Source organism: Callospermophilus lateralis, chromosome X (assembly GCF_048772815.1).
Source record: "Callospermophilus lateralis isolate mCalLat2 chromosome X, mCalLat2.hap1, whole genome shotgun sequence".
Classification (NCBI taxonomy): Eukaryota; Metazoa; Chordata; class Mammalia; order Rodentia; family Sciuridae; genus Callospermophilus; species Callospermophilus lateralis.
The window spans coordinates 104,987,712-105,131,890 of record NC_135325.1 but is presented as its reverse complement, the minus strand read 5'-3'; the positions used below and the strand labels follow the sequence as shown (position 1 = coordinate 105,131,890).

The 144,179-nt window shown below is 35.6% G+C and overlaps 2 protein-coding genes and 1 non-coding gene across 8 annotated transcripts in view; 1 reads left to right on the top strand and 2 right to left on the bottom strand.

Moving 5' to 3' along the window:
- The window catches only part of Ocrl (OCRL inositol polyphosphate-5-phosphatase), a 58,723-nt gene extending 25,397 nt beyond the window's left edge, over positions 1–33,326 (bottom strand). For 2 of the 4 annotated variants that reach the window (XM_077106962.1, XM_077106963.1), the window contains exons 1-15: positions 33,193–33,326; positions 32,853–32,923; positions 28,402–28,481; positions 22,831–22,869; positions 12,637–12,747; positions 12,127–12,216; positions 11,361–11,481; positions 11,116–11,277; positions 9,859–9,960; positions 9,194–9,308; positions 7,665–7,781; positions 7,380–7,567; positions 5,373–5,484; positions 2,502–2,611; positions 732–867 (exon numbers count right to left, since the gene is read on the bottom strand). In XM_077106962.1, the coding sequence (XP_076963077.1) occupies positions 732–867; positions 2,502–2,611; positions 5,373–5,484; positions 7,380–7,567; positions 7,665–7,781; positions 9,194–9,308; positions 9,859–9,960; positions 11,116–11,277; positions 11,361–11,481; positions 12,127–12,216; positions 12,637–12,747; positions 22,831–22,869; positions 28,402–28,481; positions 32,853–32,923; positions 33,193–33,231 (1,593 nt within the window). In that variant the 5' untranslated portion in view covers positions 33,232–33,326. The remainder of the gene's footprint in view (positions 1–731; positions 868–2,501; positions 2,612–5,372; positions 5,485–7,379; positions 7,568–7,664; positions 7,782–9,193; positions 9,309–9,858; positions 9,961–11,115; positions 11,278–11,360; positions 11,482–12,126; positions 12,217–12,636; positions 12,748–22,830; positions 22,870–28,401; positions 28,482–32,852; positions 32,924–33,192) is intronic. The other 2 variants (XM_077106964.1, XM_077106965.1) reach the window with 2 other exon arrangements.
- Positions 33,327–52,255: 18,929 nt separating this feature from the next.
- Positions 52,256–135,266, top strand: Smarca1 (SNF2 related chromatin remodeling ATPase 1). 3 transcript variants are annotated; one of them, XM_077106300.1, is made up of 24 exons: positions 52,256–52,533; positions 57,590–57,676; positions 59,778–59,944; positions 60,271–60,371; positions 60,475–60,575; positions 63,508–63,687; positions 68,102–68,257; positions 69,413–69,544; positions 71,003–71,071; positions 75,478–75,587; positions 77,044–77,270; positions 78,295–78,416; positions 82,409–82,561; positions 83,636–83,768; positions 84,560–84,708; positions 94,339–94,458; positions 101,716–101,826; positions 102,075–102,188; positions 112,550–112,672; positions 116,888–117,020; positions 119,739–119,857; positions 119,966–120,178; positions 133,384–133,494; positions 134,572–135,266. In XM_077106300.1, the coding sequence occupies exons 1-24, from the start codon at positions 52,360–52,362 to the stop codon at positions 134,641–134,643; spliced, it is 3,177 nt and encodes a 1,058-aa protein (XP_076962415.1). In that variant the 5' UTR covers positions 52,256–52,359; the 3' UTR covers positions 134,644–135,266. The 3 variants fall into 3 exon arrangements, with proteins under 3 accessions (XP_076962415.1, XP_076962416.1, XP_076962417.1); XM_077106301.1 differs by having other exon boundaries at positions 133,384–133,525; positions 134,572–134,651; XM_077106302.1 differs by lacking the exon at positions 57,590–57,676.
- Positions 57,390–57,461, bottom strand: LOC143639594 (small nucleolar RNA SNORD112). Its single transcript, XR_013154738.1, has one exon. It is a non-coding gene; the product is annotated as a small nucleolar RNA SNORD112 (small nucleolar RNA).
- Positions 135,267–144,179: the final 8,913 nt, after the last annotated feature.

Below are 144,179 nucleotides of genomic sequence, written 5' to 3'. Positions count from 1 at the left end.
GTTCATCCTACCGAGTCCTGCACTAGATAAATCGACAGATTACATGTCCACAAGTGTGGAAAATCCAAAAGAAATACTGTAAACATACTGGCTATAATAAATTAAATCAGCAAGATTACAAAACGTAATCTGTATATTAATAACACACAGCTAAAACATACAATGGGAAAAGAAAACTTTACTCACAAAAAGATTCTAAAAAAATTAAATAAATGGCCATTAACTCAGTCCAAGATGCAACAACATTAAAGAATAACTTAAAACCTATGCTCCTAGACAGGAAGACTTTACTGTAGTAGGGATGGCACCACATATACCTCTTAAGCTAATATGCAGATTTGGTCACATTCTGATCATCTGTGCCTTTTCTCCTGCTGTCAACCCCCACCACCCCAAATCTCTCTCCTGGTACTTCCCTTCCTTACTATCTGATGAAAAGTCAGTCATACTTTAATACGTAGCTTCCAACTTTTCTTTATGGTACTGACTTTAGGAGGTTCAGGTCACCACCCAATCATTAGGTACCATGAGAAAATTCTGTGTCACACAAAGCTCTGGCACATGAAGACTATAAGGACAGCAATTGGGAGGACTGAGGGTATTAACTTTTCAACACCTGCAAATGATTATTCGGCTATGGAACATTAATGCTCACTAAAATACTAATCTGTTCTGAGTCTAAATAATGCTCTAGAAATACTTAACACAGAAATGAATGAACAAGTGTTCACCCCAATATGGAAGAGGGCGCTAACAGGCTTGTGGTCACTGGTTTTCAGTTCCATGTGACTCCGGTAATAAAGCTGATTAACATTTGTTCCTCTCCAAAGAATTCTGTCACACCAAGCTGGAACCCGACATTTTCCACTGTAAATTAAAAAAATGAGGTAAAGTGAGAACATATCACAGAAGAACATACTACCTACCATACTGGTTTAAGACCTGCATTAGGCTCCCAAATAGCCATGTATTCCTTTCCAAAGGACCCCTATCATCTACCTGACTACATTGCAAGCTCTGTTAAGACTGTGTCTGCTTGTCTGCCATGGAACTCCTGGCATGTAAGCATAGTATTTGGTGTGAAGTGGCTGCTCAATGAATAGTTATCTAATGAAGGAATAAATGGTTCTTCTAAGATTAGGATTACATCTTCAACAATTTTCTTAAAATAGCCTCAAAAGGTCAGGATTCTATTCTGAACACTTCCTCTTTCTTTGCTCTATGTTGCAACATACAGATAGCTAATAAGGTTTAAAAATCCAAGCCTCTATTCCTAAACTAGGCTTAATCTCTGGAGAGGATTAATAAGAGATTTCTCCTTAAACCTGAACTTTTATGGACAAATGTAGCTTCTTCTGAAAGAGATGAACTAACTTCAAAGCATTTAAGACTGAGCATGTAACAATCCATTGACTACTAAGAGTAGGAAGAAACCTATTCATCATTCTAGTAAAATAAGCAACACCTTGTACACCTGATCTAGAAGATGACATGAATACTTCTTATCAGTAGCTCTACAGCTGGATCTCAAGTGAGGTGAGTGGAAGAAACAAGGTAAAGTATACATCATCCATTAGTGTCACTTTTCTTTTGGTGACCAGCTCCATTGGAACATAGAAATACAGACTCCTCCAACCCCATGCTTCCCCAGAGTTCTCAGAGAAGGAAACAGCTGAATATGCCCAGGGATGCTTTCTCTTTCAAATTTCTGTGTTCAACCAGCTAGTAAACTATAAGAAACAAAGATTGTAGGGAGAAGAAAAATAATTACCAAGAACTTACTGACAGGAGCACTTCACTGGGGTGATTAGGCAATCAAAGGGTCTCCTAGATCATTCTTAATTTTCTCCAATAGTGGCAGATATGGAGTCCAGGCATCAGTATTTTAAGTATTTTAAACAGCTCTCTAAGAGATTCTAACATGTTCTCAGGGTTAAGAACTACTATGCTAGAACAACCTTTCATGGATCTATGTTTTTACCTTTTGGTATCTTGCATTAAACAGCTGAGAAGCACTTTGGGTTCAAAGGGCCAGAAGAGGGCAAACGGCGAGAAACAGGGGCAAGATCAGAAGTCAGAAATCTAAGCAACGGCCAGTGTTGTGGTTCAGTGGTAGAGTACTTTGCCTAACATGTGTGAGGCAGTGGGTTTGATCCCAGCACCACATAAAAAAATACACAAATAAAATAAAGGTATTGTGTCCAACTACAGCCAAAAAAATATTTAAAAAATCTAAGCAAGTATGTTGAGGTGATAAAAATACATACTACAGGCAACCCATAAAACTTCACCAGCCCTGAAATAAAGTAATACTTTCCTAAGATAACATCATCTTTGAGTACACAGAAATTACAAACACCCTGGTAACAGCACTGAGCCATTTGGTTTTTATCTCTTCTTATGGTATGGACTAAAAAATTCCTAGTCTCTTACTGACATAGGAGAGACAAATATAAGATTAAGACTTAACTTATTCTGTGAGGAGGTTCTTATTATTTTACCTGGAATCCCATCGGTCTGTTTTCGAGTCATACTTGTAAGTGGGGATAAATTTGATTTCCCCTTCATTGAAGTCGACAAAAGCTTTTTTCTGTGTGCGCTGGATATTTAGCTAAAGACAGGAATAAGATCACATAAGCATAATACTCTCTTAATGTAAGTGATAATCAAGTTGATTAGTCACTACTCCCATTTCTTTTTTCTTTTTTATTCTTGGAAGTAGGGATTGAACCCAGGGTGGTTCTACCACTCAGCTATATCCCCAATATTTTCCACCCCTTTTATTAGTGTATTAAAGATGCACATAATAATTGTGTTAATTTTGACATAATCATACATGCATGGAATTTAATTTATTCCATTACAGTCTGCCTGGGTTCCCCAACTTTTCCCCTCCTCCTCTCTCCTATTCCCTCTTTCTCTACTGTCTACCTTCCATTTATTTATTTGTTTTTAATGGGTGCTTTATAGATATACTTAAAAGTAGAATTCACCATGGTATATTTATACTTGCACATAGCATAATTTTGTCAAATTCATTCTGTATTTCCTCTCCTTTCCCATCCCTCCTCTCTCCTAATTTGAGACAGGGTCTTGCTAAGCTGCTGAGGCTGGCCTCAAAGATCTTCCTGCCTCAGACTCACTCCCCAGCAGCTGGGATTACAGGCATATATCACCATGCCTGGCTACTGCTTCCCTTCCTAAGTATCCAATTCCACAGCTTTTACAACTGTGGGGGACTACATAAATAAAATTTCTGTATCTTATGATTTAAATATTGGCATTCCCACAGCATCTAAATTCACCCTCATATAGGATACACATTATTTGCACATCACTAATTTTTTTATTACTAATAGTGGCTAGAGGTAAAATGGAAACATGAAATTTGAATAATTGGAAGTTCCTTGGAGGTGAGCAAGAACAATCCAGCAAAATTATAATTAAATATAAACAAACAACTGTTAAATGGATAATTTCAAAAATTGAATTGTTACAAATTGTTTTGAGAGTTATCCTCACTCAATTATTTTACCAGAGTTACATAAGATTCAGAATTTACTCCAACTGTACTCCTTTTGGAGGCAGGAAAGAGGAAGAAATGCAAAGAAATTAGCCAAACTCAATACAAAGGTAAACAGTCAAGAAAGGTTCCCTACAAAAACCATACTACAGTAAAACATCTGAACTTTGACCATGTCTAAAGGTCAAAATGGTTCTCCATAAAGATTTAAAGACATGTGAATTAAGTGAAAACATTTTCTTTCCTCAATAAGAAGCATTCATTCTTATGCTAGTATTGTGATATTCTGTGTATTTATTCAAGGGAAATAAAATCAATATATCAAAGTGATACTTGCATACCCATGTTTATTGCAGCTCTGTTCTCAATACTAGATACAGAATCAATCTAGGCGTCCAACATGGATGAATGAATAAAGACAATGTGATATATATGCACAATGGAGTATTATTTAGCCATAATGAAGAATGAAATAAATCATGTCATTTGCAACAAACTGGATGGAACTAGAGGTCGTTATGTGGTTAAGGGAAGTAAGCCAGACACAGACAATAATAAATGTTGTCTCTAATATGAGGAAGTTAAAAAAAAGGCAACCTCAATATAAAATATGATACTAAAGGCTGGGAAGGGTGGAGGGGAGGGGAGATTTGATTAGTACATGCTGCATGCATGTGTTGATATATCACATTGAACATTATTAATATATACAATAAATGCATGTTAATAAAAAAATTAAAAAGCTTGATCAAATTGTGTTTTTATGTTATGTGCAAATATCCCACAATGAAACCCACCATTCTGTATAATTTATTTGAATAAACCAATAAAAACAATCTTGGAAAGGATTTCATTCTTCAATGATGTTTAGGTAACCAATCATCCTTTCCTTGGGTGAATTAGATTTTTCAAAAAGGAAAATTTCAAGACAAAGGAAAATGTGTTCATTCTTTCTACTTGACACTGACTCTAACTAGAATTATTTTACCAGAATCTAAATGTGTTTTATGGAATAAACTGGACTCCACCATAAAAAAATCACTAACTTGTAATAGCCAGTATCTATATACTAAAGTTAAATTTAAGTCACATGCTGGGTCTAGCAGAAAATATACTTACTGTCTCACATATATGGGAACTGGATTCCTGAATATCAGGTTTTACCTGAATGTTACAGAACTGGTGCTTTTTCCACAGGTTTTAACACAAACAACTATATACCAGCTAAGGCCCAACTTATCATAAGAATAGCTCATGCTATTCTTCCCAAACAAATCTTTCTTTTTAAAACATTTTTTAGTTGTCAATGGACCTTTATTTTTGTATTTACATGAGTTGCTGAGAATCAAACCCAGGGCCTCACAAACATTAGGCAAGCGCTCCACCACTGAGCCACAACCCCAGCCCCAGCAAACAAATCTCTTTTTGGTGTTTCCCAATCTCCCTCATGGGACCTCCTTTTTTTTTAAAATAACCTCCAAGCTGTTGCTCAGTCTGCCAAGTAATCATAGAACAGTTTTCCCTGTTCCATATGCCAAACCACAGCAACAGAACTGAAGGCCCACTTCCTCCAGGAAGTGTTCTCCAATTAACCCCACCCATTCTCCAACTCATTTATACAAATCTCTGCTTGCTAATGTTATATTTACTTTTTATCACCAATGTTATTTCCCCTCTTCCCATCCAAACCCTTAATCAAAGCACTATAAATACAGTATGCACTCAATTCATCACTAGTCATACTTTTTGCAAGACAGTATGACTTTTCCATCTCTTCCTAGAGTAACACATGCCTGTCATGTGTCTATTTCATACTCCTAATAATCTCTGCCATTGAAACTTTACTTACCTGATCGAATTTCAAGAGTCTCTGAAGATCATTCTTACTAATAAGACTTTTCACTTCACTGGCATCAGGCATGCAAAGTCTGTAGTTCAAATCTCCCAACCAAATTACAACACTGAGGACCAAGAAATATTTGAACAGAAGTAGATCAGCATAAAAATCAGAGTAGAATGAAGAAAAGAAAATGAGTAGATTATTTACAAGGATTCATTCATCATTATAAAGGTTTAAAACTATCATTAACCCTTTGGGGGCAAGTACCATCAACACCTGAGAGAGAAAGGATTATAACATAGGTGGGAAAACAGGTACTCCGTAAATGAAGAACAAAACTGGGAAATATAGTATACATACAGGATTCAGCAGCCAAGGAGTTAATGGACTGAGAAGAATACGGTTTATTTGCTGGACTAGCTTCAAAGTTTTGCCTGGTTGCTTGCCAGGTATTTAGGGGAAGAGAACTGAACATTTTTTTGACTCTCAGAGCTCTGAGATTCTTCAGACTCTGCTAAGGTCTGCATGGTCAGGACAGCTCTCTGAGATGACCCAGTAGGAAAATTAGGTCCAGGGCTCTCCAGTATAGCCAACCTATCTACACCTGCCCAAGATTTGAGGGCCAAATTTCAGTTAAGAAGGAGACTGGAATCCCATGGGATACTTAGCTCCCAATCACAGTGTTAAGCCTTTGAGATGTGCTGAAAGGGAGACCCTAAAATTACCAAATCAAAATGGATTCTCTTGTGAGCTATCAGTTCCCAATGAGTAATGCTACCAATTCCAAATTCAATGTGAAAATTTTGAGATAATGAGGAAATAAATTTATGTAATTGTGGGGCAACTTCATGAGCATAAATTTCAAGGCCTTGACTTAACCACTTTGAAACAGAATTATATATGATCCTGACTGTTGAAACAATATGGAAATATTCCAATACCACTACCCTTCCCTAATCTTTCCTCAATTATCCTACTCTCTACTAATTCTAATACCCCTAAATCATCCTTTGTTTTCCTAATTTCCATCTCAAACTTATCCCAAATCACACTCTCAGAAATTTAATGACCAGTATTAACTAATCATTTTCCACTATTACCCCATAAATTCCTCAAAGAATTTCTGCTTCTATCCCTATTAAGTCCCATTCTTCACTAACCTCTTTCTGCCATCCCTATTAATAATCACAGCCACTAAAAATAGTAATGTGGATTTGTATGCACTGACTTGGAGAGAAATCCATAATAAACAGAATGATATGGTCACATACAATAAGCATGTGTGTGTCTGTATATGTACAAAGTCTAGGATAGCACTGTTGAATGGAATTAATTATAATGCATGTCACAATAAAATTTTAAATTTTCTAGTAGCTGCATTTAAAAAGTAAAATAAACAAATGAAAAAAAATTTCCCTTAACCCAACATATCCAATTTTTTATTTTGACATGTGATTAATATTTAAATTGTTGAGATGGGATACATTTTTCCCTACTAAGTTTTCAAAATCCAGTGTACAGTTCATGCTTCCAGCACATCTCAAACCCGGAGAGCCATTTTCAAGTGTGCAACAGCCACATATGGCTATTGGCTATCATATTGGACAATGTAGATGTAGATGGATATACACCCAACAGTTAAGAATGTTTCCTTTGAAGATTGGGATGGCTGGGGAGAGTAAAGGATGAGAAATGAGGAATTGTTACTGTTAATCTTATTTTTTATTACATTCACAATGAACACTTCTATTTTATAATAAAAACAAAAATTGACTGAATCAACAGATCCCTTCAGCATTATTCTAGATGTTCCACTAATTCCACTACCCTTTCTTTTGATGGAAAATCTAATTTCTCTACCTCAATGAGTCTGCTAGTCCTAAAAAAGATCCTCTATTCTTTGTGACCCCAATTCCTAAATGGAAATCCCTCATTCTTCATAGCTCTATAATTTCTCCCCATATTTAATCTCTTCTTATGCCTATATTCAAAGGCCAAGGGAGATTTGCCACTCACTCATGTTTCATAATGTTCAGTTGTGGAAGGGTCTGATTGGGGACCACAAAACTCATTCTTGCACAGATGTCCTTATAATCTTGATTCCTTCTCTCAAAGTCTTCCACATGGGCAGCCAGGTGGGAATTAACAATGCAGAAAGTAGTGTTGTGAAACACAAATCTCACAGCTACCCCACCTTTGTTTCCCTGTTAGCAAAAGTAATTATTCAGTTAGCACAACAACTAGAAATTGAATTTATTGTGGACATAAACAATAGTCAATTTCATTTCCAAAGTAACTCACCATTTTCCCCATGATTCCAGTTCCAACTGTTTCTGTAGCAACATCACGGATGTACCGATACTGATCCTTTCTGGCAAATATAAGGAGCATCATCCCAACAAGGCGAACTAATTGAACCTATGAATGCCCGGGAGTTAAAAGGGTTTGTAATACCACTTTTTACTGCATATTTGACTTTCCAAAATAAATATTTTCACCAAAATGATATACTGATCCCTAAATCTGAATCCAAATCCTCTAATTTCTCACCAGATCCCATAAAGTAGAAAACAAAATTCTCTGAGGAAGCTCTAATATGGCTGGCTAATAAGAGTTAAAAGCCTTAACAGGTGTAGCGGTGTACACCTGTGATCCCAGAGACTTGGTGGCAGAAGCAGGAAGATGGCAAGTTCAAAGTCCACCTTGACAACTAAGCAAGACCGTCTCAAAATAATAAAATAAAAAGGGATGGGGATATAGCTCAGTGGTAGAGTTCAATCCCCAGTATCTCCTCCCCACACACACCCAAAACCTTGAGTGACAACAAATACATTCGACTCTAGATCTATTAATCACTGTTTAGCCTACCAAGAGTCCATTAAAAATTGAAATAACAGGGACTGGGGTTGTGGCTCAGTGGTGGAGCGTTTGACTAACATGCATGAGGCACTGGGTTCGATTTTCAGCACCACATAAAAATAAAATAAGGGCATTGTGTACACCTACAACTAAAAAATAAATATTAAAAAAATGAAATAACAAAGACAAGGCTGCTATCCCAGTTTCTTCCTTCCACTTTTCCTTCTTAGTTTCTGATTTCTAATTTTCTATTAAATTTAAATCTATAAACAAAAATTCTTTTTCCTTTGATTTTTTTTAAAAAATTTAGTTGTTGATGGACATTTATTTTATTTATTTATATGTGGTGCTGAGAATAGAACCCAGTGCCTCACACATGCTCAGCAAGCGCTCTACCACTGAGCTACAACCCCAGCCCTCCTTTGATTATTTTTAACCTGTGAACAAGAGTTGGAAATATGTGTAAGATGTTTATTTGTTTGTTTTTGGTGGTGCTGGGGATGGAATACAGGGCCCTGCACATGCTAGACAAATGCTCACCACTAAGTCACATTCCTAGCCCTTGAGATGTACTAATCAAAAACCTATATGAGAAGAATAATATCTTTAGGAGTTATGTTTCCTATAAAAACTGTTAAAAGATAGAGAGGTAATTGCTCAGATTACTCCTTTTAAAGAGCTCAGAATGACAGCACTGTGTTAATGTGTATTTGTTTTTAATTATCAATATGAGAAAAATAAAACTGTTTTCTCCTTAAGCCTATCTAAGCAATGAAAATATTGGATCAGAAAACTTAAGGAAATCTTTTTTCTTAGGAAATAAGTATGAATAATTAGTCTGCCCTATCTTAGTATCACACAGGAGAGAATTCAATTAAATCATTCTTTTAGAAGAAGTTACAGATAATGGAATAACTCTCAGTGAGTTCTATTTAGTCATATACTAAAAAAGATTATTAAATGCAGCTTACTTTCTTATACTTGGCTTTGGAATGCAAACCCCTTTCCACAGCCACGGACCACTCTTGTTCCTTCACAGATTCAAAGTAGAAAAAGGCCTCTGTGCTCAAATCCAGCTCCTGGAATCTGAGAGAAAGAAGAAATGAGATCTATACCTTTCCCGAATTATCTCTGGCTACCTGTCCTGTTTCCTTGCTGAGAGACAATGTACCAATAAAGAATGGGAAAGAGAAATTTTATAGAACTGCTCTGTTGACCTAGATTATCAGTAATTTAAACAAGTAAGATTATCAGTAAGTTAAGTAAGTTGCTTTTTTACCTAAAGAATGAATCCCCACTATTGTTATTTATAGGGTATACAGAAAACAAATCAAACCTCCCTCAAGGGATAATGGCAGAGCTTTGCTCTTATAACAAAGGAAAAGTCATTATTAGAATTGACCTCAAGTCTTGTTTTCTATCTAGAATATAGTTTTCTATGGATTTCAAGAGGACCAGGTTCTTCTTTACACCATGTTAGGTATCTGTTTCATTCTGATTTCACAAATTTGATCCACAGTAACTCTCATCTATATGGTCACAGTAGGTCTTTACAAAATATGTTTTAAAAGAAGGTAAACATTATGTAAACTAACACCAAACATAGCCAAAAGGGAGTTATAGAAGTGTTCTTTACCCAATGCAGTAGATATCAGGAGGATTCGGATCACAGTTCAGCCAGGGTTCTAACGCGCTATCTGGAGACTGGCCATTCACATTCCAAGTTCCAACAAAAAATCTAATATATAATACCAAAAATAATTTGAAAACAAGGGTCAAGTATGAACAAACAGATATCTTCTCTTGTCATTTCTACACAAGGGTATATTCACAATAAGCCAACATAATTCCTCAAAGTGTTTTGCCACACACACACACAAGAAAAAGCTCTTGCATGTAGAGTATAAAGGCCGTAGATTTATTTTCCCTAAATTTTACATTGAAAGAATCTACAACAGGAGCCAAGTCTCTAATTTAAAAACACAAAGTTAATTGCTCTACCACATTTTCTTTCAGTTAAACCCATCCAAAGTCTTACTTGAATGGAGAGCTTATGGATGGCAAAGGGGTATCTTCATGTTGCAAGCTATTCTAATATGGATAACTTGTTCTGTAAGGAGCTGTAGTTGCATCCAAAAACTCACTTCCCGAAGGATTACAAGGACATCTGTGTAGGAAATTCTGATGAGGCAGATATAGTATTAAGGGAGGAAAGCAGAAGGGCTGTCTTAAGTGTTTACATACAAATATAAGCATTGTGTGGAATATGAGGAACTGAAAGTTTTCATAGGGATATAGTTATGATTGAATTAGAATAAATAAGGCATAATAGGACAGCAGATGGAACTGGAGTCTTAGACTACATGGACATTCTCTTCATGAATAACAAAGAGAGGTGTTGTTGCTTCACATACTAGGGATAGATGCCATACACCACCTATATCAGGTCCAGAGAAGAGGATATTAACAAGTAAAGGTGAAATGAAAAATAATACAGAGGAAAGAATCCCATTGATAGACCTTTTAACCAAGAAGACTGGGAGTAACTTTAATTTAATTTACCAAAGTAAGTTAAGAAGTAATAGTGAACTTTAATTTTCCAATATTGACTGGAAAAAAATTCAGCAGGCCAGATAAATATATTATACATACTTGCTTATGAAATGTTCTAGGGAACAATTCACTAGTATATGAGAGCTTGATTTTGTTCCCTAAGAGTGGACAGAAACATTAGTAGATGTGACATTATTAATAGGTAGAAAAACCAAGGGAAACTGTAGCCTCTACATTATTTTGGATATCGTGCTATTGACCAGCATCGAGGCAGGGGCTTGAATCAAATGACCATGTTATACCTAACATTTTAGACTCAATAAGTAGAAAAGAAACTAACTTGAAAGTATGAATGTTGACATATTCTTTTTCTCGTTTTGCCAGGATATGTTTGATGAGACCCTCCCGCTGGCCAGACTGGGTATTTGGTACAAAGAGCTTCCGCATGGTGTTGGTCACTTTGGGCTGTTCTTTGTTAGAAGCTTCTTTTTCACGTGGAAGCCTAGCAAATAAATGAGGAATTCAAAGTAAAATTACCTAAAATATAAGTCTCCTACTGGGGAAATGCTTCAATGTAAAACTTACATTCTATTCAATGAAGGAGGTGGAGGTGGGGGTTCCCGATGAATCCCCATAGGCTGATTTTGTGAATTTATTTTCTTGTCCAAGTTCATAGATGAAAAATTATCCTCAAATCCAAGAAGCCCTGAGGACACAGAACCCAAAGTCAAACGGGGAAAAAAGCTAACATATAGCCAGGGTAGACACAGCTTTGATTTGCAGCAGTACTACTGAACAGAAAGATACCAGAAGGGTCATAACTACTTAGGTTGGGGGAAGAAGGACATCAACCCTGAAGCACTGACACACTAACTAGAACAACAGATGTTTACATTAATTTGGAACCTGCATAATAACAGCTAACATTTATTAAAGATTTGGCACTGTTTGACAGTGATTATATCATTACCTCACTTAATCATCACAAAACCTCACAAGGTGGGCACTGTAAGAATTTCCCCATGTTATAGAAAAGGAAACAGAAGCTCAGAGTTGTTGAGTAATTTGACCAAAATCATATAACTAGTAAGTGTCAGACTTGAGATTCAAACCCAGGCTGTTTGGCTCTGGGGTCTGTACTTGTTACCACTTTGCTGGCTCCTGAAGAGCTACTAAACCACATAAAGGATTAGGAGTGAACATTAGTCAGTGGCCACAAACTCAATAAAACCACTCCACAGGAGTCTGTGTCTGACATTGGCTTTAATCCATATCATCTCATCTGGCCTAATAAAATCTAAATGATCTGAAATGATCACAGCAACCAGGGAGAAAAGAATCCTTTCAGTACCTGAAAAAACAGAAGGTTTGTCCTTAGTGTCTAATTTCTGGTACCAGCTAGATGAGTCTTTTTGCTCTGGAGCAAGAAGCTGTGACTGAGCTGGAAAGATAAGGGTCATTGTCAGAAACTGGAGAGCCAGGCTCTGAATGAAATTTATCATAAGCAAAAGCAATTCACTCAACACTCCTCAAATGCAAGGGCTAGCTCAACTTCTTAAAGTAATAGAAGAGACTAAGGAAACAAGGGCAGCTCTAGGGTCATCTGGGGGCAGAAGGAAGATTGCAATGTGTGGTAAACTGCATGACATAACACTGAAGGTTCTAGAAATTGGCTCAGTGCCCTTATAGCTAAATAGACAAGTTCCCTAACTTATTCCTGGGTTCATTCCTGAAGAAAAAAATTAACTATAAAGGCTCAAGGGTGAGGCACTTTGCTAAAGGCCACTTGCCTCTGAACCAACATGTCAGTATTTCACTCCCATTAAAATAATAGAAAGAAAATTACTGAGTCTTGTGTTACCTTCCTGAGCAGCAAGGACCTCCGAGAGAAACTTTAAACAATGTTCCTCATCAGGGATTTCAAAGCGACGCTCTCTGGTCCAGTCGCCCTGAACCCGAATTTTGCAGCCACCTAAAAAGAATTGAAATCCATACACATACAGTCATAGGATACAATACTGTGTTGAGATCATATTCTCAACTTACCAGGTTATCAGAAAGTCCAGATCAAAAGATTCCAGACCTCTAACATAGGAAGCACATGTACAAGGGATTTGGTGTGGTAGTGGGGGATGAATCAAGAAGGGAAGCCTAAGGGAAGAAGACAGTACTCTCAGGGATGACAACTGTGTTAAAGATCAGCCAGAAAAAAAAAAAAAGATCAGCCAGATCTAGAGATAGACGCATTAAAACCTGATCTCTCTCTCAGATGACAATGCAGGAACGTCCAAATTCTAGGAAAAGATAAATTCCTCAATCACTCTCCTCTTATTCACAAGAGAAAATTCCTACCATTTCAAATCCAGATAATACAGTAAGAATATCTGAAGCATGAAGAGGATAAAGGAAATAGAATGGTTGTTTATAGGTTCAGGGTAAATTAAATTTATGAACTCATTAAAAATAGTGGAATTGGCCTGAAGTATGTGGAAAAGAAGCATCTACATCTCATTCTCAACTGAAAAATATACGCTTTGCATGAACTTACAAAAACAATATAATGATCTATGTCCAGGAAAGGTTTGGTCCAAATATAGCCAACTAGACACAAATTTACCTTGGGCTTTAATGTTTTATGGGTATAACATCTTATCTTCCTCTTTCTGATGTCCCATAGTTATTATTTAAGTTAACTATTTGGATATAGTGAGTCAGGAAAACTATATACTTACTGGTTTACATTCTGGTTTTTTTGGTGCTGGGTACTGAACCCAGGGGCATTCAAACACTGAGTCACATCCCCAGCCCTTTTTTGTACTTTATTTAGAGAAAAGGGTCTCACTGAAGTGCTTAGGGCCTCAGTAAATTGCTGAGGCTGGCTTTGATCTCTCCATCTTCCTGCCTCAGCCTCCTGAGCCACTGGGATTACTGGAGTGAGCTACCACGCCCTGCTACATTCTTATTCTAACAAATTGACTAGGTATGCTGATTCCTGCTCCCTCCTCCCTCCCCAAACTATGAGCTCCTTAAGGACAAAGGGCAGGCTGCATATACAGTTATCCAAAACTGTCCATGGTCTACTGTGACCAACTGTCTCAGGATTGTCTGGGACTAAGCAACATCCTACAATTCAACATTTCAAGGTTAAAACCCCAGGCAAACTATTCTGCTGGTGATAGTGATGTCAGATTTCATAGACAAAAGGCATTTAATAAATAAGTATTGAACTGGACTCTTCCACACTTGTAAATTGCAAAGGAAATGAAATGAAAAGAAAATCCTAGTTTTTGTGTGTGTGTGTGTGTGTGCGCGTGCGTGTGTGTGTGTGTGTGTGTGTGTGTGTGTGTGTTGGAAATTCACTTCTGAACCTTTGGTTCTCTTTTGTCCTCTAATTTTTTTTTGTTGTTTCTATTTTCATATAATGAGTTTTTAAAAGGAAAATTAAATTACTGATCAGAAGAAGAAAAAAAAAGGTAAAAATCAAGAAAAATGTGAAAGAAGGCATCCAAATGGACTAGACAGAGACAAGAAAATTAATGAGGGTGCCTGTAAGGAGAAAAACAAAGGAAGGAGAATGAATAGAGTGTCAATTAGGAGCAGCCTTGAAGATACAGAGGAAAACTCCTTTAGGGCATACTAAGTCCTCCGTTTCTCAGATAATTTTTTATTCAAAATAGTTTAAAAGGAGCAGCTTCTACCAGATAGAAACTTAGAACAAGAATACACATTTTCTTTCTCCCACAAATCTTAAAAGATGTATTTTAGAAAATATAAAACTGACCTACTTAATAGCCAGAAGTTGCTTATAAAATATCACTGGATGCTCTCTCACCATGTTTCTTGGAAAAGAGCACAAATTATCCCATAACCTGGCCTTTACTCTCTTCCCTTTCCAAAGCTCTTCAGGCCCTCCGTGAACAGCAAACCCTATTATATCTTCAATTTCATCTAAACATTCCCTGTACCTGTCAATCATGGATGCATTACAATAATCAGAGGCATTTTAGAAAATATTGACACCTGGACCTCACCCAACACAATTAAAACAATCTCTGGTCATAAATCCCAGGCACTGGCAGTTTTTAAAAACACTCCCCAGGTGATTCTACTGTGTATCCAGATTGAAAATCAGAGTCAACTACAAACTGGCTTGTTTCTAAGAGGGGCACTTCCCCTGTGGTCCTCTTAGGGAAGGCTGTTTATATTCTTTCACACCTGATGGAACGAACACACACACACACACACACACACACACAGATTATAGGCACGTATCACCTTGTTGGGCTTACACTGGATGGAATTTAAAGTTGGTGTCCTTATTTGTTGTAATACCACCTCCAAACCATTTCATCTTCTCCTTCCTCAGGAAAAACCCTTTCTCCTTTGGTGCTTACCCATTGGATTGAATCATCTTTTTGCCTTTCCTCCTCTATAAGACCATCCACCACCTCTTAAAAACCTCGGAATCTAGAATTTAATACTCAATATGTAAGATCTTTTCCTTTCTCAAACTCCTGCCATTATTTTGGGTCTCTTTAAAATTACCACAGAAAACCCTGTGGACACTTTCAACTTCTTCATCCAATGGCCTTCCCTCTCTACCTCAGCCACCACTCCCTCAGTCCCTACTGGGACTCCGTCAGTTATACCCTGGATTTTTTTAATCATAGAAACATCACCATTTCACAAATCTCTAATTCAAATATCCCATGCCAGCTGAACTTGGTGGTGCATGCCTATAATCCCAGAGATTTGGAAGGCTAAGACAGGAGGATTGCAAGTTTGAGGCCAGCCTCAGCAACTTAGTGAGGACTTAAGCAACTCAGTGAGAGCTTGTCTCGAAATAATAACGACAACAACAATAATAATGAGCTGGGGATGCAGCTCAGTGGCAAAGCATCCCTGGGTTCATCTGGATTTATTCCCCAGTACCACCCCCCCAAAAAAAACCCCACAATGACAAATATCCTAAGCTGACCTCTTAATCCTTCTGGTTTACTTGCTCATTATCCCCACTGTAATTGTTCTTTACCCTCATGGGAACCTCCAGCCCATTGATTCTTCCACTTTCTCACTGTCCAAAAACCCACAACTGCCTTACCCATGGTCACTCAAGGCACCACCTGACCAAATTCCAACCCTCAGAAACCCAACTAATTGCCTTCTCTATTCTTATAACTGAGCAACCACAGACAGTAAACACATATGTGTATACACTCACACGCTATCATTATAAATTCTTAATTGCCAACCTCAATGAGGCCCTCTATCCTAGGAGGCAATCTGTTTCCACAGTCACTAGTCTTCCACTACTACCTGGAATAATTATTTTACCTTCTCATGTATCTTCTCTTCTCATGCCCTCTCATTCTAAGCAGATTGTTTCACCTCATATTTCAGAAAAAAGAAGCCATCACCTGGAAAACTATATATTGTACTCCTTTCCTTTCTGACAAGAAAGAAACCACTTCCTACCAAGACCACCTTTGTTTGGAATTACAGTACAGGGACAGAACCAGTACTAAGCAAACAGTGTACCACTAAATTATATCCTCAGCCCTCTCATTTCTTTTTTTTTTTTTTTTTTTGGTACCGGGGATTAAATCCAGGGTCACTTAACCATCTAGTCCTTTCCTGTATTCAGTTTAGAGAAAGGATCTCACAGAGTTGTTTAGGACCTCACCAAGTTGCTGAGGCTGGCTTTGAACTCGAGATCCTCCTGCCTCAGCCTCCTGAGCCACTGGGATTACAGGCGTGCACCATGGTAGCCAGCCATCGCATGATTTTGAATATTATCTATGTGCTAGTGGCCCAAATCTTTCTTCTGAGCTTCAGATGCATACATTTAGCTGCCAGTTTTTCATCTACAGTCAATTGTCTCAACTAAACACAGCTAAATCTGAATTCATGACACTCTCTCAAAGGAAAACTCATTCTTTCTGTAACCTATTTATGCAAATGATGGGTACCATCATCCACATTCATGCCAGAAACCTGGAATTCATCTTTGACATTTCTCTTCCTGTCACTCCTATGCCCAAACCAATTTCTATTGATTTTACCTCCATATACATCTATCAGCTCTACTTCTCTCCATATCTATTGCCACTATACTTCCATTTTATACTACTGAAAAAGTCTCCCAACTAGCTTGTCTTTCTGTTTCTATGAAAATTATGATACCTTAACATAAAACCCGTCACTTTCTTATCATTTCTTTCTTTCTTTTTTTTGGGGGGGGGGCCGCTATACTGAGGATTGATCCCATGGGCACTTAACCACTGAGCCACATCCCCATTCCTTTTTGTATTTTATTTAGAAACAGGGTCATGCTAAGTTGCTGCCTCAGCCTCTCAAGCTGCTGGGATTTTTTTAATTGAGAAGGGGTCTTAGAACCAGAGAAGTGGGGCTGGGGTTGTGGCTCAGCGGTAGCGTGCTCGCCTAGCACATGCGAGGCCCTGGGTTTGATCCTCAGCACCACATAAAAATAAAATAAAGATACTGTGTCCATCTACAACTGAAAAATAAAATATTAAAAAAAAGAACCAGAGAAGTGAAATATTGTGCTCCATTTGGGTACAATGAATTGAAGAGCATTCTGCTGTCATGTATAACTGATTAGAACAAATTTTTTAAAAAGAAGATATAGGGAGAGCAGATTAGTGTGTCAGATAGTCATCATCATTTATCATTAGGAAAATGAAAATTAAAACAACAATTAAATACTACTGCAAAATTAGAAGAGAGAGCTAAATGTCAAAAAATCCAACTATTATTAATGCTGGTAAATATTCAGAGTAAAGGGGCTGGGGTTGTGGCTCAGCAGGAGAGCGCTCACCTAGCACATGTGAGGCCCTGGGTTCGATCCTCAGCACCACATAAAGATATTGTGTCCAACTACAATTAAAAAATAAATATTAAAATTTTTTTTTAAAATTCAGAGTAAATAGAATTCTTGGAAATCAATGTAGGATTCAGTATGGTGCAACTTCTTTGGAAAAACAGTTCAAGAGTTTCTTATAAAGTTGTCTCCATGCAAGTATCTACCTAACTAAATGAAAACAAGTGTTCACACACACAAAAAAAAAAATTTTTGAGAAGGAGTCTTGCTAAGTTACTGAGGTTGGTCTCAAACCTGCAATCCTCCTGTCTTGACCTCCCGAGTTGCTTTCTTCTCATTTCTTAAAACCTAAAAATGCTGATTCAACAATATGACTTATAAGATTCAGCTGCATCTGGCTCTAGCCTGTTTTGCCTTGGTGCTGAAGCCCAGGCATACTGGTCATCTTTTATTCCAATAAACTGTGAATCTACTTCCCACCTTGGTTTACCTGGAATACTTTTTTCTCTCCTTTATGCATCTGTCTGTTATTGGCCCCCCTGCTCTCACTTTAAATGTCTTCTTCAAAGAGTCCTTCCCTAGCTACCCTTCCTAATCTAGTTATCCCACTTACATACTCTTTATACCTTTTTTAACAGTATTTATCAAAACTGCAATCATGTTAATGTCTGTACCTTATCAGTTTAAAGTCTGTTTCCTGTATTAAAATCCACAATTTATCAAGATTTTCTTGTTTTCTGCTAAATCACTAGAGTTAGCACAGTGCCTGGCCATAAAATGTATTCATACTTTTATGGAAGGGATTAATGAATTATAGGCATCTATGTGGCTGTCATACCAAATATCACACAAGAAGAACCAAAGCAGGAGAACTAACCTTATCTATATTGTGCTCTGATGATTCTGAAGCTCTTACAACCATGCCTGGCAAATAGAAGGTACTCAACAATATTTGTTAATAATAAATTAGGAGGGGTAATACTAATAATTAGTAGAGTAGCCAGGCTTAGTGTTGCACACTTGTAATCCCAGCTACTCAGGAGGTTGAGACAGGAGGATCACAAATTTAAGGCCAGCCAGAGCAATTTAATGAGACAATCTCTCAAAATAAAATAAAAAGAACTGTGGGTATAGCACAGTGGTAGAGTCCCCTAGGTTCAATCCCCAGGATGGCAAACAAACACACAAACAAAAAACATTGTTAATACAATGCAGTCCATTAATAGGTAAGAAAAACAAGGAAAATATAACCATCTCCATAAAATAATGAAAACAAATTTAATAAAATTCAGAATACATACATGATTTTTAAAGAACACACAATATGACCAAGAAGGAGCCATGTCTTTGAGTCTAACCTTTGTAGGAACTTTGCTCCAAATTTGCAAAGCTGGCCCCTCCAATAAAAATATGGGAAATTTATTTTTCCTCTGGATACAGTCAGTCAAATAATGCAGATAGTCACTCAAATTACCAGGTAAAATTAGCACAAACTGTGTGTCATATGTGATACTATCAAGTTCTCTTTCTTGAAAATTAGTTATTGTTTATCTTGCAAATATGTGCATCATGGGTTGTATCTGTTTGGATACATAAATGAGTGAGATTTATTTCTGTCTCTGTAGTTTCTTAGCTAATCCTCTGTGATGTGCATCACATTCTGTTTGAATGCTTATTCAATAATAAAAGTTATTTTCTCTAACAAAAAATAAAGAACACACTGCCACAGTCTGGCTGGGCACAATTCAGGAGCCACTTGTCAAAAGAAACTAACTTTATTTTTAGAACCACACATGCCAAACAAAACAGCTCCTCAGGAAAAAACCCTCAGAGCCCAACTGCCACCACTGGCTTCCCACAAGCCACACTCTCCAACCACCAGCCTCCACACCTCCCACAATCCTCTTGCTCTTGAGGCCGATTGGCTGGGTCGCATGGGCGGAGCCAAAAAGTCCCCCAATGAGCAGCTCCGTGGCGGGAAACAGCCCAATGAGCTTCACCGCAGAGGAGCCAATCAGCTAGATGTTGCTGGGGCCGCTGTGAGCCAATCATCAGCTGGCAGTCTGAAAGTTTGCTGGGGCCCCTTCCGCTGTGGCTCTCAACAACACACAAACTTGAAATAAATGGAATTTCTTAATATAGGCTTTGTTTAAAAAAAAACAAAAAACTGCCAAATCAACAGGCAAAAATGTCCTTAACTGTGAAGCACTACCGAAGCAATTCTCATGGAATTTGGGGTGTATTTGTAAGGATTTAATACTGGTCCCCTAAAATGCCACTGGTGTATTGAGACATGAACCAAAACTCAGTTATAGCTAATAGAAAGGAGACTTAATTATAATTTACAGATGATTAAGGCTATTAACCAAAATGGAAAAAAAAATCAAACAACCAAGTGTAGTAAAAATACAGTTGTTTTGGTTTAGATATGCATTGTCCCCCAAAAGCTCACATGTGGGACAATGCAAGAAAGCTTAGAGGTAAAATGATGCATTATGGACTTAACCTAATCAGTGCATTAATCCCTTGATAGGGATCAACTGGGTGGCAACTGTAGGCAGGTAGGTTGCAGATGGAGGTGGGTCACTGGGGTGTGCCTTTTGTATGTGATGAGAGGATGCCTTTCTCTCTCTCTCTCTCTCTCTCTGCTTCCTGGTAATGTCCTGAACTTCTTTGTTTTGCCATGCCTTCTGCCATGATGTTCTGCCTCACCTCTGGCCTACAGCAATGGAGTTGTCCATCTATAGACTGAGATCTCTGAAACAGTGAGCACAAATAAACTTTTCCTTCTCTATAATTGTTCTTGTCAGATCTTTTGGTTACAGATGTGAAAAAGCTGACTAAATCAACAGTGAAATGGACAGATAAAAGCTAAGTATATACAACTCATTACTTGTTCAGTATACTAATAACACACAACTGGAAGAGAACAGAAAAAAATTGATTCATAAAAGCGGCAAACAAAATCTACCATAAAAATTTAACCTAAAAATGTGATATTGAAGAAACTACAAAATTCTACTGAAAAATATAAAACAGGACCAAATAGAGAGATGTACAGTGACTTTATTTTATAAATATGTTAATTTAATATAACATATATAATATAACATAACAAATATGTTAATTTCCTGACAGTGACTTTATTTTATAAATATGTTAATTTAATAACATCTTTATAAATGCATACATTTGACATATATATGGTGAAATTCTGGTCATTAAAATGATGTCTTAAAATAAGCTTAAATGACATGGGAAGTGTCACAATATAATATTCAATTAAAATGCAGGATAAAAATTATATGTAAAATGCTGGGGGTATAGCTTAGTAGTAGAGCACATGCTTAGTATGCAAAAAGCCCTGGGTTCAGTTCCCACCGTGAAAAAAACCCTCACAAAACAACAACAAAAACTATATATAAGGATTCCAATTATGCAAAAATATAAATAAAATACCAGAATAAAATATATAAAAAAACATTAACTACAATGATTATCTCTAGATTGCAGGCAATAATTTTGATACTTTAAACTTTTCTGATTTTATAAATTATACATAATGAAGATACATTAACTCTATAATCAGCAAAAAACATGTAAAGTTTCTAATGTGTGCAAGTATGAATATATACCAAATCTTACCATTACGTGTAATTATAATGCACCAATAAAAATATGGAAAAAGGTGTTTATTTCCAATAACCAGATAATGGAGAAATTCATATTTACACTAAAATCAAACCTATCTGATAAACTCAGGGTCCTCCGTCTATAATATACTGAATGCTCTAAGCGTTTATGTATGAAGCCCATTACTAAATAGGAAGAGATACCAAAAGACTTTATAATTAGTCACTTAATTATATTACTGCTATGATCCAGTAACTTGAACTCTACACAGAAATGAATGACCAATTTCTATGTAGAAGAAGTTACAACAAAACCAATGCCATAAATTCAGTGTTTATAAGACAAAAGGTACAGCTCATTTTAATGTCTCAGTTTGGGATCAAATACCTTTCTACATCAAGAACAGGATATTTTAATATCTTATTTCAATAGCAATATCAGTCCCTGTATAAATGCCTTTCCTCTGATTTTCTATTTTTTAGTCTTAGTTTTGTCTTCTCCTGCCTAAGTACAATAAAACATAGATATTGAGTTTTCTTTTTAAATCCTGTGACAAAAGCCAGCAGCTGGGTTTACTTAGAATTTCAGGATCAGTCTTTTAAGATTTCCAAAATCCATGATTAAAGGAAAGAATAATAAAACCCAAACTAGAAAAAGCCTACCTAAATCATTCAGTACAAATTAATAGTGCCCAGGGGAGTAACTGCATCTAAACAAAATTATTTATAACCTGTAGCCCCAAGCTAAGTGCCAAGTCCCACTCATCCAAGGACTCAACCAAGAGATAAGACAACCATTTGATTTAGATTCATGTGGTCAGATATTCTTTTTCCATAGCAACCACACAGCAGTCACTGTAGCAGTCAAGTGCTCATTTTCTCCTCTCCATAACACAGTACAATTAGATGATAAACAAAGAACAGCTTGCACAGAAAGTCGATGATGATTTGCTTCAAACAGATAAAAAGGAGAGAACAGAAACAGTGGAAAGGAAGACCATGTTCCCTCTGATAAAGGGATGCCTTGAGGGGCTGAGGCTTAAATAAAAGACCAAAATTATTTTAAGAAATAAAAAGAATGCCTAGAGAAGCAATTGAAGGGATTCTGTAGCCTCCTAAAATAATATAACAGATAAATGAAAACACTATCATTTAACGTAAAAAATAACGAGAGCAGGAGAAAACCTTAAAACATAAAGCAGTTTAAATAACCAAAAAAAATCCATAAACCTTAAGTGCTTTAAAAAACATTTTACTAGCCCTTCCTACAGTTATCAGTTTCCACAGCAATGATTAAACTAACAGCAATAATACTGGTAGCTCAAAGAAGTTCAGCATTAGAAAAGCAAACCATACTTTCAATTTTTGTAAAGATTCTTATCAGTCACATGCTTTTCTTCAGACTCAGCCTAAATGTTTGTGGAAGACAATTGCTAATTTTTATGGTTGTCTTAAGAAAATGTAAACTACAGGATAAGATGGTAAAATAGAAAATGTACCAAAAAAAGGTATATTAAATACAGTGAGCATTCAAATAAATATTTATTGAATGAAAATCAACTTCATTCAGAAAGATACTCACTGTTTGAAGCGATGTCAATCAAAAGAGTTTCTTCTGCTTCTGAGAAGGGGAAAAAGAACAGGATAAGGGAAGATAAAATCATTCATCACAATCAAAGGAAGTATATGCCTAACTAAATAACTGCTTCTCTCAGTCACTACTCCTCAGTTTTAGAACACATTAAAATTTCCTTTTTGGTTGAGCATTTTTTTTTCAAAAAGAATATTAGTAGCACTAGGTTCTAAAGACTTGAGCAATTTAACTAAGAGAAAAATGAAATGAATAAGTACTAAATGAAGCTCCTCAAAGCAAATTAAGAGTGACAAATTAATAATAGGGAATATAACACAATGTTAATTCAAATGAAGACAAGTTTAATTCCCCTCAACTATAACATACTGATTTAATATAATGTGTGTCCTACTGATTTAATATAATGTGTGTCCTTTAGATACTTATTATAAAAAGCCAAGGAGTGACCCTGCAGGCCTCAAGTTGAATTATTTTCTCAACTCAGATACAGTCTTTGAAAATTTCCCAGTGATTTCATTACTTCTGCTCCCACCCTATATAAAAGTAGAGTAGCAGAGAATATCTAAAGTTCACACTTGTGGCTCCAATGCCTACCACGCCTAACAAGAAGTATAAAACACTTGCATTCCTATGTTTATTGAGTACTATTCACAATAGCCAAGATATGGAATCAACTGAGGTATCCATGTTGTGATGAATGGATAAAGGAAATGTAGTATATATACACAATGTAATATTTTTCAGCCATAAAATATATGAAATCCTCTCATTCGTGGCAACATGAATGGAATCAGAAGACATTTTGTTAAATAAGATAGGCACAGAAGTACAAATACTGAATGTTCTCATTTATATATGGAAGCCAAAAAAGTTGATCTCCTATAAATGTGGAGTAGAATAGTAGTCATGAGAGGCTAGAAAGGATAGGGAGAGGAGGGATAGAGAGGCTGGATAACAGGTCCTAAAGTACAGGAGGAAAGGAAGAATAAGTTCTAGTGCTCTATGACTACATATTGTAACAATTTATTATATGTAACTAGAGGAGAGGAGTTGGAAGGTTTCTAACACAAGGAAATACTAATTACTGATTTGATTATTACTCATTATATATGTGTGTCAAATTGTCACAGAGTACCCCATAAATATATACAATTATTATGTGTCAATGAAGAAAAAAACTAGCACAAAGCAGTTTGAAATTTCAGAGTTCTCTTTTCTCTCAAAGGCTTTCCTTGCCTCTAATGTCTACATACAACTTATTACTTCCTCTTTGACTTCTCTGGATTTGACCAACAGTCCCTACCAGAATCTCCTAGCTAATTGAACCTTGGGTACTAGCTCCTTGGGATTAGCCTGGTTCTCTGCTGATAAGATGGAGTAGCCTCAGACTTTTCTAGGTTCTTCACAAGACTCAATTTATATTTAGCTTCATTATTCAGGTACAATAGAAGTAACTGTGAAGGAGCCAAGTTGTTTAGTATTACAATGAAGTTTCAACACTATTACTACAATGATGAAGCAAATAGGACATAGGTATTACATGTTCATGGCTATTCTTTGGTACCTTTTAGTTCTGTAAAACCTGAGCATTTACAGCTTTCCAAATAGATAGGAAATAAAAACTTAAGAACAAAACATTTTTTCCATGGGGAACTATGGTATACGCTTGCTCATATTTTCCAGATCCCAAGAAGCATCACTACAATCTGGCCGTCTGCTTCTTATTAAAAACAATACTAAGAGAAACAGGCTAAACGAGTTCCTAGAAGCAGTAAAAAAAAAGGTAAAAAACAAACAGGATACATTGTGAAGTCAAGTTCTTTTACTTTTCTGTGCAGAGATACAACTTGAAAAGTGAGGCAACCACAGCAACTTACTATGGTATGCAGGTACCTTGCTTAATATGTCTCACTCACACAGGGCAGGCTAAATAGCTATGACTTCACTCTTCTAGACAATGTAGAAACTATTTATTAAAGGTATTTTTAATTCTTAATACTGTCTTTTCTTTTCAAAATACCATCTTAAAAGTCACACCTGCTATTATCACTATTTGCTGATAACAAGATTCTATATTTAGAAGACTCAAAAAATTCCACTAGAAAACTTGTATAATAAGTGAATTCAGAGGCTGGAGTTGTGGCTCAGTGGTAGAGCACTTGCCTAGGATGTGCAAGGTGCTGGGTTCGATCCTCAGCACCACATAAAAATGAATAAATAAAATTAAAATATTGTGTCCAACTACAAATAAAAATATTTAAAAAATGAATTCAGCAAAGTAGCAGGATATAAAATTAACAAGCCATAAATCAAATGTGTTCCTACACATCAGTGATGAATCCACTGAAAGAGAAACTAGGAAAACGACCCCATTCACAATAGCCTCAAAAAAAAAAAAATTTGGGAATCAATCTAAGAAAAGAGGTGAAAGATCTCTACAATGAAAACTACAGAACCCTAAAGAAAAAAATTGAAGAAGGCCTTAGAAGATGAAAAGATTTCTCATGCTCTCAGATAGGCAGAATTAACATTATCAAAATGGCCATACTACCAAAAGAGTTATACAGATTTAATACAATTCCTATTAAAAAAAAAAAAAAACCCAATGACATTCTTCATAGAAACAGTAAAAGAAATCATGAAATTCATTTGGAAAAATAAGAGACCCAGAATAACCACAGCAATCCTTAGCAAAAAAAGTAAAGCACGAGGCATCACAATACCAGACCTTAAATAACACTACAGAGCTAAGTAACAAAACAGCATTGTACTGACATCAAAACAGACATGTAGACTAATGGTACAGAATAGAAGCACAGAGACAAACTCACATGAATAACAGTTATCTCATACTAGACAAAGACACTGCTGGGAAAACTGGAAATCTATATGTAACAAAATGAAATTAAACTCTATCTTTCACACTACACAAATCTCAACTCAAAGTGGATCAAAGACTTAGGCACTAGAACAGAGACCCTGCACCTAACAGAAGAAAAAGTAGGTCCAAATCTCCAAGATGTCAGCTTAGGAACTGACTCCCTTAACAAGACTCCTAAAGTGCAAGAAGTAAAATCAAGACTCAATAAACAGGATGGAATTAAACTAAAAATCTTCTTCACAGCAAAGAAAATAATCAATAACGTAAAGAGAAAGCCTACAGAATGGGAGAAAATCTTTACCAAATGCACCTCAGATAGATGTTAATCTCCAGGATACATAAAGAACTCAAAAATCTTAACACCATAAAACAAATAAATGTGCTAAGGAACTGAACACACTTCACAGAAGATGATATACAATCGATCAAGAAATATATGAAAAAATGTTTAACATCTCTTGCAATTAGAGGAATGGCAATCAAAACTACACTGAGATTTCATCTCTCTCCAGTCAGAATGGCAGCTATTAAAAATACAAACATCAATAAGTGTTGGCAAGGATGTGGGGAAAAGGGCATGCTCTTACATTGCTGGTGGGACTGCAAATTGGTGCAACCAATCTGGAAAGCAGTATGAAGATTCCTTGGAAAATTGGGAATGGAACCACCATTTGACCCAGTTATCCCACTCCTCGGTTTATACCCAAAGGACTTAAAAAAACAGCATACTATAGGGACACAGCCACATCAATGTTTATAGCAGCACAATTCGCAATAGCTAAATTGTGGAACCAACCTAGATACCCTTCAGTAGATGAATGGATAAAGAAGATGTGGTATGTATACACAATGGAATATTAATCAGCCTTAAAAAAGAATGAAACTATGGCATTTGCTGGTGAATGAATGGAGCTGGAGGATATCATGCTACGGGAAATAAGCCAATCCAAAGAGTCAAAGGTAGAATGTTTTCTAATATGCAGATGCTAATTCATAATAAGGGGAAGGCTAGGGAAGAATAGAGATACTTGAGAGTAGACAGAGGGGAGTGAAGGGAAGGGGTATGTGGGTAGGAAGGATAGTAGAATGAATAGGACATTATTACCCTATGTGCATATGCGATTACACAACCAGTGTAATTCTACATCATGTACAACCAGAAGAATGAGAAGTTATACTCCACTTATGTATGATGTGTAAACATGCATTCTGTCATGTATGACTAATTAGACCAAATTAAAAAATAATTTTAAAAGTCACACCTGCTATTTTCTGTTAGAAGAATAAATCTTTTTTTAAAAAAAGAGAGAGTGAGAGAGAGAGAGGGAGAGAATTTTTTTAATATTTATTTTTTAGATTTTGGCGGATACAACATCTTTGTTTGTATGTGGTGCTGAGGATCGAACCCAGGCCGCACGCATGCCAGGCGAGCGTGCTACCACTTGAGCCACATCCCCAGCCCAGAAGAATAAATCTTGAGAAAATAAGGTGTGCATGAAAATTTATATAAAAAGATTTTCATCACATTACCATATATATTAGTGAAAAATAATCCAAATGTCAATCACAGGAGATTAATTACATTTTTTAAAACAATAGTATACAGCCATTAATAGCATGGAAACTACTAATAATAATAATTGCATATGGACAGACAAAAATATTTAAAAGATAAGTCCCACTTACCCTGAAGGTTATATGTGTTAAAAAAAGGAAAATAGTAGGCATTTATCTCAAGGATGGAAATTTATATGACTTATTTTCTCTATGTTGTTCTTTCTTTCCAAACTTCAGAGAGTGTGTGTTTGTGTGTGTACCATATATATTATATTTAGACAGTATATGTGTATATATCTATGTATATACCCATATATTACTGTTTTGATTTTAAAAAAGTCAATATAAAGAATCTATGCAAGGTAGGATTAAAGCTTTCCAAGAAGCTACAATTGATACAGAATACTTCTGCCTGATAAAACCACTGGACATGATGGAAACATAATGCATTTCTTCTCAAGTAATCAATTCCCTTTCTAAAGCAATGTGAGATGACAGAAGCAACACATCCTACACAAATATCCCAATTTTGGAGTTTCATTGTAACAGATGAAACAACAGATTTTCTGTGCTCAGTCCCCATATTTGAGGGCAGAAAGCCAAATACTTCCTGATTTGAAGTATTGATTTGATTTTCTTCTGATTTACCAACGTTAAGTTTTGGGAATCAACATAGGAGTGTAAGGTATTACAGTTTGGCAAGGCATATTGCCAAATGTCTTAATTTCAAATTGGGAACAAAGTACTGAATGTTTATGACTCCAAATGACCTTGATACTTTATAATGAGCTGAGTGTCCATTAAGCCAAGTATTTCATTTTAAATCTACATATAGGTCAGTAAACATAAAAGACTACCTACACAGGTAATAGATGACATACATTTCTAATCCCAGCTAGGGAAACAGGTGTAGGTATCTATATATGTTTCAATATTAACCCTTCAGCACTCTTAAACAAATCACTTATCTTCTCAGTGGTAAATTAGTAAGGTAAACTTGTTATGCAAAGAGTAATATATTTCATTTTACTTGCAGTGACAAATTTAAATTTGTATGGCATATACAATGTAATAACAATGAAGGAAAAACATAAAACTAGCTAAGCAATTAAAGCTAGTACCTTGAACACATCTGAAGTGGCTATTAATAGGAATGATATCTTGGACATGCTGTTCCTTCTCATGCAACTGGATTATTAACCTAGGAAACAGAAAAATGCATCAATGAATAGCTACTGAAAAATTCAAATGTTTAACAACAAAATATTGTTTGGACTTGGTATACAAATCTAATCTGCATTTATTAGATTTTCCACATCTAGTTCCCTGGATCTGAACAACATAACAGCTAGATACTTAACTGGGGTTAAAGGATGTTATGGTGATCAATATCTGAACACCCATAGAGTCCTATATGCCATAAAGAACATATAATATTCTATGTCCTAAAAATGGTGCACAGTCTTAAGAGCATGAAGTGCAAAGTATATACCTTCAGAGTGTGCATACCAGTGAAGAATGGATAGCTAGATATTAACTACACAATGGTGAGGGCTACAGCTGTCTTTTCATCACAGCATTTCTAACATCTAACACAGAGTCTGGCACATTAAAGACACTTACATGTGTTAAATTAATAAATTTCAAAAGTGATACATTAGCTTTCAAATTTCATCCCTATGTTTTTTTTTTTTATACCAAAGAATGGTTCTCTCTTCAAACAAACATGAAGGTTCACAGAGGAATATGAAGGGGTACCCAATCAGCTGGATCAGTCAAAATAACTCCAGTGACCAACATACCAGATGTCAAAACCAGATTGCCTTCACATCCCCTGTGTTTCTATTCTGGTTTCCAGTTTCATGCTGGTATTTCTATGTAAACATGATTGAACTTGGCTCCCCAGGTGAAATGAAAGACTTCTAAGTCCACCTATACTCCTAAAATACTAATTTTCACTTATTACTTATCATTAGTGGCCAAGAATAAAGGTATAAACTACTGAGTAAACAGCCATTCTGAATATTAACTAGCTTCTCCAAAGTCAAGCACTCTTCAGGCAATTCTTTTTACCTGGAACACTCTTCTTTTTTTTTTTTTTTTTTCCTGAGACCCATCTCAAATATCACCTCCTCTGTGAAGCTTTCTTTGACAACCACAAGTAGAACAAGTGGCCTTATCCACTTTTCTTGCCCTTTTTTGTACTAGGGATTGAACCCAGGGGCACTTAACCACTGAGCTAATCCTCAGCCCTTTTTATGTTTTATTTTGAGACATGGTCTCAATAAATTGCTTAGCCTTGCTAAAGTTGCTGAGGCTGGTCTTGAACTTGTGATCCTCCTGCCTTAGCCTCACTAGCGGCTGGGATTATCTGTATGTGCCACCATGCCCAACTTACTTGCCCTTCTAATTGAGCACTTACTCAAAGATTTGAGCTCCTTGAAAGCAAGGATCCTATCATATTCTATTTTGTTTGCAGCCTAACAGATGCTCAGTAAATACTGGCTGAGTAAGTGAACTAGCTTAATTAAGATATAAACAGAGGCGAATTTCTAAATATAACTCTTCAACTTCCAACATTAAAAATGTCATTGTTTTGAAGACCTTATTTTCTATTTGTTTGACTTTATGAGGGATTTATTCTTGTTTGGGGATTTTTTTCAGATATGTCAACTCTGAAGGGGATAACACAGGGAAATCGCTTAAATAGAACTAAGGGAAATACAAGTATTAATGATGTTTTTCTGTTTTGATACTGTCTAACTAATTTATAAGAGTTTATATTTTAAAGTGATTACAGGAATTTGGGGCTGGCTTCTTTCAACTTAGAAAGTCTGTGGTTTGAACAGAGTCCTATAAACCCAGAGAAAGACCCAAAACTAGATAAAAGGCTGAGAAGAAACATGGGTCAAGGAAGAAGAGCTTATTTTGAGGAAAATAAATACAAACCACTAGAATCTCAAAATATGAAGATTAGAAAAGGTGGTGATCATCAGTAGTAAATGTTAACTCTCCGCAGTTAAGCTTTATTATTATTTAAAAACACCACAAACAAAGATGAGAATTTAAGTGAATTCCACAAACATTTATTGAATACACACTGTATGTTAACCACTAAATAAATTGTAGCAAAAGAATAAGGCAAGGGAGCAACATACAAATCTACTGAAACATAATTATTCATTTACAAACAGAGTGATTCAAAATAATAGACATAGGTGGGTGAGGGTTACATGCCTATAATCCCAGTGACAGGAAGCTGAGGCAGGAGGATCAAGAGTTCAAGGCCAGCTTGGGAAACTTAGTGAGATCCTATCTCAAAATTAAAAATAAAAAGTTCTGGTCATTTAGCTCAGAGGTAGAGCATCCCTGGGTTCAATTCCCAGTACCACAAAAAATACATACATAGGCATATGGCAAAACAATAGAAATAGAAACTTAGGAGTTCTCAAACAGAAAAAAGTGGCAAATTATGAATGCCAACCCAGCATTATCCCTAAGATTTGTTCAATAAAGGTTAAAGGTCAAATAACAGGTTCTCTCATAAACTATTAGCCTTGAAAAAATGAATCTTGGTGTGTGATTTAGTTAAAAAATTATTTGTAATTGGACTCTAAGTAAATTTCTTCTATCATTGATAGTAGGAACCACAGATCTAAAGATTAAGACAGGTTTCAAGTCCCAGAATAAAATGGAAAAAAAAGCAAAAAGTTTTGGACACCCAAGCCAGAGAAGGCACTTATGATAAAATAATTTGAGGATTATAGATGGTATTATGGCATTAGGTGTCACCAGTAAATTATTTCTCAATGTAATTCTGAAATATGTTGCACAGGTTCAGATCTCAGCTATGATACTTCCTGTGAACAAGTGATAACCTCTCTGTGCCTCAATTCCTGTATCTGTAAAAAAGGGGGGGTGATGATAAAATTATGAGTTAAATTAACTAATTAATACAAAGTGCCTTAAACAGTATCTTGCCCATATGAAGAAAGCAACTGTCAATTGTTGCTACATTCTCATAAGTTAACAAAATTAGAACTCAAGAATTCAATTACTCTGTGGGGAGGACAAATAGACAGGAGAACTACCCTTCCAAGTTGAGATATTCTTTTAGTACAAGAGCCCAGATAGGATGAGGCACTTATGTCCAGGCCAGCTGCTCACTCTTTATTGGCTGAATGGAGTTCCAAACCTACTAAACCAAGAGACTACATATTTGGTTATGATCATTTCAACAATGTAGCTATTCTATTCATCACTTGCAATTTTGTTTTTTACAGAAGACACAAAAAAATTTACTGGTTTGCCCAAAGGTCACATCTTTCCACTCCATTCTAAACTCTAGAGGTGGAAGTGGTATTTCACTCTTCAATTCACTTTCCTGTTGAATTTAGTTTTATTACACTGGTCTTCAAGGATTTGACGAAATTTGGGAAAAACAGCATGAATTTCTCACATCAACAGAACTGACCAAGCAAAACCTAGGAAATAGCTACTTCATAGAACCAGTTGAAGTCCAATTATAGTGGCACCAATAGTTTTAGCTAAGTGCAGGCTAGGCTAGGCTAGTGGGAATTTCTTCTACATAAATTTGCATAAATAGAGGATTAAAAAGTAGGGATTGAGAAAATAGTTTTTATGAAGAATTCAATATTAGGAGACATGAAGATTTAACTGATTATCCATTTTTAAACCTTGAAAATATGTGATTTTAAGAAACCAGTGAACAACCAAGGGAAGTGGACCGGGAGCATACAGGGATAGGGCCCTATGACAATGTAATGGTCATCATGGATAGTTTAAAGATGAAGAATCAGTGGCAAGGGAGTAAGATGAATAACTATGGTGATAGTTCATCAAAATGATCATTTGCTCAATAAGTCAACAGTATATACTGAGCTCCTATGTTCAGGACAAATGGGAAGTAGCACTCACTGACAGAATGCCAAATATAACTTATATTTCTACATATTTCATTACCTTTTCTTCCCAACAGTCAAGTAAGGCAGTTACTGGACTACACTAACCCACTACTGAATTAATGAATATGCCTTCAAACAAGTGGAATAAAAGGGTGGGGGGACTGGAGGAACCAGTTGAATGGGATTAAGACAAGTCTGTAACATTTACAGTGCAGCATTTCCATAGACCTTTACTTTTGTAAACGTTTGCATTTATTATTCCCCAGATATACCTCCAAAGGCTATAAAGCAAGGCAGTTGATTTATTTTTTATACAACTGATGAGAAAACTGGGGCGCAGAAAAAAAGCCTATCGACTTGCCCAAGGTTACACAACATACATCAGTTGCAGGGGCAGGAACTAAGAACCCAGGCTTCCTGCTACCCCGCCCACTGAGTCTTTCCACTGAACCATACTGCCAGGAGCAATCTACTGGCTTGCAACTTGGGGGCAAAGCCCCGTGGTTAGAGAGCACTCACACTTCACACCTGGGGCACGAACCTGTTGCCCGCGTGGCCTCAGTGGGAGGACAGTGGGTGGCCCGTCGCGGGTAAAGCTTGGGAGGTAATGGAAGGCTCCATTCTGTGGGAATCAGGTGGTTACTTACTCATATTGCCCGTTCCTCTGGGCTAGGGTCAGGGCGCAGGGCTCCCGGAGAGGACCCTTCATCTCCAAACCCTCGATAGTATGCAGGCGCTAGTCAAGGGTCTTCTTTTCAGAAGGGCAGCTGTGCAGGGGAAACGTGTTGTGGGGCGGTGGGAGTCTCCCGCCCCCCTGGCCGTCCTTCCCCATCCCCCGCAAACGTCGCCTCCGGTGCTGGCCCTCTCCCCTGCTAGGTTCAGCCTCAGGGCCTCGCAGCGCCCCCGCCCTGCGGTGTTCCGCAGTCCCCCAGACCCCCACCCCCGGCACATTGCGGCCTCCCCTCCCCCTTTCTCTTAGGCGGATACAGCAAGGGGCTGGGCTCCGACTGGGAGCGGCGGCTCCATCCCGGAGGCCTGCAGGCTTAGTGGAGCTGCGGACTGCGGGTGGCTCCAACGACACTGCCTCCAGCGTCCTGACACCAACCCGCCTCTGCTGCGCGTTGTTTGAGAAACAGCTCCGCGTCGGAGCTGGGAGCCGGGAGGCGAGAGCTTGACCAGAGAGAGAGCGGCGCCTTGCGCCCCAGCCAGTTTTCCAGGCCGCCGCAGATTCCGCCCCCTGCGGCCAACATGGGGAACTACAGCCAGTGACCCAAGGGATTGGGGGCTTCTTGACCACATCCAGCAAGGAATATATTTCAAATGCACCAGAGGACTTTGAAAATTCTATAGAAAGAGAACACGGCCATACCTATGAGGGAACTCAAACATGTTGGACCAACAGAATCCGCATCATACAGCCAAAAACAAAAGAAAAAACACCCTTATTAAAGTTATGTTGTACAGTGTTGGTTTTCTCACTTATCAGGTGTTCTACCCTTCCTCTTCTTTTTTCCAACTCCTAAATTGAAATATTTCTCAAACCTCAGACCTTTGCTCCTTCTTTGCATTCCCTCTGGGTCACCTCTAAGCAAGCAAAGTTCCAGTATATATCCCTGACCTAGACCTCTTACCTAATATAACACTTTGTCAAAAGAACACTGTGTGACAAAACAAGTTCATCATTTCAGACAGCCACCCAGCCCTGAAACCTCAAAACCACATGCTTTCTTCCCTTTCCTAATCTCTGTATCCAAACCGTTAAGAAGCCTTGTTAATATTTTCTTTGGAATATCTTTTTGATCCTTTTTCTCTCCTTTCACACTTCCATCACTTAATTGTAAGCCCTTGATGTCCTATCTGGGTTGCTGCATTTTCCCTGAATAAATCCTATTGGCTTTAATCTCCCCTTTGACTTTTTTACTTTGTTGACAGCCACAAAAATATTCTTCCCAAAACAATGCTTCAATTGTTTTATACACTTGCTCCACAATCTATACTTAACTAGATATCAAAACTGACTTTAAACCTATATAATTAAAAATGTAGTATGGAAATAGACCAATAGAACAGAATCCAGAGCCTCAAGACAGATCTGCACATATATGGAAAAGTGATATTCAAAATATGTGGCATTTCAGATCAGTGGGGAGAGAATGGATTATTCACTAAATGGTACTGAGACTATTGATTTTGGGGGGGGAAGGAGTACTGGAGATTGAACTCAGGGGCCCTCAACCACTGAGTCATATCCCCAGCCCTATTTTGTATTTTATTTAGAGACAGGGTCTCACTGAGTTGCTTAGTGCTTTGCTTTTTGCTGAAGCTAGCTTTGAACTCATGATCCGATCCTCCTGTCTCAGCCTCTTGAGTCGCCGGGATTTCAGGGATGCACCACTGCATCCAGCAAGAGACTACAGATTTTTCATATGGAAAATTATGAAATTAGATCCCTACCTCAAATCATAAAGGGAAAATTAATTCCAGGTAGTTTAAAAGATCTAAATGTTAAAAGCAAAACTTTACCAGTTTCAGAAGAAAATGGTAGGGGGCTTGGTGACAGCATACACAAGGCCCTGTAATCCCACTGCCCAACAAAGAAAAAGAAAATAGAATATTTTTTATGATCTTGAAATAGAGAGTGAGAATGATACCTTCAGTTATATTAAATTTCAAAATGGATGTGTTTCATGACAATATAAACAAGAGACAAGCCACAGAGTGGGAGAAGTTATTTTTCAACAAAGGGTAATCTATGAGGTCCTATATATCTGTCATCACCTTCTGACTTGCTCTTCCTCCACTCCTTCCAACTTGCTGTGCTTAATCATACTGTCTCCTTGCTTTTCCTAGGACTTGTCAGGCACACTCTTGCCTCAGGGCCTTTGAACTTTCTGTTTACACTGGCTGCACTCTCATCTCCTTCAGCTCTTTGCTGACATGTCACTTTTGTCAGCGAGGTCTTCCTAGACCACTTTACTTAAAATAACAAATCAACAATCCCCTCTTTCTAGTTCCATAAACACATTCCCTATCCTTCTTCCCTGTTTATTTTTATTCAAAGGATTTATCACTATCCACTATTCTAATTTTTTTTATCAGTCTTGTTGGTCATTTAACTTCCTCCACTAGGACATTAGTTCCATGAGGGTAAATAGTTTTGTCTGTATTGTTACCAGTGCCTAGAACCATTCCTAAAGTAGATGCTAGAAAAATATTGATAAAAAGAATGAATTAGTATTCAGGTTATATAAGAACTCTGATAAATAAGTTAGAAAAGGAAAGAAACCTAGTAGGAACATTGACTAAATGTATGAATAAGCAATTCATAGTCAATGAAACCCAAATGGTTAATAAAGACATGATAGGATAATTAACTATATTACTATTCAGGGAAATTTAAAAATGAAATCATGAGATCATTCCACAACCATTGATTTGGCAAAAACTTTTAAAGTTAGATAACACCAAGTGTTTCTGAGGATGTTGAACAGATAGATCTCTAATATAATGCTAGAAGGAGTATAAGTTGGTAGAATTGCTGTGAACAGCAATATAAAATTGTCTAATAAAGTTGAGAATTTAATGCCCTTCAACTCACAAATTCCATTTCTAGGTATAGACCCTGGGAAAACTCTAATTTCTATGCACAAAATGACAAAGAAAATAGTGTTCATTGCTATATTATTTGTAATCTCAAAAAAGGAAGCAAATTAAATACTTATTGGCATATGAATGGATAAATAAACCATGATATTGATGAAGTTAAATACTCTTTTGAAATTAAAATGAATGAGTTTGAGGTATATGTAGTAACAGTTAAATCTCAAAAATATAACAATGAGCAGAAAGTAAATTGCAAAACATATACTATATAATATTTATAAGTTTGAAAATATCTTCGGTTGCCAGTGGCTACATAGATATATAATGACCAAATTTAAACAATGAAGGGCACAACCACCAAATTTAAGAAGGGTTAGAAGACTGAGATTGAGGATTATACAGGGAATATGAACTACATCTGTAATATTTATTTCTTGCAACAATCTGTAAGTTGATGTTGCAAGATTTGCTAAAACTTGGTGGTAGGTATGTTTATTGGTTATGTTATTCTGTGTGCTTTCCTGAATTAGAATTGTTTGTAATTGATGAAATAAAAAATAAAGAATATATCTATGGGGGAGGGTTAGCAGTGTCAAATGCTGACAATAGGCCAAGGAAAATGGGGCTCAAGAAACTTTTTTGGATGAGTCAGGGAGTTTACTGGAGACTGTTCAATGTGTATTATCAATAAGCCATGAGGGGCCTGGGGTTGTGGCTCAGTGATAGAGCACTTGCCTAGCATGTGTGAAGCACTGGGTTCAATCCTCAGCACCACAGATAAATAAATAAATAAATAAATTAAATAAAGGTATAGTGTTCATCTACAACTAAAAATATTTTTTAAAAAAAAATAATAAGCCACAGGCTGGGGTTGTGGCTCAGTGGTAGAGTGCTCACTTAGCACACGTGAGGCACTGGGTTTGATCTTCAGCACCACATAAAAATGAAATAAAGATATTTCATTTTAACAAAGATATTTTAGTTGTAGGTGTCTACCTACAACTAAAAATTTTAAAAAATAATAATAATAAGCCATGAGGATAGAAGCAAGAATAAAGGGAATTGGGTGGGGAGGGGCTGTGTCATGAGAAAATGGAAATAGGAGACCACATATTGAAGAAGTTTAGAAATTAAAAAAGAAGCAAAATATACTTTTTTGTTTTTTAATTTATTCTAATTTTTTATATATGGCCGCAGAATGTAATTCAATTCATATTACACATATAGAGCACAATTTTCCATGTCTCTGGTTGAATACAAAGTAGAGTCACACCATTCATGTTTTCATACACATAGTTAGGGTAATGATGTCTGTCTCACTCCACTGCCTTTCCTACCCCCATTCCTGCTCCCTTCCCTTCTGCCCTATCTAAAGTTTGTCTATTCCTCCCGTGGCCCCCATCCTCATTATGAATCAGCCTCCTTACACCAAAGAAAACACTCAGTATTTGGTTTTTTGGGATTGGCTTACTTTACTTAGTATTATATTCTCTAACTCCATCCATTTACTTGCAAATGCCATGATTTTATTCTTTTTTAATGATGAGTAATATTCCATTGTGTATATATACCACATTTTCTTTATCCATTCATCTACTGAAACGTATCTGGGTTGGCTCTACAGTTTAGCTATTGTGAATTGTGCTGCTATAAACATTGATGTGGCTGTGTCCCTGTAGTATGCTGTTTTTAAGTCCTTTGGTATAAATTAGAAGTGGGATAGCTGGATCAAATGGTGATTCCATTCCCAGTTTTCCAAGGAATCTCCATACTGCTTTCCATATGGGCTGCAACAATTTGCAGTCCCACCAGCAATGTATGAGTGTGCCCTTTTCCCCCACATCCTTGCTAACACTTATTGATGTTTGTCTTCATAATAGCTGCCATTCTGACTAGAGTGAGATGAAATCTTGGAGTAATTTTGATTTGCATATCTCTAATTGCTAGAGATGATGAACATTTTTCATATATTTCTTGCTTAATTGCATATCATCATCTGAGAAGTGTGTTCAGTTCCTAGGCCCATTTATTGATTAGGTTATTTGTTTGCAAAATAAAATTTTAAGTAAATTAGTGAGAAGGGTTAAACAAAGGTTCTTGACAAAGCCTGAAGCCACTTTAAAGCAAATGCAAAAGAGCCAGCAAAGAAAGGTTCTTTTACGATGCTAGAAGTGAGAGGTTACGAGCAAAATCCCATTCCCAGTAATTGAGAAAAGCAAGGATCCAAATTGAGGATGGAGGAATTGGCTTAGAGAAAAGGCAAGATATGTCTTCCTCCAAGTGTCAGAACTTAAAACAATGCCTGACATACAGTGGATACTCAATAAATATTTCTTGAATGAAGAGTAAGAGATTATGTAGAAACTGAAATAAATTGAGGTAAGGATGCTAAAAATTGAGGTCTTTACCAGAGAAAATGATGATTGTATATAAGAGACATCTAGCCAGGCATGGTGGCACATACCTGTAGTCCCGACGGCTAGGGAGGCTGTGATAAGAGGATTGCAAGTTCAAAGCCAACCCAACTTAGTGAGACCCTGTCTCAAAATAAAAATAAATAAATAAATAAAAAGGGCTGGGGAGCTGGTTTCAGTGGTTAAGTGGCTTGGGTTCAATTTCTGGTATCCTCCAAAACAAAAATCCAATGCAAAGATTTAAATGATCACTAAACACAATGCAAATAAATGAAACTTTAGCTTCAAGAAAACAGAAATCTCATTATCTTTGTCACCTCCCCCCATGGGATTAAGTGAGTGCTCAATGCCTGTCTTTTATCCATTAGGCCATAATCACTAAGTGTCTAGAAACTAAGATTTCAGAGACAAAATAAAAATTAAGACCTTGGTTTGTGGATGTGGCTCAGTAGTAGAATGTGTAGAATGCTTTCCTTAGCATGTTCAAGGTCCTGGATTCAATCCCCAGTATCACAAGAAAAAATTGGGATCTTTAAGATAACAAGGCTATAAACTAAAAGAAATTAACAAACTTAAAAGTAATTGCTATTTAAATGGCCACAAAATAAGATAGTGCACCATATTCATTAATCGTTAAATTTATTTCAAAACCCACTATATTTGTTTGATTGATTGTTGTGGTGCTGGGCATTAAATCCAGGACCTCATACATACTAAGCAAGAGCTCTACCACTGAGCTACATCCCTAGTCCTAAAACTCATTATATTTGAAAACATATTTTAGGTTAGGTTGGAACTTCTCACTTCTCAAATCTGCATAATTATTATGGATAAATCACAGCCATTATAAATTAAATTAGTTAACATGCAGACAAATAATTTCAAAGGCAAGCTTACAAAAGCCCTTTCAAAAATTTATGGCAAAAATATGAATGTTTAATGTAGAATGCAGATGCATTTTAATATGTTTAATATGACACTGGCTGAAGCCTCCACAAGTCAAATTGTTTAGGGCTTGTGAAGGCAAAAACAGGCCTGCCTGACACAGATGAGGCTGGGAGGGAAGATTTCAAGTAGGTGAGTCAGCAGCCAGAGACTAGAAGGCAGGCTTAACAGAGGCATAAATGATTTATTGATTTTTAAATCACCACCAGTTGAAAAGTCATGCTTTACATGAACACAAATCCAACATCGATATTGTTTTCCATCCAGAAAAGCATACTTTATTTACATATTTCTATTTTACATTTCATCAATGTGTTTTTATTTTAATTCCTTGTAGAATTTGGGGTGAGAAAGGCTCATTTCCTGGGGCCACAGTCTATCACAGGCCCAGCAGGCAGGAGAAACTGGCCTCCTTGTATATGTGATGCCTTCCAGACCCTCTGAGCCTCACCTTCCCTTTGCTACTTTTTTCCTACTCTGGCTAGTTTTTTAATTTCTTTCACCCTCTACTCCTAGGTCATTCTCTTTGGCTAGGCTCTCCTTTCTACATAATGAATCCCATAACCACGTCTGGCATTGCCCAGGCCTGCTTGCTTCCTCCTCTCAGAAACTGGAGATGCCAAACTGAAAGAATATGGAGTCAGTCTGACCTTTAATACTCCAAGGATCTTTCCTGAATATGTCTTTCCAGAGTTATCACCTAAGACTACTCTATACAGACTTTATGTTATACTCACCCTCACCCTTGTGACCCTTCTCAATTCCTTTTGGAACTGCACATGTGCAGCATTTAGTGGCAATCAGATATGTGTACTCATGACTCAAGTACTCACTTGATCATCCAGCAGAACACTGCTAGCTTGCCATCTTGGTCCTGACCTTTATATAGTGTTATATTACAAAAAAAGGTCATGGGCTGGGGCTGTAGCTCAGTGGTAGAGCACTTGCCTACCATGTGTGAGGCACTGGGTTCGATCCTCAGCACCACATAAAAATAAAATAAAGATATTGTGTCCATCTGTAACTAAAAAATAAATATTAAAAAAGGTCATAAGCTGTTGAATATATATCCACAAATAATTGGAGAGATGATGATGATGAAATTAAAAAACATTAAAAAAGTGGTAAAATTTCTACAATTTTCAAGATGACACTCATCAGACCCATAAGCTGCATTTATCTTATTCAAACTCTCATATAGCACATTACATTTCTCAAGTATTTTGGAAATCCTAAAGGAGAAAATAGGGTTATGGTTAAATTCATTTTGCTTTCTCACTTATTGGAAAAAAACTCCACATCTATAAAGTAAAATGATGATGTCTTCAATCTCATCACTTAGAAACAAAGCACAAGAATTATTAAAGTAAGCAATTTGATATCTTTTAAAGCACTAAATTCAAGAATTCCAAACATCAGGCCTTGAAAGCAGTTTTTGTCTATTTGTGAGTTCTATGAGGTCTACATGGTGATGGATATAAGGGGATGATCTATGAAGACTATCTGAGTGCCTCTCTACCCTCACCCTTGTGACCCTTCTCAATGTAGGTAGTGAGTGACGCTGGTCTCATCTCCAATGCAGGTTTCATAAAGGGAGAAGGAGGACATAGTTTTCGTGTTTAGGTTATTGGTTTAATCTCAGTCCAGGGTGTAAGACAGAAAGATTTGGGAAGAGTCTCTGCTGATAAAGACATTATGTTCTTTACATCATCCCTCCACCTCCAACACACAAGAGCCTCGGAAGTGGTAAGAGGCAAGTAGAAAAAGGGAATTTAAAAGCTGAAATGTTGTGGTCATGACAAAATGGAGCTGTGCTGGGGAGCTATAAGGACCATGGGAGGCCTATAGGGAGTTAGCCACATTACATGGATGGACGCTAGATGGATTACTGAAGAGCCAGTGCAGACTACATCAAGAGCCCAAGAAGTGGCCCCCTTCTACCCACCACTGTTATTTCAGTCTTACATAAACTCTGGAGTTCAAAATCAACATAAGGATCATGAAGGAGGGAGGAGATGAATCCTAAATCTGGTTAAGTTTAAATATGAAATTATTAAAAGAGCCCCAAACATTGAATTGCCTGAATTTTACATGCATGAGGCTGGATTGTTTCTCTCAGGAACAACCTTGCCAAAAGAAAGAAATGAAGCCCATTTCTAGCCAGCATATAGTCCAGAAACTTGTCTGCTTGCTTATGACTGGATAACAAGCAATTGCTTAGCACCTAGCAAGTAGCATTTTGATAGGTATCTGTGGAACATAAAGATATATTTTCTTGCAGAAAACATTGATTTTTGCAGAATTATTTTCCTTGCAGAAAATAATGATTTGAATCTTCCTGAAGATTTTAAGCAACAAACTAAATTGGGAAATGCTGCTCTAATCAATTTGACTGTTTAATTGTTTGACCACATGCTACTTATTCTCAGTTTCATCATGGCGCTAATGCTATAATACTATACCTTTCCCCCAATCTCCTCTGTGACTGTACCTGCTGGAATAGTCTTTTCTTCAATGCTCATCTCAGTTGGTTCTTCTCCTTTGAAGTTTTTCTCCTGTCACCTCTCAGCTGGAAAGGAATGCTCTAACTTCTGAACAATAGTGTCTCTTTGTACCTCTTACAGAATTTTCTGAAACTTCTCAAGGTCTGTATTGTTTCATATTGTTACAGAATGAAAAAGCACATGATGCACTCTGTTTATTCTTATCTCCACTTGCCCTACCATCTCATCACTTTTTTTTTTCAGTGTGGATTATTAAACCCAGGCATGCTAGGCAAGTGCTCTACCACTGAGTTATATCCCAAGCCCTATAGTTACATATTTTAAAGTGAATGTTTATAAAACATTTGTTTATATTTTCATATGGCATGTCTATTTTACTTAATTTACTTTTAATGTGCATAAAATATACATGCATAGTTTAACAAATAATTATAAGATGAATGTACATGTAACCTCTACCTGAGTTAAACAATTGAACATTGTTAACACTTTGGAAAGATACCCCCAAACCTCTCTCTAATCACTCCTTCTTTCTATGCAGAATTAAACTAGAACTAGTATTGAGCCACCATTCTCTGGAGAAGTATAAAAGCTTTTGTCTGTTGGTTTAGACAAGGTTTGTGCTATACTGCTCATTAAATTTTTGAAGATTGGGTTGGGAGTGTAGCTTAGTGGGAGAGCACTTGCTTAACATGTGCAAGACCCTGAATTCCATCCCCAGCACTGAAAAAACAATTTTAAAAAATCACCTCAAGATATAATCATTATCTTGGCCTTTGTGATAATAATTTCCTTTATTTTTTTCTTTTTAGTTTTATCACTTATGAATATAGCCTAAATATGTTTGCCTATTTGACATTATATAGTACGTATTCTTTTATATCTAGTTTATTTTGCTTGGTCTCTCTCTCATCCAGCAAGGAGGTCCACAGAACAGGGTAGAGGAGAGTGTGGCTGCTAATCAAGACCTCCGGAGGCCAACCTGCCATTGTTGGTCTCAGGAGACAAGCACACAGAGGTTCCTGCAGGCACCTGCCCAGTGGATCCTTTTGAAGCACAGTGGGCTGCATTAGAAAGCAAATCCAAGCAGCATACTAATCCCTCCCCTACCAATCCATTTTCCAGTGATTTACAGAAGATATTTGAAATTGAACTTTAAGCAATCTCTTTGGCTTATGTGTCTTGTCTGTACCTAGGTAAAAGCAGGGGGTGGAGGTCAAAGGAGCAAAGAGACTTTGTATTCCTGATCAGTATACTTTTCACTAATCCTAAAGGTCCCAAGGAACAAGTCCAGGCAGGGAGGGGTGATTTTGAAAGAAGTGAAGAAAGCCATTCCTAGCAAAGATTGTCTTGCAGCTAAGCTAAAGAAATCAAGAAAATGTTGTGCTCTCTAAACCTCCTTCCTTTGTCCCCTTACAAATCTCTTGACAATAGAAAGGCAGAAGTATCTGAACAGGAATCTGTATTCAAAGCACATTTACTGGAATAAAAGCAAAATAATCTCCCTTTACTTTTCAGGCCATTCCCCTGCCTCCTCCCAGTCAGTACTGACCTGTCTTAAAGATCAAGAAGAGTGCTCTGTGCTCAGGCTGGGAAGAGAGGCAGAGGGTGCTGCCAGAATTCCTGGGACGGCACATCAGCAACTGCCCAGAAGAGCTATATTTTGGGGGTAAAGTTGAGCTTCCATTTTGAGTAACAGAATAAATATTATAAATATATATCAAAAAAGCCAAAATCTTTATTTTTATGCATTCAAAATATTTTTAAAGAGTTCTCAATATTAAAAAATTGTATGAGTTGTAAGTAATCTTGCCAAAAGTAAAAAGGGTTAGTTGTAAGAAATTGCACATAAGATTGATTTATCATTGATGCCTATTGAACTAAAAAGAGAAAGGGCTGGAAGTTACAGGATCCCTAGCTTGTTCGGTATCATTCATTGTAAGTAGCACATTGTAACAACAATTATGCTTATGATCAATACATTCACTAGACTGTAGTTAAAAGAAAATGAAAGTAGTATTGTCCTGGTTTTGAACCTCTGTTGAAATTCTAATGTCATTATTTGAATGGAATCAATCTAAATATGTTCTAGAAAATATTTATTTTATATATTGTTGCAATTTCCTTATGTTAATTCTTTACTGTTTTAACACTAAGGTGACAATGACATAATCATCCACAAAGGGAACACAGGTTACTGTGTTGGTTTGTGATGTGGGTCTTGGTGGGTTTTGCCCTTTAAATTTTGTTCCCACGAGTTTTGCGGGGATGGGGATTCTGGTTTTATTAGCTTTGTGTATGTGCTCACTCCTCCTCACCTCCTTTATGGTGAGATCATCCCATTGCCAGTTGCAGCCACTTGACCTCGGGTAACAACTGAGATCCCATATCATTTTTACTTTTGAATGTTGACCTTACAATCAAATGTAAGTATATATATTTGTACTGATGAGAATTTATAATCTGCTCTAACAAAATAAATGTTCGTGGTAGAAAAAAAAAAAAAAAAAAAAAGACCTCCGGAGACTAAGCAGGAAGCACGTCTGATTTTACTGCGCAGTTACCATGTATATATACTCAGGCAGTAGCTAAGCAGATTACAGGCAGCCACCAATGCAATTTCTGCCAACTGTACTTGCAGCGACCAATCGGAGTGGGGCTGTAAAGCCAGAGCAGGAACTGCAACACATGGCCTCACACCCAGGGCTGTGCCAATGGGGTAAGCAGCCTGCCATTCCCGAACATAGCACAAGGGGAGTGGCCTGCTACTCAGACACCGTTAACATATGCCATGAATACAGTACTCCATGCACTTGTCCCTACATTATTTCACTCAATAGTATGTGTCATGCATGTGGTTGTACATAGATGCTATTAAATTTCATTGATGTATACTATTCCATTTTTTGAATGTATTCAATTCAAATCTCATTACAGTTTTAATTTGCATTTTCCAGATGACTGCTAAGGTTAAACATCTTTTCATATTGCTTTGTTATTTCTTCATTGTCAACTTTTGTTTGCTTTATCTTCTTTTTTTGTTTTTAGTACTGGGGAGTGAATCTAGGGGCACTTAACCACTGGGCCACATCCGTAGTCCTTTTTAATATTTTATTTAGAGACAAGGTTTCACTGAGTTGCTCAGGACCTTGCTAAATTGCTGAGGCTGGCTTTGAACTCCCAATCCTCCTGCCTCAGCCTCCCAAGCCATAAGGATTACATGGATGTGCCACCACAGCTAGCTGTTTTGTCTTCCTTAGATCAGTATCTTTTAGGCAGGCGCCTGCAAACTCAGTTCAGAGAACATTTTTGTGTGGTCATTGACCTAATATTGGTTTTTACTTTTTTAAATTGTTGGAAAAGTCAAAAGAATAATATTTCACTATATGTGGGTGTTTTTTTTTTTTTTTTTTTGCTTTTTAAGTGCTGGGGATCAAACCCAGGAATTCATACATGCTAGGTAAGATTCAGTTTTATAGGAACACAGGCATGCTCATGTGTTTACCTATGATCTATGACACCCTTCATGCTACAACAGCAGAGCCTTGTCACTGAGACAAAGTCATTATACTCTGTAAACAGCCTCAAATATTTACTCTCTGGCCCTTTGTAGAAAAACCTGCTGTTTCCCTCTTCTAGGTTACTGGTTCTTAAACTGTGGTCCCTGGACCAGCAGCATCAACATCACCTCAGAACTTGTTAGAAAGGCAAATTCTTGGTCCCACTCCAAACTTACCAATTCAGATACTCTGGGAGTGGGGCCAGCCATCTGTGTTTTAACAAGACCTCCAGGTGATACTGATATACAAGTATCCATTTTTTGGCAAGTCATCATAGTCTTTGGAATCTTGTTCCAATTGGTTAACTGCAAAGGAGTCCTGAAAAATATTATGTAAGTGTGGAAATGACAGATCCTTTGGCTCTCGCTTTGCTGTTACTAGGCTCTAGGTTTAGAGTCTGTGTTCCTGAAGCTAAAATTCCAGATTCCTCTGTGTTTCCAAGGGCAAAGAGAATGAACACATGTATGGGGTTGGTGTTTGAGGATGTGGCTGTGGATTCACCTAGGAAGAGTGGAAGAACCTGGATGGTGCTCAAAGAGTACTTTCCACAGGGCATGATGCTAGTGACCTCCAGCAGCCTGGAATCATTTGGTTACCAAATTACCAAACCTGAAGTGATCTTCAAATTGGAGCCAAGAGCAGACCCATGATGGATGAAGACTATCCCCATCAAACCGGAGCATCCCAGATGTCTAGAAAATGAAACAGAAGAACCAGGAAAATCAAGACTGACATTCCTGGCAACTTGTGATCATGATAACACGACATTATCTGAGAAGAAGGTTCAGTGAGGAAAAACATTTTATTTGAGCTAAAACTGTATTTCGAAACTGACTATAAATAATGGAAAATATTTAGAAATGAGACCCAAAGTGTTTTTAAAAACTGGTATGCATGTGAAATCTGGCAAAAACGTTTTTTTTTTTTCCTGAAGGAGGAAAAATGGGAGAAACCACAAGAGGACAACATATAATAAAGACGAATCAGATATGGTCCCTATCCTAAAAGAGATCACAGTCTAAGCAGGGAAGTTTCCTGACCCTCTTCTCATTCATTTATTTCAGAATCTACCTTTGGGAAAGTGTGATGGCACCCAACTGCTGATTCTAACAAGCAACGATGAACAGGGTAAATTAATTTGGCAAACACAGTTTTGCCTTCTTCCTATTTTAGAAGGACTGACTTTCAGTAATTATGTTCTTCTAACTTTTTTATGGTACTGAGAATTATATTCAGGGGCTTTACCACTGAGTTACATCCCCAGTTCTTTTTATTTTATTTTATTGTTATTTTGAGACAGGGTCTCCCTAAGTTGTTGAGGCTCGCCTCAGACTTATGTTCCTCCTGCCTCAGCCTCCTGAGTCACTGGGAACTTTCTCATATCTTGACTTTTTCCTTGGCTCAGTCTAAAGCTCAATGCATCACCCTTTCCCCTCTTCTTTTTTGTTAACTAACATCCACTGAGTTTACATTACATTCCTAGACCATGCTAAAATTTTTACATATATTTTACATTAAATCTCCATAAAACCACTTTGAATTAGGTATTATTATACCCACTTTGGAGATGCAAATCTGAGGTAAGAGAGGTAGAATAAGTTGGTAGAATTTGAACTCCAAGTCTTTTTGACTACAGAGCCAAAGTTGGTAATACCCACTATTTGTCTTCTAATGATTTTTATCATGGATGATATTGTGCCTTTAGCAAATCCAGTTCAGATTATTTAGCATGTGTTTCATGTTTTTTAAAAATATTTTAGTTGTAGTTGGACACAATAGCTTTATTTATTTATTTATTTTTATGTGGTGTGGGGATTGAACCCAGTGCCTCACACATGCTAGGCAAGTGCTCTACCACTGAGCCACAACCCCAGCCCACATGTGTTTCATGTTCTAGGGATCACAGACACATAGAATTTTGAGGATAGGACCACTTTAAAAAATCTGCTATATCTTTTTCCTGAGCTAGGTTTTGTGTGATGGTTTTTAATTAATTATGTTGTTGGTTTGTAATTAATTATGTTTTTGGTTCCAGGGATTGAACCCGGCGGTGCTTAACCACTGACTCACATTCCCAGCCTTATTTTCCTTTAGAGATAGGTACTCTCTAAGTTGGTGAGGCTGGCTTTGAATTTGCCATCCTTTTGCCTCAGCCTCCTGAGCCACTGGGATTATAGGCATGTGCTACTTCACCCAGCTCTGATAGTTTTTAAAAGTAAAAATAATCCTCATATATACAACATAAAATGACAATGGTTAAAAGCAACTCCTCAAGGGGCTGGGATTGTGGCTCAGTGGTAGAGTGCTTGCCTGGCATGTGTGAGGCACTGGGTTAGATCCCCAGCACCACATAAAAATAAATAAATAAATAAAGGTATTGTATACATCTAAAACGAAAAAAATAAAGAAAAGAAGAGATTCCTCTACTATATAACCTTATTGTAAACAGTAAAATACATCATATTATTTCCATTATATTACACATTACTACTATATGATCCCCTCAGTCTAAAATAGTTCTTTTCCTTTTTTAGATTCACCCTATCTACTAGCTCATTCACCTGTTAGGGATTACTTAAACTTGTCAAACTTTGAACAATGTTTTGCCATTCACCTTTTAAAAATGTTATTTGTTTGGGCTGGGTTTGTGGCTCAGTGGTAGAATGCTAGTCTAGCATGTGTGAGGCCCTGGGTTTGATCCTCAGTACCACATAAAAATAAATAAAAGTATTGTGTCCAACTACAACTAAAAATAAATATTTTTAAAAATTAAAAAATGTTATTTGTTTGTTAATTATGTAAAGAAACACATCCACTGAGAAAACAGGAAATGATAGACAGGGAAAATAAAAACTCATCCATGATTCTACCACATTGATAACATTTTGAGTAGACCTTGTAAGGCTTATTCCTTTGTGGGAATGTATTTATGTAATAAGGTTTTTTTTTCCTTTGGCAAAAAATAGAATCATTTTATTTATTTATTTTCCCTGCCCTTTTTCATTCGACAATAATTTAGGAGCATATTTCCATGTCAACAGAGGTCTATTAAATAATCATTCTTGGTGCTTGTATAATATTCCATTTATAAATGTATTATACAATGTGTTGCCAATCCCTTCTTCTTGGACATCTAAGTGTTTTCCATATGGTCTCCTCTCTTTGCACTAGCTATCCTAAGAAACATTACTTTTCTGAGAATGTACTTTTTTTTTGGTCAGTAGTTGGGAATGAAACCAGGGGTGTTCTACTATAGAACTACATCCCTAACCTTTTTTTTTTTTTTTTTAACAATTTGAGATAGGGTCTTGCTAAATTGCCAGGGATGGTCTCAAACTTGCTATCCTGCTGCCTCAGCCTTCCAAGTAGCTGGGAGAACAGGCATGCACCACCATGCCTGGCTGAGAACTTACATTAGATGGAACACCATGAAGACAGATGGCAGAAATATTTCTCAGTCATTTTTGATATGATTTCTACTGTCAAGAAGGAGGCCTTGTGAAGAACAAGGAACTCAATAAAAATGAAGTGGAAAGATGAGGTTTTTAGCCAGTCTGGGATTTGAATCTGGCTTCCGTAATTTCCTAGCTATGGAATCTCAGATGAGTTATTTAGCTTGTTTCCATTTTCTCATCTGTAAAATAGGAAATTTTTATTTCATGGAATTATTTGGAGGATTAGCGATGTCATATCAGTACCTGTTAACATGGTAGGTGCTCAAGAAATGATAGAATATACCAGTTATTACCATTACCTTTTCCTTAACATAGAGAGCACCAAGAAAAAATCATTTTCAAAAATGCTACTATTATAAATGCCTCTCAGAAAAGTGGTGAAACAGCTTACTTATATGAGCAGAATGGTATTATAGTTGTAAGCAAGATACTGCAACCAGAGTCTTATGTACCAGTTTCGAAAGAACATTGATCAACTGGGATAACAATGTGGTTTTAAGTCATATTGTGGTTTCAATGACAAGTTTCAGATATACGATAAGACAAGGAACACCAAGTCTTGGACCTTGCCCTTAAAGAACTTTACAAGACTATTTAATGCCACCAGTTGATACTCATTCCCGTAGCAACTAAACAAATTTGGCTATGTGAAAATAATTATTGGACAACCTCTTCAATGTTCACAATCTGCTAAAATGGACATGTTGTTCAATAGACTGAGATTTGTTTCAGGGATCCCAAATAAGACCCCAAGGTTTTTTAAAAAAATATTTTAAAAGTTGTCAATGGACGTTATTTATATGTGGTGCTGAGGATCAAACCCAGTGCCTCACACATGCTAGGCAAGCACTCTACCACTGAGCTACAACCCCAGCCCAAGATCCCAAGGTTTTGAATAAAAATTTCCTTTGTTCTCCAACTCCAAAGGAGTAGAGCAATTAAAGACCATTTCAAATGAAAGGACATAAGAGGGTAAAGTGGTAGCAGATAGAGTGTTGAGTAGAATCAAGAATGAGGCAAATTGTTGAACAAAGTCTACAGATCATAAATTTTAGGAAGATTTGCAAATAGGGATAGCACATTTTATGTAAACAGATGTTGCCACAAGCCAAAGGGTAATATTTACATGAATTATGTGTTAAGACCTATTAGAAGCATCAACTTTTCCAGTCAAATTCACATATTTGGTAGCACTTTCAGTCATTTCATCTTGAAAAGGAAAGATCACATTATACACATGGAAGTTTGCCAATGTACAAATATGTTCTGTCCTCCGAGTAAACTTCTAATTTCTTGTTTTGGAACCTGTAATACATGTTCCCACAGAAGAATTGTTACAATGGGATGAGTTTCCCAGACTTCCTCACAAAACTGCATTTAATCCATGATGTCACAGAAACACTGCACCTTGGCAATGAGAAATATGGTTGAAAAAGTTCCTTTACAAGCAGAAACATATCAACACATAACCAATATTTTTTGAGTTTTCTCTTTTAAAGCCCCAGGCAATGAAAGGGGAATTCTATCTTCCCTCAGCTGCAGTTTGGTGAAAAAGAAACCTTCCACCGCTGCCATCTGGAAGGGTCCTTCTCAAATCAGGTGCATGCACATATTTAAGCATCCTTGCATTTCAGTGCTTCTAGAACTTTTTCCACCAAAGAACTGTTAACATCTGAGGAGACTGTATGAGTACTGGGGAAGGAATAGGATATTTAACTGGAGGTCTCAAGCTTCTCTTTGGAGATGCTTCACATTTTATAGTCCATTCCTTAATATATCTGCACATTTTAATAGAAAAAAATTTAAATGATCATTGAAGTGACTTAATTCCATATCATCCCTCCTCTCCATGTTTTACTGAAATTGATGCTACAGAAATACAAGCCATTTTTACATGGAGACACCCTATGCCCAAAATTGGATACACTTCAGGATGAGAAACACAGGCACTGGAGGGCGGAGTGAGGTTGGGATGGGGAATCTAAAGTAAATGAAAAGAACATAATGAAGGTAATTTCAGAACAAAGCTAGTGCCATCAGTTTCTCCTTTCATCACTCATTGGTATACCACTTTAGTCACCAGTGCCTCTCTGCCTCTTTTTCCCTGTTCAAAACCAATCTCTGGACAGGATCTACACTCATTCACACTGAGGTGCAAACGAACAAGAATAGCTAAAACCTCACAAGGTTTTTTCATGTTGAGGATTCATTTTTTTTTTTCTTTTGTCCCAGGGATTGAATCCAGGGGTACTTAACCAATGAGCCACATCCCCAGCCCTTTATATATATTTTTAAATTTTGAGACCAGGTCTCACTAAATTGGTTAAGGCCTCGCTAAATTGCTGAGTGGGCTTTGAATTCATGATCCTCTTGCCTCAGCCTCTGAAGCCCCTGGTATTATAGGTGTGCACAACGAGCGCCTGGCTAAGGATTCAGTTTTAAACAAAAAGAAATTTAGGGTGGTATGGCCAGAGAAAAAATATATTTGGGGTCAACTGTGTGCTAATCCTGCTACTTGCAGAATTTACACTTTATTTCAGATTGGTAATTTACCAAGGTATACTGAGGAAATTAATCACGACTTTGCTTCTTTTTGGAAATTGTACGCTTACTGGTTATTAGAATTTTTAAAGGCTAGGATATAAATCTTCCAATTATTGATCAGATTAAATGATGAGAAATAAAAGTAACGTTTAATAATTATATTTGCATGCTTTTGCACCCTTTATAAAATGTTTTTACATCCATGGTCATGCACATCATTGACGTTGAATTATGATCAAATAATGAGTATGTGAATAGAACATGAACAACCACCTACAACAAATCACAGCTATTAAATTCAATTACTAATATTAAGTACCTACCATGTGTTGTCCCAAGTTTTGTGTAGGATCTTGACCTTGCCCCTCCCGCCCTGAGTTTGAAAATTCAGTGGTGAAAGCAAAAGAAGGGTTTCTGCACATTGGCCATCTGAGACGTACCAGAGTTGAAAATAGAACAAACATATATAAAACCCAAGAGTCAGGTTTTGCCTTGTAAGTGAATGTTTGCAATCAAGAGATTCAAGGAGTGCCTATCATTGTGCAGAATTTAGGAAGATGGGAACAGCAGTCCCCAAAGGGGTTCTGGGCTTTGCAAATGGTGAGAAATACCTTCTACAGTACAGTTATACGCGAGGAAAAGTTCTTTGTGCAGGAAGGGGAGAGCGCCCCGAGGTACAAAGAGCAGATTTAAGGGAAAGAGGATTCCTTTTGCTCACATCTACGAGGGGAGCTCAGGCTCACTGTTGGGGGCGTGTGGGAAAATAGATTTTCAGGGGGCTGCAAGCTGTGGGTTCCCGCCTCCGCCGCTGTCCGCGCCCCACACTCAGGCAACAGTTGGTCGTGCGGGGCCGGGCGGGCTCTGGATGGGGAGGGGGAGTCTCGCGATCGTTGAGGGGGGGTGGAGGAAAGGGGGAGGGTGACGGGGGGAGGCCATGACGTAGGGTGGGTGGACGGAAGTGGGGCAGGGTTGAGGGTTATTTAAAGAAGGGGGGGCCGAGCGAAGGGGTTGGAAGCAGAGTGATTCTCCACCCCTGCTCCATCTAGCTCTTTCCAGTGCAGCCACTGCCGCCGCCCAGGAGCCCTCATCCCCTTCCTAGCCGTCCCCCTAGCTGTCCCGCTCCAACGCCATGGAGCCGGACACCGCCGCAGTGGCAGCCACCGTGGCAGCCGCTGATGCGACCGCCACGATCGTGGTCTTAGAGGACGAGCAGCCGGGGCCGTCCACCTCTAAGGAGGAGGGAGCGGCCGCCGTGGCCACCGAAGCCACCGCAACCACAGAGAAGGGCGAGAAGAAGAGGGAGGTAAATAGGAAGGGGGTGTGTATGTGTGTGTGTGTGGTGGACAAATCCAGTGCCTGGCCCCTCCGAGGGGCCCAAACCCTGACCTTTCGGCGCCGACAGGTACCAGCAGAGCTCTGCAGGGGTGGGGGCGGCGGGCGCGGGGATGGGGGCGGTGGAGCAGTCTAGCATTCACTCCCCTCCCCCTTCTCGCCGCCTGGAGGGCGGGGGCGGGGCTGGGGCGCGGGCGGGCGCGGCGAGGGGTGGAGGGGTGTCCGTTATCCCAGGGCTCGGGAGCCCTCCACAGCCCCAGGCCCCCTCTACCTTCCCGGAACTGGGGTAAAGGGTGGGGGATGGGACCGTGCAGGAAAAAGCCTCCGCCTCTCCCTCTCCCTCTCGCTCGCTCTCCCCGCTTTCCAGTAGGCCTCTGCCTGGGAAATCTGGGCCCTTCAATCCCACATTCGCTCTACAGGGGTTTGTCTGGGGCTTATTTTTGTAATTTGAATTTCAAGGTGCTGGTGGTTGCGGGGGATGGAGAATGATAGGGAAGACATTTATTTCTTTGGCAATGTAGGTCTTTTGGATTGCAGAAAAAAAATCTCCCTTGTTCGTTTGATCCCCTCCTGATGAGGTGGGGGGGGATGTCACCTCGAGAAAACAAGCCCTCCGCGTCGTACCCCACTAACCATATCCCACACCAAGAAGCCATGCAAGCTGGCTTAGGAAAATTTCCAACGTTTGCACCCTCACCCTCTCCGGCCCCGCCCCCGACGGTATAGTGTTTCACTCCAGGGCCACCCAAATGGTCCCCTAAACCGGCCCCAAGCCTTCCAGGCTTCTACCTCCCTCTCCTAGTGGGCGCTGCTGGTTCCCGCAGGTTTTTATTTTTTATTAAATTTTAAACCCAGCGTAGCCAGGATGAGTTGCTACTAACATGTTAGGGGACTGTTCTCCCATCTATTAAAGCCAAGTCTAAAAAATGTGTTTATTTCCATAAGACATAATTCACTTGGATCGAGCAAGACATGCAAATAAAACTTCGAAAAGCTTTGAAAAATTGATATTAAGAAATAGGAGGGAACATAAGGTGTTTTGATGTATAATAAAATTGCAGAACGGATCATTTATATGTGGATTTTTTCCGTTTACGAGTAGACATATCGCAATTAAAAAATGGTGGGTAATTAAAATTATGCTTTAGAGATCTCGAGTGGCTTTGTCTGAATCATTATATGATACTTACGACCAAATGAAAAGCTTTTGCGTGAAATTAACATCTTTCGCCATGAATTAAAAGAGTAGTTTTAAATTCAGCAATTGCTTAAGTGACATATTTTACTGTTACAAGGTTGACTAAACAGAAAGACAATTGTAGTGCTAAGTGGAAAACACACGATTTAAGATCTCTGCGGTACCTGGAGCAGTAATACAACATTGGTGATTAAAACTGGGCCATATACCAAGCATCAATATAAATCAAATGTGAAATCAGAAATGTTTGTAGGTAACCTTTTATTTCCTAGACTCTGCAAATGTAAGTGCTGAAGTCTCACTTGTATAGCAGTAAATGTTGTGGAATTTCTAGATTCTATAAGTTTTTTGAATTGTGAAGTGTCTTGGGAGTAATAAAAAAAAACCTATATTAAGCACTGAGTTGATTACTGTATATTCATGAACAGCTTTAGCCTCATTAAAATTGTCCCAGTGGTACTTCATTTGTCTACACAGGATGGGGAAATGAGGTACTATATGTCAGGAACTTCCTAGACGACTAAGGTTTATTACTTTAATCACTATAACTTTCTTATTTTTTTTTTTTTATTATTTGGAAAAATCTAAATAATTGTATACTACCTTGAATTCTCAAAGGGTGTACTAAAAGGTTAGATTAACCTTTCCCTCATGACCATCAGTTATGTTCTTACAGTGACACAAAGGCAATTGAGATCCAGCAGGTTGTTTCCCTTCAATTAAAAAACCACTTCCCAGACACTTTGAATATTGTGCTGATTATTTTCTGTCTGCTTCCTCAATTGTCCTTCTGATAACTATCACGTCATCTACTTTCATCAGAAGGAATTGGTTAGTTTATAATAGGACACAGATGAAACAAAATCATAAAATCATTTAAAACAACTCTAAAATACGAAAATTCCAGTGGTGCTGACCCCAAGGATAAGGGATGCTACTGCACCAAAGCACACATTTTACTCCTGGGTTTCTACTATCCCTCTTACTGTTGATCAAGTGCCTTCCTCTCTCTAGTGGTCTTTGCCCCATCATTTGCTGCTGCTTTTATTCTCTGGGGAATGGGAAACCAGATTATCAAACTAGCTAGAATTGTATATCAAATAAAAGCAAATAGGCTTCAGAATGAGAATACTTTAATGCTGAACAAAGTAGTGAACTGACTTCTTTTTTTTTTTTTTTTGTACCAGGGATTGAACTTGGGGCACTGAACTACATCCTCAGCCCTATTTTGTATTTTATTTAGAGACAGGGTCTCACTGAGTTGTTTAGCACCTCACGGTTTCTGAGGTGTAAAAAAAGTATCTTTGAACTTTCGATACTCCTGCCTCATCCTTCTGGGCATGCACTACTGGGCCCAGCATGAATTGATTTTTTACATTTGGCTTTTCAAAGATATTTTTGCTTACTTTGGTTCTTGGACTTAACCTGGCTTAAGTATCAATAAACCAGGTTAAATTCTATTAAAACTATTTTTTAAATTTTTTTTAGTTGTAATGGGACACAATGTCTTTATTTTAATTTTTTTATGTGGTGCTGGGGATCAAACCCAGTGCCTCACACATGCTAGACGAGCGCTCTATTGCTGAGCCACATCCCCAGTCCCTTAAAACTGGTTTAAGTGATAATTTAACATGATACGAATTGGGAGATGATATTTTGGGTAGTGAAAAACTGAAGAAAAAGGTCATGGTCTTTAAGACAAGGTCTTTTCATGACCTTGTGTTGAATTTTCATGACATCTACACTACCAGATGATAAAATCCACAAGGGATCCATTAGAATATTTTTAAAAATATTTATTTCTTAGTTATAGGTGGACACAATATCTTTATTTTACTTTTATGTGGTGCTGAGGATCGAACCCAGTGCCTCACACATGCTAGGTTAGGGCTTTACCACTAAGCCACAACCCAGTCCTCATTAGAATATTTTATTCACCTTTTATCTTTTCCTGTTTGAGAAATACATTTTGAAAATATATGTACATAGACAAATGAGAAGGTTTAGAAGGTAGATATATTAAAATTTGTTATGGAAGATAGTGCCAATTAAGTAATTACCCATAGCTTTTAATAACACTACTCCAGATTAGGGATATGGTATTCTAACGCAAGGTAAGCAAAGAAATAATGAATAAAATCTTTTCCTAAAATTGAAGCTTTAATTTTGTGTAAGTGAAGCTTATTTCTCACAAATACTCATGTATAAGCAATACAGTAATTGTCACTGTTTGGAAACTTGAAAACTATAGACTTTTAAGGAATGATGAAGTTGTGGATTTTGATATCCAATTTTTTTGTTGCTTTGAAAATTAAAATGAGACATAGATTATTGTTTGAAAGTGTGGGTTCAAGGTAATCTTTTGCAGATTTCTATTCCTATCCATCCGGGATTAAAACATTTGAAACATCTTACATAGATGATCTGTACATAGGAAAGTCTGTAAATCAAGGTGATTGTTCTGTGATCAACACCCCAGAGTACGACTCTGACCAGGTCAAATTTCATAATCTTAGTTTGGATTTCCTCAAAGTAGAAATTTTAGTAAATGTTGGAAGACATGTTCATTAATTCTTAGAGCCATTTTTTTTTTATGTTTAAGGTCCTCTTCTGTTATTGATTTTAATATAGGACTTTAGAAACAGATTGGCAAAGGCCATGTTAAAATTAACATATTAATTTTCACCAAATGATGTGTTTTGACTTATACAAAATCTTTGTTAAAACATAAATACTCTTGATGTTGGTCTTATTTTTTTGGGGGGGGGGGTGGTACCAGGGATCGAACTCAGGGGCACTCAACCACTGAGCCACATCCCCAGCCCTATTTTGTATTTTTTATTTAGAGACAGGGTCTCACTGAGTTGTTTACTTCCTGGCTGTTGATGAGGCTAACTTTGAACTCAAAGTCTTCCTGCCTCAGCCTCCCAAGTCTCTGGGATTACAGGCTTATTCTACCATGCCTGGCCTTGGTATTGGTCTTAATGGGTATATTTTTGTTGTCTTAAATTCTTAAAGGGGAGTATATTTATTCTTTACAGTTCCTTGTAAATGCAAGTGAGATAACCCCTCCACCACCCAGATAATTTCAGTCTTTTTAAGTTATTGGTTGATGTTTGTTTTCCCTAAATTGCAACTTTTAAAACATCAGTAGTTAATAGTTAATAGCTCTGATAAACTGCTTCTATAAATTATTTATTCAACATAGTTTTACATAGTTTTCTTTCTAGTTAGAGAAAACAAATGTTTGCCAGTAGTTTGAGGCTTTACTATTGAATCATTTAAAAATATATATGATCACATTGCATTGCACAAAAATTTAAATGTTCTAGTTAGACTATGAAAACAATCTTAAAATGTCTTTTCAGGAAAAGAAATCACATTCTTTTCTTCTGAAAATCTGGTTTGCCTCCATTACACAAAGAAGTATTTCTGAGAATTTAGTATTTACTTTTCTTGAATTCTTGGTTTGTGGTTGATGATATGAGGCTATTCTAAAAAATTAAATCTTATTTTATGGTTGCACATTTATTTATGTTTTAAATTAAAAAAGGATGAAAAGGCTCAATGATTTACCTTTGGTTTTTATTCTAATTAATGTCATTTCTCTGGCTTTTCAGATTTTTTTTATTGGACCTCAGGTGCACAGAACTGGATTAATCATAAACTCTGCTTCATAACATGATCTCATCACTGGTCCATGCACGTCCCACATTGATTTATTTATTAAGTTATTTAATTACCCTTCACTTTCTTCAAGCGAGAATGATGACCAATTTAAAGACCTTGCTTTGCAAGTTGATGATATTTATTTCCTTTGAAATTCTAGAAAAACATTTCTCCGTTTCAACTCAAACTTGGTACTAAAGCTTCTAAATCTGAAAAGGAAATGGACCCAGAATATGAAGAGAAAATGGTAAATAGACTCTTGGGTAGGATAGCGAATACTATAATTAATTTTTTTAGAGGAAATATGAAAGATGAAAAACCGGATGTATATTTATAATGTATAGAGAACCAGTTTTTAGAATTGAAAGTTAATTTCATATATTAATCTGTCATAATAAATTTTTTCAAGTAAATTAACCTAATTTTCAGATGAGGTAATAAAGGATCAGGGAAACTATATGGAATAGTTGAAACTAGAAGCCACATCTCACTTTGCTTAGTGCCATCTATCCCATAATAAGGTGTTTTATGATAGAAGTATTTTATCCACTGGGTGATGAAAATATCAGTGACATTATCACTGTAGCCTTGTGACTTGAGAGAAATTCAGTCAGAAAGCTGGATTGATATTTCTATCTCCTCCTTGCTTTGGATATATGAATGTATATTATACATTAAAGAAATAGGTAATATGATAAGGCACTTTTTAAGGAAAGTATATTTGCACAGTTCTTGAAAGTATTACTTAAAAATATAATGGTTATACCTACATATTGCTTTGCTATTTATTTAATTATTTAATTTTTAGTTGCTAAGAAGTTAACAGGTAGTTGAAAATGATTTTCCCCCTAAGGGGTTGTTTTTGCAGCAGTGTTATTAAAATAAATAGAAATAAAGTGTGTTTTTTGGTTGTTGTTAGCTGTTCCATAAGACTCTATCCCTTAATGTTTATGGCCACTTGTAATGAGACAGTTAATGTTTTAACAATTCTAAAAACAACATTCCAGTGTGGATAACATAAAAATGGAAAGTTTTTGGCTTCCTTCCAGCTAGAGGTCTGAATATATTTGTCTTAATTCTTGTATTTATGTTAATGAACTCTTCTGTAAGTTTCTGGTGGTATTAATTATGCATCTTTCATTAGCAATCAGCTATTCTCTACCCTGTGGTCAGAAAGTGAGTTTAAAAAAAAAACTCATCTTCATTTTTGTCTTTATCTAGAACGATGTATCTTTTGATCTTTTAAGATTTTTGATTGACTCAAAGTTTATTGTATCTATATTGTACAAGTTGTATGTCCTTTTACAGTTTATTGAGAACTTATAATAACATATCAGCTTTAAGTAGTTTATATGTGTTAATGATTTTGTGTATATGTGTGTGTATGTGTGGGTATTCTTTTTACTCAATCCTGTCCCCTTCGGGGAGATACTTTACATACTGCTAGAATAAAATGAAATTTTCCTCATCACTGTAATGGAGGAGAAGAATGTTTATTATATTATTGTATATGACATTAAAATATTTTGAGAAAAGATGGTACTGTATTCTTAGATTTTAATTTCTAGATGAAGCTTGAAAATATGGTTTGTATATATCATAGTTAATTTGTATTTCTATATTTGGGATATATTATATATTTGATGCTTAATTTTCTTACTATTTAGGAGAGGAAAATCATGCTTTGGAAAGAGGATTTGTTTTCTAATTTGAACTGTTTAAGAAGGGTACTTCTTTTTTTTGGAGGGGGATACTGGGGTTTGAACTCAGGGGCACTCAACCACTGAGCCACATCCCCAGCCCTATTTTGTATTTTATTTAGAGACAGGGTCTCACTGAGTTGCTTAGCGCCTTGCTTTTGCTGAGGCTGGCTTTGAACTCATGATCTTCCTGTCTCAGCCTCCCTAGTTGCTGGGGTTACAGGCATTGCCACTGCACCCAGCCAGAAGGGTACTTCTTTTGGGGGAGTACTGGTTATGGAACCCAGGATTTTGGCACATGCTCTACTACTGAGCTATAATCTCAGCCCAAAAGAATGGCAGTTTTGGGGGCATTTACTGTCTGTCAGATCATTTGGGTTCTATTCAAACTATTTGTAAAAACATTTTCAAATTCTGCTACTTACTGGCTATAGAAACCTGAGCTAGTTCCTTACTCTCATTGTGCCTCAGTTTTATCATCTGTAAAATAGGGATGACACTAGTAACTACCTCATAGATTTCTTAAAGAAATTCAAAATATGTTTAAAGCACTCAGGATATTGTACAAAGTAAGTGCATTATAAATGCAAAGTAGCTTGAATGAATAAAAAAGAAAATCTTTACTTTTTCTTTTGTTTTGTGAATTAGAAAGCAGACCGAGCAAAGAGATTTGAATTTTTACTGAAGCAGACAGAACTTTTTGCACATTTCATTCAACCTTCAGCACAGAAATCTCCAACATCTCCTCTGAACATGAAATTGGGACGTCCTCGAATAAAGAAAGATGAGAAACAGAACTTAATTTCTGCTGGAGAGTATGTTGGCATTCCTCTCTCTTTCTCCTTTTTCTCTTCCCCTGCTTTCTGTTCCTCCTCCCTCCCTTTTCCTTCATTTGGTATTCTATATTAAAAATAAGTTTATTGCCAATGTAAATATGTTTTAGAGATAAACAACATTTTTTATTCTCACCAGAAATAAATCAGTACCAATGTAGGACAGTTCTATCTAATTCTGAACAAGACCCTAGATGACTCATTCTTTTTCTGTGAAAGATGTTAGCAGTGCACACTGACTAAATTGACACCTTAGTATTTGAGGTGAATGTGACTGTGTTTCTTTTCTTTTTTTTTTTTCAATTCAGCTATCGCCACAGGCGTACTGAACAAGAAGAAGATGAAGAGCTACTGTCAGAGAGTCGGAAAACATCGAATGTTTGCGTGAGATTTGAGGTGTCCCCTTCGTGTAAGTACTTCATCACCTTGGTGATTTATTTTTCAGTTTAATTTTAGAAAAGTTTTACTTGATTGTTTGAATGAAAGCATGAGACATCCTTAATCTTTTTCAGATGTGAAAGGAGGACCCCTGAGAGATTATCAGATTCGAGGGCTAAACTGGTTGATCTCCTTATATGAAAATGGAGTCAATGGTATTTTGGCTGATGAAATGGTAAGGAGATGGTACTTTTTAGTATAAGTTTAAAATACCTAAGTTGACCTGATCCTAACTTCCATACACACCCAGAAACTTTATTTAGTTATTATGATGAAATTATTTAAGTAACTGCTGAGCACAAAATTGTTACTGAGATTTTTGTCAAATGGTACAAAAACCATTGTACTTCTGTTTTTGTTTGTACTTTGTCTTCCAGGAAGCACAGAGCCAAGTTGAATTCCCACATGGATCATCTGTGTACCCTTTGATGGTCTGCCCTTTGTGTATTTTCTTTACCTTTAGAATTACTTATTTTCCTTGGTACTACTTTATTTCTGTTTTACTGTTAATTTGTGTACCATGTTTTCATTGTAGGCTACCTGACATCCTTTTGGGAATGATGTGGGGGTATATAAACCAAACAATAAGTGAATGAATGAATACATTGATTAATGAATAAATGTAAATGTCTAGATTTATGAGTAATCAGAAAAAGACTACATGGACTAAGGAGCAAGTCAAGATCAATGTTAAGTCTTGAAACAGTGGAGTGCCAGGTGGAAGTCAGAAAGAAGCTAAAAGAATCATGGATATATAAGTAAAATAATCAAAGAGGAAGAAGTAAAGCCAGGGAAGATGCTACTTAAGCAGAAAAAGGGAGTATATGAAAGCCTAGATTTGTGTTTTAAGACCAAATTAGTAAAATTGGATTTAAGAGAGAACAGAGGAAGTTCTAGATCTGTTTAACCCAACAAAATCATATTTATGAGACTCTGGAGTCACACTTGCAGTCATTTACTAAAGGGCCATGTAACAACATTTGCCTTATGGTGTCTTATATAGTCGTCATTCCCATAGGTATTTTACCCTGCTTGAGCAGCTATTAGGTGTGTGGCACAGGATCCTTTAATAAAGGGTCAGCAGCTTCTTATACTTACATATTCTGATTTGGGGGACTCTAGTCAGCTCAGAGGTGGAGAAACTTAGTTAATATGTCAATAGGGGAGGACCAAGATTATTTACCCCAAACACTTTGTAGTTACAACTAGTCTAAGGTGAAGGCTCTAGAGATGTTTAAAGATCCTGTTAACACCAGATATAGTTTTTTAATTATTAAAAAAGAGAAAGTTGGGCTGGGGTTCTGGCTCAGAGGTAGAGCACTCACCTAGTGTGCTCGCTTAGCATGCGTGAGGCACTGGGTTTGATCCTCAGCACCACATAAAAATAAAATAAAGATATTGTGTCTACCTATAACTAAAAAATAAATAAATAAAAAATGAGAAAGTCACCTAAAAGGACCATAGAAAATTTGAAAAAATAAAATAAAATTATAATTATGAAGTCTAGAAATAACCACAAGTGACATTTTGCCATATTCCTTTTTAGTCTTTTTCTTTTGGATGTTTATTTTGCATAGTTGAGATCACATTGTATAAATAATTTTGCATTATGATTTCTTCACATTTATACATTTTTTCCATGTAATTACAATATTTTGTAAAAAATAACTTTTTTACTGCAGAATAATCCTAGGGAGGTACCATAATTTTATTCCACCTTTATTACTGTGTATTTTAATTGCTTGATATGTAGTATGAATAAAATTTTGGTTTTTCTGTATCTCTCAGATTATTTTCATAGGATTCCTGAAAGTGGTATTACTTTGTTAAGGAGTGTAACCATTTCAAGGTTTTGATGCATATTGTCCATGAGACCCATCTCGTTGACATATCAGATAAGATAAACCCTATTAAAATTGTTTTCACTGCTGGGGCTGTAGCTTATGGTAGAGTGCTTGCCTAGCATGTGTGAGACACTAGGTTTCATCCTCAGCACCACATAAAAATAAACAAATAAAATAAAGGCATTCTGTCCATCTACAACTACAAAAAAAAATTTGTTTTCAGCTTAGTTTATAAAGAGAAGTATATACTTTATACAGAGATAAAGCCAAAAGCCGTTATTGATTGATTGATTGAGCCCTGCATTGAATCCTGGATTGAATGTAGGGCTTCATGAATGCTAGCTAGGCAAGTGCTCTATCACTGAATTATAATTCCAGCCCAAAAAGCTGATTTAAAAGGCCAAACAGTATATCGTGTGGTTACCTTTCTCATGGGTTAGGTGGCAAGCTCGATGTATATTTTTTAATTGTCCACTAGACTAGTGATCTTTAAATGTCTGGCTTCAAATCTATGTTCTGTTGTGGTTCTTGACATCTTTAAGAATGTGGCATGTAAGTACGGAGCTGCAAGTCCCTGGAGATGCATAGCCTGAATATTTAATGCCTGGGCTGTGATAATGTTGGGGAGAATAAGAAAGAAACACTGATATCTAAGCAGGCTGCTGAAGAAAATCTGTCTTTGTGACACACACACACACACACACACACACACACACACACACAATTCCTAGCTTTGAAATTGCTAGAAAAATTACATATTAGCTTGCTTGTTCCTTTAGGAATAAAAATGTCCTCAATAGGGGCTGGGGCTGGGGCTCAGTGGTAGAGCACTGCCTAGCACGTTCGAGGCCCTGGGTTTGATCCTCAGCACCACATAAAAATAAATAAACAAAATAAAGGTATTGTGTCCAACTGCAACTAAAAATAAATGTTTAAAAAACTGCCCTCAATAGAAAGTTACTTGGTTAAGCAGCATTTGGAGTTCAGGTTCTTGGTTTCTTTTTATTCTCACAGTAAGTACTAAATTGGAGAGAGAGAGAGAGAGAGAGAGAGAGAGAGAGAGATTGATTAAAGATTGATTGTGTGGTGGCGGGGGTGGGGGATGGTTGTTGCTTTATAAAAAGACCTTTTTCCTTTCATTGGTAAAAACATAATTCTCACTGTGAGATAGTTGGCAACTATCTTTTATAATGTTACCAACAAATTCTTTCACTAAAGAAAGTACATTTATGGATCTTTTTCCCCCTTGTGATGATAATGCAGGGACTTGGTAAGACCTTACAAACGATTGCTTTGCTTGGTTACCTGAAGCACTACCGAAACATTCCTGGACCTCACATGGTTTTAGTTCCAAAGTCTACTTTACACAACTGGATGAATGAATTTAAACGATGGGTCCCGTCTCTCCGTGTTATTTGTTTCGTCGGAGACAAAGATGCAAGAGTAAGTGAGAAACAAGTTTAAAAAGGGCAGTCAAGAATAACATCAAATACAAAGTATTGCTGTTAAAGACTTAGGTCAGGGCTGGGGATGTGGCTCAAGCGGTAGCGCGCTCGCCTGGCATGCGTGCGGCCCGGGTTCGATCCTCAGCACCACATACAAAAAGATGTTGTGTCCGCTGAAAACTAAAAAAAATAAATAATAAATATTAAAAAAAAAAAAAAAGACTTAGGTCAACTACTAATAAATAATTTTTAAGTACTTTGCATACATTATTAATTATCACAACATCCTATGAGGTTGATGTATTACCTATTAACAACAGACAATCTATTATAATGCTTCATCTGGACTTATTTATTTTTTATATATTTATTTATTTTTATGTGGTGCTAAGGATCAAACCCAGAGCCTCACTCATGCGAGGCAAGCGCTCTACCACTGAGCTACATCCCCAGCCCACTTACTTATAACTAGTTTATTAACTTAAGCATTTTAAAATTTTATTTTTAAGTGACTTTTAAAAAATTTTATTGGTAGTCTGTGTTCTCACTGAGTCTATCATTTATGTTATTTTGAAGCCAGAAATGTGTAAATTTGTATAACTTAAACTTTTAAATTTTGTCTTGGTATAGTCATAAATACACACACATACACAAATGGAATCTTTCATATGTACCAAGAGCCTTATATTTTGTGTTTATGCAAGACATATACATATCTGTGTATATTCTCAGATAATATTAGAAACTTGGGTTTTGGGAGGAGGTATTTAAATTAGCCATTCATCAATCTTGTAGGCTATAATTATTTTAGGATGTAGAATTAATCTAAAAATATTAAATTATGCAAATATATAGAATGAGTAATCAGCTTAGAAAGCATATTATTAAACTTTGTCTTTATTTTGCCTCCAGAGAACACAGGAAAGTGTTATTCTGTTTTACATATTTAGATAGGTTATCAAAAGATAGTCTCAAAAGAATAGTATCATAATGAATTATGTAATTTTATCCTCATCATTTGCTTGAAGAAAAAGTACTTAAATTTATTTAAATTTAACTTATAAATAATTTAAATAGTGAAATGCTGAGTTCATAAATTTAGAATTACAGCTTGTTTTGACTATGCCTAATATTTCCCAATAGGAAATTTGTCACTATGAAGAACTCTTTCTGGTCACTGCTGTTATTCAATATAATACCACTGTTTATAAGATTTTATATTGGGCCTGGGGATGTGGCTCAAGCAGTAGCACGCTCGCCTGGCATGCGTGCGGCCCGGGTTCGATCCTCAGCACCACATACAAACAAAGATGTTGTGTCTGCCGAAAACTAAAATAAATAAATAAATATTAAAATTCTCTCTCTCTCTTCTCTCTCTTTAAAAAAAAGATTTTATATTTACAAAATACTGATCTTTTGCTAAAATTATTTCTTGAAAATCATAAAGAAAAGAGAAATATCTAGGCCTTTGTTTTTTGTAATGGCTTGGTAAAAATGCAGTTCAGCAGCTTCACCTATGTTTTATGTAATCCAGAGTTTCATGAAGTATCTGTGGAAGTTTTTAAAGAGACAATGGATGTATTTAATTCATTACTGCCCTATGTCTACCCATGGTAGGTTTGGATTCTGGTAGTTGGAAAAATTTCTTAAGTTTGACAATTATTCTTCAAAGTCAATGTTTTTCACATTGTGAGTTGCCATTCATTAATGGGCTGTAAATTCAGCTTAGTGAGTGGTGAAAAAAGTTTTTTAAAACATTGAGAAAAAAATAGAACATTAAGCAGACTTTCATACTAGAGTAAGTATGGTTTTCAGGAGCCTTTAAGTTGTTTCTTTCTACTGAAACATATATGTGTATACTGGTTTGCAACTTAAGACGTAATTTTACACTGGGCCATGGTAAGAAGAGTTTCAAAACCAGTGTTTATCAGTCATATAAGTAATTAATATACCATGTTCAGTATTTAGAGATTAATGTTGAGATAGATAAAGTCCAGATCATTATTTGTAGACAGATTTGATACCACATGGGTCCTTCTATTGTGGCCTTCTGTAAACATTGTAAGGTCAATATTTTAGTAATAAAAATCTGATGTAGGTTATAACGGGTATTTAATTGAGTTGGGAAGTTATTAGAGATACTCTTGATTCTCTCTGATATTAAAGTGGTCCTGAAGCATATGGAGGTGTGATTTCCAAAGATGGCTTTGTGACCCCTACCTTTGTCTGTCTCTGAGGTATCTAAAGGTAATGGACATGGAAACAGAAGTAGTTTTAGTTTTGTCTTTGCTACTGCTTGTATGATGGTGAGAGTGAACCTCAAAGGACCTGAACTTTATTACCTACAAATTGAGAGCTTTTAGATTATGTGACGTTTAATATTTTATCAGGATATTTAACTCTCAGTCTACCCAGTAGTTACGAAATTTCAAAACAGAGCTAATTTCGGTTAAAATATACATATGTTCTATGAAACGTGTAGAAAGAACCATAAAACTGAGTGTTCACAAAATCAAACAATGATAAGGTGTTAGCAGGACTGAATGAGGTCTGGCACCTCCAAATATGTGATAATTTCCCAGGTGCAACTAAGATTAGTACAAATGCCTTTTTTGCTGTCCTCTACTTTTAGTCCAGGCAATCTAACACACATTGGACATTTAGTAAATATTTGTTGAATGAGTTCACATTGTTTTTGGTGCATAGCTGTGAATTATGAAATAAAAACTTTGTAGTGGACAGTTTATTTTTAAAATTTTTTATAGACATTTTATTTTTCTAATTTTGCATTATAGTCATGCATAATAGTGGGGTTTGATGTTACATATTTGTACATGCATACAAGATAACAATATAGTTTGGGCAATATCTTTCCCCAGTATTTCTTGTTTCTGCCACTTCTCCCTCCTCCTGGTCCATTTCCTCTACTCTGGTGTTCTTCCTTTGATTTACATGAGATCCCTTTCTCCCACCTTTTTTCCTCCAGAGCTTCCACATATGAGAGAAAATGTACAACCCTTGACTCTCTTGAATTTGACTTATTTTGTTTAACATAATGTTCTCTAGTTCTATCCCTTTTCTTGAAAATGACATATTTTCATTCTTCTTTATGGCTGAATAAAATTCCTTTGAGCATATATAGCACACTTTATTTACTTCATATTTTGACAGACATTTAATTTTTTAAAATCTCAAAATGCTTAGTATGACTCCAATTTGCAGATGATATTTACAGCTGAATGAACACACAGACTATGAGCAGATACATAATAGAGAGAAAAATATCTCTATTTGTTATTTTTTTGCCATTGGGTAGTATATACCACATTTTATTTCTCCATTGGTGGACATCTAGGCTAGTTCCATAGTTTGGCTATTGTGAACTTTTGTGAACTTTGGTGTTATAAATATGGCTATGCATGTATCATTGTAGTATGGTGACTTTTTTATCTCTTTAGGATAAATACCAAGGAGTAGTATAGCTCAGTCATATGGTGGTCCAATTTCTAGTCTTCTGAGGAACCTCCATACTTATTTCCATAGTGGTAGCACTATTTTACAATCCCACCAACAGTGTAAAAAACAGCTAATTTTTTTTTTTTTTTTTTGGTACTGTGGATTGAACTCAGGGGCACTCGACCACTAAGCCACATCCCCAGCCCTGTTTTGTATTTTATTTAGAGACAAGGTCTCACTGACATGCTAGTGTCTTGCTTTTGCTGAGGCTGGCTTTAAACTTGGTGATCCTCCTGCCTCAGCCTCCAGAGCCACTGAGATTACACCACTGTGCCCACCCAGAAACAAGTTAATTTTGGGGAGCTGGGGATGTGGCTCAAGTGGCAGCGTACTCGCCTGGCATGTGAAGGGTGCTGGGTTCGATCCTCAGCACCACATAAAAATAAAATAAAGATGTTGTGTCCACCGAAAACTAAAAAAATAAATATAAAAAAAGATGTACAACTCATCCCTGCTAGGAAATGAAGGAATACATGAGAGTTCTTGAAAGGTTAGAAGCATTAATGTATATTGAGTTTTTTCTTTTTGTTGAAACTAGATTATGTTACTAATGCTTGAACCTTGTTAAGAATATAGTGTTTAGAAAGACTTAGTTTATCCATTAAGTCAGAATTTTGTAATTCAGTGATCTGGTGATGTGAACTTTTCTAGTTCATTGACTATCCTGTACTCATGTAAGGGAAATCTTTGTTTCTTTTCTGTTGAATATATCAGCATTGTGTCTAGATAATTGAGGACAAGGATATCTTTGGGCCTTAATTTTCCATTCTCTAAAATGGATGAGATTGACTGATCCTCAGGGTCTCTTACAACTTTTAATATTGTCTTGAAACTTCAATTCTTTGATCATCTTTTCAGCATTTTCTAATATAAAGAACTTTATTTTGCACTACTAGGCTGCTTTTATCCGTGATGAAATGATGCCCGGAGAGTGGGATGTTTGTGTTACTTCTTATGAGATGGTGATTAAAGAAAAGTCTGTATTCAAAAAGTTTCATTGGCGATACCTTGTCATTGATGAAGCTCACAGAATAAAAAATGAAAAATCTAAGGTAAGTTCTCAATATCTTTATTCACGTTTTTATTTATCTATCAGGTTTATTCACTTTTCTGTATTTGAAATAAAAAAGTAATGGAAGATTGTGGTTTTATTCATGAAAGGTGAATGAAAATCAGTTTTTAAAATGGTTTTAAAGTCTACATTTATTGACTACAAGACAGATAAAACTTAAGTATAATTTAATTTAAAGAAAATTAGGTGTTCATTTGCTGTGCCTCCTGTTACAGCCTACTCTGTAATTGTACAATATTTTAATATTGTTGTAAGAATATTTGGTGTACAAATGTCCTTTGCATTGACTTATTTTTTATTGAGGAGCTACCTTGTGTGTAATCATGTGGATTAGAAAAAAAGAATTTCCTGGAATTATCTGACTTGTGCAAATTAGAGTGTGGTGTTAACATTGAAAAATATCAATATTTCTTGCCATTCAACTCCATCAACAGTAGAAAAAACTTCAGTTATTATGATGAGCCTGTGTTTGGATCACTGGGCTACTTTGGGAGAAACAGGGACAGAACTGGAGCAAAACCACCAGGTGGATCATACTAATTTCAAATTGGAACTAATAACCTGATAAGAGGACACATGTTAGAGAATAATTATTATTTAAGTGTATTATAAAAATAAAGATTTTTGTTAAGATTACCATTACCATTCTTTTATGTTTTTTGTCATAATTTTTGTGGTCTTAAATTTGGAAAGAGCATAAACAGTGTCTGGGAAAATGAGCTTAATTGTGGTAGTGAAAAATTGTGACCAGGTCAAATTAGAATTTGGCTAGGTATGTAAGTGAATGTGGTTAGTGGGGAGAAGGAGATTTTATTATATAAGGTGATAGCCTGGATTCCATGGAGAAGTTCTGACTATTTTCTGGGGATTGAACTGGAAAAAATAAATTCTTCAAAGTAGGGGAGGAGTCTTAAGTATAAATACTATCTGCATTCTTTCAGCATAGAAATGCCTAGAATATTTTGTTGAGTTGTGCTTCACTGCAGGAGTGTTGCCTGAACTAGGATATTTCCCCATAGATAATTAATTTTTGAATTATACTGTATTCAGAAAACATATTGGTTAAATAAAGTATAACCAAATGTTGAACATTACAACAAATAAAACAGCACTTATATAAGTCTTATTTTTCTAGCTTTCAGAGATTGTTCGTGAGTTCAAGTCAACTAACCGCTTACTTCTAACTGGAACACCTTTGCAGAATAACCTGCATGAACTCTGGGCATTACTCAACTTTTTATTGCCTGATGTCTTTAATTCCGCAGATGTAAGTGTAAATTATACTTTTTTGGGGGGATGGTGCTGGGGTTGAACCTAGGGTCTCGAGTATGGTTATATGTACTCCTATCCCTCATTGAGCTACATCCTCAGTCCCAAGCCATCTATTTTAAATATATTTTTCTGTTGTTCACAGATACCTGTTTTCAAAGTGTAGAATATAGATTAAAATTCATAATTCTTTTTCATTTGTAATTCTTTACCTCTGTGTGTTGGTTTTTCTCAGGGAGAAAATTCTCAGGTACCAAATTTTAAAATGATGGTATTTAGGGAAATACTTTCTCTTGAGATTAACTTGCCTGTTCAACTTTGCCTATATCATGTTGCTACCACAACTTACGATATAAACTGAGTTCAGAATAGTACATTCAACATTTTATTTTAATTAAGTTGGGGGACTTAACACATATTTCTGTGTACGATGTGTCAGAAGTAATCTTTTTCGGAAGGTTTTATTACAATTATACAAAATAGTGAGAATCATTATGCCATAATTGTACATGCACATAATATAATTTCAACCATCTTATTTCTCCGTACCTTCCCTTGATTATTGTAGGTATCTCCTGCATTCTGCCTCTCTTAGCAAGTAGATTCATTCTCTTCTCAAAGAGAAGAGGCATTGTAGGCATTAACATTTGGTGAGTGCTAAAGAGCTTATAACATGTGATTTAAAAACAGTGTATTTACAAAACACAACATTACCACAGGGCAGCAAACTGAATCAAGTGATTTAAGAACTTTGGAGCTTGATTTTTTTAATTCTTAACTCCTATTCTTTTAAACTAGATATAATATTACTACAGTATGGGAAAGTCTAATGTTTTTAAGGAAAAAATTTGTTGACCAAGTTTCTCTAAAATGGGGTCCAAATTTTGTAACCGTTCCAGTATTCTACCTATTTCAGAAGTAAGTAATTGACCAAGTTTCTCTAAAATGGGATCCAAATTTCGTAACCGTTCCAGTAGTCTACCTATTTCAGAAGTAAGTAATACTGACCAGCACAATTAACACATTTCTGGGATGGGGTTGTGGCTCAATGGTAGAGTGCTTGCCTAGCACATGTGAGACACTGGGTTCAATACTCAGCACCACATAAAAATAATAATAAACAAATAAAAGTTGTAAAAATGATTTTAAAAAAGAAGTAATACTGGCCATCACAATTAATGCATTTCTGGGCTGGGGCTGTGGCTCAGTAGTAGAGTGCTTGCCTAGCATGTATGAGGCACTGGATTCAATACTCAGCACCACATAAAAAATAAATGAATATAATGCAAGGTATTGTGTCCATCTATAACTAAAAAAATTAAAAAAAAACCCAATGCATTTGTGAAAGTACTTTTAAAGTGAATTATTTCTGTATTGACTGCATAAGAACTCACGGTAATCTAGTTTATTTAAAGAAAACCTGTGTACTTATTGCTGAATTTTTATCCCTCCACAGGACTTTGATTCTTGGTTTGACACTAAAAATTGCCTTGGTGATCAAAAACTCGTGGAAAGACTTCATGCAGTAAGTAATAGCAGACAAGAAAATTAATGAATTACATATAACTGAGCCAGGAAGCAAACTGCCATAGAATCTGAACTTTTGGGTTTGTCTTTTGGCTCAGTTTCATTGCTTCTCTCTCAGTCTTGCTGATAGCTTCTTTGGCTAGCAAACTTCACTATATCCTCTGCCTCTGCAAAATAGCTTTTTTGCCTTGGTCTCTTCTGTGATAGTGCAGTCTTTTCCAGTAGAGGCTCTTTACTATCTCATCTCCATAGGTCCTCTGGATGGCATCAGTATTCTCCTGGTTCCCCAAGGCCAATCCTTCTTCACCTTCATGTATAAAACTCTTCCCTTGAAGTTCAAGCTATCTTTCAGTTTCACACTATACCCCTTCTCTTCTTTATCATTTATCAACAGGTAATTCCCTTACATTCATTGAACACCAGTTTTCTATTCTTCGATAGCAACGTCATATACTTCTAGGTCTTTAACTCATGTTTATGTCTTTTGTACCTGTTCGATTACCTTACAGAGACCTCCCATCTGTGGACCCCTGCTGCTTCTTCCTATGTATCAACCAATTCTGTTACAGATTTTAAAATCTTTATTTATTTGTTTGTTTTATGTGGTGCTGAAGATCAAACCCAGTGCCTCACAGGCGCTAGGTAAGCTCTCTACCACTGAGCTACAGTCCCAGTCCTCTGTTATGGATTTTTTATGTATCCATTAATAAGCCCATTTTATGTAACTTGAACCACTCTTTTTTTTTGGCCAGTTCTCCCAAACATATTTGCTCCCTTGACTGTCTTTCATACCTGCCCCCCCAAATTGTGAATTGGAATAATGTAACTATCTCTTTGTCTTCTGGGTTTGATTTCTGCTACCAGTTATTAACAGAGTGACCTTCTTCATACTGGGCTTTCTCAATATTGATAAAGAAGTTTTTTACAGCTCTACAGATTGAAACTGCTGTGATTTCATGTCCTCTAACAAATTGGGATTTCATGATACTGGTGTTTCTTCAACATGATCATCTATGCTCTAACAGATATTTCAGACCTTTCCCAGTCTCCTCAAGATTTCTATCCTACATATCTCCTGCCTTCTGCCTCTCTTTGCAAGTAGATTCATTCTCTTCTCAAAGAGAATATGGAAATCATTATGTAAGAACTCCTTTAAGGATGTGTATCTTTCAAGGATGTCTACATATGTGTTAACCTTCTCAGGTCAGTGAATAATTCTTTTATGTGAACTTTGGATCTCACCTCTTCTTGTTTCCTTATGGACATTTTTCTGCTTCCTTAAGGTCTTTCCCCCCCACTGATTTATCCTTTCAATTGACTAAATTTTCTACCTTTCTCTCTATATTAAATGGAACACATAAACCCTATATGATATGTCCCTTATTAAATAAAAACCCAGTGTTACTGAAATAAGCCTGTTTTGCCATCTGCACAGTAAGCCCATCATTGCAACAATGAATTTTGCAAAAGAGAAGGAGTTTATTTGCAAGATGGCTGAGCCCATGGATGTAGAAGACCCAAATCTCAAATCTGCCTCTCTGAGGATGGGTTTTGGGAATATTTGTGGGATAAAGAAGCAGGGTATTCTGAGGTGTGGGGAAAGGTGATTGGAGGTTAAGTGATCAATGGTCTGTGCATACATAATCAGACTTCTTGGCTCTTCAGAGGACCCATGGTCAGAAAACGGTGGAATTATAATAACCTGAAGGTAGAGTTTTGGGCCTCCTGATGTCAAAAGGTCACCCATTGGACACCAGAACAGGCTCAAGTGAAGAGTCAGTGGTTTTGACAGAAGCAGCTTTCAACTGGAAAGTAACCTAGACAACCATTATCACCATAACTCGTGTATCTACAACAAAGCTAGTGGGACCCTAATAATACATGGCTGTGTCTCTTGGCTGGTTAATTATCAAAGTTAGGATTTTGTCCTCCCATGGAATCTTGGAGACTGAGGCCTTATTTCTTTGATGGTTACATTCTTGAGAATGGCTGTCAGGTCCTTGATAGATACTTCTGAGTTGCAGAAGACATATATTTACAATTGCAAGTCCTTCTTTTAGTAAATGCCCAGTAGATGGGTTGTAGTCCATTGGGCCAAGAGCTCAGTTTTTCTAATCCCACACCCACCTAACCCTCACATAAATATATGACACTGCTCTCTGATTCTTATTTCTTTGATGGCCAACCTTCTTGAAAGAGCAGTAAACCTCTTCCTCTCCATCTATACTACCTAATCTCCTATTCACTCTTAAACCCATTGACCACTGGTTTCAATCCATTCCATGCAGTTGAAACCTATTTCACAGTCTTTGTTTTTTTCAACTACTGAGCCACATCCCCAGCCCTATCTTGTATTTTATTTAGAAATAGGGTCTCACTGAGTTGTTTAGCAACTCGTTGTTTGACTTTGAACTCTTAATCCTCCTGCCTCAGCCTCTTGAACCACTGGGATCACATAGTCTTTTGAAGTGACTTTCCAGAGTTTGAATTAAGGGTATACCTTTTGGTGAGTATCTTGGCTTTTCTGTAGTATTTGGTATTGCTAACCACTCTTCATGCTGAAAACTCTTTCCTGCTTGGTTTCCCTAGAGATTTACTCCCATAGTTTTACTTTCTGCCTATATACTGGTAACTACCAAATTGACCTCTTATATCTCTTTCCTGAGCTGTACAGTATCTTTCCCTTATTGTCACTTTTGTTTTCTGTGATTTCAGTTACCCACAGTCAACCATAGTCCATATATTAAGTGGAAAATTCTAGAAACAAAAATTTTGTAAGTGTTGAGAGCCACATTCACATAATTTTTATTACAATATATTATTATAGTAGTTCTATTTCATTATTGTTAATCTCTTACTACACCCAATTTATAAATTAAACTTTATTATTGGTATGTGTGCATAGGAAAAAACAGTTTATATAGGATCCTGTACAATCTGTTGTTTCAGTCATCACTGTTTTGGGGAATGTGTCTTGGAATGTATCCCCTGTGGATAACAGGGGATTATGTTCTTTCTCTCTCTCTCTTTCTCTCTCTCTCTCTCTCTCTCTCTCTCTCTCTCTCTCTCTCTCTTTCTCTCTTTCTTTCTTTCTTTCTTTCTTTCTGTACTGGGAGTTGAACCCAGGAGTATTTACCACTGAGCTACATTGCCAGTCCTTTTTATTTTTTAGTTTGAGGCAGGGTCTCCCTAAGTTGCTGAGGCTGACCTTGAACTTGTGATCCTCCTGCCTCAGCCTCCTGAGTTGCTGATACAGGCTGATACCACCAATGCCCAGCGGGGCTACTACACTTTTCATATTCTACTACCTTCTGAGTCTTTTTGCTGAAAATATCTTACTCCTCATAGTCTCTCTTAGATAAGGTTAAGAACCCCAAGCTTGAAACCAGAAGTCTTATTTTTACTCTTTTCCTTATTCCCCATAGATCTCTAAATAAAAACAGCTATAGTTTATTGAATGTCTACCATGATAAATCTCTACACATGTATTATCACAAATTTCCACAGCAGCCTTGGAGATAGGTATCAGTATCCCCTTTGTAAAATACTTAACTTTATGCTAACCATAAATATTTTTTGGATGAATGAGGAAACAGAGTTGGGAAAATTAAAGAACTTGAACAGATTTGTTACAGCTAATCAGGAACTGAATTGATCTTAAAGTTAGCTTAGTTTGGCTTTGAATTCTGCTTCCACTAATTAGCAAATGGCTTCTATGAACTTATGAAAATTGAAATAATCACATTTACCTAGAGATTTATTTTAAGGATTAAATACTATATAGAAAGTTCATGGCTCCATGTCTAGCACATTGTAGGTAGATATTCTGCGGTTTGGAACATTGTTATTTTCTTTTGATAGTATCTGTCTTCCATGTGTACACTTTTTTCTCTTTTCATCCAGACTTCCTTAACATTGAACCATTTTTTTCTGCTTTTATTTGTTTAAATACTTTGAACTGACCAGCATTTTGATTTCATTTTTGGAGAATCTTTGATTAGAACTCTTGATCCCAGATTTCCTCTCAGGTTAAAAAATCTTATCATATCACAGCAGGTTTTTTTTTTTTTTTAAACAAGTTCTTCAGTGCTTATTCAATAGTCAGTAGTCTTATTGTCTTAATTTTTAATTTTTTTTGCCATCAATTATGACCATCTAATTTAGGTTCCTTATTTCTGGATGATGCTGGGAATTGAACTCAGGGCCTCATGAATGCTATCTACTCCCTCTTCCACTGAGCTATAACCTCTATTCTGATTTTCTACTTGGCTATTATTTGGTTGGTAGTGTTTATAATATTATAAAATGGGAAGTAAATTACACATTAGAGTGTTGTTAATAAGGTGCATAGTTTTAATATTTAACACTTAATACATTTTTTTAATGAAATCTATCATGTTTTAGGTTTTAAAACCATTTTTGTTACGTCGTATAAAAACTGATGTAGAAAAGAGTCTGCCTCCTAAAAAGGAAATCAAGATTTACTTGGGACTGAGTAAGATGCAACGAGAATGGTGAGCTCTTTTATTTCCATTATCATTTATTTGTGTATAAAATTTACTAAAAATTATCTTTGTAGTTATTTAATTATGCCTTTAGTTCAAAATTACATTTTGTATTTAAATGGTAAGTTTTGTAGTTCATATACTTTAATAGAAGACAGATAAATATTTGATTTAACCCTTGGAAAGAGTAGTGGTTTTGTAGTCTATAAATCTGGGTTTGAGTCCCATTTGTTTCTGCTTCATAGCTGTTTAGCTTGGGTAAGTTAAATAACCTAAGTGATCTTTCTGTAAAATGGAGATATTAATACTTAGCTTATGAAGATGATGTTAGGATTGAAGGGGGTATTGTTATAGGTAGATTTGTTGGTTTCCTTTGCTTTCCATCATCAGTGAAAATAGTAATAACTATAATAATGATGGAAATGATGATTAAAACAATGATTTTGGATAAAGATGAAGATGATGATTAAAACAATGATTTATTACAAAAAAGAGAAGCTTGAATGGTTTGATAAATACAAGCAAACAGAAATTGACAGGGAGTCATAAGGAATTATAAATAGAACATGTTAATAATAGTTTTGCTAAAAGAAGTAAATGTTGCTTATTTAAAAACTAGAGCATATATAAAATATATAATTATATATCTACTATACAAGCCAGTATGAAGAGAGATTCTTTGAACTCAGACCTAAGATTGAATTTTGCTTTGTCCCTTGCTGTGGCCCTGAGTAAGTTATTTAACTTCTCTTACCTGCCTGAATTTCCATCTGTAAATGGGCATGACATCAGTAGATACCTTAGAGTTATGAAGATTTAGTAAGATCATTCACTCAACACCCTTGACATAATACCTGGCACTTAGTACAAGTTTGCTATTATTAAATACTGGTCAGGTATATACATAGGTTTCTTTTTTCCTAAGTGAAGTTCTAGAAAAGATAATGCAAAATATTTCCAGGAACAGAACAACAGCAACAAAAGACCTTTAAAGACAGGTATAAGAAATTGAGATTATAAAATTTTTAGTGCAAACATGTTTTTTTTTTAACTCAAGTAAAAGTTGGATGCCAGTTTTCAGCCAATATTGTAGTTATTGAGTAACCATCAGATATAATTCTCTGAGTAATTGTCACCTGAGGGAAGTTGTTGGTAATAATGAGTAAAACAGGAGAAGGATAATATAGGTCTGTAACAAACATGGGTTAAAATGTTCAAATCTTGGTATTGCTGATATTTAGTCTCAAATCAAATCTTTTTTTTTTTTTTTTTTTCGGTTCTGGGGCTTGGACTCAGGGCCTTGTATATGGTAGGTATGTGTTCTATCATTGAACTACACTCCCAGCCTCAAATTAAATCTTGTTGTTTTCTATAAACAAAAACTGAATCTGATTGCCAAAGGAACATTTCTTTATGACATTAACCGTTCTAATAATGGATGATTAATTATAGTTTAAAATTTTAGGTATACAAAAATCCTGATGAAAGATATTGATGTTTTAAACTCTGCTGGCAAAATGGACAAGATGCGACTCTTAAACATTCTGATGCAACTTCGGAAGTGTTGTAATCATCCATATTTGTTTGATGGTGCTGAGCCTGGTCCACCTTATACCACTGATGAGCATATTGTCAGCAACAGTGGCAAAATGGTTGTTCTGGATAAACTGTTGGCCAAACTCAAAGAACAGGGTGACTAATGAATTTTTATATTACTTTGGAATAAATTCATATTAATTATTTGTATATGAATAAAATTTTCCATATTTATTCACTCAGAACATTATTGAGTACTTAGTATTTGTCAGGAATTGTCCTATAGACTCAGTGTTCAGAGATGAATAATAGTTTCTGCCATGGAGAAGCTCATAGTGTAGTGAGGAGGAGCAATTTGTTGTGATGAGTGCTATAATATGTTGAGGAACTGGGAGTTGGAAAGTCTTTACAGAGATGATGTTTGATGTGAGTGCTGGAGAAAGTATAGGAGTGAGCTATTAGTAAAAGGAGGGGAAGAGTTCTCTAGGGCAGTGAATCAGATGTGAAAGAAGGAAAGTGGGAGAGCTTATGGTATTTGGCATTGAGCAGCAGCTGGTGAAATCTGGGAAGATGAATGGTACCACATTATGGAAGACCTTTAGGAGTTTAGTCTTTTTTATTTTAAAGGCAGAGGGAGGGTCATAGAAGATTTGGCTGTGGCAAGTGAAATGTTAGACAACCTTGGAAGCAGTGTGGGGGATCTACTGAGGATGAAAGACCAGAACCAGGAGACTAGTTGGGAGACTATTGCGGTTGTCCTGTGAGAGATCATGTGGATCCATTGCTTATCATCAGGACAAAGTAAAGGTGGGCTTTAAGTTATTTTAATGTGTAGAGCATGTTTGAAGACATTAAAAATGCCTAACTCAACAAATGCCTAATTCTGTGTAGCATCCCTTGATGGTATGTATTTAGTGGAGTATTTATGTGCTGTATGTTTATATTGTACATAGTAGTTAATTAAAAAAATTTTGTAGTTGTAGATAGACAGAATGTCTTTATTTTATTTGTTTATTTTTATGTGGTTCTGAGGATCGAACCCAGTGTGTTACGCATGCTAGGCAAGCGCTCTACCACTGAGCCACAACCCCAGCCCATATAATAGTTAATTTTATTTTTGTAACTTTCAAGTTAGTTTTTACACCTGTTGTGTAACTTTTTTTTCAACAAAATGTTTCAGGTTCAAGGGTTCTCATTTTCAGTCAGATGACTCGCTTGCTGGACATTTTGGAGGATTATTGTATGTGGCGTAGTTATGAGTATTGTCGACTGGATGGACAAACTCCACATGAAGAAAGAGAGGTGAGGAAGAGAAAATAAAACAAGATTTCAAAAACCAGAGTTCAATTATGCAGTGTTTTTCATCATTAGGTAGTTTTGAACTTTTGCCTTTTCTTTAACTAAGGTGCATTGAATTTCTCATTACCATCTCTCTGGCTTTCAACTTGGTGTCTTTTCTATCAACTCTAAAAAATTATTCTTTCTAAGGTCTTCAAAGACACACTTAGCTAAAGGACACTACACCATTTCATCCTTATCTCCTTTAACTCCTGCTACCTGTGACCCTTTTTCTTGCGGGGAATAGGGTACCAGAGATTCAACTCAGGGGCACTTGACCACTGACTCACATCCCCAGCCCTATTTTGTATTTATTTAGAGACAGGGTCTCGCTGAGTTGCTTAGTGCCTCGCTTTTGCTGAGGCTGACTTTGAACTCAAAATTCTCCTGTCTCAGCCTCCCAAGCTGCTGGGATTATAGGTGCATGCCACCGTGCGTGTTCTATGATTCTTTTGATTATTGTTTGTCAGCTTACTCTCTGACCTCTGATTCTTTGTCATTTTCTTCTCTTGATCTACTAAAGGAGAACTTTGTCATTTATGAGTTTAACAGTTGATATTTTACTGGTTTGTGAGCAACCTTAAAACTCATGGAATGTAGTCATCTGAAAGGGAATAAACTTGGCTTTATAGAGCTTTTGTAAAAATGAAATATGACAGCATAGGTATAGTTGTGTATCATGAATTTTGAATGTTGGGACACTAAAAGGTTTGTGTGTAGGGTTAAGTTGCTTAGTAAGTCTATCTAGCACCCAGTATCTTTCTCAAATTTGGAAATTCTTATAGGTTTTTAGATTATCCCTCACAGATTTCATGGGTTCAATGAATTTTACATCCTTTGAAGCACTTTTTTGGGGGTAGGTTTTGATAATTTTATCTTTTATTTCCTGTAATCCTTCAGGGTTTTTTTTTTTCCTTTGGCTTCTGTTTTAAGACTATACTTATGTTCTGGGTTTGATGCTGTTTTTTATTTTTATTTTTAGTTGTAAATGGACACAATAACTTTATTTTATTTGTTTTTATTTTATGTGGTACGAGGGATTGAACCCAGTGCCTCACGCATACTACGCAAGTGCTCTATCACTGAGCCACAACCCTAGGCCCTTGATCTTGGTTTTGTGTTATAGGGGAAAATTCACTGAACTTAGTTTGAGAACATCTGAATTTTAGTATCAACACCACCAGTTTGCAGTGTGGGTAAGCCATGTAATTCTCTTAGCCTCTGTATCTTTAATTATAGCGTAAGGATAAAATTAACACTTAGGCTTTTTATTTGACAATATTGTTGTGAGAATCAGTTGATATAATAGGTTCAAACGTAAATTTGAGTAACTTTTTTTGTGGTGCTTGATTGAAGCTGGGCCTTGAATTGCTGGGCAAGTACTCTACTGCTGAACCACATCCCCAGCCCACACACAGTTTTAAACTGCATATTGTAGTATATGCTGCATGCTATGAAATTGAACACAGGTCTTTCTATATCTCAGTTTCAGGACTCCTTTTCAGGCTACAAGAACTCTCACCTGCATCTCTCTCCTTCCATAGCAGCACTAGCACTCTGTCTCTGCGGGTCTCCTTATTGAAGTCAGTCTTGAGCATAGAACAGTGTTCACAGCAGCACACACACACACCATTTTCACATTAAGGGTTTTCTGCTACCTACTGTACAGAAACAATTGGGTTAACATTTACACTTGGGGTCATTTCAAATCTTATATTATTCCTTGCCCTATAGTTTTTAATTCCCTGAGGTGATAACTTGAAGCCTACGGGACCTTTCCTAATTTATTCCTGACAACCAGTTTCTACAAACCTACATTAAGCATAGCCCCTCTAGTGCCATTCAAGATGATCCTTCTTGCAATAATGAAGAGGATACCAAGGCAGAATAGTAGGTACTTTCTGACTTCAAGTAGCCAATTTGTACTCCTGACCAATCTCTCTATTCATTACCTATTCCTGTCCCAATTTAGTTTTTTTTTAAATTGAAATAATGTTCTCCCTTTAGAGACTGAATTATGTGTATTGAATTTATTTTTTTTTAAATTTAAATATAGCAAAGTCAGAGATACTCTTTATTATTGGAAATGTCCTCCTTTCCCATTGTGTTGTTGCCTCACCATCATTTCATCTTTTGTCCTAATAAAGGGAAGACCCCTTTGGACTCCTTACTCTGATTGTTTGCCAACTGAGAAGAAGTACATTTTCTCAGTAATTCTCAGATTTTCCCTTTCTCCATTATTATAGTTGAATTCCAGTAGCTAAGCCTCTGGTCATCCTCCAACTTAATTGTCCTCCTCACTTTTATAGGGAAAGAAACTAACATTTGTCAAGCAACTACTATAAGCTAGGCAACTTAAAGTTCCAATTGAATTCTCTCAGCAGCCCAGGTGAAGTATTGGGATAATTTTCTCCATGTGAAACTATGTCTGAGAGGTTAAATACTTGCCCAGAATCACAGATGTAATAAATGGTAGAGTTGTGATTCACACTCAGGTTTTTGCTCTTTGCTCTTCATTAAGGTACTTCTCACTACACCATGCTGCTTTTTATACTGCCCCTTTTACCTTCTCTGCTGACTGTGGAAGCAGGAATCACTTTCTCTGCCTACAACTTTGACCACAACAGCCCATTCCTTAAAAAAATACCTTTCTACATTTTGTGATTATACACATAATATATGAATGCTGAAGGAAGTTTGGAAAATGAAGTATTTCTGGCCACCCTTTTTATGAGTATATGGTACATATAAGTAATTGATATCATACTATACATATTATACATAAAGTTCACTACCCTGAGTCTTTTTACTCCATATTATATTATACTTGTCTTTGTCAGTAAAACTATTATAAAAGCCAGTTAAAGATGCTATTTCATCGTCTGCATGTACTATAAATAATGTAACCCCTTATTGTTTATTATTTAGGTCATTTTCAATTTATTGAAAGTACTGCTATTGTAAGTACTGCTGTAGTGAAAGTCCTTATACTTAAAACTTAGATCAAATCTCTATTTTATTAGGATAAATTCCTAGAAGTGGAATTGTTGAGTTAGTGGGTATGAACATTTTTAAGGGTCTTGATGCACAATGTCAAATTGCTTTCCAGAGGTACTAATTTTCACTCGAAGCAGCAATGTATGAGAGTGCCTGTCTCCCGGCCCACTTATCAACATTGAATATTATCATTTTTAAGCTTCAAAAATGGTATTTTATTAGTTTGCATTTATTTGGCGACTAGTGAGATTAAACATATTCTTATACTTTTATCCATTTTTATTCTTTGAATCATTTGTTCGTTTTAGGCTTATTTTTCTATTGGAATCTTGATGTATTTCCAATTTGTATGAGATGTTTATGTAGAGGATACTAACATGCTGTTAACTTCTAAGATTTTTACTGTCCCTGGATTTGCCTGATTTTCCTCATTATTTACCTATTTATTCCTTGTTATCATACTGAGAGAAATCTTCTTGCCTTGCCCTTTATTTATTGCTCTCATTCTATTTCTAAACTTTCTTGGTTGATTTCTAAGCTACACTTTTATCAATCCTTCATGTGCTAATGGGAATGAAGTTGATATTTCTGTTGATATTTTTGCCCCCAAATATATTTTAGCTTTTAGTCAATTATGACATTCACTATTGTTTTAGAATGTAAATAAATTATTACTAGCTTAAATTTATCTATGTCATCATTCTAAGTTTGTCTCTATTGGTATACGCTTTTAGAAATTAGGGAATTCATTTATGTTATACATTTTCTATAGCCATTCACAAAGTACAGTATTTAGAAACATGCTTAAATGAAAATGGAAGAATATTATTAAGTATATTCATAGAGATTATTATAAAGTATATAAAATTTCTGTATCCATTTTAAAATGTTTGTTTCTCAAGACTCTGGTATTATAATTTGATTTTTTTCTTTTTCTGTTCCTTTGTTCTTCAAAAAAGGAAGCAATAGAGGCCTTTAATGCTACTAATAGTAGCAAATTCATCTTTATGCTGAGTACCAGGGCTGGAGGTCTTGGAATTAACTTGGCAAGTGCTGACGTGGTTATTCTCTATGATTCAGACTGGAATCCACAGGTTGATCTACAAGCTATGGTTAGTATTTTTTAATGAGGTCATGAATTTATTTTTAGTTTTTTGGTGGTATTGGGGATTGATTCCAGGTCCTGTGCATGCTAGGAATGCATTCTACTACTGAGCTATATCCCTAGCCCCAAATCGGGAATTTATTATAGCTCAGAATAGTATTAGTATTTATATAGGACAAATATGTTATTTATCATTAAAGGGTAATGATTTGGGGGAAGTTTTGTAGGAGTTAGATTATGCTAGGAAATAAAGTTACTGTGCTAATTGAAAAAAATAAATGAAAATAAATACACTGAAGTTTCAACTACAGTATTTGTCAATTTTGTCTTTTATCAAGAGACAAAAACGACAGTCTTTTATTAGTATTGGGAGGTTGGATTTTAACTTTCAAAATAAGACAATTGGAGAGAGAAGGTAAAAAGGAATGAAAGGAATATATTCCAGAAAAACATGCACTGCTTAAGGACACCATTCAAAAACTATTTTACAACTGTTTTTAGGAACCTATTTTTCTGACCTTTCATCATGACATTAAAGGAAACCCTTTTGATATTTTAGTTTCATTTATTGAACTAGAGCTACAACTTCTCTCAATATGATACACATTTAAAGATAAAAGACCATAATTTCAGAAGTTAAAAGATGCAAAATTGCTAAAATATACATGCAAAATCCCAAGAAGAAATGGAATAATGGGCTAATGCTTCTTTTTGGAGAGTGATGCTTGTTTTTTGAAAGTCATGGGATAATGCTTCTATTTGGAAGCGATGCAAAGTGGTTTTTGCTTAGAAGTCCTTCCTTTTATAATAGAAAATTAAAAAAATACTTAACCTTTGGGATATTTAAATCATTATGCTGAGTCAGGATCATCACTACTTTAGCATGGTATCAGCCTACATGTTTGCTATAACTAAAATGGATTAGGCTCCAGTAAGTTACAGCATTTCTGTACTAAAAAACCTAATGGTGATAGCCCTTCATTTCCTTAAAATTGTTAAGAGTATAGCAGGTCTTTTAGTACTTATACTCTAAATGTTATCTAGAGTGTCTAATGTCTTATAGTAGGAATCTTTTTATTAGGATCGAGCACATCGAATTGGTCAGAAGAAGCCAGTACGTGTGTTCCGTCTCATCACTGACAACACTGTTGAAGAAAGAATTGTAGAGAGAGCTGAGATAAAACTGCGACTTGATTCAATTGTTATACAACAAGGTATTTATATGAATAAACTTAATTAGGTGATTTTTGCTAAAACACAGTTTCCTTCAAAAGAGATCACTAGTAATAAAGGTTAACCAAAATTTGAAAACTTAAAGAAAAAAATCAATTAAAAATGCTAATTGAAATCTTCCTAATTGAAACCCTTGCATTTGACATAAGGATTAGTTAAATATTACTAGTTTATGATTAATAGAGTGCCAATAGCATACCTTTTAAAGTACTGGATATTATTTAGCAGATAAAATGTCTAGTTTCTAAAGGTTTTAAAAAGTGTATTAGAGGATACGTTTCCTTTCAAAACAAAGTTTGGATATAAAAAATGTTTCTGTCCTTCTGGGTTTTAAATGAACTTTACAGAAGGAAATTCATAGTGAAATAGAAAGTATGGTAGAAGAAAAACTTATAGGTTATTCATTAAACAAACACCTTTAAAACTCATGTTGTTTTTTTTTATAAAGCTGCTGCTTAATATATTGTTTACATAATAGTGACTGATTTTAACTATTTTGTTTTGAACTAGGGATTGAACCCAGGTGTGCTTAGCCACTAAGCCATATCCTCATTCCTTTTTTTTATATTTTATTTAGAGACAAAGTCTCAGGAAGTTGCTTAGGGTCTCACTGAGTTGCTGAGGCTGGTATTGAACTTGTGATCCTCCTTCCTCTACCTCCATAGCCCCTGGGATTACATGTGTGCACCACTGCACTCAGTTGATTTTAACTATTATACAGTGCTTTCTTTGAAATATAACTGATAGAATTTAATTTTAATTTTTTTATTAGGAAGACTCATTGACCAACAATCTAATAAGCTTGCAAAAGAGGAAATGTTACAAATGATACGTCATGGAGCCACTCATGTTTTTGCTTCTAAAGAAAGTGAACTAACAGAGGAAGACATTACAACTATTCTGGAAAGAGGGGAAAAGAAGGTTAGTTAAGATAGCATCTCATATCTATAATGGATTGCTTTAAAACCAATGTATTTCTCACACTGTATTTGCATTGTACTGAACTATGTGTTTAAAATAACTCATGTACTCTTTAAGAACTTGTAGATTTATTTCCAGGGACAGATTAGGCTTTTATAATATTTTGCTGAAAAAGACTATATTCCACAATGTAAAATTAAGTGACCTATGGAAAATAGTGCTTACTGAAAACCAAGTATATTTTGTGTTTAGTAACATGTATAAGGACTCAGTTTTTGCAATTAATTAATCTGATACATTATGTTAATTGAAAATCTTTTTTGAAAACTATGAGTGAGATAGTATAGCATTATTTGTTAAAATATCACAAATTATTTTCAGAGTATCACAATTTTGTGTTTAATGTGTGTTTTTATTTTTTAATTTTTTATCTTTATTTTATTTATTTTATGTGGTGCTGAGGATTGAACCCAGGGCCTTGCATGTGCTAATCTAGTGCTCCACTGCTGAGCCACAATCCGAGCCCCTAATGTGTGTTTTAAAAAATTATGAGTAACTTTAAGTGTAAGCCAAAGTAGACAGAATAGTATAATAGGTTCCCATGTGTTCATTACTCATTTATAACATCTGTCAACCAGTCCTGCCCTATTCATATTTCCAATTCATTTTCTTTTTTCCTGGATTATTTTGAAGTAAATCTCAGATATATCGTTTCAGTTATAAATATTTTACAATGTATTTCTAAAACATAGGGTCTCTTTAGAAACTTTAGTATGTAATTTTCCTACCTTAAAACCCTCAATAATTCTTTATTAACATCAGTTATCTATTAAATAGTAAATTTTCTTTCATTTTTTTATTTTTATTTTTAAAATTTTTATTTACTTATTTTTTTACATGAGCTCTCTTATGATTATTTTTTGCATTGCAATTCTTAATACACCTTTATACCACAATTTATCATATCTCTGTATTCAAGATAAGTTGACACCAAATACACATCTTCATACATGTATTTTGTATAACGATGAGGGTCTCCTTCCACCATCCATGCAATTCCCCTTCTCGCTCCCTTTCCCTCCCACCCCTCTTCCTTATCTAGGGGTAATCTTCTTCCCATGCTCTTCCTCCCTACCCCATTTTGAGTCACCCTATTATATCAAAGAAGACATTTGACATTTGTTTTTTTCGGGATTGGCTAACTTCACTTAGCATAACCTGCACTAATGCCATCCATTTCCCTGCAAATGCCATGATCTTATTATTTTTTAGTGCTGAGTAATATTCCATTGTGTATAAATGTCACATTTTTTTTATCCATTCATCCATTGAAGGGCATCTAGGTTGGCTCCACAGTTTAGCTATTGTGAATTGTGCTGCTATAAACATTGATGTGGCTGTATCCCTGTAGTATGCTGTTTTTAGGTCCTTTGGGTATAGTCTGAGAAGAGGAATAGCTGGGTCAAATGGTGGTTCCATTCCCAGCTTTCCAAGGAATCTCCATACTGCTTTCCAAATTGGCTGCACCAATTTGCAGTCCCACCAGCAATGTATGAATGTACCTTTTTCCCGCATCCTCTCCAGCACTTGTTGTTTGTCTTCATAATGGCTGCCATTCTTATTGGAGTGAGATGGTATCTCAGAGTAGTTTTGATTTGCATTTCTCTGACTGCTAGAGATGATGAGGATTTTTTCATGTATTTGTTGATTGATTGTATATTCTCTTCTGAGAAGTGTCTGTTCAGGTCCTTGGCCCATTTATTGATTAGATTTTTTGTTTTTTGGGTGCTTATCTTCTTGAGCTCTTTATATACCCTAGAGATTAGAGCTCTATCTGATTTGTGAGGGGTAAAAATTTGCTCCCAGGATGTAGGCTCCCTGTTCACCTCACAGATTATTTCTCTTGCTGAGAAAAAACTTTCCAGTTTGAATCCATCCCATTTGTTGAATCTTGGTTTTAATTCTTGTGCTATAGGCGTCTTATTAAGGAAATTGGGGCCTAACCCCATGTGATGGAGATTAGGGCCTACTTTTTCTTCTATTAGATGCAGAGTCTCTGGTTTAATTCCTAGATCCTTGATCCATTTTGAGTTAACTTTTGTGCATGGTGAGATATATTCAATTTCATTTGTTGCATATGGATTTCCAGTTTTCCCAGCACTATTTGTTGAAGATGCTATCCTTTCTCCATTGCATGTTTTTAGCACTTTTGTGTAATGTAAGGTATTTGTAATTTTGTGAGTTAGTCTCTGTGTCCTCTATTCTGTACCATTGGTCTACATGTCTATTTTGGCGTCGGTACCATGCTGTTTTTGTTACTATTACTATTGCTCTGTAGTATAGTTTAAGGTCTAGTATTGCTATACCACCTGTTTCACTCTTCCTTCTTAGAATTGCTTTAGCTATTCTGGACCTCTTATTTTTCCAGATCAGTTTCATAATTGCTTTTTCTATTTCTATGAGGAATATCATTGGGATTTTGATCGGAATTGCATTGAACCTGTATAGTGCTTTTGGTAATGGCTATTTTAATAATATTAATTCTGCCTATCCATGAGCAAGGTAAATCTTTCTATCTTCTAAGGTCTTCTTCTATTTCTCTCTTTAGGGTTCTGTAGTTTCCATTGTATAGGTCTTTCACCTCTTTTATTAGGTTGATTCCCAAGTATTTTTTTTTTTTTTTGAGGATATTGTGAATGGGGTGGTTGTCCTCATTTCCATTTTAGAAGATTTGTCACTGATATACAGGAATGCCTTTGATTTATGGGTGTTGATTTTGTATCCTGCCACTTTGCCTAATTCCTTTACTAATTCTAGAAGTTTCCTGGTGGAGTTTTTTTTTGGGTCTATTAGGTATAGAATCATATCATCAGCAAATAGAGCTAATTTAAGTTCTTCTTTTCCTATAGTAATTCCTTTAATTTCTCTTCTCTGTCTAATTGCTCTGGCCAGTGTTTCAAGAATTATGTTGAATAGAAGTGGTGAGAGAGGGGATCCCTGTCTTGTTCCAGATTTTAGAGGGAATGCCTTCAATTTTTCTCTTTTTAGAATGATGGTGGCCTGAGGCTTAGCGTCGATAGCTTTTACAATGTTGAAGAAAGTTCCTGTTATCCCTAGTTTTTCTAGTGTTTTGAACATAAAGGGGTGCTGTATTTTGTCGAATGCTTTTTCTACATCTATCGAGATGATCATATAGTTCTTATCTTTAAGTCTATTGATGTGATGAATTACATTTATTGATTTCCATATGTTAAACTAACCTTGCATCCCGGGGATGAATCCCACTTGATCATGGTGCATGATCTTTTTGATATGTTTTTGTATTCGGTTTGCCAGAATTTTATTGAGGATTTTTGCTTCTATATTCATTAGAGATATTGGTCTGAAGTTTTCTTTCTTTGAGGTGTCTTTGTCCAGTTTTGGAATCAGGGTGATATTGGCCTCGTAGATTGAATTTGGAAGTACTCCCTCTTTTTCTACTTCCTGAAATAGATGAAGAGTATTGGTATTAGTTCTTCTTTAAAGGTCTTGTAAAACTTGGCTGTATATCCATCAGGTCCTGGGCTTTTCTTGGTTGGTAATCTTTTGATGGCTTCTTCTATTTCCTCACTTGATATTGGTCTGTTTAAGTTGTGTATACCTTCCTGACTCAATCTGGGCAGCTGTGTTAAAATCAGGCATGATTATTGTGTTGTGGTCTATTTGACTTTAGGAATTTATCGATGTTTTCACTATCTTCTGTTTTATTAGAGTATAAAGTTTCAAAATAATTTCTAATTATCTTCTGTATTTCTGAAGTGTCTGTTGTGATATTGCCTTCTTCATCATGTATGCTAGTAATTTGAGTTCTCTATCTTCTCTTTATTAGCATGGCTAAGGGTCTGTCGATATTATTTATTTTTTCAAAGAACCAACTTATAGTTTTGTCAATTTTTTCAATGGTTTCTTTTGTTTCAATTTCATTGATTTCAGCTCTGATTTTAATTATTTCTTGCCTTCTACTACATTTGCTGTTGTTTTACTCTTCTTTTTCTAGGGTTTTGAGATGAAGTGTGAGATCATTTATTTGTTGTTTTTTTTCTTTTTTTAAGAAATGAACTCCATGCAATGAATTTTCCTCTTAGTATTGCTTTCATAGTGTCCCAGAGATTTTAATATGTTGTGTCTGTGTTTTCATTTACCTCTAAGAATATTTTAATTTCCTCCTTGATGTCTTTTGTAACCCATTGTTCATTCAGTAGTATATTGTTCATTCTCCATATGATGTAGGAATTTTTCTTCCTTATTTTATAATTGATTTCCAATTTCATTCCATTATGATTGGATAAAATGCATGGTAGTATCTGTACTCCTTTGTATTTGCTAAGAGTTGCTCTGTGGCATAATATATGGTCTATTTTTGAGAAGGATATATGTGCTGCTGAGAAGAAAGTATATCCACTTGATGTTGGTTGATATATTCTATATATGTGAATTAAGTCTAAGTTTTTAATTGTGTTATTGAGTTTTATAGTTTCTTTATTCAACTTTTATTTGGAGGATCTGTCCAGTGGTGAGAGAGGTATGTTGAAGTCTCCCATAATTATTGTGTTGTGGTCTATTTGACTCTTGAACTTGAGAAGAGTTTGTTTGATGAACATAGTTGCACCATTGTTTGGGGCATATATATTAATGATTGTTATGTCCTATTGGTGAATGGTTCCCTTGAGCGGTATATAGTGTCCTTCTTTATCCCTTTTGATTAACTTTGGCTTGAAATCTATTTTATTTGATACAGTATGGACACCCCTGCTTGCTTCTGAGGTCCATGTGAGTGGTATGATTTTTCCCAACCTTTTATCTTCAGTTTGTGTATGTCTTTCCTATCAGATGAGTCTCCTGTAGGCAGCATATTGTTGGTTCTTTTTTTTAAATCCAGTCTACTAGCCTATGCCTTTTGATTGGTGAGTTTAAACTATTAACATTTAGGGTTACTATTGAGATATGGTTTTTATTTCCAGCCATATTTGTTTATTTCTGTTATTGAACTTGATTTGTTTTTCCTCTTTGATTAGTTTTTCCTCCCACTGTTGATTTTCATTGTTATTTTTCATTTCCTCTTCATGTAATGTTTTGCCAAGGATGTTTTGAAGCGATGGTTTTCTAGCTGCAAATTCTTTTAATTTTTGTTAATCGTGGAAGGTTTTTATTTCATCTTCAAACCTGAAGCTTAATTTTGCTGGATACAAGATTCTTGGTTGGAACCCATTATCTTTCAGCATTTGAAATATGTTGTTCCAGCCTCTTCTAGCTTTCAGAGTCTGTGTTGAAAGATCAGCCATTAACCTAATTGTTTTACCCCTAAATGTAGTCTGCTTCCTTTCTCTTGTGGCTTTTAAAATTCTCTCCTTGTTCTGTATGTTGGGCATTTTCATTATAATGTGTCTTGGTGCGGATCTCTTATGATTTTGCACATTTGGCGTCCTGTAAACTTCTAGGATTTGAATTTTGGTTTCATTCTTCATGTCTGGAAAGTTTTCTAAAATTATTTCATTGAACAAATTGCTCATTCCTTTGGTTTGGACCTCTATACCTTCCTCTATCCCAATAACTCTTAAATTTGGTCTCTTTATGCTATTTCAAATTTCTGGGATGTTCTGCTTGTGGTTTCTTATCAGTCTCTCTGAGCTGTCTACACTCTTTTTGAGATGGTGTACTTTGTCTTCGTTGTCTGATATTCTGTCTTCTAATTGTTCTACTTTGCTGGTGATACTTTCATTTGAGTTTTTAATTTGGTTTATTATTTCCTTCATTTCCAGGATTTCTGGGTTTTTTTTTTTTTTTTTTTATAACCTCTATTTTCCTGTAGAGTTTTTCTTTTGCTTCTTGGATTTGTTTATGTAATTCATTTTCAAAGTGATCTTTCATTGTCTGCATTTGCTGTCTTAGGTCTTCCTTGAGACTCAAGATCATCTGAATCATGTATATCCTGAAATCTTTATCTGACATTCTTTCTGCTTTAGCTGTTATTTCCTCTAATGTTGAATTGTCCTTCATTGTTTGTGGTCCTTTCTTTCCTTGTCTTTTCATATTGCTCATGTTTCTTTCCAGCTCTGTGTGACTGTTGTGTTATTGCTTTCCCCCTATAGATTTGCATTGTTCTTATATAGTTCTGAGATCTCTCCTTTGTGATCGGAGACAATGTATACAGTTCCCAATATCAACTATAAGTCATCTATTAGTTAGTTTTTATTATTAATATATTTATAGTTAGTCTTTCTGTTTAGAGATTTTGGATTCAATTATAATTTAAATATATTCATTAGCTTCATAAAAGGCATACGGTTTCTGGTGGCATATAGAGAACTAAGGGTTGGGTGTAGGACTTTATGTTAAGGGGGAAAGATGTGAGGGTATGGGGTTAATCTATCTGAGCTACTTTGGAGGAGAACTCTAATGAAGGGGGTTATTAGCAGGAGAATAGACAGGAGGTATTTTAGGGTAGTTAAGTACATGGGAGGACAATAAGAAGCACAGAAACAAAAACCTATTTGCATTTAGTAAATTACATGTAGTAGAAATAGTATCACTTGGGAGGTTGAGAGAGCAAGAGAAGGAGGAAGAAAAGTAAAAAGAAGGAGAAAAAAGGGGGGAAGAGATACGGAGAAAGGAATGAAAAGGGAGAGGAAAAGGGAAGAAAAAGACAAAAAGAAAAAAGGAAAGAAGGAAAAAGAAGAAAAAAATGCACTCCTAGAATTCTGTTTTCTTCTCTTCCAGTAGGTGGCGTTGTGCATTCCAGGCTGAGTCTCTGCCCTCAGGGTGGGGGAAGCAATCCATGTGAGGCAGCTATCCCTCCCCTGCCGGGTGCCTCTCCAATCCCGGTCTCTGGGTTGCTCCCCATCTCTATCCCCGTCACCTCTCCTGCCCATCAGGCCCCAGATGCAGCCCTGGGTTCACTCTGGGCATGCGGCACCCTGGCCGCTCCATGCTCCTGATCAACTGAGCGCTATCTCTGTGTTGGGTAGTCACCAAGTCATCACAGCTGTGGAGAGGGGGAGCTGAAAACCAGCAACCTGTTCTATCGCATTCCCTCTGATAGCCACACCCACCGAAAGCTGGCAAGGAAGGTTTTGGGTTATCACAGCTGGGGGAGGGGGAGTTGGAGATCAGGCACCTTCTCAGTTGCACTTGGCTCTGATAGCCATGCCTACCGAGAGCTGGCGAAAACCGTTTTGAGTTACCAAAGCTGGGTAGAGGGGGGGCTGGGAATCACACATCTGTTCAGATGCTCATTGCGCTGTCAGCTGCACCCGCCAAAAGTTGATGAGGTAGATTTTCCAAGATGGCGACCGCTCGTTTCCATGCCAGGGTGTCCAGTGAGGTGGAGGAAGCTGGGCTGTTCTGTTTCCAAGCTATGTCCAGAATTCGGTCCTAGGTCCAGTGCCCTGTGGTGACTTGGGTCGCAGTCTGACCTGCTACAGCCCTGAAGGATCAGTAATGCTGTGTCTCCCCGCTGCCAGAACTCTGCAGAGCTCATACTCTGCCTGTCTGTGGCGGCGGACCTGTGGGCCAGCTTCCGTGGCAAAGAGTGACCCTGGTTTCCCCTCATCCTGGGCTGGGCGGATGGGCTTGCAACAAACGGCTGTTCAAAATCCTGTCACATGCTGCATGAAGCTTAAATTCGTCAATGAGAGCCCCTGTGAGGGAAAATGTCCGACCACTCACTCAGAGTCACGCCAGTAACTGTTTCTCCTCTACTCTGCCATCTTGGAGTTCCAAAATAGTTTTTAACTGGCCAATTTTCTAATTGTTTAATAATAGTTTTACTTTAAAAAAGTTTTCTTTAAAAATATCAGTGTAAATAAGGAGTATACATTGCCATTTTTTTTAAAGAGAGAGAGAGAATTTAATATTTATGTTTTAGTTTTTGGCAGACACAACATCTTTGTTTGTATGTGGTGCTGAGGATCGAACCTGGGCCGCACGCATGCCAGGCGAGCACGCTACTGCTTGAGCCATATCCCCAGCCCCTATACATTGCCATTGATTGATGTATTGTCTGTATCTTTTTTAACCTATAGGTTCCCCTCAACTTCTCTATTTTTCTTTGCTAATGTGTTTTCTGAAGAAATTGCATTGTTGCCTTTTAAGTGACTCACACTATGGATTTTGTTGATTCTCTGTTCATGGTTCTGTTCAACATATTCATGGTTATTTTAGTCCATTTTGTGTTGCTATTATAAAATACCTAAGGCTGGATGTTTTATAAAGAAAACAAGATTTATTTGGCTCAGATGTTTGGAAGTCAGGGTGTAGTACTGGTGCTGGTCTGTGGAGGCAGCTAGCAACACATGGTAGTAACACGTTCGAGAGAAGAGAAGTCACATGGCAAGAAAGAAAACAAGAGAGCAGGCAGAAGAAGCTGAACAACCCACTCTCTTAGTACTTATTCTAGTCCCTGTAAGAGCAGCAGTATACTTCTTTAAGACTTAATTCACTCCTGAAAGATATACATTAATTCCCTTAAAGACTTAGGCACTATCTCTTAAAGGTCCTACCACTTCACTACTATTACACAGGGGATTAGACTTTCATCACATGAACCTTTGGGGAAAAAAACTGTATCCAAACCTTAGCAACTATGTATTCTATAAATTGGTCTAATTAGTTTTTCAGAAGATTTTTGGTTTTGGAGTCATTTCCAACTTTTTGAAAAGTTTTGTGTTAGTATGTTTTGTATCAGTATGCAAAATGTGTTGCTTTAGTTCAACTTTGCCCTTATTTTACCATTAACTATTTATCTCGTTAAAATTATACAGTAGACACACACCTGTAATACCAGTTACTTGCAAGTCTGAAGCAAGAAGATCAAAGTTTGAGGCCAACCTGGACAACTTAGTCCCTGCTTCAAAATGGGACTTTAAAAAGGGTTTATAAATATAGCTCAGTGGTAGATTGCTTACCTAGCATGCATGAGGCCATGACTTCAATCCCCAGTACTGCCAAAAATTTATATATATATATATATATATATATATATATATATATATATATATATATATATAATAGAAATTATAAAGTAGCTTCTACATCTTTGGTGATAAAGTATCTTAAAGAAAGCCTAGGGGCTGAGGTTGTAGCTCAGAGGCAGACCACTTGCCTGGCATGTGTGAAGCCCTGGGTTAGAACCTCAGCACCACATAAAAATAAATAAATAAACAAACAAACAAATAAATAAATAAATGGTATTCTGTCCATCTACAACTAAAAAAAAAAAAACCTAAGTAAGAATACTTGGGAAGCACAGTTTAAATATTAAAGATACTTGGGATTAGTTAAGTAATAATAATCATTATTATAATTATTTGTGGTGCTAGGTATGGAATTCAGGGCCTCCCACATGCTAGGTAAGTGCTGTACCACTGAGCTATACTCCCAGTCCAGAACAAGTCAAATTCATACTCAAGTTTTATTTAGCATTGCATTCTTTTTTTTTTTTTTTCTTTCAAGTGGGTTATGAACATTCTTAACTTGTAAATTAACAAACTGGATATTTCAAGTCAAAATCTGACTTTAAAAAAGGTAGAGAATTAATATATTTTCACAAGTAATATATTGATAATTTTTTCATTTCAATGTATTCAATTTTAGACTGCAGAGATGAATGAACGTTTGCAGAAAATGGGAGAATCTTCTTTAAGAAATTTTAGAATGGATATTGAGCAAAGTTTGTACAAGTTTGAAGGAGAAGACTATAGAGAAAAACAGAAGGTAACTTTTATTCTTAATCATTAGATCCTCAAATCAGCATTTCTTCTCATAATGATGATAAAATAACATGATCACTATTCAGTAAAATACTCTGATATAAAGTTGATGTAGATGAAGAAATTTCAGGCAGGGGATACCTTTCATATATTTGGTTAGGTCCTCCTCCTCCTCCTTCTCCTCCTCCTCCTTCTTCTTCTTCATCATCATCATCATCATCATTATCATCATCATCATCATCATATTTGTTATAGCCACTGCATATTGTATCCTTTTTCTGAAATGTTTGGGATTAGAGATGTTTCAGATTTTGGAGTTTTTCAAATTTTAGAAAATTTGCCTAAACTTTACAGGTTGAGCACCCTGAATCTGAAATACTCCAAAAATTCTTTTTTAAAGTTTATTTAAAAAATTTTTAGTTGTAGGTGGACACAATATCTTTATTTATTTATTCTTATGTGGTGCTGAGGATCGAAACCAGTGCCTCGCATGTGCGAGTCAGGTGCTCTGACTTTAAAAAAGGTAGAGAATTCACATATTTTCACAAGTAATGTATTGATAATTTTTTATATCTGGACTTCCAAACATATGAGCCAAATAAATCTTTTTTTCTTTATAAAGCATCCAGCCTCAGGTATTTTATGATAGCAACACAAAATGGACTAAAATAACCATGAATATGTTGAACAGCACCATGGACACAGAATCAACAAAATCCATAGTGTGAGTCACTTAAAAGGCAACAATGCGATTTCTTCACAAAATACATTAGCAAAGAAAAATAGAGAAGTTGAGGGGAACCTATAGGTTAAAAAAGATACAAACAATACATCAATGTACAACTGAGCTATAGCCCCAGCCTTACTCCAAAAATTTTTAAAAGTTTTGAATTTTATAACATTTTGGATATCACATTTTCAGATTAGTGTGCTGAACCTGTACTACTACTTTTATTATTGAGAAGCAATATAAGATTGTGGTTGAACTCCCAATTTGGACTGAAATGTCATCTTTCACTAAATGAATCACTTTGGATACTCAGATTTCTCATCTGTGAAGTGCAGGTTATAGTAGTTACATCATAAAATGATCATGATGATGAAATAAATTAGTATTCATAAAGCAATTAGAATAATGCCTGGAATTTAGTATTAACTATATGAGGAATAATATTACTGATATTTTGTTAATTAAATGTCTGAAGGAATTTGTTGTTTGTGGTCTATTTTGAAAAATAATGCCTTGTAGCATACAGCATGTACATGAAGGGCCTGCTGAAGAAGTAGGGTTTGTTCATTTTGTTTGTTTAAACTGAAATTAAGGCAGTAATTTTAAAGCTTTTTTATTTGAAATGATTTTAGACTTACACAATGGTTGTAAGAAAAAATGGAGTTCACATATATTCTTTTAGCTTTCTGGAATGGTAACAAATTTATGTGTTAGTTTTAATTATTGAATCTGGGAAATGAACCCCAGGTTTTCCCCTTTTGTCCTTTTCCTGCTTTAGAGGATCTAGTCTAGGATCCCACATTGCATTTTTCAAAAAAAAAAATAGACTTTATTTTTAAAAGCAGTTTTAGGTTCACAGCAAAATGGAGTGGAAATTACAGAGAGTTCCTATATACCCGTTGTCCTCCCCACATATACAGACCTCCTACCCTCTATCAACATCCTCACTAGAGGTGGTACATGTGTTATAGTTATGAACATAGATTAATACATCATTATTACCCAGAGTCCATCATTTAAATAAGGGATGTCTACTGGTGTGACATACTGTATGGGTTTTGATAAATGCATAGACATATATCTACCATTGTAAAATAGAGTCCTTTCACTAACCTAACAATCCTGTGTGCTCTGCCCATTCACCTTTCCTTATTCTCACCCCCGCCCCACAAACACTGATCTTTTTACTGTCTCCATAGTTTTCTCTTTTCCAGAATATCATATAGTTATATGTAGCCTTTTCAGATTGGCTTCCTCCACTTAGTAATATGCATTTTGGTTTCTTCCATGTTTTTCCATGACTTGATAGCTCATTTCTTTTTAGTACTGAGAAATATTGTCTGGATGTAACACTGTTTATTTATTTATCCATTTACTTACTGAAGAATACCTGGGTTAGTTCCAAGTTCTGGAAGTTATGAATAAAGCTTCTATAAATATCAGTGTGCACATATTTTGTGGACATAAGTTTTCAATTCCTTTGGGTAAATACCAAGGAAAATGGTTGCTGGATCTTATTGTAAGAGTAGGCTTAGTTTTGTAAGAAACTGCCAAACTGTCTTCCAAAAGTGGCTATACTATTTTGCATTCCCACCAGCAGTGAGTAAGTGTTCCTGTTAGTGTCTTTGCCAGCATGTGGTATTGTCAGTGTATTGGATTTTCACCATTATAACGTGTGTAGAAATTTCTTATTTTTTTTTTAAATTTGTAATTCCTTAATGACATATTTTAATATATTTTCAAATACTTAATTACCATCTGTATATCTTCTTTGGTTCAGGTCTTTGCCCATTTTCAATTTTTTCTTTTGCCTGGTGTTTAGTTGGGTTCTTTACTTAATTGTTAGGAGGTGGTTACCAGGGATTGCACTCAGGAGCACTCAACCACTGAGCCACATCCCCAGCCCTGTTTTGTATTTTTTTTAGAGACAGGGTCTCACTGAGTTGCTTAGCACCTCCCATTGCTGAGGCTGGCTTTGCCTCAGCTTCCTGAGCTGCTAGTATTACAGGCACTTGCCACCATGCCCAGCCTCTTTTCTTAATTTTGAAGTTTAAGAGTTTTTTGTATGTTTTGGAGAATGGGCCTTTAATCAGATATGTCTTTTGTAAATGTTTTCTCCAAGTCTGTGGCTTGTTTCTCATTCTCTTGGGCCACATTGCAATTTTGTTGCTCTCTGTCTTTCTTGTCTGTGACAGTTCATCAGTTTTTGCTCGTCTTTGACAGTTTTGAAGACTATTAGTTATTTTGTAGTTTGTCTTTCATTTTGGGTTTGTCTGACATTTTCTCATGATTTGACTGAGATTATGCATTTTTTTTTTTTTTGGCAAGAATACCACTGAAGGGATACTGTGTACTCAGGGAATATATGATGTTGGTATATTTTATTATTGGTGATGTTAGCCCTCTTGACTTAGTTGCGATTGTGCATGTTTAGTCTAAAATATACCAATATCATATATGGCCTGAGTATTTCCATTTGTAATTGATAAATATCTTGTGGGAGATGTTCTGAAATGTTTACCCGCTGATCTTAGCATCTGTTGTTGGAGTCTGCCTGCAACAGTTATTATTATGGTGCTTGCCAAATGGCATTTTTTAAATTTCCCTTGTTCTATCTATATTTTGGGCAATTGGAATTTTTCTATAGGGAGCAACTATCCCTTTTTCCCATTCATTTATGCATTTATTTATTTATCAGTATGGACTAATAGATTTTTTTTCTACTGGATATTGAACCTCAAGGCACTTTACCATCAAACCACATCCCCAGGCATTTTTAGTTTTTATTTTCAGACAGAATCTCAGTAAATTGCTGAGGCTGGCCTCAAACTTGCAATCCTTCTGCCTTGGCCTTCTGAGTTGCTGGGATAATAGACATGTGCCACCACACCTAAATGGACTTATGGATGTTTATTTTTTTAAGTTATGATCCAATTCTACCATTATTTATTTTATTTCTCAAATTGGGCCATAAAGCTGTTACATTTTTGAGCTGATCTCTATGACTTTTATTAAAATGGAAAATTCATTTTAATTTTAAAATGAAAAATATGATGTGTGAACCATTTTAGTTTGCATGGCAGCTAGTATATTGATAATGCTTTGTTGTTGTCATTTGCTTCTGATAAGTTTTTTGTTTTTGTATTTGTCTGTTATCTCTAATCTTAACTCAGACTGCTTATGTTCTATCCTGCTGAGATGGAGGTGATAGCCTGTCTGCACAGGGTGAAAATTGCCTTCCTAATATGCTTTTTAGATCCAATTATGTGATAAGAATTTTATTAATTTTACAATTATTCCTGGGGGCTTATTGGTACTAAGAATGCTTTATAAAGTGGAAAAATATTAATAGTTTAAATATCATTGGAGCTTCTTCTTTTTAAAATATTTTTTAGTTACAGATGGATAAAATATCTTTATTTATTTATTTTTTATGTGGTGCTGAGGATCGAACCCAGTTTCTCACATGTGCTAGGCAAGCATTCTGCCAATGAGCCACAACCCTAGCACTCTTTGGAGCTTCTTTTTTAAAAAAATATTTTTGTAGTTGTAGATGGACACAATACCTTTATTTTATTTGTTTATTGTATGTGGTGCCAGGAATCAAACCCAGTGCCTCACGCATGCTACGCAAATGCTCTACCACTAAGTCACAGTCCCAGCCCCTTATTGGAGTTTCTTATCTACAGTTTTTGTAGTGCTACAGACTGAACCCAGGGCTTCCTGCATACTAAGCGCACAGTCTACCACTGAGCAACATACCTAGTCCTATCCACATTTTTAGAGGAAAATTGGTTAAGAGAATTTTTCCTGTGTTTCTAATTCTAGCAAAATAATGATGTACAGGTACACAAAACTTTTTAATAATGATGATGATTTGTATTTTTATAATTGAATACTTGACAATAATAATAATCTCCAAAATAAAAAAATTGAATATTCTGAAACTGAGATTATATTTTATCTCTGTACATTCTTATTATCTAGATAAGCTCTTAGATTTTGTTCAAATTATCCTTTGAAGAAAATTGAGAATCTGAAGGAATAATATTTGTAAATTGTGGAAATTGTATGTTGAGGTAGACTTTCGTACATGATTAATTAAACGAGTTTCATTAATTTATTACCACATTTAGTAAATAAAGTAGTGATGGTTGACATTAATCCTTAAGAAATTAACTTAACAAGTTAGTATTAACATATCTAAAACTAACAGCAAGATTTATTCTTTTTTTGAAAGTTCAGGGTGTGGTTGTGCACACCTGTAATCCCAGCAGCTTGGAGGCTGAGGCAGGAAGACCTCAAGTTCAAAGTCAGCCTCAGCAAAAGTGAGGCACTAAGCAACTCAATGAGACCCTGTGTCTAAATAAAGTACAAAATAGAGCTGGGAATGTGGCTCAGTGGTTGAGTGGCCCTGAGTTCAATCCCTGGTAACACCCACCCCCTTGCCAAAAAACAGAAAGTTCAGGAATTAGTCTTTAAGACTTATTTCAAATTTGAATACCAAAGACCTTCAAACAAGTATTGGTTAAATGGCTAAATACATTAATTTTAGGAAGTTAGTTTAAACTGTTTCTAATTTATTTTTACTTCAATTGAGACAGATAAAGTATTGGTTATTTATAAAGTATTTTTTATTAGAATCATTTCACAATCTGGGATCAAAAGCAAAATTCATTTAGTACTTGGGGTATTTGTTTTTTTTTAAAGTATTTGGTATTGGGGATCAAATCCAGGGCCTCACACATGCTAGGCATATGCTCTACCACTGAGCTACACCCAAGTCCCAGCTGTGGATATTTCTCATTTTACTGAAATTTTAATATCCATATCTCATATCCCTTTAGAATTAGAAGAGACCTTAAAGTTCATTTACTCTAATTTTCTTGTAACTAAGAACTTCTACTTATATAACATCTAGGATAGATATCCAACTCTGAACACTGTAGTATTAGGAATTTTAACCCTCTTTGGATAGTTCCTTTTACTTTTTTTGCTGTTTCAATTGAGATGATGAAAGAGATTATTTTATTCATCTTTGTATCCTTGATAGTGACTTTGGGGCAACACAGTAGGTATTTAATCATGGTTATTAAATTATATTGAGTAGTGATCTACTTCCTTGTAAAGTTGCCTCATTGGTTTTAATCTTATGAATCAAAAAAGAACTATGTTCTTTTCTTTGCATAGACTTTTAGATATGTATTGAATGTCATCATTATGCCTGACTTTCTAGTCTTTACTTCTCCAGAAGAGTAGATCTCTATTCATTCTAGTCAGTTTATCATCCACTCTTTTGGTGGGGGTACTGGGGATTAAACTCAGGGGCACTCCACCACCAAGCCATATTCCCAACCCTATTTTTAAAAAATTTAATTTACATACAGGGTCTCACTGAGTTGCTTAGGGCCTCTCTAAGTTGCTGAGGCTGGCTTTGAACTTGTGATCCTCCTGCCTCAGCCTCCCAAGCTGCTGGGATTACAGATTTGCACCACCCAGCCAGTTTATCTTCCACTCTTAAAACATGATACCAAGGTTGGAAATCAACCCTTAGATAAGATCAGGATGGAGCCAATACTGGTGTATTTTATGTAAAGTCACTAGGCTAGGCACTGTGAAATAAAGAAAAACATTTTAGAAAATCATTCCCCAGACTCCAGAACTTTGAATTCTCAGTGTTGTCTGTTAATTATGAAAATGTATTTTCTAGCTGATAATGGGATAAAATTTTATAATGTTAACAGATTATTTTTCATACTATTTTGGAAGTTTAAATAATACCTCACATTTAACTCTTGGTCATTTACCTAATGTTTTCATATATTTGGTCACTTTTTGTTGTTTTTTGGTGCTGGGGATGGAACCCAGGACCTTGCACATGCTAAGCATGCACTCTACTACTGAGCTACACTCCCAACCCCTAATGGTCACATTTAATCCTCAAGGTAGGTGTTATTTTTTCTTATTTTAAAGACAGAGAAAATAACAGTTCTATAAAGGTAAAGTAGTAGAATTTGAATTCAAATCTGTCTTTCTGATTCTGTTAACTTTTCCTTCTCTAGCAAAACTACTTTTCCAGGAGGTTTTATTTCAGTATTTTTCTTGATTTAAGGGGAATATATATCTGTCATGTTGATATGGCTCATTTACCCCTCTCATGTATTTTCTAATTCATATACTTCACATAGTTGCCAGAATCAATATTATTCCTTCTTCTATGTTAGTTACTAGATATTTATTTAAAGCAACATAAAATACTCAGCAGATTATGCACATAATTCTCAAATCACTAAGGAAGAACTAATGTTTAAACTACTTTAAAAATGAGAAGAAAACCATCTTTGAACCTAAACTTGGTGTATACTACAAGATCAAGACTATGGAATTTTGGACGTGTGTAGTTGGGATTTATAAAACAAGTTTTGAGTTTTTTTGACTCCTTTGGTTTTATCATGTTTTTACAGTCTTATGTACTTGAGGTGATTAACAGTTTGAAATAATTAAACCCCTGTTCTTGCTTGTTGTGTATAGCTTGGTATGGTGGAATGGATTGAACCTCCTAAACGAGAACGTAAAGCAAACTACGCAGTGGATGCCTACTTTAGAGAGGCTTTGCGTGTCAGTGAGCCAAAGATTCCAAAGGTAAAAAAGTACAAGGCCAGTTTTTATGTCATATTGTGGAGTTCATGGTCTGTGATTCAAATTTACTTGTATTACTCCAAATCATAATTCTTACAATGTAACAATACAAAGAAGTACTTGATAGCCCAATCATATAAATGGATTCCATTGTGTTTATTTTCCCACGTATAAAAAACAGTGAAAGATAATATGTTCACTTCTATAATTCATGAAAACAAATGTATATGTAATTCATTCTCTCCTTACAGGCTCCACGGCCTCCAAAGCAGCCAAATGTTCAGGATTTTCAATTTTTCCCACCTCATTTATTTGAGCTCCTGGAAAAGGAAATTCTTTATTACCGGAAGACAATAGGTTACAAGGTAAGTTTTTATTTTTTTAGATTAGTATAATATAATATTTAAAAAAAAATTTTTAGCTGTAGGTGGACACAGTATCTTTGTTTATTTATTTATTTTTATGTGATGCTGAGGATTGAACCCAGTGCTTCACATTTGCCAGGGGAGCACTCTATCACTGAGCTACAACCCCAGGCCTAGATTAGTGTAATATATCTTTTAAGATACTGTAATCCATTAAGCTAGACTAGATGTTGCATTTTAATGTGAGAGAATATGAGTAAATAAGAAAAGTGTTTTTAGGGGCTGGGGTTGTGGCTCAGCGGTGGTCCTTGGTTCGATCCTCAGCACCACATAAAAATAAATAAAAACAAAAAAATGTATTGTGTACAAATAAAAAAATAAATATTAAAAAAGTGTTTTTAAAACAAAGAGGAGGATTGAGTAAAAGCAAAGCATCAAACTATGAATCATAGAAGAAGAATCATCACTAAAATGGGTTAATGAACAATTATCCAATATTTCAATAGTAATACATGTAGTAACGTTATTTTTAATAAGCTGGCATTTGAATGGTGAAATAATATGTAGAAAGAATGATGTATGTGTTCAATTAGAAATGAATGTTAATATATGATAGGAAATTTTTCATCATTTCCCTAGATAGTACCAAGAAATAGTATTTTTGTGTTTATTGCTCATAGGTTGATGAAAACCCCCTTGGTAGTTAATAGAAAATGGTCACTTATGTATTAAAAATATGATAAACATATAATAATGAATCGTATAATTTTAAAGTGATTTTTTTTATAATTCAAAATTCTTATTTGTATAGGTAGGAAATGAATTTTAGTGAGGGACAATTTAATGTTATACTACATCATACTGAGAGAAAAAGCATACAGAATTATTTCTATATTTTGAAAATTGACCTAGTGAATGAAGAGGGACTACTGAAGGTGTAAAAATGACAAATACCAACAGAATTATAAAAATATTATCATTTATAATTTTATGAAGTTTTCTGCTTTATGAATCGGAAGTTGTATTTTAAAATTTATTTTGTGAAACTTTATCACAATTGAAACTACAGGGGCTGGGGATGTGGCTCCAGCGGTAGCGCGCTCGCCTGGCATGCGTGCGGCCTGGGTTTGATCCTCAGCACCACATACAGACAAAGATGTTGTGTCCGCCAAATACTTAAAAAAAAAAAAAAAAAAATTAAAAAAATTCTCTCTCCCTCTCTCTCCTCTCTCTCACTCTTTCTTAAAAAAAAAAAAAGAAAATACAGTCAGTTATTTTGATTAATAGCTGGAATGTGCCTATAGAAGCTCTATGTATATAAAATACTTATTTGTTTATATTTTGGAAGTTGAGTGGGTCTCTGGAGTATTTATACAATTTGTCCAGAGTGAGAACTTCACTCTTTGAATGAGAACAAATAAGAAAGGTCTTTCTTGCTATGTATGTATTATGATTTAAAAAATACACAAGTAAGATTGAAAAGTTTAAGGGAACTAAAAGTGGTTAGTTAGGATGTCATTAGAGAAATGTGATCAAAATTGAATCTATTTAAACTAAGAGTACTGGAAAAAATCCTCCTTTAGGAAATTGTAGAAGAATAAACTAAAGTATGTTTGAATATTGAGATAGGCCTACGACCAGTTTCAAAGAAATTGAAAACAGTGATATGCCAAGAGAAGCACGCATGTTGAAGATTCAAAATGCACAATAAATTCATAATAAATAATAATAATAAATTAGTAAAAGGTAGTTAATTTCATGAGATAAACAAATACACATCTCATTAAGGTTTATAATAATTCTAGGTTTTTAATATTACTTTCTTCTACTTTTATTGTTTGTTATTAGTGAGACTTGAAATGTTAGACCTCAGTAATAAGCCAAATATTTGTGTACATTTTTTATTATTTAAACAGTGCTTTAATAATACTTCATTTGATTCCTAACAACCTCATGAAGTAGGTCTTATCTTTTATATGATAGATATAGAAAGTGAAGTTCAGACAGGTTAAATAACCTTGTTCAATGTTACATAGCTAACAAGGTTGCCATGTGTGTTGGTCTCAAACACAGTTCTCAGTATTCAAGTGCTGTACTCTTTCCACTCAGACGTTCTGGGCTATTTCTGCATGTGATATAACCCTGCATCTTTCTGCAGTCCTAAATAAGGATTGTGTTGATAGTGGTATGACATGTCATTTGGGAAGTGGGCCAAGTAGTAGTCAAGTAACGGCAATAAAAAAATGATCTCTAATGATAGAACTGTTTAGGTCTGTTTGGAGATACTGAAATTTACTGTGATTATTATAGTGCCCACCATTTTCTGGCCATAGATCTGGTTTGAATATAAACAGTGACTTTCATTACAGGTAGTTTGTGGTTAGGGATGAGGGCTTAGAATGACTTTTTGGGTTGTGGCCAGCTGGAAGAATATGGAGGAGAGAGTAAACCTCAGAAGATGGGGACTGATGGGACAGCTGCAGAGGGTGATAGGAAGGAGGAGGGAGAAGAACAAGGTGTAAGATGAGAAAAAAAGGGATGAGTGGGGAAAGGAAGATGGCCTGGAATTTATGTTATTGCCCTGTACTGTTTGTTCTTCCTCACCTCTCAGAAAGAAGTGTCAGAAGGAGAATGAGTGAAAGGAGGACTTTTTGCCATTTACTACCTATTTATTGAGCATTGCTGTGTGACAGGTGCTTTGCCAATTACTTGGGATAAAACAATGAATATGAAAAGGTCCTTCACCTCACAGAATTTACATACTAATGACAGAGACAGACATGAAACAAATACTGCAGTGTTAATGACATCATTACTTGTGTGGTCTGGTACCTTAACAAAGTGTGCTGCTAGGGAATCTAATAAGGGTATCTAATGTGGACTGGGAGATCAGGGCAGTTCTCCCTGTAGAAGTGTTATTTAAATTGAGATCAGAGATGTGAATGAGCACCTGGAGCATGGGAGAGAAAATCATAGGAAGGGACAACTCCTGTGCCAAGGTGTTGACATTGGAAGGAGGAGGTCACTATCTGGAAATGCAAGAGGGCCAGTGTTGCTAGGGGTGGCAAGGAGGAGAGTGAGTGGAAAAGAGTCTGGTGAGGAAGTAGAGTCTGATCACATGGAGCCTTTATAGGTCATATAATGTGGCTGAACTTTAGCTTTAGAGCCAAGGCAAACCATTAAGATGTTTTTAAGACAGGGAGATGGGTGGATGGGAGGTAAAATTATAACAATAGCAGATACTTTTATTTGGGCTTTACTTGATTATATGATGTTTCAAGTTCTTTATAAATATTAGCTCATTATCCTCAAATAGCCCTGGAATTGCATCCTATTTTACAGATGAGGAAACTGAGGTATAGACTGGTTGAATAATCTGCTCAAGATCATATCATTTATAATTGGTAAAGTATGATTTTTTTAAGAGATCACTAGGGCTGCAATGCAGAGAATGCAAGTTTATTTAGGGAAGCTAGTGGAGGGGGGGCTATTGAAGTATCAAAATGAGAGAAGATGGTGACAATTTGGGCTATAGTGGTGGCAGTGGCAGTGGTAGCACGGGAACTGGAACCCTACTATCTTTGCTCCTAGCCTTGTGCTCTCTTCACCTCATGCTGGATTGACTTTCTGTTGTCTCAAGACTTGCCATGATCCCCCGTGTACATATTTAGATGAGGATTTATAAGACATATATAGAGTTATGAAAAATTGTGCTGTGAATGGATAATTATGAATGTAATACATTCCACTATTGTCATGTATGTAAGAAATAAATAAAAATACATATATATCATAAATTTATTGTCATCCAAATACATTTTGCTATACGGAACTGAAAAAAAAAGACATACAAGAGTATGTTCTGGATATTGGTTCTTTCTGAACCTTGTCTCTTCTGTTCTTTAGCACGAACTATAGACCTGAGGTAAAGTGAGTTCTTCAATTGAGTGAGTTTCATGTTTGAGTTCAGAGTATAGACAGATCAGCATGGGATTATAATCATCTGCAGAAGCTTTAAGGATGATGGGATATATAATGGTTAGACATGATCTTTTCAGGGGATATCCAGCATTGATTTTTCCCCTATACCTCTAGAAAACTCATAAATGCCACAGAATGAATGGAGCACTAGTTTATTCTCAGATGAACAAAACTGCTGTAGTGGAGTTACCTGGTGTTCTTCATATACAGTCAGATTCCCAAAAATGGTTTTCTCCTGCTCTCTTTCAGTTTAAATGATCGTTGGCTAACTGGACATGAGTGTTATCCATAGTTGGGGGCACTGTGGTTCATGGTAATGTTTTATCTATTTTGAGTCCCCAAAGTCCTCTATTTTGTAGTGATTTGTGGTGGGATAATAAGGGGCTCACTAGTTTTGAAGCATTCAGTAAAGGGTGTTTTTTGAGAGCCTGCTTATTTACATTTCTATTTTCTATTTTGTTTCTCCTCCCATAGTCAGCACAACAAGGTCACAGCAAGATCCAGAGTTAAAGAGTTTTGTTTTATTTGCAGCTGAGAAAAGTATTTGTTTTGCTCTAATCACTTGGTGACTAGCAGTGCATTATGTGTCAATTCTTCCCTCTAAGGTTTGACCTTGTTGCAAATTAGGCATATTCACAAGCCTCATTGTTCTTGTTGATTAAAGGAGTAGTTAAGGAGTTGCACTTAATTACTTATCACTAAAATCTTTATATTGGAAGAGGATGACTTAATTGAAATTTGGATTGCAGTATTAAAAATGCAGGGTATCTGGAGTTTTCACCAAATCTAAGACCTGGAGTGAAAGAGTTTTGGTGTATTTGAAGCTGCTGTAGAACATTTTAACATTTATGACCAACAAGGAATTCTTTAGGTTCAAGTATAAATATTTGACAAATGGGATATAATCTTTGTAAATTTTGGTAGTGTGTTATTGTGGGCCACCTAGTTTGCAGTTTTAGAACTAAAATATAGTGAGCTGATTTCAGGTTAATACTTTCATTTTGTGTGCTGTCATATTTAATTTGGTATTCCATGTTTCTATGAAATGCTTGCTAAAAACTCCTAAGAAACAAGACCTAAAAAACTTTTTTCCCTCTTCGTGGAATCCAGTTCTTAATCACAAATTTCTTAGGGTTTTATTAGAAATCTAAATTATAATTGAAATATTTCCTTTTGAAAGAGCTTTTAATGTACATATTATATTTTTGAGCATCATAATAAGACATGGAGTATGAGTACTTCAGATACCTTCAGGGTATCTGTTCAGAACTGTTGATCTATAATTTGTCAACTTAATTCTTATATATCACTTTGAAATCATTCCAGGAAGCTTGTTGTTGATAAGGAACCTCATGAAATAAAAAATGAATGTTCTTTTTAAATTTTATTTAAAAAAATAATTGGTGCTTAATAATTACACAGAATAGTAGGTTTCATTGTGGCATATTTGCACATAACATATTATTGTTTTCATTCCCCAGTACCCCCCTTGCCCTCGCCTTTACCCTTTTCTTCTACCCCACTGTTCTCCCTTTTTACATAAGGGCCTCTAATTTCATCCATATTCCTGCAATTGACATATATTTCATAATTTTATTCTTCTTTAGGGCTGAATAAAACTCATTGTCTACATATAACATATTTCCTTTATCTGTTAATCTGTTGACAGATACCTAGGCTGGTTCCATAATTAGACTACTGTGAATTGTGCTGCTATAATCATGGATATTCATGTATTGCCATAGTATGCTGACTTTAGTTCTGTTGGGTAAATACTGAGGTGTGGGATAGCAGGGTCATATGATGGTTCCATTCCTAGTTTTTTGAGGAATCTTCATACTGTTTTCTATAGTGGCTGTACTAGTGAGTGTTTTTTTTTTTTTTTTTTTTTGGTAGGAAGGAGATGAACAAATTTAGGAATTAGGAAACATTTCAAGTTCCAAATATTTTAGTAGCTGTGGTTTTTTTGTTATTATTGTTTTGGTATCAGAGATTGAAACCAGAGGCACTTAACCACTGAGCCACATCCCCAGACCTTTTTAATATTTTATTTAGAGACAGGGTCTTGCCAAGTTTCTTAGGGCCTTGCTAAGTTGCTGAGGCTGGCTTTGAACTCACATCCTCCTGCCTCAGCCTCTGGGCCACTGGGGGGCATGCACCCCCACACCAGGCTTAATAGCTGTGTTTTCGAGTAATTGCTAGAAATAAAATAGTAAGTTCAGCATTGATGAAGTTCTTCTTAAGTTTTATTGTCGTAAATAATATGACCAATGGATTGGAAGAAATTGTCTGCAGTGGATCCTAAAATCTAAAGGTCTTATAAAATATTGTGATTTTGCCTTTATTAGAAGTTTGTAAGGGAAATCTTTAGTTAGAGATATCTGTATAGGAATAAACATTTTGTTAACATGTAGATATATTATCTATTATTTGTCATAAATGAGATATTTATAAAATATTTCATTTTGTTAGAATATGTTTGTTGAACATGGAAGTTTTGGAGATTTTTGATGGAGAAATATCTTAAAATCAAAGTGTTTCCCAGAATTTGAACACAAAGTAATTTTATATATCAACAATTTAAGGGATCTATTAAACTTTTGAAACTATGTATGTTTGCACTTTTTTGAACATAATAAAAATTTTCAAACCAAAAAATGTTGAAATAATTGTTAAGTGAATATCAATAGATACATCATATGTATATGCTATATCTTACACCTTATTGTACTTGCTTTTTCACATATTCTCCCATTACTCCAGCTCTCCATCATATCATTATCTTTTGCATTTCAAAGTTGCAGTTATAGGGGTTGTGGCTCAGTGGTACAGTTCTCACCAAGCATGTGTGGGTTCAATTCTGAGCACCACATAAAAATAAATAAAATAAAGGTATTGTGTCCATCTACAACTAAAAAATATTAAAAAAAATAAATACCAATCAACCTTAAAAAAAAAAGAACTTGCAGGGGCTGGAATTGTAGTTGAGCAGTAAAGGAAATAGCTCATGAGTGTGAGGCACTGGGCTTAATCCTAGCACCACAAAAATACAAATGAAGACATTGAGTTCATACACAACTAAAAAATATTTATAAAAAAGAAGAAGTTGCAGTCATGAATATATTTTACCTGGAAACACTTCTTTATGCATATCATTAGCTAGAGTCCAATATTAATTTGTGATTTCTTTTGTTTTTTGGCACTGAAGATTGATCCCAGAGGTGCTTAACCACAAAGCCACATCCCCAGCCCTTTTTTTATATTTCATTTAAGACTGGGTCTCACTGAGTTGCTAGGTGCTTCGCTAAGTTGTGAGGCTGACTTTGAACTTGCAACCCTTTTTTCCTCAGCCTCCAGAGTCGCTGGGATTACAGGTGTGCACTAATACACCTGGTTTGTAATCCTCTTTTTAAAGATTATGTTTACATACGGTAAGATGTATTAATCTGAAGTGTATCATGCAGTCTATTTTGACAAATGCATATGTGTACACAACTGATACCCCTATAAAAATAAAGAACATGGGACTGGGGTTGTGGCTCAGTGGTAGAGCACTTGCCTAGCATGTGTGAGGCACTGGGTTCGATCCTTGGCACCACATAAAAATAAATAAATGAAATAAAGGTATAAAAATGTTGTATCTGTTTAAAAAATAAATAAAGAACATTATGATCACTGGGTGTCTTTTCTCAGTCAGTACCCCCATAGATTAACAGCTGTTCTTATATTACTTTCCTCTATAAGTTGGGTTGTTTTTGTTTAAGAATTTCATATAAGTAGAATCATATAGCATCTGCAAGGCTTCTTTCTCTTAGCATAATGTTTTAGAGATTCAGCCATATCGTCTCATGTATCAGTGGTTCATTCCTTTTTATTTGCTGACCACTACTCCATTGTATGGATAGACCACAATTTGCTTATCCCTTCTTTAATTGGCAGACATCTGGGTTTTTTCCTGGTTTGGGGCCATTGTGAGTAAAACTGCTGTGAATATTCTTATAAAACTGTCTAGATAGTTTTCATTTATTTGAATAGCTAAGAATGAATTTTCTGATGTGTCTGTAATTTTATAATTGAGTTTAGCTGTTGAAAAAATTATTTTAAATCAGTCTTAACACTGGATTACTTTTCATTTTAAATTTATGCCTTATATTTTTTTGTTCCTTTTTTGTGGTATTGGCAATTGAACCCTGGAGTATTCTGTTTCAGTTACATCACCAGCCTTTCTTTTTTTCTAAATTTTATTTTATTTTATTATTTTTAATAGGGATACCTTTTTAAATATTTGTTTAGTTGTAGTTGAACACAATGCATTTATTCTATTTATTTTTTAATTTTATGTGGTGCTGAGGATCGAACCTAGGGCCTCGCATGTGTTAGTGAGCGCTCTACCACTGAGCCACAACCCCAGCCCTAAATTTTATTTTGAGACAGGATCTCAGTAAGTTGCTGAGACTGGTCTCAAACTTGATGTCCTCCTGCCTCAGCTTCCTGAGTCAATTAGAGGTGTGTGCCACCATACCTGGTTTTATGCATTGTTTTCCATTTCCATTTGTCACCATTCTAGCCCAGGTGGTCATACTTCATTTCTAAGTTATGACAATTTAGCAGGTTTTCTTTTCTCTAGTGGGTTCCTTCATTGAGTCCATCCTGTTCAAGGGTTACAGTGAAAGCAGTATGTTTTGACACTTTACTCCCTTGTTCAAAGTCTCCAGTGCTTACTATATAGTTTCAGTATCTGAATCTGTCTGCACCTGGCTTTGTTTTTTGTACCTAACTTTTTTTTTTTTTGTTGCTGGGAATGAAACCCAGGGTCTTGCACATTCCAGGCAAACACTTTACCACTGAGCCTTACATACAGCACCAGTATAAATCCTATATATGCTTTCTGGTACGTTTTTGCCTTCATGCTTTTGTTCATACTTATTTAGCCTAGAATATGCTTCCCCTCCCATCTCCCTAAAATTTTAGGATTCTTAAAGCACAGCTCAGAATTCCACAACTGATATGTGAGCTCCTTGTGGGCAAGAGCCATATCCAATACTTCTTTTGTATTCCAATCAGTACTTATAGTTCTATGGACATAAGAGATACTTAGGTAATACATACTAATTTGGTTGTCTGATACTGATGATTACAAATGAATCTGCTTTTTAATAATGTTCAGTGTTTTCTTAATGCCTAGGTAGTAGGTTTTGTATCTGAAAAACTATTGGCTATAATAGTTTTCAAAGAAGTTATTTTTAAGTTATAGTTCCAAACTATGATATAGTTCCAAAATGTATGAAATATGTATAAAATTGAGAAAAATGTAGTCTAATATGTATTATAATTACATTATGGTAAAATTATGACTATCGGATACCCCTAGGGAATAAGTAATTGATGATACATGTACATTCCAAACAGTAGACTTAACTGCCAATCCCTTTATTTTTATGTTTAATGGAATGCTATAAAATATATTACACATGTTCTATACCTGCCCTCTTAAATCATTGTGCTGAATTGTAGCTGCAGATACATATAGTGGTGGTATGATGCTTTGGGCCAAGAGACTTGGTTTGTCCCTTTGTACAATGAATGCTGCCCCATATTGCTGAACCATACCTGGTTGTATGTGCTCATCATGAAACCCTGAGGTCCTGGAGCTATGATTTTGATATAGGTGACTACTTTTGGAGAACTGAGCTTCTGTACTCAGTGGTTTGGATTTAAGCTCTCTCTTTATGAGTTTCAGTGTGTTTACAACTCTGTATCCCAAATACCATTTATAATTTCTGTTGGTCACTGCTACTGTAGTTGTCATTACTCATCCTATCACAGCTGTTGGTATGCTCTTCTGTTTCCTTCCCTCTTTAATTCTCTATTTCCTTTTTTTCTTCATTGTTTTGTCATTTCTAGATCTTCCATTTTATATAGAAACATTCTCCCTTTATAGACCATGGCAGACAATAAAGGCACTAAATTCTTTTCACATGTTGATCAGAGCATTGGATATTATCTTTAGGGGTATTGGCACTTCTGTACTTTACTGTATAGTACTGGAGGTATATGGACTCTATTGCAAAACTTTTTCTTTATTCCATATACTATAGTATTATAATGATATGCTTTTTCCCACAGTATAATGAAATTTGAAATGCAGAATGGCACTAATTTGCCAGTGGGTTTTAAAAAACTTTAAATACCATGTGATACAAGATTGATTTTTATTTGGGTAATATCTTAGTAGTAGAAATGTGGAAAGGACTGTGTCATTCTGGTTATAAATTTACATTTTTACTATTGAAATAACTCTAAAGATTGATATGTGAATATGCACTTTACTGTTTAATTTTTCTCATCAGTTCATTCATCACTTATCTCTTGATTTATAGGTCCCGAGGAATCCTGACATCCCAAATCCAGCTCTGGCTCAAAGAGAAGAGCAAAAAAAGATTGATGGAGCTGAACCTCTTACACCAGAAGAGACTGAAGAAAAGGAAAAGCTTCTCACACAAGTAAAATATTTTAAGTGACTAAAATACCACGAGTCAACAAATAGAAAAAACAAAGTATTGATAACACTTTCTTTTTACTATATGGGTTTAGTGTCCTGATTTGACCCACCAACAAAACTCTACATAGAGATCAGATATCCTTATTTAAAAAAATTCCTTTTACAGAATATGCTTTTTTTTGGAAATAATAGAAAATACACACATGCAAAATGTAAGTGGCAATTAATAGAACTATGATATGCTTTTTACTAAGTATAATAAGGTTAGTGAGCCCATATTTGAATTCTTTTGTTGACTGATATTAATTGTCCCCTGAAATTGTATTCTACTAATCTTTTTAAAAATAATTTCTTTTTTAGTTGTAGATAGACTCAATACCTTTATTTTCTTTCTTTATTTTTTTATGTGGTGCTAAGGATCGAATCCAGTGTCTCACACTAGGCGAGTGCTCTACCATTGAGCCACAACCCCAGCCCTCTACTAATCTTTTATTTAAGGAATAATTTAATGATTTAAAAAAGTCCTTTTATCTCTTCTTAGAATTTTAATACAATGATGAGAGACTTGAATGTTTTTAAGGTGATTTTTATATAACTGAAAGCTAAGTTATTAAATACAGGAGGTTTCCATTTGAACAAATGAATAATACTATCAAGTCATTGTTGCTTTAGTGAGTATAATAAACTCTAGAAGATAAAAAATGTTTCAACATAAAAGACTTTTGAAAAATAAAAAATATGTATACTCTTTGACACCATGTTAGTATAGGAAGCTGCCAGCAAAATTTTTTTTATTCAACATTATTTTTCAAAAATGTGCAAAGCACAGCAGTAGGAAATTCTCCACATTAATTATTAACAGATAGTTTTGAATGTTTGCAATGCAAAGAAATGATAAATATTTGAGGTGATGGATAAGCCAATTACTCTGATTTGATCATTGCCCATTGTATACATGTGTCAAAATATCACACTATACCCCATGAATATTCAATTATGTTTCATTTTAAAGGAAGAAAGAAAAATAGTCTTTACATGTTTTTATGTAGGTCTTTTCTTATTATAACATGTAACTTCACTGAATGGGTTTTTACAAAGTGAATTTATAAGTTTTTAAGCCAAATTCCTGGAGTTACAAAGTTTAACCTGAAAATGTACCCACATCCTTGCCAACATTTATTATTGCTTATATTCTTGATAATTGCCATTCTGACTGGAGTGAGATGAAATCTCAGTGTAATTTTGATTTACATTTCTCTAATTGCTAGAGATGTTGAACATTTTTTCATATATTTGTTGATTGATTGTATTGGGTAAAAGGTACACTCCTATATTACTGGTGGAACTGCAAATTGGTGCAACCACTCTGGAAAGCAGTAAAGGGATTCCTAAGAACTTGGAATGGAACCACCATTTGACCCAGTTATCCCACTTCTTGGTTTATACCCAAAGGAATTAAAATCGGCATACTACAGTGACACAACCACATCAATGTTTATAGCAGCTCAGTTCACAGTAGTTAAACTATGGAACTAATCTAGGTGCCCTTCAACAGATGAATGGATAAAGAAAATGTGATATATACACACAATGGAATATTACTCAGCCTTAAAGAAGCGTGAAATTATGGAATTTGCCAGTAAATGGATGGAGCTGGAGAATGCCATACTAAGTGAAATAAGCTAATCTCAAAAACCAACCAAAGATCAAATATTTTCTCTGATATGTGGATGCTAATTCACAATAAGGGGTGGGGCGAGGGAATAATAGAAGTATTTGAGATTAGACAGAGGGGAGTGAAGGGAGGGGAGAAGGTATGGAGGTAGGAAGATAGTAGAATGAATTGGACATTATGACCCTATGTGCATATATGATTACATGACTGGTGTAACTCTACATCATGTACAGTCAGAAGAATGAGAAGTTCTATTCCATTTATATATGGTGTGTCAAAATGCATTCTACTGTCATGTATAACTAATTAGAGCAAATAAAAAAAGAAAATGTAATTAGAGTTGGCTAAGCATTAGGACTTACCACAGAATAAAATGAAGCATTTAAGAATTCACATGTTAATTTCACAGTTTATTTCCTGAACACAAAAGTAAAGTTATGGCCTTTGAATAACATGTGGCTTATATACAATCTCAACTCAGACAAAGCTTTAGTTTGTACTTAGAAGTATAATCAGATTTTTTATCCCCTCAGTTGAATTTATTTTGAATCATCTTTCTCTGCTGCTAAAAAAAAAATCATGCTAACACGAAGGAACAAAATGTGGGTCATCTGAAATCTTTATCAAGAAAAAGCCCGGGATAGGAAATTGTGATGTATATGTATCATACTAATGTAGATGGGGACATGAGCAGTAGAAAGCATTCTTTTGTCTGTGACTTCACAGATGGGCTAATAATGCCAAAAAGATTTAAAATATTGGTTAACTGTTCTATATTTTAGTAAAGAAATTGAGGGGTATAATAATGTTCTGTTTATAGAAATTCTATTTATAAACACAATTTTTTATGGTACTGGTGATTTAACCCAGAAGCTTTCTATCACTGAGTTACACCCTCAGCCCTTTAATTTTTTTTTTAATTTTATTGGTTCTTTGTAGTTATACATGACATTAGAATCCATTTTGATAACATTTTACAAGCATGGGATGTGTCTTATACTAATTAGGACCCCATTCTTGAGGGCATGATGGTAGGATTCACTTAGGTATTTTCTTATATGTACATAGGAAAATTATGTTAGGTTTATTCTACTGTTCCTATCCCTATCCTTCCTTCCTTCCTTTTTTCCCCTTTATCTAATCTACTGAGTTTCTCTTCTTCCCCTTCCCCCACATATTGTGGTTTAGCTTCCATGTATCAGCAAAAACACTCAACCTTTGATTTTTTTGGCATTGGCTTATTTCACTTAGCATGGTATTCTCCAGATCCATCCATTTAGCCAAAGCAATCCTTAGTGAGAAATACAAAGCAAGAGGCATCACAATACTAGACCTTAAATTATACCACAGAATTACAGTACCAAAAACAGCATGGTATCAGCACCAAAGTAGGCAAGAAGACCAATGGAACAGAGTAGAGGACACAGAGGCAGACTCACATAAATACAGTTACCTCATTAATAGACAAAGGCACCCAAAACACACACTTGAGAAAAGACACCTTCTTCGACAAATGGTGCTGGGAAAACTGGGAACCCACATGTAATAGAAAGAAAGTTAACTGCTACTTCTCACCCTGCACAAAACTCAACTCTAAGTGGATCAAAGACCTGGGAATTAGACCAGAAACCCTGCATTTACTAGAATAAAAGGTAGGCCCAACACTTCAACATATTGGCACAGAAACTGACCTCCTGAATAAGACGTCTGAAGTACAAGAAATAAAATAAAAAATCAATCAATGGGATGGCATAAAACTAAAAAGCTTCTTCTTGGTCTGTTTTGTATTTTATTTTGAGACAGGATCTTGCTAAGTTGCCAAAGTTGGCCTTGAACTTACAATCCTCTTTTCTCAGTCTCCCACATTCCTGGGATTATAGGTATGAACCACCATGTCTGGATATCTATGAAAATACAATTTTGAACAGAACTCATTTATTCACTGGAGTTTGAAATGATATAAAGAGCTACAAAGGTTCTTCTGCCTTCTCTTTTGATTATGCCTCAGTGTTCTTTTGATTTAATGCATTCACATCCCTCTCTTTTAATTTACATAGAAACAGATATGATAAAAATCACTGAAGTAGTATAATATCAGAACTTCAACATTTAGATTAGCATTTTTATTTAAGGCATTTGTATCTTAATACAGTAGATATCTATAAAATATGGGATTAAAAGCTATGTGATGTCTTAGAAACATAAATCAACTTTAAGTACTTGGAAAGGAGTATGTTCCCTTCAAAATAGAAAAGCAGTTATTTCTTTAACAATTCTTAACTCAACTTTTGATTCCAACATTAAAAAATGAGAATCAGGGCTGGGTTGTGGCTCAGTGGTAGAGCACTTGCCTCACATGTGTCACAACATATAAACAAATGAATAAAATAAGGTCTATCAACAACTAAAAAAAATTAAAATGAGAATCATCATAAGTTGTCTAAACTGCTTTTAATGTACTATCATATCGAAGTAATCAGAACAATAAATGAATTTATTAATTTTAACTGCTATTGATGATGCTCAACTTTTTGTTCATAGGGTTTCACAAACTGGACTAAGCGAGATTTTAACCAGTTTATTAAAGCTAATGAGAAGTATGGAAGAGATGACATTGATAATATAGCTCGAGAGGTAGAAGGCAAATCTCCTGAGGAGGTCATGGAGTATTCAGGTTTGTATGTAATTTCAAATATGATGTTTTATTTTAACCTTATTCACTTACTCACCATCAATTTAATTGTGCCCTTGTTGAGGGATTTTTTAAAACTTTTAAAAAATAATGTTTTTTTTTAAATTTGCAGATGGAAACAATAACTTCATTTATTTATTTTTATGTGGTCCTAAGGATTGAAGCCAGTGCTTCATACATGCTAGGCAAATGCTCTACCACTGAGCCACAACTCCAGCCCCAGATTTTTAGAACTTTTGCAATTAAAATATAGGTGAAAGTATGAACTTTGTATTTCTATGAAAAGATTATAAGATTTATCATATAAACTATTGTTTTCTCTAGTAATTAGCTAATAGAAGATAAATGAAGCTCTGATAAAATGGTGGCTATTGGATGTACACCGACAGAATTAGTTTTCTACTTTCTCACCTCTGCAGTTTGGTTCTTTTCTCATCTAGTTCTGAGACTTCAGGTTCACTGGATTGAAATAGTCTTTTTTCTAGGTCATGCTTGAAGTAGAGAGTCCCTGTCAGGCCCATTTTGATGCTCAGACATCCTCAGGGTTCCAGTCTACTCCACTCAGGTCATGCAGATCTCTTTAATTCAAATCAAGCTAGAATAGATTTAAAAAATTGCTTGGATAAATCTAAATCATTTCATTAGTCTTTGAATCATCTCCCTCTCTTACTCAGCTGCGTCTTTGGTCTCAAACAGAATCAAATTAGCTGCTGCAGCATGTGGAGTTAATAATAATTCCCATGTCACAACACATCCAACCTCAGGCTTCTATAAAGAAATCTTATTAAAAATAGGTCAGTATGGAGGCTGGGGTTGTGGCTCAGTGGTAGAGCGCTTGCCCAGCATACGTGAGGCACTGGGTTCAATTCTTAGCACCACATATAAATAAATAAATAAGTAAAGGTCCATCAACAACTAAAATATATATATATATATATATATATATATATAAATTGGTCAGTATATCTGTTTTCTATATGTACAGCATAGGTTGAGCTCTCAAATTTAGTCTGAATATTAGCTATTTTAGAATCTAGAGCATTTTTATCGTATAGAAACAATGCTAAAATATATATGAGGTTTCTTTGCTAGCCCCCAAAGCCTGTTTAACTTTAACCACTGAAATTCTGTGTTTTTTTGCAGCAGTAGAAAAGAAACATTACCATAACAATAACCCAAGACTAATACATACTAGAAAAAGCTATTGATTTAACTAGTGCTAGTGTTAGAAGAAATAGAGGTTTAATTAGAGAATAGATACTTTGTTTTTCCTCCTGGAAATTTAAAAGAGTCTTCAAGTGGTTACCAAGAACTATAGAGGTTAGTTGTATTGAGTCTTTATTTCATATAATAATCAAGTCTTTGAACTTCCTTTTCCTTGATACCATTATGATATTCCTATTTCCATTTAGGTTTAACATGTAAGTTGAGGGCATTTGTTAGCTTAGAGAGGGGAACAATAGATGGGAGAGAAAAAATTGTAGCAGCAAGAGTTGAATGAAAAGAGTGTAAAGGGCATGGACAGAGATTCTGAAGAATTTTCTTTAGAAGATAAGGTAGCATCAGTTTGTGTGGAGTTACAAGGTAAATAATGATTCAAAAAGCTATCAGAGTGTGTAACTGAGTGATTAGAGCACTTCCCCTGAATGAATGAATTGATCCTTAGCACCACAAAAACAAAACAACAAAAAGATCATGTCGTATGTTCCCTCAAATTTGATGTTGGGCCAGGTAGCAATACCTCAGGACTATTTTAATTGCTGCCAACAAAGTTGGGGGCTGTGTCAGAGGGTGGGGAGATTAGAATGGGTTTATGCAGTTTGTTTCAAGAAGAGGAGAAATGAGTACAATTGGGTGTTCATAAGCATACAGTGTCTTATACAAAGTAGGCCATTTAAACATCTGTTGAATGATTGAGTGAATGAATAAATGAACACATGTGCTTATAAAAATTAGAGTACTAACATACCTTTCCTGATAGGCTTTAAAAATGAAGAATATGAGAATGTAGAGAATATCATTAGGTTGCTCTTCACTGAAGTCATAAGATGTGACATATTAATACAGCAGATTATTTGGCTCATCTATAAAATTTGGTTGGGTAACTCAGTAATTTGAATATTCTTCAGCATGTATCCAATTAAAATCTCAATGAGGTTTAAAGAAACAGTAGGTTACTGGAAATATTATAAGATTAGTGAGTGATTTCAGAAGCAAATCAATTTCAGTAGAAATTGCCACTTCATAGGAAAAATTGAAATGGCCTGTTGATAATGATTTTATTTTCATTTCTGTTGGCTAGGAACTATGTTCACATTTATGTGCTGCCCTCTCTTGTTTCACTTTATGTATTTGGCCCTTTATGTATTATGTTTGAGTAAAAAGCCTAGCTTAAATCAGTATCTGTAGTATCATTTGAAACTATAGTATCTGTAGTATCATTTGAAACTATAGTAATTTAGGATAATTAAAAATACCATATCTCATGAAAGGGAAATGGCTGACTTAAGGCATTGATCTTATTTTTAAATGAAAAGTTGGGAGCATTTAACAATTTAGCATATTATGTATACAGATGAATATGAATATTAATTTAAAAGATATAAGTTCACTCCATTCTTCCTGTTAGTTCTTTATTCTATAATCCCTTGGATTCATTTGCTTGAATGATACTAATTTAAAGGAATGGTTGTTTTTCAGCTGTTTTTTGGGAACGTTGCAATGAATTACAGGACATTGAGAAAATTATGGCACAAATTGAACGTGGGGAAGCAAGAATTCAGCGAAGGATCAGTATTAAGAAAGCTCTGGATGCCAAAGTACCGTATTTTATGTCAAATTATTAATAGATAATTTTATTTGATGTAGTGATTACTATGACTTTTTTTCACATTCCATTAAAAGTGCTATTTTGTTGAAATGTACAGATTGCAAGATATAAGGCTCCATTTCATCAGTTACGTATTCAGTATGGAACTAGCAAAGGAAAGAACTATACTGAAGAAGAAGATAGATTCTTGATTTGTATGTTACACAAAATGGGCTTTGATAGAGAAAACGTGTATGAAGAATTAAGACAGTGTGTACGGAATGCTCCCCAGTTTAGATTTGACTGGTTTATCAAGTCTAGAACAGCCATGGTATGTATTCCTTTGGTCAATTTTTTCATTTTGAAAAGTTTCAAACGTCATATATCTTCACCTAGGTTCTATAATTTTAATGTTTTGTCACTTGGCATATTCTCTCTTGCTCTATAAATGCTTATGAAAATATATATATGTTTATACATACATACATACATAGAATTGTATACACATGTGTAGCTTATATTTTATATTTAGAAATATGGAAGCATTTCTATATTCAGAAATACATATCTGCATTTTATATTCATAAGTACATTTCTGAACCACTTTAAAATAAGTTTCAAGCATATATGAGTGTTTATCTCTAAGTACTTGAGCATGTATCCTTCTTAAAATAAGTATGTATTCCTAGGTAGCCACAATCCCACCTGATAATTTTAACAGTGATTCAGTAATGTCCTCTAGTATAAAATCCATGAAAAATCTTTTCTAGTTGTCCCCAAAATATCTTTTATAGCTTTTTAAAAAATTGATGATCTAGCAAGGTTCACACATTGCATTTGGTTGTTGGGTCTCTTTGATGTTTTTAAAAATTTTTTTTTAATTACACATGGGCATAATATCTTTATTTTGTTTATTTATTTTTATGTGGTGCTGAGGATTGAACCCAGTGCCTCACATATGCAAGGCAAGCGCTCTGTCACTGAGCCACAACCCCAGCCCTCTTTGGTATTTTTTAAATCCACAACTTTCTCTTTTTATGACAATGACATTTTAAAGATGTTTAGGCTGGCTGTCTTGTAGAATACCCCATACTTCTTATCCTTTGCTCACTGTTAGATTTGGGTTTAATGTTTTTGGCAAGAATGCTACAGAAGTGGTATTGTGTGCTATCTGTTGCATGATATCATGAGAAATATCATGTCAGGTTGTTACACTGTTAGTGATGTTAAGTTTTGTCAGTTGATTAATATTGTGATCCCCAGAGCTCACCACTTTATGGTGCATTTTCCCCATTGTTATTAACCAGGTAATACTTGAGACTATGCAAATTACTTAAGGATTTATTTTTAATGAAAAGGAATTGTTGCCTATATTAAGTCTGTATAAGAAAACTATGAAATAGAGAATAATTACCTAAGAGTTATTTTATGTTTAGCTTCTGCAAATTTCCTCCTTAGAAAATGTGAATTGTGTTCCCGTGAAATTCTGGTGCTGCCTAGTAGTAGTGTTTATGATCATATTGAAATTCATGAAACATATCTTTGGTGTTGGATTTGTCAGTATTTTGTCAGCCAAGGTTATTAAGACAAAAATAGATTTACATAGCCTAAAAATTAAAAATAATTAGAAACTAACAGTCCAAACATGGATTTTGTGGCTAGTCATAAAATAGCATACATTTTTCTTAGTTGTTATCTATCATAAATATTTTCTTGTCCCAAAACTCATTGGGGTATAAAACAATGCTTCATATTTTAATTGACTCATTTTATATTTTTAGTTCAAGTTGAATAGAAAGAAAAATCTGAGTCATTCTACTGAAGACAGTAATTTTGGCAGATGCCTTTTGAAAATCAGATATTTCTTAAGACTTTAATGCAATTTTTGAATGTGCCCATCAAATGTATAGATGCAATAATGTTGGGAAAGCTAACAAATGCTTTAGACTAAGCCAGGATCCACAAGTAAAACTAGAGCAGTTAGAATAATGATTCAGTTCAATCTAGCAACATGACATTTACTGGGGATAAATGTGAAGTGCTGTACTTGTACAAAAGAATAAGAAGTATATGTTACCAAGATACAATAGGAAGAATTGAGGAAAGAATAAAAAGATTTAAGAGTTAATCCATAGCATGAAAGACTAAGGTGAGATATAGTGAAAGAATTGTTTGACAGGGTCCTTTGGATCATTGCAGCAGATTATTGAAGAACAATGTAGAATAGTTTTTAGCCTTTGAAAAAGAGATTCTGTTTTGACTGTCTGAAGATTTTGGCAGTGAGATTAGTTGACCTTTTAAGGTGCCATCTAGCTCAGTGCATCTATGACCTTGTTTAGCAGAGAATTCTTTTCAGAAGCCATGCATTTAAAATTTTTAGCCATTTGTGGTTTTGTGCATGTAATGACATAATTTAGGGCAGCATCAACAGCTTGTAAAGATTTGTCAGTGAATCGTACTTTAGAACATACATAACCTTTTTTGTAATGGACCATTTATTGAATTCTGACTTTTATTACAGTGGTATTTTACTAATTTTTTTAAAGGTTGAGAGCTTATTGCTGTTTTCAGTTTGTGAAATCATTAAACTAAAACAGTAGGATGAATGAGTAGTATGAATATTATTATAGAACTACATAACCTTCTTTCATTTTCCAAGAAAAAAACCAGTATATTATTAACAACCACTAGATGTCTCTGAACGCCCTTGTAAAGAATATGTTTTTCCTCCATCTTCTTTTTACAAAACCTTTACCTTTGTACTTTCTTTACCCAGAGATTTAAATCTCTAGTGTATTTTCCAAAAAGCAGATATTAGATGTATAGGTGATAACAAAATGAAATATTTATTTTGTCTATTAGAAATGAAGACATCTCTCCTTCAATACCTTAAAAAAGGTGAAATTTCTGATATCCAAAAAATCTTTAAAAATACTGAGTATTTTATTTCATATTTAAATGTTGATTGAAAGCTTTTCTTATTAATTGTTTTATCATTACAATTTGATTTCCCTTTTAGTTAATGGATAATTTTTGCTTATATTTCTGAATTTAGAGTATAAATGACATAATTTTAAAATTTGCATACCTCTGTACCATCCTTTTGGAAAATATGATAATATCTATAACTTGGGAATTTTAGGAATAGATTATTATTTCTAGGTGATCTCTTTCCTACTCATTTTTAAAATAACTCTTCCTTTATAGTGAATCACAGTCATAATTTAGGAAGAGAAACCTCCCCCCTCGAAAGAAGCAGCTGTGATTTCTGAAAGAAAAACAGTTTGTTTCATTTAAAAATCCCATCTTAGAAATACAGAGGATGTAATTTGATTCATGTGTCACTGTGTTTCAATTAAAATCCTACTAATGATTGAACCCAGCTTACTTAAAAAGCTATCTTTGAAAATATAATCTTGTTTAAAGATGGCTCTTTTCTTTCCCAGAGACACCAATAAGTAGTGTGAAATACTTATTAGAAAAAAAGTAGAAATCTTAGTAGTTATATTTTATGCAGGGATCTCAAAGTACTGAATTCATGGCTTCTGACTTAACTAACAATCACAAAGTGCTTAAAGGCACAAACCTCCACTTCCAAATATGCCTCACTTTGAAAGCTTTCAGTTAAAGGTTGAAGATTTCTTTGAGGCTCTTCTCCATTTAAAAATGCTGGCTATACAAAAGAGAAGATGAGTTTCAGTTCCATTTCTCTGTGCTAAAAAGTTTGTGATTTTTTTTCTCTTAGAACTTGTGTGGTCTTTAAGCAAGTAATCAGTGTCTATTGAACTACATAAACAAGTAAGAAAGATAGGCTAAACTCAGAGTTTTCAGCTCAGAGCATATGAATTGCTCTACCATTTTCTTCTGAAGAAAAATATCTTCTATAGTATTTTCATTTTCCAATGCTGTGAATTGAACTCGGGGCCTTACATTTGCTAGGCAGGCTTTCTGCCAACTGAGCTGCATCTCTAGCTCTTTAGGAAAAATATCTTAGAATGGGCCTTGGTATTAGTATATAAAAAAACCTATCAGAATTAAAAGGATTTTTTTCTTTTACCAAATGTCCATAAGAGGAAATGATAAAACTGTATTTACTTATGTTTATGGTGCTGGGAAATATTATGTATAGTGTCTTTGGTTTAATGCTTGCCAACTCCTTTATCCACATTAGCTCATTAATTTTCTTGCCATTTCCTTTAGGGACTGAGTGTCAGGATACTATCCCTGTTCATTTAGCAACACACTAACATGATTGGGAAATTTGAGAATTTGAGAGGTTCAAAAGTCATTTTACTGCACAGCACTCATGGGAGAGGTCCCCAGTGTACAATTAGTAATGTCCTGTACATTTTCAGGACCTTCTAAATACTTAAAATAGAAAAAGCAGTATTTAATTCTGTGAAAAAAGAACATTTCTTGATAAAACATGTACCATATCCTTTACAGGGTTGCTTTAACTCTTAATTGAGTTTTAAAATTCTTACCTTTTAATCTCTGGGGAGCCTTTATTCTTTTCTCTTCAGCCAGCTCAAGAAGCTGTGTGTGCATTGCCTGTGGCCATGTAAGTTAGAGTTGAAGCTGAGTATTAGTAATTAGTCATTACAATTACCCTGTCTTTTGCAGTAGTTTAAATGAATTTTTCTGATAGCATCTCGGAGAGAGACTCACACACTGTTGAATACAACATAATAAAAATTTCATGTTATTACTGTTTGTTTTCAGATCACAACTTTATTATTAATGAAAGTGTTCCTTATTTAAAAGTAAGAAAATGATATTCCTTATTAGAACTGTAGGAGAAAAAATATACTTCTTAGAAAATATTGCTATAGATATTTATTAACTTGCTTCTCATTTTATAGGTTTATCACAACAGCTAGTAAATGTTAATTAGGCTATTGGTTCAGCACAGGATATTTTATAAATTTTCTTGTCAGTCAGAAAAGATTTTTTTGTAGATATTTTAGAAGAATAAAAGTAAATCTATCTCTCTTTTTTTTTTCTTCTGTGGTGTTAAGTATTGAACCCAGGGACTTACATATGTTAGGTAAATATTCTACCCCAGCCCTTTAGAAGAACAAAAGTGAAATTAAAAATTTACCTACTTGTTCTATAGTAATAATAACAACTTCTCTTTGTTGGTTATGAAGCTTAGTTAGTCTAGGAAATTTCCAAGAGAAAGACTACATATGATTTTGTAGTTAACAATTAGAACATTATTACATTCTTTTTTTAATATTCATTTTTTAGTTGTAGTTGGACATAATTCATTTATTTTATTTATTTATTTTTATATGGTGCTGAGGATTGAACCCAGGGCCTTGCACATGCTAGGCAAGTGCTCTACCACTGAGCCACAAGCCCAGCCTCAGAGCATTACATTATTAATGAAATATGATAAATATGAATAATACATTGGTAAAATTGGTAATCTGTAAAATATATTGATAAGTTATTTTTGATTATAGAATTAAAATACTAAAAATCAAATATATTTAAATACTTATAGAGGTCTGTTACTCCTCATTAATCTAAAAGACTAAAATGTCCCTTTTCTACCTTAATTTTGAAAAGTTCCTGTCACAGAAGGATATACAAAGGAGGTAGTTTTTAACTTTGCCTTGTAGCAAAGGAATCAAAAGAATAGCTTTACAGAAGAGGTCCTTCTTGGAACTAAGTCTTGAAAAACTGGAAGGAGTTGGCCATGAGGATACATTACAGGTTGTGGAAATAGGATACACAAAGGTATAAATGAGCCCAGCATATTCAGAAACTACAAGTAGGCTGGAATGCTATGGTGTGAGTGGGGAAGTACTGGAAGAGGAGGCTGGAAAAGTAGTTGGCAGCCACATGAAGACTTTGAAATGGGTCATTCATTATTCTGTAGAAAGTGGGGAATTATTTAAAGATTGTAACAAGGCAGTGACATGATCAGATTTGCATTTTTAAAAATACTATTCTGGTGAAAGTTGGTTACCTCACCTATCATCAATGTTAATGATTTTCAAATGTATATTTTTACCTTTTTTCTGTTCATCTTTTTTTCTTTCCTTAGCTAATATTCCTCTATCTGCCCCAGAGTCATTTTTTTCCTAATGCCCTTTTAACTTAATGTACAATTGGTTGTATTTATAGAGACCAGCAAAGCACTTTGCTCAGAGTAGGCATTTGGTGAACACATGAGCTTGGAACTTTTATACTTAGTTTCTTTCTATCCTATAGACTCCTACAGTTGCACCAGATTTGGATAGAATGTGAGGAAATATGTCAGTGTGTTGGAGTCCATTTTGTTCCTTTTAGTCTACCTTTTTCGAATGATAGATTTTGACTGTCATCCCTGCAGCTGTTATTTATTCATAGTAAATTTTTTGAATAGCCAGTTGAAAGTTTCATGTTTTATTACACAGCTGTTGTATTTGATTTAGAACCCGGAACTGTTCTAACAATCAGAAATACAGTTAATGCACTAATAGGAGTCCATTTTAGGTATTTATATTTACACGTCATCTTGTGAGAAGATGACATTATATTTTATAAATAACAGTGCTTAAGTGGCAGCAGTTATGTGAAAGCATCATAACATTGAATACTTATTTGAGAAATTTAGGATATACTCATATGAATATTAACTCCCATTTAACTGCCAATGTTCTTGGGTTATAAGAATTCTACTATAGACTGCCATTGCTTTTTGTTACTGTGACAGAAGTTCAAAAGTGACTTGGAATCTGGGAGGAGGTAACATAGGTAGTGTATAAAAAAGAGCAAAGGAGAAAAAAAACGCTCATTTTGTTTTACTAAGAATTGTAAGAGAATTACCCTGACATTATAAAATTTTACCCACAAATTCACAGGCACAAATGCGGAGTGAATTTTTTTTTGCCCTTGCTCATTGAGCCGCTTTTGACTTTCCATTGTAATAGGCACAGACCTTCTGTCATTCAGACTTAGGTAGGCTTAGTGTCTAGGATTTTAGTACATAGGAAATGTAATGTGGAGCCTCTTTAATCTCTTTCAGTAAGTCACTTCAAGTCTACTGATGCTTTCTGTGTCTTTTGAATTGGTACTTTGAAGCTGAGTATTCGGGCAAAGGATATTTGAACTTGGTGCCCAGGGTAATTGATGTTCATCACACACTTAGGAGCAGTAGTGCTCACTGCAAACATTACATAATTTGTTAAAGGTATTCTAGTATATACATCCTGGCATTCAAAAATTGATACTTGAATGACTTCACATTGAGTAAACTCCTTAGCTATTAGGAAAGTATGAAAAAATGAGGTAGCCCAATTTTGTTTAAAGGAAATCTAAAATCTGTAGTTTAAAATGGGGCTTGGCAAACTGGCCCAGCACCTGTTTCATGTGGCTTGTAAGCCAAGAATAATTTTTACATTTTTAAGTGCATGAAGGAAATCAAAAGAAAATAGGGATGTGAAAATTATAGAAAATCCAGTGTTAGTGTCCCAAAATAAGGTTTTATTGGAACACAGGTACACATTTATGTATTATCTATGGCTATTTTCATGCTAGAATGGCAGAGCTGAGTAATTGTAACAGTGTGTCATCTACAAAGGTGAAAGTATTTACCATGTGGCTCTTTAAAGAAAATGATGTACTGATCTCTGGTTTAAAAGAATGTGTGAGAAAAGAGGAAAGAAAGAAATAATATGACCAAGGGTCAATATGTTACACTGTTCTTTGAGAAAAGGGTTAAATGGAGGATGGATAAAGGCAGAAGATATTGAGCCTAAAAGAAGGGTGTTTGTGGGCCAGGGGATGATTATGGTGGAGGCAAAGGAGCATCCTTGTAATATTTGAAGGATTGGCACACAGAAGAGGGAATCAGCTTATTCTCTGTGACTACAGAAGTTGGATATAGATCCAACTGTGGGAAACCATTAGGTAATAAATTGTACCTTTGTATAAAGGAACATTTCTGAATTGTTCATAGGTAGTATACCTAGCCTTAGGAGGTAGTGAGTACTCCGTAGTTGAAAGAATTCAGAGAGGCAGACTGTATGTCTCATCAGCAAGTATCTAGTAACATATTCAAGCATCCATTTGAATTTTTTTTTGGTACTAGGGATTGAACCCAAGGGGCATTTACCCACTGGGCCACATTCCCAGCACTTTTTATTTTTTTTTATTTTCAGTTAGGGTCTCACTAAGTTGCTTAGGGCCTCATTAACTTGCTGAGGCTTGCCTTAAACTAGCAATCCTCCTGCCTCAGCCTCTTGAGTTACTAGGATTATAATTGTGTGCCACCACACCCAGGCATGCATTTGATATTTAATGTTAAGTCCTTTCCAATCTTGAGAGTCTATGATTTTATGAACATGCACTAGTGAGAATCTGTATCAAGCAAAGATTTCTGAGTACTGAATATACATTTGATTGCATTCTCGTGCTCAAAAAATCGTCAGTGTGATATTTATACTAAATTATGTAAAATTTCCTTAGTTCCATGTTCTTAATTCCTAGGTTCTTCATACTTGGATCTTAGCCTTAGCCATCACTTTTCTCTGGTACAGCATTTGTCAAGGTGGCTTCTACCAAACATTGTTCCAGAATATGTAAATTAATGATGTATAGAAAAGGGTTCTGATTTCAAATAGTTGGAACATGCTGACACTAAATTCTGTTACTGACACTTCCAATCTACATTAGAATGCTAAAAATTCTTGGGCTGGGGATGTGGCTCAAGCAGTAGCGCCTCGCCTGGCGTGCGCAGGGTGCTGGGTTTGATCCTCAGCACCACATAAAAATAAAATAAAGATGTTGTGTCCACTGAAAACTAAAAAATAAATATTAAAAAATTCTCTCTCTCTCTCAAAAAAATAATGCTAAATATTCTTGAGAAGTCTTGACATGAATAAGTTTACTTAACCTTTTTAAACTCTAGCATTTCCCAAATGTTTGAACTTTTTTTTCTTTTGCCACAGTTGTTACTACAGAATGGTTTTCCATTTGTCATTTTCCTATTCTCTTCTGTTGTCTTTATTGTTTTTACATCTTTCTTCCTGTTGTGTGCCCTTTTTCTCTGACTTCATTCCTAAATGATGAGAGAAGTAATTAAACTAAAAAACTGTACATACAGTTTGAGGCCCCCTGTAACCCCAGGAAAACAGGAAGATAAACAGGAAGATAAGAATTCTAGGTGAATATTTAAGAGGAAAAATGATGTGTAAAAGTGAAAATGACATGGAAAAGGAAAAATGAAAGTTCTTTTCACTTGAAATTTCTCTAGTCATTTCATCCTCACTTACTCAGCAAGTCACTTTTTATTGATAATCTAGCCTTTCTCCTTGTAATTTCTTATATTTTACTGGTGTTCTGTTTATGGTGTCATCTGCTTAATTAGGCAGTCTTGAAGTGTGTGGATAAGAAATAGCATTGCTATTTCAGATATTGTGACATGACCTATGCTAGGAAGGTGACATCCATACTGGTTCATTCCTTGATGCCTTCCTTTAGAATTAGATTATTTTTCTTTGTCTGGAATAGTTAGTGACAGATCAAAAGGAAGAAGGTAAGAATTTATTATACAGTCTATTTTTAATCATTTTGAGATATTCTACTTCCCTGCATATGAGACTGTCTGAAAGTATTAGTTTTTTCCTTGAATCATTTATATAAACCATGAATATGTATTTAAATATATCTGCAGACATGGGTGACTATTACTTATCGAGAATAATAACAGCCAGAGGGTGTAGCTTAATGATTCAAGAATTACCTTCATATAAAGACTCTATCTAGTCTCCCTAGAAACCAATGATCAAATCTCATTAGGCTCAATTTAGCCCTTTATATAATAGATAAATTGAATAACATGCTGTTTAATTTGTATGTGTATTATTGAATGAAGCTATGAAGAATATTTGGTCTGCATATTAAAGAAATCACCATTGTTTTGGTAAGTAAGGAAAATTTCAGTGTTATTTTTTTCCCCCTAAATTACTTAACCTTGGGTAGTTGGGGATGCACAAAAACTTGAATATTCCTGTGTTATGTAAGATTGTCTTAAATTGATGAACAGTACTTTGCTAATGAATACTTTTTTCTGATTTGATTTTTGGCCTCTTTGGGGACTTGAATTAGAAAGTAGAAAATGCTTGAATAGTTGCTAAAGTTTCTGAATGTAACATTTCCTATGTTGTATGCTATTTTCTGCTTTTTATTTGGAAAGATAAAAAACTATACTTTAAAAAAATCATATGCCAAAATTTGAAAAATATAGCTTAGTATAAAAGAAATGTAAAGATAAAGGGAAGACCAGTAATGTCAAAGAAGGGAGATCGAGAGGTAGAGTGGAGGGATGGGTAAGGAGAGGCAGTGCAGAATGAATTCTTTAAAAGTCATGATATGGCTGGGTGCAGTGATGCATGCCTGTAATCCCAGTGCCTTGGGAGACTGAGGCAGGAGGATTGTGAGTTCAAAGCCAGCTTTAGCAAAATCGAGGTGCTAAGCAACTCAGTGAGATCCTGTCTCTAACTAAAATACAAAATAGGGCTGGGGATGTGGTTTAGCGGTCAAGTGCCCCTGAGTTGAATCCCTGGTAACCCCCCCCCCCCCGCCAACACACACACACAAAAGAATCATGATATGTGTATATATAAATATGCCATGGAGAATTTCACCTTTATGCATAAGTAAAAAAAAACAATCAAATATAAATAGACAAGCAAAAGGAAGGCTAGTAGCATAGAGGAAGGAGAGTGGGAGAGGGGAGAGAGTATGGGAGGGAAAATGGGGGATCATGAACTGAAATCAAATTCCATGCAGTATGAGCATGTTGGGATGAACCCAACTACTAACTTAACTATAAAGCTCTAATTTAAAAAAACAAAGCAACAACGACAGAAGTTGCCCATTCAGCTCCTTGAGAGGCTGAGGCAAGAGGATTGCTTGAGGCTAGTAGTTCCAGGCTAGCTAGTTCCAGGCTAGCCTGTGCAAACTAGCAAGACCCTGTCTCCTTTAAAAAAATCAGAACATAGTGGCACACCATTTGTAATCCCAGTGACTCAGGAAGCTAAAGAAGGAGGATTGCATATTAGAGGCCAGCCTGGCAACTTAGTGAGACCCTGTCTCAAAAATGAAAAGGGCTGGGGATATAGCTCAATGGTAGAGTGCCCCTGTGTTCAACCTTCAGTACTGTAAAAAAATTACCTGTAGTCCTACTTTCAGAGATAGCTACTGTTAACTACTAGTCACATTGTTGTTAATATTCTGTGTATTGTTTCCCAAATAGTTAGCTCCTGGTGTTCTCTATAAACACTACTCTAAACATGATTCTGAAATCTTTGTTTATATCTGTTATTTCCTAGAATAAGGTTCTAAGAACGCAACTGTTATGTCAGAGATATAAAATTTTAAAAATATTTTTTTGATTTTTCCAACTTGCTTTCTAGATAGGTAGTGTATTAGTCTGCTCATGCTGCCATAACAGAATACCACAGATTAGGTGGCTTAAGCAATAGAAGATTGTTCTCTCACAGTTATGAAGACTGGAAATCCAAGATCAATGTGCCAGCAGAGTTGGTTTTTGGTGAGGCCTCTCTTCCTGGCTTGCAGATGGCTACATTATGCACATGGCTCTTTCTCTGAGTGTGGAAGAGGTGGGGGAGGGGGAGAGAGAAACAGACAGATATCTGATGTCTCTTGATCTACTTTTAAAGACATTAGTCCTATTGGGTAAGTGCCTGCCCTTTTAATCTCATTTAAGCTTGTTCAACTTCTTAAAGATCCCGTCTGTAGATATAGTCACATTGAGGGTTAGGGCTTTAACAGATGAATTTGGAGGACACAGAACCATCCATATCAGGTGGTAACATTGACATTCAACATTAGTGAATGAGAGTTCACATTTTACCATCTTACTGCCAGCACCAAATATGTACACTGTGTGTGTGTGTGTGTGTGTGCGCGCGCGCGCCCGCGCCCATAAGCATGCACATATCATTGCTAATTTGATAGAAATTGCATTGTTCAGCTTTGCATTTCTTTGATCCATAGTTTCAGTGAAACATTTTTAAAAAGTTTGAACATTTTTGTGAGATTTCTATTCATATACTTTGACCATATTTTTTGTTGTTGAAGTTACTTGCCCATAAAAAATGCATTTTCATTTGAGTATTAACTATTTTGAATTTTGTCACATATTTTTTCTTACACAGAAAAAGAATCATATTTTAAAATGTTATTTATTATTTGGTATGAACCATTATTTACCTTTAAAATATAGCACAGTATACAGGGTTAATAATATATGAATTTCCATAATAATGAATCATATGTTTAATGCTCAGAATACATTCATAAAAACTTTTATAGTTGAGATGCATTGATTTGCTGGCAGTGCAATATAGGAAGTGGCAAGGTTAATGCAAAAATCTTTTCAGGTATTATTTACTCTGAATTAGTAAATATAGCAGTGTTTCCTGAAATATACTCCCCAGAACTCTGATCCTCCAGGATGTCTGATGAGAAGACACTTCTGTTGGTTAAGTAGCTTTGGGAACTGCTGCATCCTATGTCCCCTTCATAGTGACTCATGGTGCACATCAGGAACTGAAAGGCTCTAAGAAACCCTGTAGTAAACAAATTTGTTCTGAGTGTCTCCCAAACTTATTTTGTCCATAGAATATATCCCCCTACTTTAGTTTTTTTTATGTGATTTACATTAACTTTTTATTTTGAAATATTTATAAATTCACAAGAAATTATAATTTGTCATGCATTCTTCACCTACTTCCTCCAGTGATACCATCTTGCATAACTATAGTAGTATTTATTACATGACAACTAGGAAATTGCCATTAGAATAATCCACAGAGCTTATCCAGAATTCATCAGTTATACGTGTATTTGTTGGTGTACGTATGTTTCAGTGAAGTTTTACTATGAATGGATTTGTGTAACCACCAGCGCCACAGTACTCCATTATGTTCTCTATAGTCATGCCCACTCCCCCCCACTGACTTTTGACAATCAATCTCTCATCTCCATTTGTATAATTTTGTCATTTTAAGAATGTTATGTAGGGCTGGGGTTGTGTTTCAGTGGTAAAGCATTTGACTGGCACATGTGAGGAGCTGGGTTTGATTTTCAGTACCACATAAAAATGAATAAATAAAGGTATTGTGTCCATCTACAACTAAAAATGTATTTTTTAAAAAAGAATGTTATATAAATGGAGTAATGCTATATATAATCTTTTGGGGTTGATTTTTTTTTTCACTTAGTATCTTTGCTTGAGGTTTATTCAGGTGAATTTATATATCCATAGTTCTTTCCATTTTATTGGTAAGTGGTGTTCCATGGTGTGGATGTACCACAGTTTGTTTAACCAATCATCCATGAAATGATATTTACTTCCACCCCTATGTTGGGTGGAATCTATTAATATTCTGTGTGAATATTTTTCTGAAAAAATGCTAGATTAAAAATTGTTTCCATAGAAATGATTCAGTTAAAGAATTGTCTCCTTTTTAAAGATCACTACTTATGGAAATTAAGTATATTATTATTTTTTAGGAATTCCAGAGACGATGTAACACTCTTATTTCATTGATTGAGAAAGAAAATATGGAAATTGAGGAAAGAGAGAGAGCAGAAAAGAAGAAACGGGCTACTAAAACTCCAATGGTAAAATTTTCAGCATTTTCCTAACTTATAGGTAGATCCCATTTTTTTACATAATTAAAATGCCTATATTATGTTTAATGCCAAAATGATACATATTATAAAAACTGTTTTTATGAAATGCTAATTTGTTTTGGACAGAAAAAGAATTATACCACAAGCAAATGTTTACTATTTGTTTTTAGAAAATATGGTTAGGAAAACCCTAGTAACAGGTCTGAGTATTTAAAAAATTCCTCATGAATCTAACTAGAAGCAAAATGCAAGTAAAATCCTTTGGATTGAGACTAGGCTGTTTTGGGGGAAGGAGGGGGGTACAGGAGGGTTGGGATGGTAATAAAGTTGAAACTGGGAGTTCTGATTTGATCAAATGGAACCATGAATGCAAATGAGATTTTTGAGCAGATAAAGCTTTACTTGGTACTAAGTTAACTGTTGGATAATAAGATAACTTGATTTTAATCCAGTCAGGTTGACTTGTATATCTATAATTTAAAATATTCTTTAGTGGATCATATTATTTGAGTGTGCTTAAGTAAATTCCATATTTCATCAAATCTAAGATGCCTTCCATTGTAAGACACAGCATTAGTTTACATATCACTAAGAAAAAATGCTGCCAAGTATAGTTTGTCATCAGTTGTAATATGCATCCTGATTTCAGAGATGCAAAAATGTGAAAGTAATGTGCATCATAGAAGATATGAAATATGGTGTGTAATCTATTGTGAATTTTTAAAAAATAGTATTCATAAATAAAATTTTGCCCAGAAATTTTAAGTATTAAGTAGTTCTTTAAGATAAGAGTACATTTATAATACCATGTGTAAGTAGATACTTGATGACTATTTTTGATGGATATCATGTCTTTTCATAAAAAAGATACATCTTTGAAGGTTATTTTACATTTGGGTTATATAGTTTGTTGGGCTATATAGAACATGAACTGTGAGTATAACATTGAAGTGAATATTCATGTTAAAATTTTTTTTTAATGCATTTACATCCTAGATTTAACATTGTTGGGCCATTTAAAAATGTGCATATTGGAGCAGAACATTAAATCTGTTTCCATTTTAGTCACAGAAAAGAAAAGCAGAGTCAGCTACTGAGAGCTCTGGAAAGAAGGATGTCAAGAAGGTGAAATCCTAAAGCCTAGAAATAAAGTTTTAAATGGGAAACTGCTATTTTCTTGTTCCCATCTTCAAATGCTAATTGCCAGTTCCAGTGTATTCATGGTACTCTAAGAAAAATTTCATTGGTTTTGATTTCTTGCATATTTTATATATTTTACAATGCTTTCTACCTGAAATGTGTAGCTTTATATTTTATGCATTCTAGTATTTTTGTGTACTGTATTTTGTGCATTTCATGTCTTCATCAAAATCCTCTCAGTCCTTGTTTTTTTGAAGCTTGTGCTGAGGTTTTAGCTTTTCTATGTTTTATATGCCGCTGCTTTGAAAGAGAACCTAGATTCTATAGCTGTATTATTGTTGTTTCATACTTTAAATTTATATGGCTGTGGAAAATGAATTAAAATGATTTGAGGAGAAAGACTTTTTCACTTCTTTGTTGCTTTCTTTTCTATTGAGTCTGGGCTTGTATGTGTTACTGCATACTGTGATTAGCATAATAATTGTTTCTTTGAGGTCATCTAAATATTTTTTTTCCTAAAGGAATAAAGGGTGAGAAAAGAAAAATATTAAAAAACCTAATATTTGATACTGTGCTTGCTGTCAGTATGCATTACATTTAAATTATTCTCTAAATATTCAAGTGGGAAAATATAATAAAGAAATGTCTATAAGAAATTTAATTATTTCCTGTTTTTTGTGCAGTAGAAAGCAGTTGTGTTTACTCAATTGTATTGCTCACTACTATGTATTTGGTCAAAAGCTAAAGCTTTGCTTGCTGACTTGTGCATCATCTTCTGTCCCATAGAGCCAGTTTACAGGAGTCTGGGTGTAACATGTAGATATATTAACAAATAAATCAAAAGTTTGAAATAAGTACTATGCATCACATAAGAAGGGCAGCTGTATTCATTAGGAATGCAGTTATGCTTGGGTACCAATCTCAATGTGTCATAGGATTTACAAACTGAGAGTTGTTAATTTCTTGTTCACACTACGTATCCCATGCAGGTCAGAGAGTTGTGGGATGGGAGGGGTTTACTCCACCTAGTCATTCAAGGTTCCAGACTGACTAATGCTCTGCTGTTTTGTAGCTGTTCCACTTTTCAGCTGCCACTATGGGAAATAAATGAGAGACTAGATAATGTCATGTAGACTCTTCAGTGCCTCAGCCCAGAAGTGTCACATGTCACATCCTCTTATATTTCATTGACCCCAAACTAGCCACATGGTCCTGTATACCTGCAAAAAGGTTGACAAATATAGGTGAACAAATGGAATGTTTTACATTACTGCATTCACTACGCTGCTCCTTGGCTCCAAACTCCAATCAAATGCTCTTAGTGCTGGGGATATAGGTCAGTTGATAGAGAGCTCTTAAGTCCCAAATCAAATTTTAGAATTTCCTGCTCCAGTGAGATGAAAACTATCATCAGTATCCTGAGCTGGAGACAGTGATACCTATGAGAGTTTTGCTGGTACCCCCAAGTTCTGTGCATTAGAAAACAACCCACTGATGGCCTGGAATGTGATCAATCAGTTTGGCCTTTCTTTTCCCAGGGAGGAATAAAGATAGAGAGTGGGAGCAGGTACAGTTTTAGGATCTTTGAACACTTTGGTGGAAATTTAACAATCTTTACTTCTTGTTCTTTCTCTGGTAACCCAAAGTGGTTAATAGCTGAACTGTATGTGACTGTCTACCTTAAAGGAGGAAATTTACAGGTAAGTTCTTCCAGCCTTTTCATTGGGGCCATTTCCCTGATCCATACATTAGTTCATATGAGCCTTCCTTGTACCAAAGAGATGTGAAATTCACTCCCCCCAAGGCTGTCAATGAATGCTTGTGATATCATCCTTAGACACTTAGGAAATGGTTTTACTCTGGACTCGAATTAAAGATCACACTATATATTTGGCGAAAAATTTACCACCTACCCTGTTTCTCATCTTGAAGGATACAGAGCTACATCATTGAACCTAGCCTACCAAGAAGACTCATACAATGATCACCAGATGATAACATAGCCCAAATAATACTATGTTGGAGATACAAAATTCCCTAAGTCTGAATATGAGACCCCTCTTATTGTCAAATTTTTACAGAGGAATTAAACTCCCAAAAGTTCCAGCAAAGAAATTTCATTTCAAACAAGAAACCTAGATTGACAGGGTAGTGTCCTTAGGTCTGGCTGCCATGTTGGGGAGAGAGACTAGGGGAAGCAGAAGAGAGTAAAAGTACAATGATCCTGCCTACCAGCAAAAACAGTCCAATGGTTGTACTGGAATCTGACCTAATCTGATTACTTTTTGGAAGAATGTGCAAGGAGGAATGTTGAGCATAGGAACAGGGACACTGAGGGATTTATTTTCACTCAAAGCCTCTATCTGTTGAAGATCAGAGATGAACAGGTTTCCCAGTAATCCTAGGGCTTCTGGAGAGGCCCTCATAAAATATCTGCCTTGGTTGATTTGGTCCTTTGAGACCTTCCAGTTAAAAGAAGTTACAGATCTAGAATCTTTGCAGGTATCCTATTTATTAGTTTTTTTGTTTGAAAATCCTCTGTTCAACTGGTGAAATTACCCACTGTCACTAAAATAAAGTGATGTTTCCCATAATTACTGGCAAAGGTCACCACTGTGGTCTGTTGTCCCTCCTCCGTTGTGTGGTAGTCAATGAAGTAGTTAAGTTATCCAGGTCAGTGTCAAGGCCCATGGCTGATGTCCACATTGGTTTCTGTCCAGCCAGGTGTCCTTACCAGCTCCTGAAATCAAGTTGCCATCAATTTCAAACTTCTATGATTATTTCATCCCATGTCTTCTTCATTTATTCTAACTAAACTATCCTACCCAATAGACAAGGGGTAAAATTTTCCTGTGGTTCAAATATTATGTAGCAAATGCTGTCTGTTGTGTCCCCTATCCTTTGGCCTTATCATTTCTGTGCACACCAGCTGATTTTTAACTATTGATATCTCTTTGAGGCTTCCTCAGAAGGCCTGAAAGACTTCTCTGACCTCTGCTTGATAGGGTGTAAGAGCTGGGAGTTAACACCTCTGGGAATGGCTCTCATCTAAAAACAGTTGGGAATTGGTGTGTATGTACCCCAGCTTTCACTCCTTGAGAAAAGTAACTAAGGTACATGATTTATATGGTTCCCCAGAGTTCATGTGATTGAACTCCAGTTACCCACAAGAGTAGATATCTGAATAATACAGTCATTATTGGCTTCTTTCCTTTTCCTGTATCATTTCCTACTCCCCAGTAGGTGTTTCCTGAGGTTAATTCTTAAACTATTCACATTAGAATCTTTGTCTCAGCCTCTGTTTCGGGTGAAATCCAAATTAAGACACTTACCCTTATATGCATAGCTCTTTGTAGCCCTTTGTTAATTCCTAAAATGATATAGGGTATTTGAAGAATAGCATATCATTAATCTGTTCTTAGAAGATCTACCTCTCTATGAAGAGTTAGTACTGTGCTTAAACAGGATATTCTGCACTAGTACAAAGTACTAGGTTCTGGTTTATCTCCATTAACAAAATTTTCTCATACTACCAATAGCTTATGTGCATTAGAAATTCTCCTGCAGAGGTTACAAGGTTCCCAAGTGTTTGCTAAGGCCAAACCTTGTTCCCAGACTATGTTCTCAGTGCTGTTACCCTTTCCCTGCTCCAGTGATTCATTTAGAGAGCTGAACGAAGTGTCAGCTTTTCTCACTATATTGTGGTACACAACCATTATGGAATTCTGGTGATACTATGCTTTTTACATCTGTTGTTCTAGTGACCTGATCATTTGTGCTTTTCTTGTTACATTGTTTTCCTGCTGGGAAAACTTTCATTTAGGTCATTGTAGTCAGCAAGCTATATTTGTTTAATTGATTTTCAGGTCTTCTGTATTGCCCCAAAGACCTGCTTAATTTATGATCTTTCTGTGATAATAGATGTTAGAATTCATCAATATTTTGGGTTCTACCAGATTATATGAGCAGTTTTTGATTATCTTTGTGAGATTGATGATGGTAAGGACTATTCAAAGAAAACTGTTTACCTCCAATCATGAATACAGTTTTGAATTAAAATATCTCCTTCAGTGATAGAAACCAAAACCATTTTGCTTTATATCTAAGACAAAATATCTTTACATGAAGCCCCACCTTTGCTAGAATATTTGGTGTGTGACTATCATCATCAGTAGGATTGGTATCTTATTTATCCCTCTCCTAAAATCAACTGTAAATCTCCAGATGCCATTGTTTTTGTACTGATCATTTAGGTTTGTATTGGCAATCAGAGCATTGCCAGAATATGACAATTTACTCATTAAGTGTGGAGACTGCCATGGCATTCCATTTTATGTTTCTTGGTATGAATTAGCTATATTGTTTACAGTTGGGTAGATGCCCCCCTTGATTGCGGTTAGTGTATATTTGTGGGTATATCTGTTTCTCCTTTCACATTTTTCTATCCTGGCTTTAAATATCACAAGCTTTCTTTCCCCTTGTCATTTCCTATTTATTTCCTTGTTTGCCACTCACCACTTCTAAAACTGACACTATCTTCTAGACAAGAATTTTTGTTCATTTAAAATATCCTACAGGGGACTGGGGATGTGGCTCAAGCGGTAGCGTGCTCACCTGGCATGCGTGCGGCCCGGGTTCGATCCTCAGCACCACATACAAACAAAGACGTTGTGTCCACCGAAAACTAAAAAAAATAAATAAATAATTCTCTCTCTCTCTCTCTCTCTCTCTCTCAAAAAAAATATTCTACAGGGTTGGGGTTGTGGCTCAGTGGTAGAGCACTTATCTAGCATGTATGAGGCACTGGGTTTGATCCTCAGCACCACATAAAAGTAAATACATAAAGTCATTGTATCCATCTACAACTAAATTTTTTTAAAAATATCTTATAGTCAAAATAATAAAGTTCAAAAAATATCCTGTAATCACTACCTTCTTATACAAGGCTTTTAAATGTGTCTAAGGCAACCAATTTTTAAAGCCATGGCATGCAGGGTATAGCCATTATTTAAGCCTTTTTGAGTTTGGGTTATTTATTCTTCCATTAAACTTTCTTCTTTACCTCAGTCCAAGAGTAAGCCACCCTCTCCATGAAGTAAAGAACTTAATCTATTTTTATTAGTGAAACCTACCTCCCTTCAATAATTGCACCCACACTCTGAGGTCTTTGAAACTCACAAACACAATTATACACTTACTCAAGATTCTTGTTGGGAAAGCAATCAGAGTGTTATCTCCTGATTGGGAATTACAAATCACTAAAGGTTATTTTTTTTTGTTTTGCTTCTGTCCACAAATTTGTAGATTAGGGTTTATGCAGTATCCAAATCAACATCAACTTGAGGATATGTGTTAGGGAATGGATTTAGAAAACTTGAGTAGGTCCATATCAACCCAGACCTTTATATCACTATCATTTTCTCCTTATTTCTGGATGTAGGTTAAAACAACACTAAGAGGAACAAATTCTGGGCCTACTGTCTAGTTGGCTGTATGGGTATTTAGATTAAATGATCCAATAGACCAAAAATGTCACACACTAGAATTCTGCTTATTCTAGAGAGACCTAGCTCATTGGAACCTTGGTGCTTCTGCTGATTGAAGTCACAGACAAGGCTATCTTAGCTCCTAAAATGAATATTTCCACTAAAACCACATCTACGAGTTACACATGGGTGATTTTTATCCCAGACCTGTAGTACAACTGCTTTAAGTTTGAGGACTGAGCCTCCATCTCTTATGTGGAACTTTATTTGCCAAATGTTAGTTCCAGAGGCATATGGATGCTCTTACCTTATGAGACCATGTCAGTGTTAGGGATAGTTTTGAGATCCAATTGCTGTTAAGGGCTGAATCAGTGGTATTCAGTCAGGGGACTCAGGGATATTTAAATCTTGCTTTAACTCTACAACCCTTATGTATTCCACAAGGGATGGATATGCCTAAAGAGTGGCAAAGGAACATTTTATTAACTGGGACAATGGCCCCCAATCTGGGTTTAGCACTCCACTGAGCTGAGCTCAACCACAAGAGACCCAGGGTAGAAATAGCCTGGAATTGACAACTAAACAGGATGAATGGCTTAGCATTTCTTTTAGGCCAAAATCAAATTTCAGAATTTGCCATTTCAGTGAGAAAAAAAGGTCATAATACCAGCTCCAAAATGAGGCTTTCTGCCTATATGGGATTGTTCATATTCTCAAGGCCCCACCCATTACATTTTTGTTGTTCAGTGGTGCCTAGGAATCTGACCCATCAATTTATCACTCCTGCACTGCTTGGGTAGGAGGCTGGGGAACAGACCAGAGAGGAGCTTTGATTCCCTTTCTTTGGAAGTCAATATGGGCAGCTTAGACAGCTCAGATGATGTAGCCTGGCCAGTTTCTATATCCATTTTTTTGTGATTATTGGTGAGACATTATCAGTAAATTTGAGTCCTTGAGAACAGTGGTTTATTATAGAGCAGTGTCAAAGTATTTTGAGTCTTTTCTGAGAAATGGAAACTTGTGGTCATGATACCATGAATAAAAAAAGATAGTTTTATAAGCTATTATAAAATATACATCTGCTTAAATTTGAGTTTGGAAGGACTGTTTTAAGATTTATTTTGTAGTTTTTTTTTTTTTTTTTTGGTACTGGGGAGTGAACCTAGGGGTGTTCTACCACTGAGTTACATCTTCAGCCCTTTTATTTTTTATTTTATTTTATTTTTTATTTTGAAGCAGGGTCTCACTAAGTTTTTGAGGCTGACCTTGACCTGTGATCCTCCCACCTCAGCTTCCCAAGTCACTGGAATTACTGGCATGTGCCACCACACCTGTATTATTATGTAGTTTTTTAAGCAATATAAACTGTGAATAATTTGCATGCTATAATTCTCCTTGTGTGGAGATCTTCCACAATGCTAGGCCTGTGCTGTGGCTTGCCGCACTGCCTAAACCTTGTGGAACTGGAACTATGATTATATCTCAGGATGCAGGAATGTAGATATTACTATGCTAAAGGAATACTTTCAGAGTTGTATTGAGAATTGTTAGCTTTGGTCATTGAAAAAAAAACTGTATTTGTTTGGCTTTATTTAGTTATGATTTGTATCAGCATTTGCTGCATAACAAACTACCCTCAAACTTAAAACAGCCATTTAACTTGTGATTCTGTGGGTTGGCAAGTTTGGTTGGACTCAGTATCTCATGGGTTCAGCTGCTTTCAAGGTGTCAAATCCCTACTTGTGCATTCAAAGACATCCTTGTAAGTTAAAATAGGGCTATTTAATTAAATTCCTAGTAAATTTGAATTATTATTACCCAAATAGTCTGTAGTCTTGAGTGGAGGAAAGAGCAAAATGCAGAACAGAAATGTGCTTGAGGTCAAAGGGGCAGGGTCAGAAATAGGCAATAAGATCAAAACATTATGTATGTTGTCTGGAAATGCCCTGAGGTCCAACATTTACTGAGGTCCAGGTCCAGAACTCAGACAAGCCCTCTCGAGGCAGGAGAATCTCTTCTTTGCTGCTTAAGTAGTTTGCTTTAGGAAAAAAAAAAACATTTTTTACTACTTTTGCTGCCATCAGAGTTTTTAAAGTTTGTGATCCCTTAGTTACCACTGTTGCCATTGTTGGTGCTGGACTGTTCAGTGTCATCTGATATGACTAAATGTGTCTGGGGCAAAATGCCTCTAATTCCCACCTCACTGACCCCTAAGTGAGATCATCACTTAGACCACCATTAGACAAATGTGCTGCAGCAAAAACACATCTGAAATTCAAGCACTTGAGTGTTTCAGAAAAACCATGAAAACCTGGTTTTCTGGATTTGCCATTATATAGATCTAGTCCTTCAGTTCCTGTTTGACTCTATGGCTCCACACAAGGGCTGGCCTCCTGGTGCCTTCTCTTCTGAGTGATTTCATCTCAAGAAGCTTTATTGCACTTTCTGCCACTGGGCCTTGGTCAGAGTCACCTCTGTCCATCCTGATGAATGTTGTTAATTTTATGTATTAATTTAAGTGTATTTATTATTTATTAATTTGTGCACTCATTAATTCATTCATTTGTTCATCATTTTCAGTTGGACCTCAGGCTAAACTCCTGGAAAAAGGAGCTGTGGTCATGATCCCTTCTCTGATAGAATACTCTTCAAGCTTTGTAGCCACAGGGACTGTCTGTTTCTTTCTTTGTTTGTTTGTTTGTTTGTTTTTGTCTCTCTTTATGCTGTCACCTTGACACTCATCCTCACTTGCTCTTAAACTAAAAAGGCCCCTCTGCAGACATTCTAGTAGACTTAATCTGACTACTCAGATAAGAAGAGGTGAGTATCAGAAGGGCACCAGACAACAGTAATGTAGGCAGTTGCTTTTCATTTCTTTCCAGGCTACATGATGTCTCTCTCAATGTTTCTGTCATTATCATTCTCTCAGTACCTTGGTTTCTGTCTAGATGGGTCTTTTGCCTTAATGATGTCCTGCCGATGTTATTTCTTGAACTTCATGTTGTGAAATGCATTCTATTTTTATTGTCATCCTTTGTAGATTAGGCCATACTTTTTTGGTAAGCATTTTCATTTGTAACTCCTGCAGTCTTCAAATTTTGAGCATGAGAATCATACAGGTACAGATCATCTTCCACAAAAGGTCACATTGTAGGTAAGTGGCTCTACTGATTAAGCTACTCCTGGATCATGGGCACACCCTATAGCTAGAGGGTGAAGTCATGTATAAAACTTAGCAGCATGAGGAGCAGGTTGCAGTCAGGCAGTGGATTAACTAGCTATGACCAGTATCACTTTATAGTCTGTTTCTTGCCCATTAGTACAATAACCTTTCTCCCATATATAATGCCTGCCTCTGCCTAAAACAGTCTACCTATTGTATGTTAACCACAAATACATACTCTCTCCACTTCCGGGAGAGAGACAACCCATTTTCGTCTAGAGCCAATGTGAAAGGAACACATTAAAAACTGCCTGCCAGATTCAGTATCTATAACCTTTAGGAGAAATCCTAAAATCTTCAATCCCTGGGCCTGCCTGTGGTTGTTGGTCAGAGTATACATTGCATCCTGCCGCTGGTTGGGGATGATGAATTATCTGCAAATCAGTAGGCATAAATATATTGCAGAGAAATGAATTCCTTTGTCAGCACTTCAGAGCAACTAGAGAATCTGCTTCTGAGAGGATTGCCCCTGAGATGCTTCGAGGGCAGCAGCAGTCTGCTTCCAGGTAATGCTGGCTCTCTGGGAGAAACCAAATACAAGGTTGGTTCTTAAACTTGAACTTTGATTTCACCTGGAAGGCTTGTTAAAGCACAGCTGCTGAACTCCACCCCCAGAATTTCTGATTCAGTAGGAATTTACATTTCAAACCAGTATCCAGGTGCTCTTGATGCTGCTGGTCCAGGAATCACACTTTGAAAACTGCTGTTCTAGGGTGCCAGCTTGAATTGGATCTTATGTGGTCAGGCAGAAGTGAGGTTTTGTATTGTTGGTAGTTTCAAACCAAGAAAATTTTTCTAGATTATCTGCCAGTTGTGTTCCTGGG

Coding starts and splice junctions, on each gene's coding strand:
- Smarca1 (XM_077106300.1), top strand. CDS start 52,360: ATGGAGCCGGACACCGCCGCAGTGGCAGCCACCGTGGCAGCCGCTGAT. Junction 84,709..94,338: donor TGGAAAGAGGGGAAAAGAAG/GTTAGTTAAGAT, acceptor ATTCAATTTTAG/ACTGCAGAGATGAATGAACG. Junction 94,459..101,715: donor ACTATAGAGAAAAACAGAAG/GTAACTTTTATT, acceptor TGTTGTGTATAG/CTTGGTATGGTGGAATGGAT.